The sequence below is a fragment of the Colossoma macropomum genome, unplaced genomic scaffold (assembly GCF_904425465.1).
Source record: "Colossoma macropomum unplaced genomic scaffold, Colossoma_macropomum, whole genome shotgun sequence".
Taxonomy (NCBI): Eukaryota; Metazoa; Chordata; class Actinopteri; order Characiformes; family Serrasalmidae; genus Colossoma; species Colossoma macropomum.
The window spans coordinates 6672745-6785244 of record NW_023494803.1 but is presented as its reverse complement, the minus strand read 5'-3'; the positions used below and the strand labels follow the sequence as shown (position 1 = coordinate 6785244).

Sequence of the window (112500 nt, the reverse complement as noted above, 5' to 3'; positions counted from 1 at the left end):
CTGCCTTGTCCGTCCAATATCTGTCCTGATACCGATATAGGATGAGATCAGTCCCATCTCTAGTATGAAAAGCAGGTTTTACCTAAATAATGCTTTGACAGTACTTGAAACTTGAAGGTTTGTACGCAGGGTGCCAACATCAAAACAAGTGAAGCTGTCATGATCATGAATTTTAGCTGACGATTGATTGTCATATAAGTAACTGCAATTAATGATTTGTCTTTTCTTGTTTATGGTTTGCAAGTATTAAAATACAAGTCTAAAGCAACCAAACTGGTTGATTAGCCACGTTGCTTGCTAGAGTAGTGAACACTGGTTGTACTATTAAATCTGTACTGTGCAAACTTCTGTGCACACTTACACAACTGTCCACAGCTAAAAATTTTAGAATTACCTACACAGCTGACAAATAAACAAACGTTACACAAAGCTGCAGATTAAACATGTTAGAGCACCAGGTTAGAGCTTTTGTTTTTCCATTATGTTCATGCAGTGACTGCTTTATTTTATTTACATTTACTCAATTCACATTTTGTTTGTTGAAGCATAATACGGCTGTGGAAATACGGCCTTCCAGCTTAAATAACTGTGACCATCTCAAATAATTACGATCATCTCAAATAACTGCAATTAGGTGATTATGTAATTATTGTAACAGGCCCAAAAATAAGCGGATGAAACGTGTTGGGTAACAACATACTGCTGAACTTTTTCTCCTTAATGGCAGTCAGTAGGAGAGAGGCAGGCTGGTTTCAGGCCAGCAGATTGGGCCAGCGCCTCAAACCCAGCGGCAGCATCTGCTCACTCAATAGCCTCTTACAGAAAGAGAGAGAGAGAGAGAGCCGCCACATTCACACTTTCTGGAAAAGCCTCTCTCTCTCTCTCTCTCTCACACACACACACACACACACACAGCCATCTGGAAGAGTATTCTCGGCAAACATGTGTGCGCAAACACACACATACACACACACACACACACACACACACGCTAATCACAATCAACACACTGTCCTTTTGTTCGATATTCCTGAAAAACACGTTATTCGCTCCAAAAAACGGTTCCAATTCACAGAGAGCGAGCGACACACACAGAGAAAAAGAGAGAGAGAGAGAGGGAGGGAGAGAGTTATTCTGAGAGCTGGGCACACCTTATATGGTAACAGCGAAAACTCAAGCAACAACGGAAAGTTTACTCATAGTCCAAAGAAAACAACGTCTGAAACGGGCAGAAATGGACTGAAGTGGACTGACTCCTCTGGGTTAGTGTATCTACAGGTGGAGCCTCTGCAGATTTAAAGCAACAGGTTCACAGAAAGAAATTCTAATTAAACCAAATATAGTTGATGAGCAAAGACATGTTTGGTGTCTAAGCAAGTCTATGTGAGAATGACCCATTTTGCTACTATCTACAACTTGATTGTAACAGTACGTTACAATCAAAATTATTCACACATACAAGTAGCAACTCAACAATACCTAAACAGGTTTGAGGCAAATATGTCCAGTTTTGGCCTGCAGTTTGTACAAGGCTAATTGGTATAAGCTTCCAATACTTGTTAGCAAACACCAAACGTTCTGTCTGATCGACTACATCTCAGCTGAGGAGATAACTGTGTAAATGTGATGTTTCTGACGACAAATAGGAACAGGCAGTAATTCATAAATATGTATGACTGGATGTGTGACAGTATGAGTCAGTGGAGAATCATATTCAGATGAGTCTCATACTTCATACTGCATTCTCTCTCCCATATTTGATCGCTCAATTTGGGCAATGTGTGCGCGTCTCAGTGTGAAAGACAAGACATCTCAGAAGTCTGATAAAAGTAGGGATGAAGGGCGAGACCATGATCATGTTATCTGCAGACCAATGCAAAAAATAAATATAAAAATAAATAAATCAGCATTCAGCATCAGACAAATGTTTAGACTGACTGATATTTGATGATCTGATGTATTTATTGCAGTCAGAAAGAGCAGAACATTTAGGCAACGCTGGGCTCCTGCACTCAACTGTCTGCATTTATTAATTTTTCATTTTACCTCACTTGTAAGCATGCAGAAATAAATATCACAATTTCTCCATAATAGCACTACAGGCAGATTTAGTTTCAGTTTCCACATTTTATAAAGGTTTAAGCCTCATAAAGTATGGACTTGAAAAATATCAGATACGAGCATTACCCTACAGTTCCCATATCGGTGCATCCCTATCAGAAAGTGGAAACTTCTCTAAAGAACACACACACCACACACACACACACACGCTGTAGTGTCTACAGGACCTGTCTGTCTGTCTCTCTCTCTCTCTCTCTCGCTCTCAGGCACACACACATACACATACTTTTCTCGAACACTCCTAACTTGCTTAAATGAATTCAGTAAAACTCTTTTCTCTGACCGTGTGCACAGAAATACACACATGCTTGCTCACTCAGCTATCCACTGGAGACAGTGAGTCATACTGCTCTCACAGCTGCTATAGTGTGAGTGTGTTCTCTAACGAAAGATGCGAAGACCCACAGCATGAGCTCATCCAATCCACGTCATCATGGATCTAACAAACCTGAATGGAGAGATGGTCCCATCTGTATCTGACACGCTGTAGTGTCTACAGGACCTGTCTGTCTGTGTCTCTCTCTTGCTCTCTCTCTCTCTCACACACACACACACACACACACACACACACACACACACACACACTCAATTAACCATAATCTCACTTATTGGAACTAGCAGAGTTTCCCATAAAAGGCCTTGCTCACCTACAGTAGCACTTTCCTTAATTAACACTGATGACATTTTCTTCAAAAGAAAGAATGAAAATAAATTTTAATTTTCATTATTAGTCACATTAGGGTTCTAAGTGTGAATTTGAAGCTGGCAATGCAGACGTCCTCAGAGACCAGATTGTGGAAACCTCATTATGTGTGTGTTCTTGGGTGTTTGGGGACAGTCCAGCCTTCTGTAGTGTGGAGCTAAATTTAGCACATCAACTCTTAACAGCTCTCAGTTCTAATGAGGGGGAGTTTCAGACCAAACCATTACCCAAATAAGGAGAGAGTGAGGGACAGAGGGCGAAGGGAGAGACGGGGGAGAGTGAGATTTTGCAGCATGACATTAAAGGAATGTCCTCAGAAACAGCCCAACATCTATGTGTCAGGGAGAACCAGAAGCGGCGTCAGTGTTGGTCTAAAACGTCTAAGGGTGTGGGTGTGTGGTGTGTGTGTGTGTGTGTGTGTGTGTGTGTGTGTGTGTGTGTGTGTGTGTGTGAAAGAAATAAATCATGGTCCTGTGATGTCTTTAAGTCTCTGACACACACCTCATTACCGTCTGTGTGTGAAATACGATAGGGCTGTGAATAAACAACAGAGAAGATTAAAGGAGCCAGTCCAAGCTAGCTAGAATAATTTCCTTTATTTTCCTTTATTTTATTAATCACATAATCTAACAGAGATCCTTATTATGTTAAATCAAGTGTGCTGGTAAAATACCCAAATCTGTGTGATGGTTGGGGACTTTGAAGAACAAAGTTTGGTTCTAGATTTCTCCTCAAAGTAGCTCACAAGTCAATAAATCAACTACTTTTTTTAAAAAACTTGTTACTTTTTACTGTATTTACATTTTTTTACTGTATTTATCTATTCTCTATTTTATCTATTTTTGTGCAAACTGCAAACTATTCACTGCAGATTCCTCTACAAGGTAAATTTGAATCAATGATTAAAAAACATCAATTAAATCAAACTTATATAAGAAATAATGGCAGTCCATATCAGCAGCACTGCTGCGTGAACTCTCTCTTTAAGAGAAAAGGGACTGCTACTGTAAGAGCTGTGATTTGCCCTTCACTCTACAGCTCTGGCCCTTCACATCCACGCTCTAGCTAAATTTAGGGAACTTTGGCTCAGTAGGATCCCAGGGGTTTTGCCTTAATGCCTTTGATCCTAATGTGGGCTAACACAGGCGAAGCAGACTATAACACACTGTATCAGCAAAAGCAGGAAAGGCGGAACCCGGCTCTGTTTCGAAAGCATCACTCATTTAAGTTTAACTTTTAGGCTAAACAAACCGAATATTTAGTCTATGAGAGTGCAGCGTCCGTTATACGACTGAACCGTGCCTGTCATCACTATGATGTGTAGAACACTGACAGCAGCTAAAGCACAGAGTAAAGCACAAAAATGTAATGTGTGGTCAATAAAATCTACCCATTTTAAGGTTTTATCTGTCTGAGAACCCACTTATTAAGCACCAGTGGAAATAGTGTTCTACTATTTAAACAGACAAAAAGTGAAGACTCTTGTAAATTAGAATAGACAATGTAGACCTATACTTAAAAAAGATGGTTCTTCAAAGGCTCTTTAGTAAAGAAAATGGTCCTAAATAGAACCATGAACACTCAAAGAACCCTTTGCATGATTAAGCGTTCTTTGTATCACGAAAGCGTTCTTCAGACTTTTCAGACATTTGAGAATGTGCTCTTGATGGTTCTATATAGAACCTTTTTATAGCACCAAAAAGGGTTATTCTGTTGTAACAAGCTTGATATCGTAACAATAGTAGAACTTGTTGGTGCTATATAGAATCCCTTTTCAAAAATGTTCTATATAGAACCATCTACAGCACATTCTCCATCAATCTGAAGAAACTTTTGCGATGCAAAGAATCCTTTCATCATGCAAAGGTTCTTTGAGTGTTCATGGTTCTATATAGAACCATTTTCTTTAGCAAAGAAACCTTGAAGAACCATATTTTTTTAATAGAGCTTTACATTTGCTATTGTTTCACAGTTCGACATTGTGAGAGTTTGTTTGCTTTATATCCTTTTAATGTTAAGTTCTAAAGAGAAATAATAAGCATAATTAACACTGAGTTTCTTCTGTTTGACATATTTGACCACTGAGAATGGACAATGGAGTTTAGCCAGTCAATCAGTCAGTAAAGCACTTTTGATTAAAACTATTAGTCTGTTTAATTTGCCCATATAAATTATAAAAAATTATTCTTGAAGGGTTCTTTACTAAAGATATATAGAACCAAACACTCAAAGAACCCTTTGCACGATTAAAGCGTTCTTTGCATTGCAAAAGTGTTCTTCAGATTCATGGAGAATGTGCTGTAGATGGTTCTATATTGAACATTTTTGAAAAAGATTCTACATTGCACCTAAAAGGGTTCTTCTATTGTAACAAGCTTGACATCGTAACAATAGTAGAACCCTTTTTGGTGCTCTATAGAATCCTCTTTTAAAATCTACAGCACATTCTCCATCAATCTGAGGAAACTTTTGCTATGCAAAGAATCGTTTGATAATGCAAAGGGTTCTTTGAGTGTTCATGGTTCTATATAGAACCATTTTTTTTACTAAAACTACAGTGTGCTTTACACTTGCTATTGTTTCACAGTTCAACATTGTGAGAGTTTGCTTTACACCCTTTTAATGTTAAGTTAACAAGAAATAATAAGGTTACTTTCTAGGTGGCTTGTATTATAGTCATATTTAAGACTTTGAGAGTTTTACTATATTCGACCTCTGAGAATGGACAATGGAGTTTAACCATTGTCAATCAGTCAGTAAAGCACTTTTGAATTAAAACTATTAGTCTGTTTAATTTGCCCATATCAAAATTTTACCACCTAACCACAGCATTTTCCAGAATTTTTAGCTTGTTAAAACTGGTATCTGTATTTTCATATCAGGCCCTAGAAGCAGTTTTAAAACAGACACTGACAATGCAGAGACTGAGAAGAGGTGGAGACAGTCAGCCCCTCCCAATGACTGGCGCAGGGACAGTTATAGCCGCTTCTGTATCTAAACTTGGACAAAGAGGCAACACACAAGCCCAAGTCAGTATGGACGCCTACTGTGGAAACAGCCCCATAACGTTCCTTCACATGGTCTGACACAATAGCACATCGTACACTGATGGGTCATCAGCACAATCTGCATTCCTCACTTGCGTTCAGCACACCCACATGACCTTGCCTGACCTAGAACATTTGCTGTAGCGCTGGACCAGCTGAACAAACACCAGTTTTGTTATTGCAATCAACAAAAACCAAGAAGACAGTTTGTTTAAGAAGCAAGGGAGACCAACTTGAAGGTGTCCCGCAAGGCGACTACATTCTGAGATACCGAGCGGGACATGCAGAGGCCAAATCAAACATTAACAACACAACTTCACTCGTTTACTTTAGCCAAGAGTAAAGAGCCTTTGGAAGGTGTGTTATCAGAGTTGCATCATAGCCAAAGCTCTCAGCCTCTGCACGGAACCCAGCAAGGCTGCTTATGAAGCTATTATGAAAAGCACTAAGCAAATAAAGCTAAACCTGAACTGAGTCAAACAATAACATGAGTATTTTGAGTTGAGTCTCCAAAGCAAAGATTATGACAAGGCCTTATCTTGGCATTACAGGGTCTTATAGCTCTATTTAATCACGGGTACACTCAAATGGTGTCTGAGGCCCAAAGCAGTTCACTTCAGTCTCCCATCTGATACTATAACCTCTTGAGACACCCAAAAAATAGCAGTCTTTACTTTCAGCATGGGCATGAGGATACAAACAAAACCCCAAACGTGCAGAGGACTAAAGTCTAGCCAGTCAGTGGCCCACCCACACATAACGGGCGTTAGCTGCTTTGCACGACTGCAAACTTGGCCACTCGGGGCGCTGTTTGTCAGGAAAGTCAAATAAACAAATTTAGATTGTTCTATTTTCTTCAAACTTTTGAAGTCTACACTGTATATGCATCAGTCTGAAGTGATACTGGTAGGAATTAACAAGGACAGAAAGAGAAGAGCGCTTCAAGAAGCTACAAAATATTTACACCTTTTCCAAACCTTTAACAAGCTCATATCCTCATTTTATTGGCCTAACCCAGAGGCTCAGTCCTTCCCAGTGGAAAAACAGCTGTTTGACGACTGTAGTTCTGAGAAGTTTCACTGGCCTATAAACAATCGTTATTAGAAAATGCTCCAGACAGGTGACTGTAGTATCTATGACACAATCCATGTCATGTCTACTCAAGTGGGAGCTGCATCTGATCAGGTCACCCTACACAGGCCAATGAAGAGGTAACCCAGCTCTCTAAAACATACCATGGACTCTGGTATGACAGCTATGTCTTCCAACAGCTTCTAAAGACTAAAACTAGATAACCAGACAAATCTGAAACACTCAAAATCTGTGTTCGTTTTTTTTAATTACTTATAAACAAAAACTCAGGAGTTACCCAAAGTTCACCATGGCATTTTGTGACCGATATGACTAACATGTTAGTTTCAACTAACAGGGCAAGTGATTGAATCACGCACTGAAGGGGCAACTTCTGAAAAAGACACTCACTCAGACAACTATAAGGTCAACTGAGTAGAGAAGGTCAACGACATCAATCACCAAAAACGGTGGTTGCTGAGGGTCATAAAGCCCAGCTGAGATACAGTGTGTGTACAGGTTAAACAGAGCCAGCACATAATGGCACGAATGACCATGACAAAAAGGAGACATCACAATACAGACAGTTTAATAACTTATTTATGGATACTGACGTGTCACGCAATCAATTACAAAGAAAACTAAACAGTCCTACTGTGATCTAACAACATCACCTACACTAAAAGTTTCAGAAAAATATTCAACAAAAGAGCACTGGAATAAAAGAATAAAGTGAAGCTTTGCATTTCTAAGAGGATGTTAAACAATCTGAAGGATTAGCCTCCCACAGCTCATCCTCTTTCACTTTCTCTCTCACTAAGACTTGAGGGCAACACTCTCCTGTTTTCTCTCTCTTACTCCCCAACACTCCCCTCTCCCCTCCATTCTCACCTATGGAAGCTTGAGATTTTAGCCAATATGCACCACAACACGCTTCCTTAACAGCTTTTTCTCCTGGACTCAATTAACTTATATCAGATAAAGCTAAAAGCCTACCTATTCGCCCTTACGCGCTCCTAACTTCCTATGCGCCCCTGCCCACCATTCTATACTGCATCCTTGAGGTCCTAAAAGGCATATTTAAATAAAATGTACTATACGTATTATTTTCATTCCCTCTGGCTTTCTCTCTATCTGTCCATTTCTCCCTTTCACTGCTCCGGGTTTGACTCATTCCTCTCACATTCTCTCTGGCTGCTCTTTTATTCTCTCTCCCTCATCCCATTCCATCCTCCCCCCTCATTCTCTCTGTTCTCAACTTTCTTTCTCTTCCCCTCTCAATCCTTCCCTCATTCATGTTCTAAGTTTGACTCATTTCCTGTCATTGGCTTCACAAGAAATGCCTCATTAGAGCCGAGTTTCCTCAGGAGAATGGCAAAAAAAGCACATTTACAGTGACCATGATGAAAGATGAATAAGAAGTCTTGCTTATGTTCAGCTGAGGAGCACCAAAGAGCATTTGTTCACAAGACAAGAAGAAAAGGGCACCCATTTTGTAACTCTGAGCCAGAAAAAAGATTGGATCAGTTGCCAACCGGTGGTCCGGGATGGGTGTTTTCATACTTCAAAGTCTGAACCAAGGTCAGAACCAAGGTCCAAACCAAGGTTTGTGTTTTTGATGAAAATTAATATCCCCGACCTCTCAGAAAATAAGTTATGAGTTTCAACATTATTATGCATTTTTTTTTAAGTTGACTTTTGACTTTTTCGCTGGACCAAATTACACTTAAGTATTTCGTCTTCTCTCCTCGTGTGCTACCATGGCTCGTTTTACTTCTCTCCCAGTACTTTTCCTTCTTCTGTTGTTTATTTGGCTCATGACAGTCTGCCTCAACTTCTTGTCATCGTCCCGAAAGTCCAAACCATCCAAAAAAGTGTTTTCACATTGCAAATGACTCGATTATGGTTCAGTTTGATCTGGACCAAGACCATCTCTTTTGGTAAGACCAAATGTTGTTCCATTTGTCCAGACCACGCTTCGAGGCACCTTTCATACCTGCCACTTTGGTAAAGACCAAACTGAAAAGTTTGAAGGTCCAGAACAAACGAGGTAGGTGTGAAAGCACCCTTACTCATACAAAGTCAATATTATGCACAATGACATGTGGGCAACAAATATTGTTGTTAAACAAAGGCCCAGAAGAGATTAACCAGTTTGATGAGAACAGGGACTGTAACTTGATCCAGCACAGACGACCTACCTAATTAACAGCAACAGGACAAGAGCTGAGCACAAAATTTCAAACTATCCAATATGACTGACAACGAAAATAATCCGAAACATTTAAACCTGTAAAGCTGGACAACAATATCAATGGCCAAATGGTTCTCAGGGCCATACTGTGCCGCTCCACGTTGGTGCAGACTCACGAGAGCAGTTACGGTTTCTTTTTCTAGCTGTTGGGCCGCTAAATCAGAACCAGCAAATACTGACTCACCACAAAACATGTCACTTGTGTGCTCTTAGATTCTTTATCCTCTAAACGGGTGGTATTTGAGCATCTTTTACTGAAACGGATAACTTCACTAGCATTGGCGTCACCCTGCATGATACAATTCAAAGCACCACAAAACAATTCTATTTTTCATATTTCTGTCGAATTCGCACTCACAGATGTGAGCCTTTATCCTCTAAATGAGTTTTTAAGCATCAGTTAGCTGAAACCAAGTCTGTACAGCAGTGGAAGGCACCGTACACTCATGGTAGCGTAGCAGGCTACAGCTGAACACACGACAGAGGTTTAGATTTCTGCTTTCTGTCACTACAGCACAAGTCAGTCTCTCGCTGTTGTGAGTTCTATGCTTGTGACAGCAGAGCACCAGTTGGTCAAATCAAACCTCAACTGCGGTGTTCGGATCTCCCTAGCTACTCTAAGTTAGCTTAAAAAAAAAATAAAAAAAGAGGAGCCTGCTAGCATTAGCTTAGCTAGAAAGCTAATGTTACATCTCCAAACACCACAGGTTTAATTGCAGCCACTCAACGCCGCTTCCACAGATTTACTGTCTCATCAGTAAAGCTTACGTTAGTAGAATCAAACCTGTTCTGTGGTGAGCGGAGCTGGCAGTTCACCAGCTAAGCTAATGCTAAACAGCTATCTTTCCTGGTTATCAGTACTGTTTAACCGTTAGACTGAAGGTTAGATGTTTATTGAATGTTGGATTTAAAATCATGCACTGCTTTCATTTATTTGCTGTCAGTATAAGCGAGCTGAACTTATCTGATCAGAGTTTTTGAGTTTGAAATAACGCAGCAGCGGTGGCACAATACAGACACAAACGAAGAGCCAATCAGTGACTAGAGCTACGTCGTGACGTCATCCCACGGAATGATTCCACGGCCTCGAGTACGGTTAAAAAAAGTGCTGAGCCCGGTTTTTAAGAGTTCTGTGTTGAAGCCACTGGAACCGTTACCCTTTGTGCTACGAACCATTTGGTCCTGCAGTGGAAAAGAGGCCAAGTAAAAAACACACACACAAAAAAAGGAGGAACATATGATTGTGTCATTCAATCACACTCCTGTATCACACATGAATTACTCATATCACTCTTAGAATAAGTGACTGTCTGAACACTTCTGAAAGTCTTCCACAAAGAACATTAAGGACTTGTGTGGAAGAGAAGCGATGGGAATGACAGAAGGAGCAAGTTTCTTTACCAAACTACAAAACGTACACATTTTCTGGGTTATTAAGGTTGTTCTCATACATAGATATTCTTAAAGAAACCCAACTCTTCTGAAGTGAACCTGAAAGGGAACTACTTGCAAAAGTGATTTTGTGTTCATAAGCTTACAGACAAAAATGTAAAGGACAAAATAAGCTTATGTACAAGAGGAAAAAACAAGGGAGCTCTTCAAGGTTTCCTTAGCTAAGGCAATGGTTAAGTACAGAACCATAACAACTCAAAAAGAACCATTTAAATGCCAAAATGGTTCTTTGCAAATTAAAAAAAAATGTTTTTGTGCCACTCTTATGTTCTTAGTATGCTATTAAGTTGCCTCCACAACATTTATGATGGTCAGTTAATATACTCTCTATTTTATCTATTATTATTTGTTATTGTATATTACCTTGTTTTGGCACTACATAAGGGGGTCCTTTTGCTAGGGATTCACAATTAAATCAGAATCACATCCCCATCAGAAGATATTTGCTTGAAAGCAAATATCAGCATCAAATAGATGTTGAGATTTGACTGAAATTTCAAACCAATATTTGATAATGTATTTATTATACTCCAGAAGAGTCTAATGTTTAGGTGATGCTGGGATACTATGCTAAAATGTCTGCACTTTGTTAATTTCCCTGTATTTGTAATAACATAGATTTTCCTACAGATAATTATATCTCACTGCAATGGTATTCCACGGGGAACCTAGTCCAAATTTCTACATTTCATAAATGTATCGGTTTAAGTACACATGAACAGTAAAAATATTAGATATCGGTATGAGCCTACAATTCCCATATCAGTGAGTCTCTACTTTCTGCTAAAAGATTCTCAAACATCTTATACAGAGTCAGATACAGCCTTCTGAGACACTGCATCACAGCATGCTGAAGATCCAGAACATTTCTGGACCCCCTACTGAAAAGTCACAGGGCAGAAGATAAAAAGGGAGAGGGGGAAAGAAAGAAAGGGGTGGTGAGTGCATGTCCTTCAGAAAGAAATGTAAGGACAGACACCCTGCAGTGAACACAACACAGATTGCTTCTGCAGGGTTTGAGAGGGGGAGATCACACACACACACACACACACACACACCTTTATGAAGCTGGATGCAAAGGTTAGAGCTCTTCTGACTCTCTCTACTGCGTCAGATTCTCATTCCCACACACACAGAATACCACCACTGTAAGACAATAATTAACAGAGACAGTGCCTATGTTCCCATTAAGCTGACGGCACAGCATGGAGAAAAGTTGCCTCTTCAGCTGCTGATCTGCCAATTCTTCACCACGTGGTATAAACTACATATAGACTATATATGGTCACAGAGTTTTAAAACAGGTCTGATGCAGAAACACTGATCTGGAAACAGGTAATGCCAACATCCTACTGAAGACAATTATATGGGGACCTGGCCCTACACAGCGTTACTCAGAAGTATTAGTAAAAAGGGTCCAGGTGTCTGGTCCACTGTGTGACCAGAGGAAGTGCCAGTGACTGAGAGGAAGCTGTAGTATCTGGGTTAAAAAGAGACACAGCAGCTGTGAAGCTGGAAAGGGCAAAATGAGAGCTGGGGTGGGTCATGAAACAGCAGTACAGTAGCACGTCTGGCAAGTATTAAAAGTTCTGGTGCAGTTTTACATTGACGCTGGGGGCAGACATGGAAAAGTTACAGAGGACTAATGCAGCGCCATGTTGAAATAATATAACTAATCTTTCGCATGTAGCACCGTCTCCTCACAAGAAATAGTATACTAGGATTTGAAAGCATAGATATACATACCTAGATGCCGCGTTGGGTCCAGCCAGGCACATCAACGGCGCTGCCATTTTAGGGCGGTCAGCATCGCTGCTGGACTGCATTCGGTATCGTTACAGAGCAGCAGTTTAAGATACTGTCCAAAATTATACTATTTCAAGAATATTGCTCTCAGAAAGCAGGATAGGATTACATAACGGAGCGAACGCAGTGATCCACGCTCATGTTTGTGTGATGCGTATTGTTTGTGTGATGTTTGTGTAGATATGGCCGTGTGGTTGGTGATGCACAGAGAACCTGTTGATGTGATTGTTTTTCCTCTGGTTTAATATTAAGCCTGTTTAATTTAACAGTCTATTCAGGGGATCTTAACTTTATGTAGTAGGTGGTTAGTAGATGGTTAATGCTTTGTAGTGGTAAGTTATAGCATTCCTTAATCTGTGTATTCATAATTGATTAACGTTAGCACCTTCTTACATGAACCCGAAGCTAGCTTCCTATTTGCCAGCTTCTTGTTCGAATTTTCGCATCCCACCTTAAATGGTGCATCAGCCAGCATCTTGTTCTAATTTTTCCATTTTAAGGTGGAACGGGAATACTCAAACAAGAAGCAGGCAAACAGGAAGCCAACTTTAGCTTTGACCTTCTTACTGTGTTTTGGGGAATATTTTTATTTTTATGTGTATTAAAATTAGAAGTGATTCACACATTGATGGATTTGCTGTGTTTCTACTCACGCTAAACTCACGTCAGGTTGCAGACTGAATACTTTTATGCTGGTCTGGATGGCTAATTAGCACGATCAGTTATTAAAAATATAAAAGCTACTGAGAGCAGTCAGTGCAACCTAGATTAATCTGTCTGAGGATTACAACAAAACAAAATTGGTGAAAATCGGTTGAGTAATAAGGAAACTGTGGCCGATTTAATCCTGAGAATTTATGAGTTCTCAATACAAGTGAATTTGTTCAAGTGGATCTTGACCTCTCCAACATGGCGGACGCGCAGACGTATCGCCTCAGATAGAGAACAGAAAAGGCGGCATCTAGGTATGTATATCAATGTTTGACAGTAGGTCACTGTATTCAAAATTTTGTATCCAAATTCTAAATTGCAAATGAGTGACTTCTGATTCAGAAAATGTATGAAACCAAAACAGACTAGCAACCCAAATTCAGAAAGAACAGTTGCCTGGAAAGGAATGATGGAACGAGAATGACTAAGGCTACTTTTACACAGCAGGTAAAAGTGGCCCAAATCCGATCTTCATCCTCAAATGTGACACAGATATGTGTCTGTGTGGCAGTGTGAACAGCAAAAAACGCATTGAATCTGACATTTTCAATTCCGATTTGAGACGCTTTCATATGTGGTACTGAAATCCGATACATATCATATCTGTGGCAATGCGACTCAGTATGAACAGCCAGATCGGAATTCATGCGACTTCTACGTCAGTCCAACTCGACATTCATCATAATTTCGTGCTGCTGAGACTCAAACGTTTAGGCTGATGTTTCTGTACCAAAAAATTAGAATTTTGAACGAGGAGACAGAGACTGCAGCGTCAGAGAACAGTTTAAAAAATCCGAGGACACGAACCAAAGAAGTGGCCGAATAACGTGCCCTTTTCACGGCGAACTCAAACACGTTGTGGGTGATGAGCCCAACTCAGCGCAACCATTGGAACTTCATAATCACTCCTGTGATGCTGGCGAAGACGAAACTGAAAGCTCCGGGAGCGACAGGCGTTCACTGGCCGTCATGATTATTCAGCTCTGGATGAGCCACGTGAAGCACTGTTCTTTTGCGCATGTGGGTCGGTTTAGAAGCTGATCTGTTCAGACTGATGTCGCATACAGATCACATTTAAAAGATAAAAGATAATGTGAACAGCTAAACCAAAAAAAATCAGATTTGGTGAGAAAATCAGATTTGGGCCACTTTTACCTGCTGTGTGAACATAGCCTAAAGGACAATGGGGAACTTGAGATTGTGGCGAGTTTTCCATGTAGCTTCATGTTTATTTGTTTATTCAAACTAAGTCTCCGGACACGCATCAGATGCTTCTGCAGAAAAACAGAAGTGCCTTAACAATGGTACCCAAAATCACAGCACAGTGTCAGCTGATATGGACAAAAATTTGTATTGAAAAACTACAACAAAAACACTGTTATAAATGTCCATAACTAAACTAAATAACTAAACTACATTTTAATTTACCTTATCGCTTCTTGGAAAAAAAGGCATAGCCGTTATCTTTTTACCTACAATGCAGTCTATATTTCATTAAACCAACTCAAATCACTGCATTTTATTATTTTATTTAATGCTCACAGACTGTGATAAGCTAATACAGTATAGTCTTTGCTGGTATGAATTCCCCCTAGTCATTACACTATGCACGTGGCATCACCCCTTTCACAAATACCAAACCTCTCAGCACAAGCTAGTCTGATGACTCAAACAATAATTAATCCAAAGAACCAATCAAAAGGCAGCAAGGGTTATCCCCTGCCCATCGTGGAGCAAGGGCGCACGCCTGGATCAATAAACATCCGCTGGCACCAAAACTAGACTTTAGTTGTTCGTCCTTTGCTGAAGTAAACAAGTCGGTTGGTATGGCAACTTGGCCGAAGACGAGGCAAACACTGAGATGAGGGCTGTACTGTCAGGAGTGTCCTCATGAGCGGGTGAGTCAGCAGCCATCCAAGTTGCTCTTTGCCCTCGTCTACAAACACACCAGCCTGCTGTCTCCAAAACAGCATTTGGGATGGGAGGAAAATGCTAGTTTCAGTGTAAATATAAGTTCCAAGGTAGATTCTTCTACGTCTCCCAGAGCGAAGGCATAAAGGGGACTTTCAAACTTTATAGAAAAAATAAAAAAACGATCCTGGAAAAATGCAGCCACAATATCAAAGTACTCTGCATTAGTGCATGGCAGTTTAAACCAAATGTAACATCACATTTTAGGCTATACTTTACAGACACACAGACACATCATAACTGCATTAAACGCACCATACTGCTTGAAAAGACTCCCTTAGTAAAGCTGCATTCTTTTCTCACAGAATCAGTACAAGTGATGTGAATATAGCTGCATTCAGAAACATCTTATAGCCTTGGAGTCAAGAGTCTCAGACCACAGTTTGGAGTGGGCTTGAGAAACTACAGAGTTGATTCAAAGAGATTCATCTGATTTCAAAGCGCCATATTTTTACAACCGTGAGGCGCCTAGGAACCAATCACATACCAACTGAAAGAGGGGGTCACAGAGTTTCTGACCGTCACTGGAAGACGGCTCCCTTCAGTCTGCGAGGGGATGCGACCCCTGAGCAGAAAGCGTTTTGTGTTCTCCACTTCAATAAGAGTGAATCTGTCATAACTGTGCAACGTGATTTTCGTGGGAAGTGAACCTCCAACAGCTCAGAGCGTTCGTCTTTGGTTCCACAACACTGGATGATCTCCGAAAACGCACTGAAAGAGCAGCGAGTGCAGTGACACCCGACATGCTCAATTGAGTATGGGATGAATTTGACTATGGCGTTGATGTTGTCCGTACAGCTGGGGGAGGTTCATATTGAGCACTTGTAAAATTACAAACTTTATCTTCACTTAAACCATTTACAATTTACTGCACTGTCCTGTAATGATTTACAAGTGAAATAAATAAATTTAAAATCAGATAAACCTTTTTGAATTATCCTGTATAATGGCTGAGGATGTAATGTATCAGACATGATTATAATCTTTAAAGCTTTATGCAAAGACATAAAAGAAAAAGCATGTAAAAAACACTATATGTGCATCATGGTATTTCATTTTCTCTTGTTTAACCAGTTGGAACAGACAATGCACCAGAAGGGCAACAATCAGAAAGTGCTATCAAAAACTCTGGGCTGTTTTTCTAACACAACAGTTCATGTAGCGTACAGCACTACATACAATTAAACAGGACCAAATACGCTCTTGTGAACCGCTGACATCGTCATATTGTGAAACAATGATACCCACAATCTATCGATGCTGGGCCACGCCGAGCGTCTTCTATGGAAAGTGACGACGAGGCAGTCAGGCCCTGCCTTCACACCCTGTATTATCAGCTGTTTCCAGGGGCAAGGTTTGTGTGGTATCTATGGCAACTAGGAGGCCTGCCCTGCGGTCTGGACAGCGGCGGTGTCTGAAGCTGAACTGCAGCAGGAACAAAGACGCTCGCAGGCAGTCGTTCATGATGAATAATGCACACGTGTACCAGAGGCAGGAGAAGAGCTGTGATCACAGATAGCGTCCTATTGCAGAAGTGTAAACAAAGAACCGGTATTCTCTGTACACAAGCAGCATGAAGACAAAGACACAAAAGGACAAGCGAGCTACAGTACAAACTGAGGGTGTGCTGCAGATGTTATGGAGTGCTGCAGATGTTATGGAGTATCTTCAGTGTGATGTGGGCTTCCGGTCCCAAGAACCATCTTTTTTTTTAGCCATGTATGTAATGATCAAACTGGAAGTGATTTCATCTCCTATAAATAGCTCTAAGGGCTTTTACTTCCTCCCCGAAAGCTCGCAGTCAACGATATGCAATGACCTGCAGGTTCCTATGCTACTCTTTTGCAGCCCACTGCAAACGAAGCCAGCGAGAACAGCTAGAGAACTGCATCACAGCTGAAATCCCTTCAGTGTGCTTGCAAAACTCACCACAGCCAGGAATGAATCAGCATGAAAGAAAGGAGAATGAGAAAAAGACAAGTGTTCCTCACAGTCACCCCCTTAATCTTCTCAACAATGGTTCTCAGGCTCAAACCCAGCACTGTACAGTTCAGTATTATTTCTTTTCTAACTAAACACATGATTTCAGGCCATGTCGCAGGGAACATGCTGGGGTTTAAAGAACACACGTCACTCATTTTAAAACCTTGTGACCTTTTTTCTCATTGGAAAATGCCAGCTGCCCTTTACGCTGTATAAAAATTTCTTTAAATGAAATTCATTACATTATCGTGCATTAAAGTTGAGAATGTTTACCAATTTGGAGATACAAGGAACAACAGCGTCTCCAACTTTTATGGTAATAAATTATGTACAACCGAGCTTTCCACTTAAACCAGGTTAAATAAGTTAAGTTAGCGACTAATTAAAACTCTACTATTTATAGTTACGCTATTTAGTATTTATCTTCTAATTTGATCTTTCATTTTCTTCTGATTCTAAATAAATACTAATGATTTCTTGTATAACTGTTTTATCACCTGTCTGTAAAGCACTTTGACCAGCCACCGGCATGAAAAGTGCTATATAAATAAAATTATTACTATTATTATTATTATTATTATTATTAAATGCTATCAGAGTGATTCTACACAAACTTGATATTACATCACCACGAGGCAACTTACTGTGAATTCATATTCTCCTCCACACTACCTCCCTCCCTTTCTCTTCTTCGCTCCCTCCTGTTCCTCCCTCACTCCCTCCCTCTCGGAGTGGCCCCCTGCCCTTCCCGCTCCCCCTCTTTTCTCCCAGGCATTTTCCCGCTCTTCCTAGCTTTGCACCCCTTGGAAACAACACAAAAGTGAACCTTCGGCTCTCAGCAAGAGAGGGTCGCTCTGAGCCACCAAGAGCGAGACCTCAAATTTGACGTTTTTGGCATGTTCTCATGAGGTAAACAAACTTTTCTACAAGCAAAGTTTACAACACACCCTTTTTTTTTAAGTCTCTGGTGTTGCAGACTGACTTGCTGACAGTGAAATCAATGTCATGACACAGCTGAGCTCCCAAAGGAAATTCCAGAGCAAAATCTACCACATCTTCAGCAGCTGAGGAAACATCGTTCGTGGTAATGTTGGGCTTGGCCTGGGAGGAAGGAGAGATGCACAGCTGATGAAATCCTCTCAAAGTGCCAGAGGCAGGGACAGCTGAGAGAGAGCGAGCCTGCAGATCTGATTATAGATTAAAATGCATTTACCCACAGTGAACTACCAGCGCCTGGACACACAGCCCTATGTTTAAAGGGACCATTTGAGAAAGACTACACATATCATCATCCAGTCACTGTCCCAGCAATCACGGTGACCCTCAGAAACGACCCACAACTTTGCCTCCAATGTTCCCTGACCAGGATTTCCTGTCCTGCCCATGTTATAGTATTACAGCTCCTTCTTATATATACATTTACTACTCCAGCCTGCTCGGTTTTTCTAGTCTTTTTGTCAGAATATCGTGCTGTGCATCCATTAGCGAGAAAAACAATGTTATTCGATCATAAAACTGATATCCAAAGCCTGACAATGAAGCAGCTGCTCTGTGTGCCTTCAGTGGTGAAAAACGCAGTACCCGCCCTGCTGTCCTCCCGAGCCTGGCATCTACAGACCACATGGCTCACAGAGGAGTCAATTACTTCCAATTTCATCATTCACTTCAACTCATCTGCTCCAACCCAAAAGCAGACTCGGGTTTTAGCATATTAAGCAGTTTTGACATGCTGTGGTAACGTTAACGGTCCAGCTGGCCTCTCTGTGAAGGAAGGAGAGACCGCTAATAACGTTAATGTTAACAGTAACGTTTCGGTCCAACTCAAGCTCAAAACTGCTCAATTGTGTAACTTAACGGTTTTTAATCCACAAAATGACTCAAATGTATGATTTTCCCATCCTGTGAGAATGAATACGCTGCGTAGGAGCGGATTTTGTGCCCCGAATGGAGGGTTAAGCTAGCGGGGCGTGCTAAAACCCCTCAAGTCAAGCTTCTTATTCGAATTCTCCCGTTCCACCTTAAATGGTGCAGCAGTTACACACGGACTGCGCCATTTAAGGTGGAACGGGAAAATTCGAACAAGAAGCTGGTGAATAAGAAACCAACTTTAGCCTCGTTCACCAAAAAGAAACAAACGCTTTTCACTCACCTTCACGAAAAGCTCGATAACGGGCTCGTTTTCTCCTCGTCCGTTCTGAGGTACCGACAGAGACATGGCTGAAGTTTCTTTTTCGCTGTTTTGTCCAGAAATATCAGGAGTCCTCGCCCTCGAAAAGTTTCCCCAACTGCTCCCTCCTTTTTCCACGGAGTCCTGCAACGGACGTTTTCTTTTTTTTTTTTTTCTCCAAACAAAGTGAACGTTAGCGCAGAGCAGCTGCGAACAGCACGGCGCTTTTCTCACACAAGACTGCGCTTCTTAGAGCAAGAAAGCCTTTCAATACACAACTTTAACTTCTTTTTAACACAGGTTAATACGTATACTGTTTCTCACAAGCTCAAGGTTGTTACAGAGGCATCGCTAGAGAGACACACAGGCTTCAGTCTCCTCTCAGCTATTGAGCCCGAATCGGGATGGCGAGCCGTTGGATTCGAAGCTGAAGGAAAAAAAAAGAATGAGGAATATTTAAATAAGTGACATCATCCGCAGTGGGCGGGGTTTAAGAAGCGTTCTGTTGAACGATGTTTTTTTTTTCAACCCCACCCGTATTCCAACAAGCCCCGCCTTCCTTCAATGGGATTGGATATTAATGCTGCGCTGGGGTTTCAATGCCCCGCCCTCCTTTAATAGGATTGTAGAATTCTTTTAGGTGGCTTGCCCGATTAGCCAATCCTAACGTAGGAGGGCGGGTCTAGTCCGAATAAAGGTGGGGAAAAAATCGCTGTACACAAAAAGGGGGGCGGCGTTTTGGGCGTTTATCGCTAGAAAGGATGCAGCCAATCACTACACCAGTGCTATGGACTGCAGTCTGTGGACCACAGAATAAGACTGAACAGCTTTGAGTGACTGAAAAGTACACTCTTAAAAAAAGAGGGTTCCTCAAGGGTTTATTATCAATGAAAATTGTTTTATTTAGAACAATGAACACTCAAAGAACCCTTTGCATGATTGAAGGGTTCTTTGTATCGTGAAAGGGCTTCGCAGATTGATGGAGAATGTGCTGTAGATGGTTCTGCATAGAACCTTTTTGAAAATGGTTCTATATAGCACACAAAACGGTTCATCTATTGTTACAATGTCAAGCGTGTAATAATAGAAGAAACCTTTTGGGTGCTATATTGAACCCTTTTTTAAAAAAAGGTTCCATATAGAACCGTCTGAAGAACACTCTCATGATGTAAAGAACCGTTAAATCATGCAAAGGGTTCTTTGAGTGTTCATGGGTCTATATAGAACCATATTCTTTACTAAAGAACCCTTGAAGAACATTCTTTTTAAGATTGTAGCACTAAAACACTTGTTGATGTTTCCCTCTAAGGTAATTAACAATTTTCCAAAAATTGCATAGGAAAATAATTATGGTTTATTTGTGGTTTATTTGAGTTATTGCCAAAATAATCAAATTAATTTAACTGGATTTCAACTGGCCAGTGAATGCAAACAGATTAAACTCATTTAGAGCCTGAAAAAACAGATTTTACTTCGAGAGTTCCTTTCAGATCTGGATTAGGCCATTAGAAACTGGGACATTACAACCCCAGAGCAGCTTTTTACCACTTTATCCACAATTTGGGCCTTTTATGATTCAGAACAGAAGGTCTAAATCAGATTTCATATCTCAGGTCCTCTTTCACCTTTACTGGCCTATAGGGATGGGTGGATGGAGATACTTCTGATCCTGATGTTTCTTTATGAGAATTGACCCTCTCATGAAAATACTGACACTGTTTTCTTTAAGCAGTAAAGTGGATATCTATCCTGTATGTCTTTAATGCTGAAAAAGGAAGAAATGATCGTAGAAAATAAACGTATGATAAAGGAGCTACTTTTTCTTCCTCATTCACGTAACTGTAGATCATACGGAGCTGCTCAAAAACGTCAGTATCTTGCTGTTGTCAGAAGAAAACCTTGTCTCTCCAAAATGATAACTTTGCAGGAGAAGGAAAGAACCTACTTAAGTCAATGGAACCAGATTTTTGTCCAAGTCATTTTGGGCCGTTTCTTCATCATGAAATCTACACACAATGTAACGGGCAAGGCATTTTCACATCATGTCAAAAACTGAAAATCGACAAAAATGGAGATACGAGGTTTTCTTCCAACAGCAGCGATATGTGGCTGTTTGTTTAATATAAATACAAAGGGTTTTTTTAAGTATACATTTTTGATGTCCATATTTATTGGTTTTCACTAAAGAAAAAGAAATGAAATCAAGGATCAATATTAATATCGAGATGTTAGAACTAGTTACTTGGTATCGGATCGAAAAGAGACTGTATCGCCCATCCTTACGGCCTACTCACTGCACACCAGAATACTGAGTCCATTCTGGCCTGTCCGTGTTTGTCCATACTGTATTTAATTGGATGGTAAATGCAGTTGTTGATCTGAGATGAGCATTCATACTCAGGTTTGGTGAATATGTGTCCAGGTTTTGATTGTAAACACTGCCCAACTCAGCAGAAGCTCCCACTCTGGGGTTGTGCTGAGCTGTTCATTGTGCCTGCCAAATTAACACATGCATACAGTGGGGTCCAAAAGTCTGAGACCACATTGAAAATCTAGAATGTCTAAAATGTTTTTTTATTTTAACCTGGGATTTTAAATCAAAGCAAAGTTATCATGTGTAAAATGAAGAAGACATATTCAAGATTCTGCACTGTTTCTAGGTCACTATTCAAATTTATACAAATATGTGACACTGGCTCTGTTAAGGCCTTTGTACATAAAGGTCAGCTCTTTTTTTAGTCTTATTTCTTCCACTGAGGCTCTTGTTCAGACGACTCTTGGGTGGATTCGATCTGCCCGTCAGAGGCTTTTGCACAAACTTGTGGCATTAAACCTAAAGGGCGGCATAGCTAAGAAAAATATGTACATATTTTGATGATTAAATCAGACCACAATCAAGGTCTCAGACTTTTAGACCTCACATAAATCTTCCAAAGCTGTGCCAAAGAGCAAAGCAGACACAAAAACAGCACCAGAACCAAACATACAGTTCGTTTCTGTAGACTTCCATACATTCCCTGGAGACATACTCAAAGCTCAAAAACAAAGACTAAAACTAGCCTAACCCTAACCTTATTCTAACCCTAACCTTATCATAGCTTTAAAACATGTCTTCACCATAAATTGTAATGAATTACTTTGTAGGGACCAGCTTGTGGTCCCCACAAGGAAGAAAGGTCCCCACAACATGAGTGTACAAACTGGTTTATAAATAAACCTGGCATACACACACAGACAAATATTCCATGTATTGTGCATATGTATGAATATTTGTTATTATAGTATGCACCAAATGCATTAAACACAGTATATTTAAATACTTACGTGTAACGATATTATGTGTCATTTATATCACACACAGTAATGTGCAAAAGTCTCAGCCATCTAAGCAAATTTACTGCAATCATATCTTTCAGCAGTAAATATATAATCATAATATTAGTATGATTTCAATTAAACATAAATGCAGTAAATAGTAGTGGAACTCCTTGTTTTGAAAATAATAATAATAATAATAATTGATATTTTTTGAGTAAGTTAGAAGAGGATAGTTTGGTTCCATACTTCTCCTTAATGTTCCCAGCCATTGCGATGATTTGTTAAATTCCATCACCAGGACACTTGATTTAACTTAATGAAGGATCGATTCATTGGTTGGAAGTATTGTATGGTAACTTGGGAAAAGTCTGGAGATGGTTATGCAAACACACTGACAGACATAAAACCACAACTTACTCTATTAATGTAATGTAATATTAGTGCGTTATTGGGCAAATAAACAGTCACTGCCAAAAATAGGGTTTTGAATTGTCTGAAGTTCCTAAACCTTTTGCATAGTACTGTAACAAATATATATATATATATATATATATATATATATATATATATATTGCTCTGAGCTTTACAAGGTGAAATCCGTAACATTTACTGGTCCTTACCCGGACTTTTACAACAAAGCTGGGACAGTTTTGTCCTGAAAATATATGAAAACCACCACACACATACACCGATCAGGCATAACATTATGACCACCTCCTTGTTTCTGTGCTCATTGTCCATTTTATCAGCTCCACTTACTATATTGGTGCACTTTGTAGTTCTACAATTACAGACTGTAGTCCATCTGTTTCTCTGCATACTTTGTTAGCCCCCTTTTACCCTGTTCTTCAGTGGTCAGGACCCCCATGGACCCTCACAGAGCAGGTAATATTTGGGTGGTGGATCATTCTCAGCACTGCAGTGACACTGACGTGGTGGTGGTGTGTTAGTGTGTGTTGTGCTGGTATGAGTGGATCAGACACAGCAGTGCTGCTGGAGAAGAACAGGGTAAAAGGGGGCTAACAAAGTATGCAGAGAAACAGATGGACTACAGTCTGTAATTGATCCATTAATTTCCTGGAGACTTACCCTAACCTGGCCTAACCCTAACATTAACCTTACGGTAACCTTTAAACATGTCTTTATTTCAATATATAACGATTTACGTTGTGGGGGCCAGTACTATAGTCTCCACAAGGAAGAAAGGTCCCTACAATGTGGCTTAAACGTGGTACACACATACACACACACAAATCCTTTGCAAATACGACCCCTAGGGACAATGAATTGGCGGTGTTCCGTATGTGGAGCTCTAAGCAACAGTTCAGTGCTACAATACAATGCTTGTCGTAGTGAAAGAGCAGCCTGAGTTTGATATATATATATATATATATATATATATATATATATATATATATATAAAGTTGTGTGTGTATATATAGATAGATATATATATATATATATATATATATATAGATAGATAGATAGATAGATAGATAGATAGGTAGGTAGACAGATAGATAGATAGATAGATAGATAGATAGATAGTTAGATAGATAGATAGATAGATAGATGTGGACGCATCTCTCAAATACATCACCTTTCTTTTAAAAGGCTTCTACTTTACACCCAGTATAATCGTCAGGAACTTAAACTAAACCACTTTCTCTCTCTGTTCCTTTACAGTCCTTAACATTTAGTTACTAGCTAATTTCCTTTTTTTGAGGATTTTCACGTTTTGCTTTGCTGCTGCTAACAGCTTTAACATTTCATTTTAGACCAAAAGGACCCCAAAAGAGAAACGAACTTCAGTTCAAATCCTAATAGTTTTTGTATTGTATTATATTGTATTGTATTGTACTGCACTGCGCTGTGTTCAACTCAGGACTGGCTTCTCTCTAACCTATCGGTAACTGGCAAAGATACTTTGTCTAGATAGACAAAGCACTTTTTGTAAGTCGCTCTGGATAAGAGCGTCTGCTAAGTGCTGTAAATGTAAATGTAAACGGTGTACATGCTTGCTACTGAAGTAAGTGTTACTGAGGACAGTTTTAAGCTCTACGCTTCAGGCTGACCATGTTGTTCTCCCCAGTTTGTACACTGAGGATATGCAGCGCTAACTGCTAAAGCTACTAGCAAAACAGTGGCCGGGCAACGCAGACCGTTTCCTAGGAGACGCCAAGGAGACACACAGACGCACGCGCAGTGGACTTTTTTCTCCAAGCCAGGCAGGAGAGTGATAACGATCCTAAATCACCTCTAACGACACCTTAAAGGGGAATTCCACCTATTTTTTTTTTAATATATGCATAATTCAGGGGTTGGGATGTAAACAAAGTTATTCAGAGAGATTTGATGTGAAATGGTTATTTTTTAGGAACTTGCCAACTCGGATTTTCTTTACAGTGGTGGTGATAGGAACCAGGAGTCACAATGTCTACAACACAAATATATCCATTTTATTTACTATCCAAAACAGATCTTAAGAGAGCTTAAAAAGTTTTCTTTGGATGCTATGGATGTAACAAAATCCATTTTGACCTAAAAGTTTATCACAAAACTGTCGTAGAACTACGACATTGGAGTAACTGCAATGAAGTGTCAACTGGAATGAAGTATTAATCGGAATAAAAATATCAGCCGAGGCAAATCTTGTATTCATTTCTGATAAATAATGAAACAAAAGTAGTTATTGATAGTGGAGGAGCAGGCCTTCCAAAACCAATTCAATTATACAAAGAGGCAGCAAAACATTGCTTCCAATATGTAGCCCTTTTAACCCACACTTTCAAATGCTTCACTATGGCCAGTCAGCATTGCAGTGAAGGAATGGGCAGGAAGAAGAAACCTTATCACACTTACATAGCAATAACGCACAATCAGTTTATATTTAGTAAAATGACAGTACAGTAGTGTTAAAAGCCCCTAAAAATGAAATGGCCTTTGCAACTGCAAATTAAGCCACAATGACTGAAAGAATTAAAGATGAACTTCACTAATTTTAAATAATTCATAATTAAATCTAAAATGTAGTCATTCAGAATGATTTGAGGTTAAAAGCTCCACTCTAGAGAAACATTGATGTCTGAATAGTATAATGCGACACAAAGCTGTAACACAAAATGGCCATAGCTGGTTGGCACCCAACGCATTGTTTTACGATAACTAAGATGATTTCGGCCTAAAACATGTTTTTAAATGCACTCCTGGCAGAGATACATGAAGGACAGTGTAAGGCAAACAGTCCCCAAGAAAAAGACTGTAGTCCATCTGTTTCTCTGCATACTTTGATATCCCCTTTTACCCTGTTCTTCAGTGGTGAGGACCGTCATGGACCCCCCTGGTACTATTTGGGTGGCGGATCCCTCTCAGCACTGCAAGGACACTGATGGGGTGGTGGTGTGTTAGTGTGTGTTGTGCTGGTACAGGTGGATCAGACACAGCAGTGCTGCTGGAGTTTTTAAACACTGTCCACTCTATTAGACACTCCTACCTTGTCAGTCCACCCTGTAGATGTAAGGTCAGAGACGATAGCTCATCTGCTGCTGCACAGTTTGTGTTGGTCATCGTCTAGTCCATCAGTGGTCACAGGACGCTGCCCACAGGACGCTGTTGGCTGAATACTTTTGGTTGGTGGACTATTCTCAGTCCAGCAGTGACACTGAGGTGTTTAAAAACTCCAGCAGCACTGCTGTGTCTGATCCACTCAGACCAGCACAACACACACTAACACACCACCACCACATCAGTGTTACTGCAGTGCTGGGAGTGATCCAGCACCCAAATAGTACCTGCTCTGTGAGGGTCCAGACCACTGAAGAACATACATACATACATACATGCTATACACAAAAAAATAACATGTAAGTTTGCTGGTTGCTTTGGATAGTAAATAAAATGTTGTGTTGCAGACATCACAACCCCTGGTTTCTATCACCACCACTGTTAAGAAATACGAGTTTCTATATACTGACCCATATCACAAACACTTTGAAATACAATTACTGTCTAGATCCCAATATGTAGAAATTCTGAAAACTCGAATTCCCCTTTAACTGAGGTAAGGCAAGACCGTATCCAGTTTTGTTCTTCATAATTCTTGCTAAAATCTCTCACAATGACACACACAATGAAAGCATATCCTTCCTTTTAATGTGACTTTTTCAAAGCCAGATATTTCTGCAAGGTTCAACAACTTGAAACAACTTAAAGTTACAAAAGAGTGGGGCAGAGAGAAAGAAACAAAGAAAGGATGCCAACAGAAGTTGCTCATTTGTTCTCCATTTTCCAGAGCGACACGCTGCAGAACAGCACGGCCACAGAAAGCCGCACAATGCTCTCACTGACAAAAGACGGCAGCCCCGTGGGTTTTACTGCACAGTTCATGCACACAGGAGGACAAACACATGGATGTCTGCTGCTGCTCATGCGATCTGAAATCCCAACACTCCTCGTCCAAAAGTATACATCAAATAAAACCCCACTTCTTCAATGGTGAAGTTACAAGGGAATCTATCTAAATGCCGACTGAAAACCGCCAAGCTCAGAACTGTTAACAGCTTCTCCTTAAAGCTGCATAAGGTGAAAATATTGGTTGCAAAAGAAATGTGGAAAAAAAAAGGGGGGGCGGTAGTTTTTTGGGGTTTTTTTTGTATATGCATGTAAATTTTCAGTGGGCGAAAAGGAAAACAAAAGATCATGCTGCAAGAAGGAAAATAGATAAAAACCCGTTCAACACAAATTGAAGAAAAAAACATTCATCAAAAAAAACTAAAGAAAAAAAAAAAAACAACCTCATAATTCTAGAAGAAATTTGAACAATTTGTACATTCTAAAGCAAAACCAACATCAAATGGTTTAAAACTAGGAAAGGGGGAAAGGTTCTCAGGACTGGGATGGGGACATCTGGGCTTTCCTCATGGAGCGCAGGGCTTTCTCTCTCAGGTGCTTCTCCAGGTCATCCAGACTGTCCTCTACTTCACTCTCTGATTCCTTCAAGAAAGGTAGCATTAATCAAAGTCTGCTTCATCACAGAAAGACCGTGTTAAATGTGTTACAGGGTCTCAACTGTACCAATTATTCTGAGCACTCTGGCCTAAAACTAGCATTTAAATGTCATTTGTCGTGTTATGTAATATTCTGTGGCACAGCATTATATCTCCCAGGCTCATCCATTTGACAGAACTCCCCAGCCTATTGATTTTACGATTTCGTATACTTTTTGCCCACCAACATTCTTTTACTACAACACAGCTTGCGTTACACAAATACGCATACAATCATTAGGAACTCCCCCCATGGCAATAAAAAAAAAAAATCCACTGATGTAGAGGCTAATAAATACTAGGGATGTGTATTTCAACATTTGATTGATCTTAGGAAAAAAAAAATATACTATACTAATGCAAACCCCACAGCAGTAAAGCATTAGTTTGCCTTGTAATCCAATCCTAACATTAGTTCCACTAGCAACTGTGATTACTGTAGAACAATGCATAAAGCTTGTTCTTATTGTAGCTGAGACACTACAGAACTACAGCTAATCTCAAATTCCATTAAGGCATCATATCTGTGTGTCCGTGTTATTGAATCCTCAGTAAGAAAACATTTAAGTACACCTTTAGTAAATTAAGAAATGCCTACTTCACCTTTTTCTGATCAGAATCAGGGTCTCCCTCAATACGGACGTTTTCCTGCCCTTCGCCTGCCGGTCCTGCAGCTCCCTTCTCCTTCTTATGCTTCTTGTGCTTCTTGTGTTTTTTCTCTTTCTTGTGTTTCTTCTCCTTCTTCTTCTTCTTTTTCTTTCCGCCTTCTACGTCAGAGTTCTGAAAGATTATGTGGAGATGAAATTGCTTCATGGCAAATTCACCCAAGCATTAAAGTTAACAGAATTGGGACATCAACAGAGTTACGGTTTAGTGTACCTTGTTAGGGGAGGGGCTCGGAGAGGCGCTGCTGGCCTTCTTCGCTGGAGGTGGGGGGGAGCCACTCGCTGAGCGGGTGGGAGAGGGAGAGGGGGACGCAGAGGCAGGAGCTGGGCGTTTCTGGGCTCCAGAAGCAGCTGCTGAGGCTGCTGGGAATGGAGGGGGAGAGGCGGAGCGTGAACGAGATGCAGGTCTCCTCACTGGCCGGGGGCTCGGAGAGCTTCTGCAGAAAGAGAGAAAAAAAGGAGAAAAACTTCTAGCACAGAATTTTGAAAAATTAAAACAATTAGGATAAACTTGAAAAACAAGGGAAAAAAACAAATAGGAAAATGTCAGGGATTCTCACTTTATGTATGTACTGAAAGATCAGTGTTCATCTTAATGGTTCATTTCAATTTTTTGCATTAAATTCTTTGAAATTTCTGATTTAAGTGTTCCCATTCATACTTTTGAGCAATATGTCATTAATATGAAAACATTTGTGTTCTCAAATGACCTGCATGCAGCCATTTCCTAAATCAACATTAGGTGCATGATCAATATGCATTACGAACAACTTAAAAAAAAATAAATATCAAATCAACACAAATCAACCACATATATAATTATACACAGGTATAAATACAAGCAACCCTTCTATTATCTGATTAAAACAAGTGAAACAAACTTCAGCCCATTCTCAGACATGTACCTTTGTGTTTTGCGTGGCTCTGGCGTGCGGGACACCCGGCGGATGGGTCTGTTACGAGCGGGAGACTGCTGCCGTCTCTGTGGAGAAGAGCTAGAGGGTGGATATCTGGCCTGTGGGCTGGCTGAGCCTCGGGCTGTGCGGCCCTGAGCTGGAGAAGAGCGCGAGTCCCTGCCCTGACGAGCAGCAGGGGGAAGCAGAGGGCTCCGGCGGTGGCGGGGAGGAGGGGAGGCCGAGGAGGGTGGGCTCCGCCTCTTCCCCGGGCTACCGCCACCACGACCGCGTTTGGGGGAGCGTGAGGGCCGTCGTTTGGAGGGAGGTGAGGTGGAGGGCCGTCTCTTCTGGGATGGGAGGGGAGAGGGGCTGTAACGGCGCTGTATGGGGGGTGAGTAGCGCCTCGGGGATGGGGAGCGCCGACGAGGAGGAGGGGGTGAGGGAGATCTGAAAAAGAAAGAAGAAAAAGTCTCTTTAGGTACAGATTGGAAATGAAGTCCATGAAGTGTCCTGAATCATCCAGGAGGGACTGGTTTGAAATGATTTTTGACTGCCTTTCTTTTTATTTTTCCTTTTTAAGGGTTCAAAGGAACAGCTGCTCCAAAAAATTAAATGTGCTATTATTCCTAATGTACTTTATCAACTGAGATATGATTAGTATCTAAAGTAGCCAAGAAGTAACAGAAGCTTATACTTCACCAATAAGCACTGTGCAAACTACATGTCTAAATCACACATTTGTTGCAAACCACCACAATTCACAACATACAAAATTCACAAAATATACAGACAAATTCAAACTACTACTGTAATGAGCAATATGACAGATTTGCCCAAAAAAAGTAAATTTTAAACTTAAATTTGAGGGTTGCTTGTGTAAATGTGACAGCTAGTAATAGTTCACAGCTGTCATACCAAATAGTTTACCCATACTGTTAAGTCGATTTAATTGACAAGGGAAAAAGGTACTCATAATAAGTAAGGTTTAGAGAAAGTTCCTGAACGCAAAATGAACTATACCTGCGTCTGGGAGGAGGGGATGGAGATCTGCGCCGTCTGGCTGGGGAAGGGGAGCGATGACGCCGAGGCGATGGAGATCGTCTCTTTCTGCATTAAACAGAGTGTGACGACAGAATTTAAGCCTCACTGAGCAAAACATTTTAAATCTTTTAAATCCAGGCATTTAGGGTGTACTCACACTAGGCTATCTGTACCATGCCCAAGCACGTTTGACCACCAAAGTCCAGTTCTTTTGACTAGTGTGATCGCTCCGTATAGTGCCCAGGCTCAGAACTCAAACATGACGTCAACTACGTGACTGTCCCACTTTTCAATTAATTCAAGAACATTTGGGTTAGTAACAGGTCTGGTTCTCACTATTCAAGAATGCGAATTGTAGTTGGCAAGTAAAACTGCAAATTCCCTCAATGCCAGCTGCCTCCGTAAAAATCCTCTTATACTCGTAGCACGATGAACAGAAAATCAATGCATTTCATAATCAATAAATCTATAAGGCATGTGAAGGGGTCTATGTTGGCATAACCGAAACGACTCCAAATAAGCCACAAAGCAAGTACAATCATGAACTACACCAAGCCGGGCAAGAACGCTGTTCTTCAACACGAAAAGTTGCATTGTGACGCGTGCTCTAGCCCGGAACGTTAAGCGCAATATAAGCACAGGCCAGCAGGGGAGCGGGGAGGGGAAACAACTGCTCGGGCACCGTACAAGGCAACTGAGCATAGTGCAAGTACACCGTTAGTCCACTTGCTACTAAGTGAGAACAATGTTCCTGTATCTGCCTTTAAGCACATTATCGAAGAAATTTAGAAAATAAAAGGAGCTGATCTGCAGGCTGATCCAGGCATTTGCCGTAACTTTTTATTAAACAAAATGGTTACATTCGACAGTCTACCTTGGGGATGGATCTCTGTGTCGTCTCCTAGGTGATGCTGGCGAGTGGCTCCTCCTCCTCCTGATCTCACCATTTCGGGCTGCTGGCCCTCTGCCCTGCCTCTTGGGTCCTTCATCCTCCGAAGACGATGAGGATGATCCCGTCTCTGAAAACAGAAATGACAACGAACAGAGAGAAGCCTGCATTAATATCTGCTTATACCCACTACAACGTACGCATGAGAAACGCGGGGATCAAAAAGCACCGCACTGTTCATGAGATGGGCACAGGCAGACACAGGCACACCACAGGTGAAGACAGTGTGTGTGAGAAGGTGAGGATGGAGAAGAGGGACACCAAAAGAAAAATGTAATAAACAAATAAATAAATAAAAACAAAAATAAATAAAATCAGTGACAACCTGAAGATGACTGCTGATTCTGCCTGCGATACTGCCGTCGCTGCTGGACAGAATCGGCCGCAGCCCCCTTCCCCACCTTATCCTCCTCTGAAATGCAAAGCAGTGAGGGGTCTATTCAGTGCCCAAGAAAAAGCAAGACAGTACACACTCCCCCCACCTGCACACACACACATCAAAATAAAAAAAAAAAATTCTATACCACATTATAGTCCTCTATGGACCATACAGTGTATCCCTGTGAAAGGCAGAGCTGTAAGGAACAGCATCAGTTCTATAGTCCTGTACTTGATTACCACTGTCTTGTACATTTTAGTCTTTTCCCTGCTCTAACACACCCACTTCAACTCAGGGGATGTAAATAAGCTGGTTAGTTGGATCAGGTGTGTTGCAAAGGATGCAAAGTGTCATTGATGAGAAGCATAAGCATGTAGTTCGCCAGAAGTTCTAGAAAGCACACACTTCATATGGTCACAATGCTCAATAGACCCATTAAAGCTAACAAAAGGTTTTCATTCTAGTTATTAGAGTGGAAGTAGCTCCCTCTTGTGGACAATCTCGTTAAAATGTGAGTGAGTTGAAGGTCAGGGTCTGTTTTACAGAAACTTTCATTCTTTTTGTCTTAAGTTAAGATCTGACAAGTGAAGATAAGATTTCTCACAAATTCATGTTACAAAAGCAAATCTCAATTTAGGAATCATCTTATCTTCCAGCATCTTCTGAAGTTAGGAAATCTTAACCAAAAAGCCAGGCTTTTTTCCATTTTCTGCCTGACATTACACTTTTACTCAAGCAGTACATAATCTAGAATTTCATGCTGTAATGTTACTGAAAAGCCTTCTAAATTGTAACTGACAACATTTAAAAGATATGGAAATGAATCTGTAATGATCAATATATGATCATGTGATATATATATATATATATATATATGATTTAACTTTATTAATTAATTAGTGGTAACTAAAATATAAAGAGCTGATGTCCCCCAACACTTCCTGCTTTTAACACTTGTGTCATCAGGGTTCTACTTTCACCATGCAAAATTCGGAGTTGATTCCTCCAACTGATTTGAAGCTACTCAAGCTAACTCAAACTAATGTCCTGTGCCCCTAGTGGCCTCTCCAAGCGGCCTTTTTGACTTTTCCAAGTAACCTCTTGAGGTCTCCAAATTCCCCCAGCCTCTCCTACATCTAAACAACTTATTTCCACTGGACCAAAGTATGTTTTATCTATTTTTTTTGGCAATATCTTATAACATATCATAATTTTTGCACCTTGCCTGAGGAACTGACATGCACTTCTCTGTTCGCTATACAGCGAGTGTGCCTGCTGAGGCAAGTTTCCTCTCGCGCCTCTCAAATGAGCGTCTTGATAACTTGGCGCCTGATTGGCGTATAGACTTGGGGGGGTGTGTTGTTGGAAAGCTTAGAGTCTCAGCTTTTCAGTGATGTGTTTTGAAGAGTTCGCAGCCGTTCATATTTTAATCACTTTTTGAAATTGTTGTGTTTTATTTTGACCGACTGTTTTTCCTGAGCACAAAAATGAGGACTACTAACGAATGGATTGAAGGAAAGACAAGTTTGGTCCCGTTTTGAAGAAGACAACCAAACGTAGGCGCGAGTCCTGCTGTGTTGCCACTGAGATCTCTCTTGTTTGGAAAAAAATTCTTTTGATTTTAATTACAGTTGTAGATTTTAAGAGTATAATGGCTTACATCATCATAATCCTGAGAGTCAGCCTGTTCGTTTGATGTACATTATGTCCACATTGGCCAAAAAACGGCTTTATGAAAAATATGAACATTCATATTGTACCTAATATTTTGTCCTAAAAACTTTCATGGCAAGGTATTTTGTGCTCAAAATATCTATTTTTCTAATGTAATTAAAGAACAAATGGCAGGATGGATGTAAAGCCAAGATATTTAAGCTTTAATATGGTACCTTGATTGCCTATATTGCCTGTAATGTATCAGATTGTCTAAATTGCCTGTAATGTTTCAGATATACGGTTGTATACAGGATAAGATTGATTTCTGGCCCACAGGCGGGCCATGGCTTTTTAACAGGTCTTACTAGATCCAAGTGGACAATCATCTGTCGTGTTACCTAGCAACCGACCATACGTGCACAGCTGAAACAAACACGTAATCAAAATAATAAATTCTGTAATACAGTCCCTGGTCAATGACGTGTTTTGCATCCTCACACACAATGTGCAGGACAAAGGGGTACTCTAGGACTAAGCCTAGGAATAACTACACTGAAATCACTGACCTGCACACTTTAGAGTTTCTCTTGGGTTAGTGCCAAATGAACATAACATCCAGGGTGGTGGTACTATTAAAATTATAGAACAACCAAATTCTTCAGTTATGGTCACAAAGTACCTTATGATTAATTTAGGTTTTAAGTTCTACACCCTGAGCAAGCTGGTTTTGATGCTATTCAAACTGTTGAATGACCTGCACACTTTAGAGTTTCTCTTGGGTTAGTGCCAAATGAACATAACATCCAGGGTGGTGGTACTATTAAAATTATAGAACAACCAAATTCTTCAGTTATGGTCACAAAGTACCTTATGATTAATTTAGGTTTTAAGTTCTACACCCTGAGCAAGCTGGTTTTGATGCTATTCAAACTGTTAAATGAGTGCTGCAATAAGTGAAGTGAGCTGATAAATTCAAGTTAAAGCATTCAGTTCAGCATATGAACATGCATATTGCATTCTGCACCAAACTGTATACACATCTGACCAACAAGTGCTACATGCTACACACACACACACACTCACCGGATTCAGATATGTCTGATCGTCTGGGTTTGGGAGCAGGAGATGGCGACTCATTTCGTCCACCAGCACGGCGCTTTGAACCTGAAATTGACAGGACACATAAAGCAGATTTACTCACAGGACTCCAGAATGTTCCTTCTTTAACCCTATCAAGATAAAGTAGCACACATTAAATAGTGTTGTTTTAAAAGCTCTTATTTGATTGGTTTCAGTGAACTAAACCAAAAATCTGTGAGTGCTGGACATAACTGATCCTGTTCTTTTCTCAGGGTGTTCATGCACGGCTATAGCCCTTTACCGTACAATACGCCAGTGTAAGCAAGCTAAAGTATCACTACCTAATGGATACAGGAACCTAATAGCACTCACTATCACTGTAATCATACAGTATATTTATACAACAGCAAAAACTCATCAACTGACTGGTTTTGTACATGTTACTATCTGTAAAGTGCAGGAGGGGTTCATAAAGGAAGCTGGTTGGCAATTCATGAAAACATACTAACAGGCAGACTATATTTGTACCATAAATTGATGTTACTTTTCACTTTTAGGCAACAACGTAGGGAATCAGGCACTAAAATCCCACACAAGCAAAGACGGGGTAGCTGTGTCTTTACTAGTGTATTATGAGACCCGTCTTCAACGGGTTTGTAATATAAGTGGGACGGTGATATTCACTTGATCACTTGTATGTGTTACCTGACGGACTGGTGTCAGGGCCGGCAGGGCTGCGGCGTCTTCTGGACGGGCTCGAAGATGGCTCAGGGTGGCGCGGCTGTTTTCTGGGCGGTGTGACTGATCCCCTTTTTGCTGGTCTCTTATGGGGTGAGCGTGAAGAGGAGCTGCCCGAGGATGACCGAGAACGAGAGCGCCGCCTGATGGAGAAATGAGGGACAGTGTTAAAAAAAAAATGGTCTTTGGGTTTTGGACCATAAGCACTACAAACCTGGATCCTAGCATCCCTTTTAAATAAGGACAGTGGTTCCCAACAAAATAGATCTCCTTGGTGCTAAAAACTGGGATATATCTTGATCAGTTTAGTTCCAACCCTAACCTGAGACCATTTGAGCCAGTTCATAAAGGCCTTCAGAAGAATTGAAATATTATTTTATATAATGTGCGTATAACAGATGTGTGTGAACTAAACTTTCCAGGATATTAGATTTCTAGGACCAGAGCTTACAGCCCTAGAGCACAGCAAGGCTAGCCTGAGACCTGACACATTCGAGTAATGCAAAATTTCCTGTATGCAAATACCTGTGGTCTACCCATACATACATAGAACATGTCAGGAAAATAATTCATCAATGTGCAAAAGTGTGTAAACTTAATCATATTCATGCAGTACAGAAACTATAAGACACAGCTAAAATAATTCACAAGCTTATGTCTCACCATTTCATTCCAGCACAATATATAACATGGAAGAGGAAAAAAAAACACCCAAGTTTCTCTGATTTCACTAGAAGCATGCCTGAAATGAACCAATTCAAGGACCAGTTGTGTTTTACTGGAAAATATTTTGTGTCAATCACATTTTTTTTTTTTTACAGAGAGCAGCTTATTTGTTGTCCATAGTGAGGAGTCTGATGGTGTGGACAAAGGTATGCAGATGTTGAGTAAAACAAGGTGTATGAATATATGCACAAAATCAAATTAGTCATGTTTATGCTGATCTAATATTTAAACAATTTATGCAGAGATCTCAACTCGATATACTCCGATCAGGCATAACATTATGACCACCACCTTGTTTCTACGCGCATTGTCCATTTTATCAGCTCCACTTACTATATAGGTGCACTTTGTAGTTCTACAGTTACAGACTGTAGTCCATCTGTTTCTCTGCATACTTTGTTAGTCCCCTTTTACCCTGTTCTTCAGTGGTCAGGACCCCCATGGACCCTCACAGAGCAGGTACTATTTGGGTGGTGGATCATTCTCAGCACTGCAGTAACACTGACATGGTGGAGGCGTGTTAGTGTGTGTTGCGCTGGTACGAGTGGATCAGACACAGCAGTGCTGCTGGAGTTTTTAAACACCTCAGTGTCACTGCTGGACTGAGAATAGTCCAGCAACCATATCCAGCCAACAGTGTCCTGTGACCACTGATGAAGGACTAGAGGATGACCAACACAAACTGTGCAGCAGCAGATGAGCTATCATCTCTGACTTTACATCTACAAGGTGGACTGACAAGGTAGGAGTGTCCAATAGAGTGGACAGTGAGTGGACACTCCAGCAGCACTGCTGTGTGTGATCTATGTAGCTATGTAAGCTAACTTTAACACGTACGCAAGCGCTCCACTGCATTCTAAAATTCAGTTTAACCCCGGCATATACCTGCGTGCAGGCGAGCGGCTACGTCTGTGTCTGGGGGGAGGGGGCCGCCTAGGAGGGCTCCTGCGCCTGGGGGACATGCGCCTCCGCGGGCTTGGTTTGCGTCGTGGGGAATATGACCTGGAACGAGGAGAGAAGAATCCATGCAAGGTAAGTACTACTCACAACTGCTCCCTATACTGCTGTGAAATTAACTATGTGGTGCCAAACTTAGTGACTAAAGTCTCCATGGCACTAAGATTTGTGACTCCCTTTACCTGGAGCGAGACCTGTGTCGTCGTCGGGATCGTGGTGAACGAGACCGGGAGCGGTGGCGTGGGCGATCTCGTCGTCCATCCTTCTCCCGGTCCCTGTCTCGTGCTTTCAGCTTTTCTTCTGTTTTCGCGGTTTTCTCCGGAGACGCATCCTTTGTGGTCTCGGACACTGAATCCGGCTTCACCTCACCTACAAGGTCACTGGACGAGGAGAGTGGAAATGAGCTATAAAACTTTGTCTGGCTTACTGTGAGTTTTTAATCTGAGTATTCTATTCAAGCTCCTAACACAGCTGAGCAAGAATGCTCAAAAGACACTGATTTGCTTGTTGTGCTGTCAACAATTACCTGGTAGAGGAAGCCTCCTGAATCAGAGGTTCTGCCTTAGAGCGCTCTGATTGGTCAGGCTCTGGCTGAGGTTCATCTTTGTGATTTGGCGGGCTTGGAGGGGGCGAGGCGACAGGGCTGGGTTTACGACGAGGGGAACGTGAGTGACTGCGCTTCCTCTCTCGCTTTGCTGGGGAGCGAGACTTCCTCCTGGCATCAAAAGGTCAAATATTCAAACAAGGACCAACGTTGAAAACGTAATGACTTTACAGCATGAATTATTCAAAAGGGGACAGAGAATCACCCAACATCAACATTAACTCAAACCCACCTTTTAGGGCTCTTAGACCTCTCTTTGCTCTCCTTCTCCTTTTTATCTTCGTCCATCTTCTTCAAAGAGGCCAGCTTTTCCTGTTCAATCTATCACAACAAGAACAGAAAACCCCATTAGTATGAACCACAAAGTAAAGTGTAAAGCAGAAAGCAGGATCTCACTCAGTGAGAACTTAAGTGAAGCCTATTCAGTACAACACAGGACTTTAGAATAATCTTCTCTGAACAACACACAATTCTTATTTTGGCTTAAGTTAGTTACTGAAATTACTGAGACCCCCTCCTTTGTTCTCTTTAATGTTTGATTTCTGAGAAAACTTACTTAAATCAAAGAGCCTGAGAGTTCAGGAATTTCTTTAGCCCTCGTTCTTGGCACCAGTAAAGGTAGGTCTCGACTTAAACCTGTTAGATAACCTTATCTCTCACCTGTCTCTGCTTGATCTCCTCCTTCTTCTGCTCCAGGAAGGCAGATGGGATGCCGGCAATGTTCTCTTGGGCACTAAGCAGCAGAGGCCAGAGGTCCTTCATGAACTCTCGAGCGTTCTTTCCGTTCAGAAAACCGGTCAAGTTGATCTGCATCATCTTACCATCTGGATTCTGCAACACACACCAAGGATGGAGAGAATGGAAAACAGAGAGCTTAATACAGAGATGAAATGAGAAAGAACTAAAGGATGGGCTCTGACGGCCAATCCTAACATCTATCCTCTCTAAATACAATCAGGAAACAAATACTTAAGGAAAGCACAAAATAAACACTTTGTATTAGGAAACAGGCGCTGCTGTCTTTTTCTACGCTCAGACTCGGTTGTGACTGATGGTCCGAGTGTCTTGAATTCAAGCTCATTTAGAATCAAAGAGAAAACTAAGAGGTTCCCTCAAATGCATGCATTACTTATTCTCTGGTCTTAAAAACCACCTTCCTTGTAGACAAAAAAAAAAAATAAAATAAAATAAAAGAGCAAATAAAGTAATGAGAGCAGAGCTTTCATTGCAAGACCCATCCCCACCTCTAGGCTATTTTAAAAGTTTGTCTCTCCCTCTACTTCCCCTACTGTTGTGACACAGCAACAATAAATCCACAATACAGAGTGTGTCAAAACCCCACAAAGCAAGTACAGTCCCGGTGTCTTCAGTGTGCGCATCCTGCAGGCTCTGCGGGCTCGGGGAGGGGGATTGGAGCACCCGCCACTCCTGCACAGACAGGGACGCTCCACTGGCTTGCTTCCGCCTCCCTACTGCTTGTGACTCAACCACCTTGAGTATAATGTTATATCATTTATCTAAATTGCAAGAGACGAACAAGCAATAATGAGTACACATAGCATGTAAAAATGGGTTTTTATTTTTCAATCAATCTAAGTCAAGAGCAGAAAGGAAAAGTAAGGAGGTAAACTGACCTATAAAGTCTACAGCAGGGTTCCTCGAAACTGGTTCTGGAAGGCTGGTGTCCTGCATATTTTGGTGACTTCAATGCTCAAACACACCTGATTTAACTCATCTGTTAACAGTCAATTTCAGTGGGTGTGTTTGAGAACGGAAATCACCAAACAGTGCTCGACACCGGCCCTCCATGACCAGATTTAAGGAACCCTGGTCTACAGTATAAGGTATCAATCATATAATATTGCTGGCCTTCAACATTGAGATATAGTTATAGAACAAAAGGCAATTTTCTACTGGAAGGGAGAGTACGTATACATTTCTGTTTTTTCTGTTAGACTGAAGAAGGCTGATCTGAGACGAGACGATACCTTTATGGAGGCCTCACCACAGTAACCGAAGACTCAAAACCAACTTTAGACAGTAATTTGTCAAAGAAAGGAGACTGGCTTTAAGAGGAAAACTGTCTTAACTTCTACCACACTTATTGCTACCACAAACCAACAAGGTAGGTGAAAATAAAGCATTAACAAAGGATGCACTGTGCTGTTTTCCTAAGTAACACAATGCAATGCTGTTCCTCCACTGTCTAATGAAAATGTCCAATTAATATCGTTAAAATAGTATTGTACAAAATATGGTGTTAAATATGATTACTTTAAAAGAGACAGCTGGCAAAGTTGCACTACCGTTCAAAAGTTTGAAATCACTGGGCGCGTTAATTATTTTTATGATTTTATATACAGTGAGAGGAGATGCACTGACATTTCAGCCACTGAAACTGTCTAACCAAAAATGGCCAAAAAGAGAAAGAAAAAACAAATCTTTGAATATTGAATATTTAGTGACTAAAACACTTCAGGGACATTAGACAAGCAATTTATAATAACTGTTTAAGCCGAGTATTAAGAGGCAGCACAACACCCAAGAGTTTTCCACTACAGGTTTGATACAACCCGAGACATGACCTGCTCGCTACACAGAATACAACAAAAAAAGAAAACAGAAAGGAAAGTTTGGTTTTCGGATTCAACCAAGGATTTTAATTTCAGTGCATCACTAACCGTAGTAACTCCAACATAACTAATTTAATGTACACAAACTACACTCTATATGCATTTTAAAGTGGTTTAGTCAGTATTTCAAGTGTTTTGGGAACAGCAATAACTTAATGAATGATAACATTCAAGAACTATCTATATGATGTGTTTGGTCAATGTGTCAGCCTTGTGATTTGATCACTTCAGTAATGAGGCATTTAATATATTCAAAATATATTAATGTTTTGCATTCTGTCGTTTTAGAATTATCTACAGCTCTGTTAAGCATAGACACAAATTTCTGAATTGCTAAATCAATAATTATTTGAAATCGGTGAAATTATGTTATATATGTTAATGATCCTACAGGGAAATTGGTCATTTTGCCACCTATGATATTTATCCATGCACAAGCAACAAAACTAGTTTAGTACTAGTGAAAACTTTGATTCCAAACTTTTAAAACTGTGATTCCAAACTTTTCAAAAGGTGATTCCAAACTTTTCAAAAGGTGATTCCAAACTTTGAACGTTAGTGTACAAGTTTTCTGAAGCAATTCATGGGTTTTCTGCTTCTGCGCAGTTTGTGCCAGAAAACCCATTTGGTATTTATAATTAGAAATGTTACGATAAATTTCAACTCTGGAATAAAGAGCAAACAACTGATTAAGTTGACACGATTCTAATGTCATAATCCCTGTTCACAACTCACCTCAAAACACAAAGTTCATCATCAAGGGAGAGTTGGGTTCAGTGAGACTTTGGGCTCAGGTGAGATCTAATTAGGTGTTGGTGCTATACTTCTGTTGCAAGGTATAACATCCATATTGGTTCAGGCCTTTTAAATCATAAATCACATCATCATTAGAAAAAAAGTGTTGTTTAGATAGATATTTTCACACATCACAGCATCTTCAGCAAGTCCATTTGATTCTTTACCCATTTCTACCAGACAGAAGACACAAAACTGGGCCTCTCTCTTTGTGTTGCTACAGTATTCGTTCCAAGTATGATTCTAAGCACGTCTGATGCATTTTCACTCTTTTCCAATCCCTCTGCCATCCAGAGAGAGTACAAATGTACAACTACTGCAACCCTGTCTGCATGTATCCAAAGAAAGGAGGAGGAAAATGGAATCAATGAAAGCTACCTTCTCCTCTAGCTGGTTGAAAACGAACTCGATGACGACGTCGTCCTCGAAGCCAAGGATCTCCGTCACTCGCTGGGTGATCCAAGGCTTGATGACCTCCAAGTTTACCTTGGTCATATCCACCTGAGAGACAAAATATTCAGATAAGGAAATGCGGAGCCCCTATAAAAAGACTTCTAACCACTCACTGAACTTCTAGGATTCAATTCAGTACCAACCAATAATCTACAACATGAAAACGATACAATTTCCCTTTTGGCTGCATGTGTCCTCCTTAATAAGGACAAAGTCTAAAGTCTAAGTGAGCTCAAATTTGCCCTTTTTGCTGTGACACTACAACAGAGAAATCTGAGAGGTTTACACAAAAGATTAATCAGTTCTTTCCAAATACAAAAACAGTGTTTCGCACCTTTTTCTCCAGGCATTCTGCAAACTTCAGCTGCTTCAGCAACTTCTTGTGTTTGTTGCTGAAGCGATTATCTTGCTCCGCGCTCGTTCCCTGCAAAGAAGAGCACAACTCATTAACTGGAACACAAAGGTGCAGGTGGGGTGAGAAGCACGTGCAGGTGGTGTTGGGTAGTAAATAAAATGACCATATCTGTGGTGCAGCCATCGTGACCCCTGGTTCCTATCAGCACCACTATAGCTACAGAAATCAGAGTTTGTACGTTTCTCTACAATTAACCACTTCATGTCAAACCGCCCTGAATGACTTTACATCACAACGACGGAATTGGGCAAAATTTTTGAAAACTCGGTGGAGCTCCCCTTTAACATGAGCCAGCCTGGTAAAGGTTTATTGGTAGCGTTGCTCGGCCACCAGTCAGGCGAGGCTGAAGTCGGCTTCCTACTCGCCAGCTTCTTGTTCCAAGCTTCCCGTTCCACCTTAAATGGTGCAGCTGTTACACTCTGGTGCCCCAGGCCTAATATGCTATAACGTAACTGCTGCAACATTTAAGGTGGAACGGGAAAATACGAACACGAAGCGGGCGAGAAGGAAGCTGACTTCAGGTTCGCTCCAGTCGGCCGGTTAATCGGCACCATTCCGTCATTTATACCCGTACAGTGTTAAAAGCGTTACTGTGGCATATTATTTAGCCTCGGCGCAGCTAAGTAAACCGAAAATATCGCCAATTAGACAAGTTCTCTTCTTATCCGACTCGTCCGCCATTTCACTCCTACTTAGCCCACGAGCTAACTAGCTAACGCTAACGATTAGCATCGCGTTTTTTTTCTGTCTTTACCGAAAATACGCGAGATTAATAAATAACCGAAGACAAACAGAATGTATCCAGGTTCTCCGGTCTTCTACCAGAGCGCCGTAAATCCCAGAATCTGTTAACTTACGCGGAAAAACCCCGCGTCCATTTCCACCGAGAGCTGCGACAAAAACCGTCCGTGGAAAACGCGCTACCGCTTCCCACAATCCGCCGCGCCTCGTGATGTCATTTACCAGACGGAGCCCGGCTGCGTCCCGATAGACGCTCTGGCGCCCTGTGCACTCACAATACTTAGAGCGCACTAGTGAGGACACTAGTTAGTGTAAACCTGTTTACTCTGCCAGTAAGTCAAAGTCAAAGGTACACAGACCATTATTATTACTTAGCATCTCATTATTATGACTTACTATCTCATAATAATTACTTAGCAACCATAATCATTACTTAGCAGCTCATAATAATGAGACTATCTCAAAATTATGACTTAGCATCTCAAAATCATGGCCTATTATCTCATGATTATGACTTACTTTGTCATAATTATGACTTAGCATTTCATAGTTATAACTTACTTTGTCATAATTATGACTTAGCATCCCATAGTTATATTTTCCTTTGTCATAATTATGACTTAGCATGCCATAGTTATGAAGTACTATCTCATAATTATGACTTAGCATCTCATAATGAGACTCTCAACATTATGAATTAGCATTTCATAGCTAATCTCACAATTATTACTTACTTTCACATAATTATGACCTATTATCTCATGATTATGACTTATTTTGTCATAATTATGACTTAGCATCCCATAGTTATGACTTACCTTCTCATAATTATGACTTAGCATGCCATGGTTATGAAGTACTATCTCATAATTATGACTTAGCATCTCAGAATTATGACTCAGCAGCTCATAATGAGACTCTCAACATTATGAATTAGCATTTTATAGCTAATCTCATTATTACTTTCTCATAATTATGACTTAGCATTTCATAGTTATAACTTACTTTCTCATAATTATGACTTAGCATTTCATAGTTATAACTTACTTTCTCATAATTATGACTTAGCATCTCATAATTATGACTTACTAGCTCATAATGAGACTCTCTCAAAATTATGAATTAGCATCTCAGAGTTAATCTCATAATTGTCACTTACTTGAGATTGAGAAAAGTAAGTCAGAATTAGGAGAAAAATGTCTCTTTATTATGAGAAAGTAGGGCTGAAAGATGAATTGTTTTTATATTGATATTGCAATTTTAAAGAGAGCAATTTTCAAATTCCAAGAGCTGCAGTTTTAATTATAGCCAAAATTATCAACATGTTTTAAGTGGGAAAATTTAACCTAATAACACAGAGAATTTGTGAATTGCTTTTAGATGAAGTAGATCAATCAGAATCCATGTGCTGTGACATCACAATCACAACAAGTCAGAAAAAGTTTAAGTGTTGGCCCTGTTGGTAAAAAATGAATGGACCTCAATTTATAGAAATTAACTGCAATTTAAATTGCAGTCGAAATACTGGTCAGAAAAATTACAATTATTAGTCATTTAGCCCACATCGTTCAGCCCTAGAGATAGCAAATAATTATTATGAGATACTAAGTCATAATAATGAGATGCTTTGTCATAATTAGGAGATACTAAGTCATAATTATGGAGAAATTACTCATCATTATGACTTACAAAATGGCTGTATTTTTCTCCAGTGGCTCCCATATCTTAACGTAAATTGCTTGTTTGTCACCACCAGCATCTAGCTTTAACCTAATTGGTTCCAATACACTATATAGTTGGATCGCATCAGTTCGACATATTTAGCTGTTTGGCCAAATAAAAGGGTCACATTTATAACGATTCTAGAGACCAGGCCCTGCTGCTTGTCCTGTGAGGGCCTGTGCTATTACTCTCCCTCCATTTCAGCTCAGCATTCTTTGGATTGCACGGCAGGATGTAGGAGCATAGACAATCCAAAAATGAAGAGAAACACCACTCCAAGGAAACGAAACAATTTATTTCTTTTTTTTCCTGATAAATAAACTTGCACTGCAATTTTGTCCACCAATTCGGCATGGGAATATTTAACTGATTTGCCTTCAAGATGAAACGTTAATGGAGCATCAAGGCTTATTTCAACACATGTCGGCCCCCCCAAAAATCACAACCCATTGATGAAGACAGAGAGAGTGTTTCAACGTAAAGTTGACTGTCTTGTGTTCCTCCAAGGCCGATTCAGCGCCATCTCTTTTCAGATTGTCCAGGAGAGGCTCCAGCTCGAATACTACTACTAGATTCTGAATGGCAATACTGAGCAGATTGTTTGTGAACTGCATGAATTAGGTTCATCTTCTGAACTGGCTGATCTGAAATGGGACTGAGCTCAGCCGCAGCGTTCTCTAGTTTTTTTTCCTCCTGGGCCGGGCCAGCATAAGGATTTGATGTCTGACTGTTCTTGCAGTGTTGTATTATCATGAGTTGGACTCGAAACAAATGGGTATTGACTGTCTACATCGTACCCAGCCATTGGTGAGAGCAAGATAGAGAAAAAAGTGGGATTTACTTTGAAAACTGAATAAAAAAAGAGATACTTCTATTATCCTACTCATGTTTAGAATCACCAGACAGAAGGACAGAAGGACGTAGTTTGAACTTTGGCATGAAAGGCTAACGTTTTGTGAGTGGAAGAGGAACAGTGAGATACAAGGCAGCTTTTTGGTGTTTATCCAGTATGACATGATACATTACAGATGAGGCCTCTAGTTCTGAACTAGATGGCACCTGTTTACAGTACCCTTACATTGAGCATAAAGACAGACTGACTCCTTTTTCATTTTGTCTTTGCATTTGCTGGTATGCTCTAAATGAAGTATATAGATACACAGGCAATGATATAACTTGATATAGCTAAACCACACCACCAAACTAAGCTAATAGAGGGTCTACAGCCCTTAAAATACTATAAAAAATAAATAAAGCCTCGAACCAGATAAGACCGTGAGGAGGAACAACTGGGTTTAAGAGAAGCACCCCGAGCCAAACCCTAAAAATCCCCACCGGTAACACAGCACTCTGGTCAGCACGCTTAAGACGATGTTACCATCAGCCTGACGGCCTGTGATGGCTTTCTGAGGTCACAGAGAATGGATATACTGCAGCAGCCGAATCAAACCAACTAACCAAGACAACCAGAAATTGTCAATTGTGAGCAAAAGCAGGATGGGAAAGCGTGAAAAAATGGATGTGGCCCTGAATTATGAGTTTATGAGAGAGAAAGAAATGACAAATGCATCAGGAGGTTGCGACCACTTTAGGCCGCAAAAATTAGCTTCACTCGATTCTGCTAACTGGTTGTTAGCCAGTACAGCATTTTTAGTTGTATTCCTTTAACCAGATGTTCTTTCACCAAAGGTAACTGGGAGAAAAGCCTAGCTTAGCCTGGCTGCTAATTAGCCAAATTCATTAGCAAAAACACTTTGTTTAGCCTGGCTGCTAATTAGCCAAATTCATTAGCACGAACACTGTTTAGCCTGGCTGCTATTTAGCCAAATTAATTAGCAGAAACACTGTTTAGCCTGGCTGCTATTTAGCCAAATTAATTAGCAGAAACACTGTTTAGCCTGGCTGCTAATTAGCCAAATTCATTAGCATGAACACTGTTTAGCCTGGCTGCTATTTAGCCAAATTAATTAGCAGAAACACTGTTTAGCCTGGCTGCTAATTAGCCAAATTCATTAGCATGAACACTGTTTAGCCTGGCTGCTATTTAGCCAAATTAATTAGCATGAACACTGTTTAGCCTGGCTGCTATTTAGCCAAATTCATTAGCAGAAACACTGTTTAGCCTCGCTGCTAATTAGCCAAATTCATTAGCAGAAACACTTTGTTTAGCCTGGCTGCTATTTAGCCAAATTAATTAGCATGAATGCCTAGCTTAATCTGGCTGCTAATTAGTCATTTCATTAGCTACTGCAGTGAGCTACAGTAACAGCTTTTATGAGAAAGGAAACGGTGTGGAATGACAGAGATATCAGGAGGTCATGATGACATTGTTACGCAAAAAGAAAAACTAGCACCCAAAGTTTCTGCCTATTCCCTCAGGACAGAAGGTACAGTCATTAAGGAATACATCCCTGAAAAAGACCAAGGCTGCTGAGAAGTGTATCTGTGTGTGTTTGTGAGTGTCAGGAATCCACAGGTAGCGCTAGTCTCTGATGAGAAGGTTAGCTTATGTAGAAGACTCTCAGTGGCTGGAATAATGTGAAAAGTCCAGGTTTGAAGACACAGCCCCCCTTCACCCTGAGCATGGTGGGGGATGGTGATCCATGTGGTCAGAGGCAGACAGCTGAACTGCTAGCTAACAGGCAGGCCTGCGTTGGTCCTCTTGTTCCGGACACGGTTCAGCATGTCCGTGACTAGCTCCGGGAGACCGTAGGCTGGCTTCCAGCCCCAGTCCCGCCGAGCATTGGAGTCGTCGAATCGCATCGGCCAACTGTCCGCTATAGGCCAAAAGACAAAAAACAAACAAAAAAAAACATTAACAGCTTTTCAATGAGTTTTACACTGACTGTGTAGTCTGGGTACCTTACTGTCCTTATTATAACTATACATGTAGCAATGCTTGACAATAAATGATAACAATAATTATTGAAATCAAACTTTATTTCCTTATTGACAATGTGCATTTGAGATATTTATATATTATTTTTTACTGTTTGTTGCACATAAACAGAAATGGCACTAAAATGTGCAATAAAAATGGGATATTAAGTTTATTCTCTGTATGGATGTGGTAACTTATTTTTACTTCGAAAAAGAACAAAACATGCAATTTGACATGGGGTGTTTAAACGTTTGCATACAATTGTGTTACTTTAATTAGACTAATAATATAAAAAATTATCCATACTGAATAATAAATATCCCGATACCATGTCATGCAGCCATGCTTGGCAATGCATTTGGCATACTAATGAATGAATGAATCAATCAATCAATTAATCAAACAATCATTCATTCACTCTTTTTATTAATTTTGTCATTTTTTCATACCGATGTTCTGGCGGACTGGGTCGGGTTTGTAGGTGACCGTCAGGTCTGGTACATGTTTGCGGATCTCTGCTGCTACTTCCTCAGGTGTGAAGCTTATGGCTGCGATGTTGTAGGTGCGCAGGGAGAGCTGGCACTCGTCTGCTTGCATGAACTCTATGGTGGCCCGATGGCAGTCAGAGATGTGCATCATGGGTAAACGTGTTTGCGGGCGCAAGTAGCACTCATGGTGGCCGCTGCTGAGAGCATCATGAAAGATCTGAACGGCGTAGTCTGAGGAGAGAAAGGAAGTGTAACCTATGCAAGCCATAGACCAACTAAAAAGCAACTGAATAAATTTATTAAAATGTATGTGAATAAATAATAGATTACCTTACTGTGACAATATGTAAATGTAATGAGTGCAATAAAGCTGTAAGTTATATAGCAGAGTTCATCAAACAGCACTGTGTTAGCCGCTAAAGGCTAAGGCGTTACCTCAACTCAACACAAGTTGAGCAAAATTTGTACAGTGATTTTATAGCCAGTGTGAAACAAGCACAAATAAAACATAACAATGCTTTTAACCCTATAAAATGTAATGCATGTAGCTCATAAAATGAAGGTCAGTTGTGTTTAAAACATTACAAATTCGACTCCCGACCATGCAAACTGCATGTAACAGGACACAGAAACAGTTAAGCCCTGCTAAGTCCCATCCAGGGTTTTGTACACTGTTAGCCACTTTTATAGCTGAAGCACTTATTTAACTAAATGTGACTAGCAAATTCCAACCTAGTTAATTAGCTAAAAAGTAAATTCAGTCATCAAGCTGGCTGCTGCTACTAGTGTTTACAGCTATGCAATGTACTTTTGTTCATTTTTACTGATATCAATATGTTATACAAAACCACATAAGCAAGTCCATTTGAGATTACTTAACAACTTCAGGTAAGTGTTTGGGCATGCAGTTGGAGCAATGCTAATTTTTGGGGTATAAGTTTCCAAAAAGTCCTTATAGGAAAGTCTGTTCACTCGGCGACCATCCTGGCAATGAAGTTGCAGTTATTTCCAGTCATACAGGACCAGACTCCTCTCTCTTTGAATGAAGAGAGACCAAAATAGGTCAAACTACCATTTTAAAAGCATATTTGAAAGCATGGGTAACATCTGATAAAACCTCATTAATAATTTGTAGTGTTTGCCTCAATAACGCACAAAAAAACAGGTTTTGGATGCAGATCTCTACAGTGAGGGGGGCTTTTCCTGCTAGCGGCTTAACCAGCAAACATATTGGCTCCTTTTACATTTACGGTATTTGGCAGATGCTCTTATCCAGAGCGACTTACAATTTCATCATTTTTTACACAGGTAGGCGAAGGTGGTGTTAGGAGCCTTGCCCAAGGACTCTTATTGGTATAGTGTAGGGTGCTTGCCCAGGCCAGGGATTGAACCCCAGTCTACAGCGTAGAGGTGTTACCCACTATGCTATACCAACCAATAGCTCTACACCCCAGATGGGACTCAAACCCACAATCCCTGGCTTAGGAGGTATCCAATCTTTTATTGATGGGCAGGACTTTCTCTGTAAGCTGACAACATGTTGAGCGTTACAAGCTTTTCCATTCATATTTCAATCAGTGACCGCTCTCCTCCTTTATTATATCTCTGGTATCCAGAACTTGTTAGCTATATTGGCCTTGTAGCTCCATTGCAAAACTAAAAAAGCAAACTTCCAGCACCATGTCTTGGCTGATCAACTAACCATGGGGTTAAGGAGGAAAATTGCATAAAATTGATTTTTTTTGACTATTTAAACACACTAAACTGTTGGTTCAACCCTTGTATGATGCGTTTATTTGCCTTATTTAAGCGACTGAACAGATGATGGTGAGAAATAACAGGAAGAATGTAGCAGTGAATAAGTTATTAGTGAGTGGGTGAATGTTTGCTGTTACCTGTGGTGCCTCCGCCGGGCTTCGTTGTGGCCGAGATAACTCCAGGATAACGCAGACAGCGGAAATCCAAGCCATATTTATGGTGGAGATACTGATAGCAACAGTTTAACATTTACCACATCATTGCCACATAACAAATATCATACTATATGAATCTTATGTGAAATTTGTGTGAGATGTAACTTGACTGTACAGTACCATTTAAAAGTTTGGAAGCACTTGTCATATGCATAATTTTTGCTATTTTATATACAAAAATATCAACATAATGTAGGTTTATGTATTGATGTTATATACACCAAAATGTATTTTAGCTATTTTAGTCAATATTTTAAGAAGTGTGTTAATGTAATTGTCAACTTACAGTAATCTTCTGTGAAGATACCCACTCAAGATTTGATCACCATAGTTGAAATGAGAAGTGAATTTTGTTGTAACCTCTTGATGGTGTACAATTTTCTCAGTCATGTTCTGCTCATTATCTTCAGCTATGTTCTTTTTTCTAGACATATCTACAATTTATTATCACTAATTATTTGAAACCTCTCAATCACAGAATATATTATAATAATTGTATAGATTAATTTTTAAACTTTTGAATGGTGATTCCAAACTTGCAAGTGGCAGCGTAAAAATGCTGACCTCGCCCATCAGCTCTCCGTGAACTTTGGAGACGCCGTAGATTGTCCGAGGCCTCTGGATGCAGAGATCCGGGGCGGGGTCTCTGGGCGAGGAGGGGCCAAACGCCCCGATGGTACTGGGCACAAAGAGACGCAAACAATTCTCCAGAGCCAGATCTAAAACATTATGCAAACCTGAGAGGAGAGGAGAAGAGAGGAGAGGAGAGGAGAGGAGAGAAACAGAAGAGCGAAGACAAGAGGAGTGGAGAAGGTTGAGAAAAGGAGAGGAGAAAGATGAAAACAGATAAAAGACAGTACAGGGTGCGGAGGGAGTATTAAGCAAAAGTCAGAGACCACTCTTCAGTTATTTCATTTCAAGCTGAAGTTATTCTTTCAGGAGATATTTCTAAGCAGATTAGAACTGCGGTTCAGAGAAAATGGGATCCCTAACAACTGTGCAAGACCTGGCAGACCACCAAAACTGTCCCCATTAGATGAACAGCACTTAAATCTTTCATCTTTGAGAGAGAGGAGAAAATCAAGCTGCTTCAGATCTGAAAACATCCACAGGTGTTTCTGTCCATCCTGCCACTGTGAGAACTCAGCGCTATGGGTCTGAAAGGATGTGTAGCTGCTCAAGAAGCCCTTAGTGAGGAAAATTGCAAATCAAACATTCAACAGACTGACCACTTCAGAGTCCAGACCTCAACATCTCTGAGTGTGTTTGGGATTACTTGGATTGTGAGAAGCAGAAAATGGAACCAACTTCTGAACTTTGGAGATGTGGATAAATATCCCTGCAGTTTTAGTGGACACTATTGCTGTGCAATATTCTGCTAAATATATGTGTTCTGCTCTTTTTGTTCTGATAATGCATAAAATGAAATAAATGCAGGGTCCTCTCTGACTTGCACAGGACTGTTCATATTTTATAGCATCAACTGTTTTATCGTTTAAGAAAGACACAGGGACAATTTCCACGGACCTTCAAGGTAAGTGCCTTAAAGAAATAGTTCTGCAATAAATAGATTTCCCCCTTAACCCAAGTGTAGCTTGCCAGTATGTGAAGACATCTACAAAGCAAAAGGAGTAGTTCTTGGTGGGGTATAGGCTTCTACAAAGTCATTATAGGAAAGTCTGTCCACACAGCGGCCGTCTTGGCAATGCCGCCAGACAGTTATTTCCACTCAAATAGGACCAGCCTCCCATCTCTTTGAATGGGTAAAGCTACAAAACCAAAACCAGAAGCCATATTAATGTTTCAAATACATATTTAAAATCACTGATGAAATCTGAAAAAGCAGAGCAAATAGTTTGTAGCATTTGGCTCAAATAAGTGATTTTTCAGCTTCTTCTGGCCTCTGCGACTGCTCAAATCCCCACAACAAGGAGGCCTTTTCCCACTTGCGGCTTAAACAGCAAGCTGATGCAAGGGAGAGCAAGGGCGGTGCTTCCCCCCATAAACAGGTGCCATGTTGAGCTTTTCCATTCATATTTTAACCAGTGACCTCTTCTCCTTTATGATGTCTCTGGCTTCTATTATTTGTTAGCTATATTAGCCTCATAACTCCAATGCAAAACTAAATAAGCAAACTTGTCTTGGCTGATTGACTACATTTGGGGCAAAGAGGGAAAACTGTATACATTTTTTTCCCCCAAACTCCTCTATTAATGCTGTCAGGGCTTAAATAAAGCATAAAGTAGCTGTGGTTTTCTTAAATCAACTCACCTGTGATGTTGATGGTCCTGGCTAGTGTGACATTGGCCTCTCCCACAGCACTCAGCAGGGCACTGTAATGCACCAACCACGTGATCCGGTTATTCACCACCAGCTCCCGCAGGTTTTTATAGTCCAGCACATCGGCATACACGAAGGGACCTGTTCAGCTCATTGATACATCCATATGATTTCCACATACCAATGTACTGATTCCATGTCGAAATTCATTGACAAACAGTGTTAAATCAGCACAGAACAATGACTACAAAAGAAGCAAGAACTACACTACATGTCCAAAAGTATCCACACTCCTTATAATGAGTGAATTCAGCTACTTTAAGGTGCACCCATGGCTGACACAGGTGCACAAACAGCTTCTCTAATCTCCATAGAACAGCACTGACCAATAGAATGGGATGATCTGGAGCAGCTGCACATGAGCTTAACGTCACCTGGCCCAATTTGTCAGCTGGAGAGGTATAAAACTACCCAGCACTGGGCTGTAGAGCAGTGGAACTGCATTCTCTGGTGAGTTGAAGTGATCCAGAGCTAATCATTTGATATCAGTACATGACCTCACTAATGCTCTTGTGGCTGAGTGAAATCAAATCCTCACATCAATGTTCCAACATCTTGTGTAAAGCCTTAGCAGAAGGGTAGAGGCTGTTACTGCAATAAAGTGGGGACCAATTCCCTCTTAAAGGGGACCTTTTTTTGTTTTTTCCCTTTCTTTTATGGTGTTATGCTGAAATGTTGGAATTCCAGGCTCTTTCTCTGTTACATGGTGACATCATCTCATACACAGTCCTTACTGCCCGCCTACTGGCAAGCTTGGCACACCCTCAAACAATGCCCAGCAACTACTGAAGGCTGGGAAGAGTTTGTTCAGTTTTGGGATCTGACTCTGTCTCACACTGATATGGTACAACTGACAGCATTAGAAAAACAGCCACACCAATGTTTACAGCTGCTCCAGAGAGAAGAGCCTGTCTGATAGTGATGTTACATTCGCAATCCGGTTCCTTTCAACAGCTATTTGGAAAGAACAAAGGGAGCCAAGTCACACTTGAGAGCTGTTCTTTTACCATTGTGCCCAAATTTCACTGTCAACCCTAAATCCACTCCACTCCCCACTGAACATTGAGAACCAGCTTATCACAAAAGATTGATGGTGTTATGTTACACTCCTTATAAAGGCAGAATGAGCAGGATTTGTCAGTTGCTGTTTAAACACACCATTCAAAGTTGGCGGAGAGAGAGACAGCAGCGGTGGATGAGCAAGCTAGAGAATGAATGAAGAGAGAGCGTGGCTTTATTTTCTGATTGTTTCATGGTGGTCATGTTCTAACGCCTCTGCACAACCCTGCGGGAAGGATTTTGTAGAAATGCAGCCGAAGGGCTCACTTCATCCTGTCTGCTGCTGTGGCCTCACTCTGCACTGTATGTCCTTGTCTGCAGGCTGCAAGACAGGGGTGGAACATGTAGGGGCGGAACAGCTCTGGTGGTTGACTAGTCAGAACAGAGTGGGAGTTGCTGACCAATAAGAGAACACTGGGCTCATCAGGAGGTGGGATTAAAGACGTATGAGCTATAACAGAATGTTTCAGGGCTGGCAGTATGAGACAGATGATGTGTTTTGGGGGATATTGAAGCATTTAAATCTATTTTAGCAGACCCCAAAAGTAAAATGCTGACAATTATGAAAATGAGCATAATAGGTCCCCTTTAATACCTTTGATTTCAGAAGAAACGTTGAGCAGGTGCCTATAAAGTTTGGACATATAGTGTACACTTCTACGCAAATTTTATTGGAACATAGTTTCCAGTAAAATTAATAGCAATTTCCCAATATCTGCCCCAGGACTAACATACCCATGTTGAAAACGTCGGCTGGAGGTCTCTTGATGTCAGACAGGATCACGTTTTCTTTCCCATACTGCTCTCTGAGGTCACCAAGATTCAGGAACAGAAAAATGTCAGTCACTCCTTGAGATATAGAAGATTTCTACACCTGTACAGTCTTAGCTCTGTGGTCTAAACAATGAATTTTGTTCACTACCTTATGAATTCAACTAACTTTGTAACTTAGATAATACTGTAAAGATCATTTCTATTAGATATTGTTATCGTCTAATAAAAAGCTTTGTTGATGATGGTGACTATTTTACTGGGTAGCATTTGGGTCACTGACGACATGAACAATGCAACAATCATTAGTGGTTGTACCTGTCAACATTTTAGACACATTTGAATATTTGGCAACATTTTGATGTTACAGGCTTACATGCTTTACATTTTTCTTAATATAATTACAAACAGTGGCTACCTAATTATGAATTCATTTTCAAAACAAAAAAAAAAGGATTTTTGATTTACGGCCATGCCCCCAAGCAGTTTTCATTTACAATTTCAGCAAACTTTAGAGTTTAAAATATTGACCTTTAGTCTTTTATCATGCTAATTACTATGTGAGCATTGTTAAAGAAGAATTCCACCGATTTTTCAAAATGTGCGCATAATTCAACCATTGAGATGTGAACCAAGTCATTCACAGTGGCTTGATGTAAAATGGTTAATTGCAGATTATAATTGCAGCAAACGTTTCAGCTTGGATTTCTTTACAATAGTAGTGAGGAACCAGCAGTCACAATGTCAACAACACAAAATAGCCATTTTATTTCCTTTACAAAACCACCTGTAAACCTACACGTCTTCTGAGTTGATAATGGTAAAATAGTGGTAAATCTGAAAGAGTATGTTTTCTTTAGGGACTATTTTGCCTCACAACACCCTGCATGTATCTCTCCGCTGTGAATTAATTTCAAAACACATGATTCAAGCCTAAGCCTTATCTCCAAACTAGCATAAAGCGATGTCTCAAATATCACGTAGTGTATTCATAACCATTTAATGTAATAACTTTCTGTGGGGGAGCTTTTAGAGGCATTAAATTCTGGTTCTGGACATCTGGTTCCTATCACCACCACTGTGAACAATTCTGACATGGTAAGCTTCTCTAGAACAGAGCATTTCACATCAAACCACTCTGAATGACTATGTTTACATCATAACCATTTAAATATGCAGAAAAGTTAGAAAATCTCCCAGTGTGATCTTTTTGAGGCAAATAATCCAGATTCTTGTACATGGAGTACTAATGAATAAAATGGTGAAACTACACAATTCTAACTGTGATTCACTGAGGTCTTACTGCTGTTCCCTCTTTCTCTCTGTATGAAGTTGAGCTCATCACACACCTCAGCATTTGCGCCAGTCCAACACCAAGCTGCCCCAGGCCACCTTCAAATAGAGAGAGAATGTAATAAACAAAGATAAAAGATAAAAATGCACCCCAATGAGTGAGTTCAAGCACACATCAGCACAATATGCCCTTATGTGGTTTTAGCCAACTAGGCCCAACAAGGCCTAATGCAGTTTGAGCCTTATTTACAGAGAGAGGATAAAAAAATCAAAGAAGGCCGGAGGTTATTAAAACGACTTCATCTGCCATAATTGTTCAGCAGTGGTTTTAAAACATGACATGTGTTTCATTTTATATGTAATGAGCTATTGAGCCGAGTTGAACATGTAAAAGATTGTCACAATTGACATAAATGTCAAAAATACATGACTACGGGTAAAATTCTGTCTTTTGGCATGAGCTGAGTGAAAATGGGACAGAACTGGTCAAAAGGTATCCATATGTCATGAGTATTAATCAGGCACCTTCAAAAAAGATGGCCACCAAGTTTTGTTCCGATTGACCTTTTGACCTTTGTATAATGAGCCATAGTCTTTGAATGAATAAGTGAAAATACCAGACAAGGAATCCAATTTATGACAAAACATGTAATTATAAAGTTATTCAGGCCAGTGACCTGAAACACATGGCGGCAATTGTTTAGCTGTAGAATTTGTAATAACATTGTAATAGCGTTTTTAAAGTGTTTTTGAGTGCTAAGGTGTCCCTAAAGGCTAATCAAGCACTGCATGCTTGAACCCTAAAAATATTTTCCCAGACATCTTATACTGGAATTTCATGATGTGTCATGTTAATGGAAATTCACTTAAAAGGACTTTTTACACACTTCTAAAAGAACTGCTCAACCAGTTTGCATTGAAGTCCCTGTTGTTACCGAATAATATGCCTTAGTACATAATAAGCCTGGGATTTATGTGGTCAAATAGAAGATTTGCTGTCTTACAGTCCAAGCCATACTTAAGTGGCTATTTACCAACATTTATATCATACTACATTGCTAGTTGTGTGCCCATATTCCAGTTCCTCACTCTCATAACCACATAACCTACAGATTAGCTTCACTGTAGTTACCAAATAACTAAGTTATAACAGTTACTAATAATAAGACTTAAGATTAATAACTGAATAATATCAATAGTTTAATGGGACAATAAAGTCTAGGCTGAACCTTTAATGAATGGCTTATTTACACCAGTTGTACTGTTATGTTAGGACAGGTGAATATACTGGGTGTACTGCATGCAGTGGCAACAACTGTAGCCTACACAACACTCAACACTTCACATCCTACATATAAATAACTAAAATAATAATAAACAGCTATTATCAGTACAAGTGGACACACTGGGCCTATTAATTACCAGCACATGCAAGTCAATCTGTAAACCAAATAACATAACCAACATAATATTCTCTTAACAAGTACTGATTTACAATCCAGTGCATGCACTGAAATCAGTAAGAAGGTGTTATGATGGAAACGTGTCTGCTCATTTTTGGCCCGTCCTGCCCCACTGCCACCGGACAGTATTGTGTAACCACAATGCGGCCTGGCACAGCATTATGCAGCTCAACGCTTTTGTCCATGGCCCATTGTCACTGAGGTAAATAGGACTGTCTCTTACGAGGCAGTGGAAAAAACAAAGAGGGGGAAAAGTGTACAGTGTATGTGTGCTGGGGGTGTGGGGGCGATGAAACAGGTGGACTGGTGTAAATGTAAAGTTTGTTGACACACGTAACAGTTGTACCTGTGATAAGGACTCGAGGACTGTCCGAGGACCCGTGGCTGCTGGTGTTCCTGCGGCTGACCTGGCATGGGGTCCAGCCGGCCAGTCTGGAGCAGGTGGGGGAGCAGAGAGATTTCAGAAGAGCCCAGGCACCACCACAGACCTTCATGTCCTCCACCTGTCAGCACAGAAAAGCAGCCAGAATCGCACTACAGCAACATTTTCCTGATCATCGATCATTTAAAACAATCATGTCGTAGGACGGAGTCACTAAATGTAGACTACAACTGAGAACAGCATTAAAGGGGAATTCCACCAATTTTTCAAAATTTCAGAATGATTCAGTCCTTGAGATGTGAAGAGTCATTCAGAGTGGTTTGTTATGAAATGGTTCATTGTAGAGAAATGTATCGACTCTTAACAGTGGTGGTGATAGGAGCCAGAGGTCATGATGTCTACAACACAAATGTAGCTATTTTATTTACAATCCAAAACCACCAGTGAACCTACACATGCCTCTTGAGTTTTTATGTGTAACACAGATTATGGAAAAATAGCCATAAATCTGGAAAAAATACGTTTTCTTTGGGGACTATTTTTCCTCACGATGCCCCACATATAGCCCTCCACCATGAATGGATTAAATTGCTTTTTAAGCCAAAGCTCTATCACAAAACTATCATAAAACAAGGTCTCAGACACTAGGCTGGGTTTGTATAACCATTTCATGTCATAACTTTCTGTGAGGCAACATTCAGAGGGATTAAACTCTTCAGACGTCTGGTTCCCATCACCACCACTGTGAACAAATCTGATTCGGCAAGTTTCTCACGATCAGGGCATTTCACACCAAAACACTCTGAATGGCTTTGTTTACATCGTAACCATTTAATCATGTGCAGAACTTTTGAAAATTCGGTGGAGTTTCCCTTTAAAACAGTCACATCACAGGACCGAGTGGCGCTGAACTTCGATTAAAACTGCGAACAGCGTTACAGGACGGTGTCTTTCACTCCGAGGACGGACGTAACTGTGAAGGAGGCTGAAAAGAAAATCTCACCTGTGGGCTTTTGAAAAACTTCCAAAAAAAAATTCCTCCAAATCCAGCTGGCGAACCACGTGTCCCGGTAATCAAAACATCGCAGATGAACGCGTCTTCCGCCGTCTGAAAAAAACACTATAAAAGTGAATAGTGCTGATAAAGGGGGATTTTCGTGGTATTTAACCCTTAGAATTAAGAGATTACCCCCCGATTGGTCAGTGGACAGGCGCACCGAGCAACCATTGGGTAAACAAGTGGATGGCGAGGGTGCTGCTGGGAAGTGTAGTGTTTTCTGAAGGAGTGGCTGGGCTTGAACTCGCACTCCGGACTACATTGACCGGCGTCCAACGCGCCGCGGCAGCGCAAACTTGCTGACAAGCTGCTCGCTCCGGGTTTATTGTGTGGGGCTAGTTTAGCTGAGGTGGGCTTTTTTCGCGGTTTCGATGGTTTCTCACGCAAGCAGACAAAATTAAAAGTTCTTAAATTACAGATAAGTACTTTTATAACCTAATACCGCTGAAAACAGTCAGAACTGGTATGCTCGACACCCACTGTGGGCAGGGGTGGATTTAGAGATTGAGGGGCTGGGCAGATAACAGGAATGGGACCCCCTGGCCTGACATTTTTAAATTAGTTGAGGCTCTGGGCTCCCGGCTACACTGAGATGATATCTTGGCAAGTCCTCATTTTATAATTGTCGTAAGAATATTATAAGATTACTTAACTTATTTCTAGACATTTTTTGTTTTAAGTACTTTTATTAAGTGAACTTTTCTCTCTTATTGGCAGATAATTTCGCTCATTTTCACTCTCAATGTAAACTGGGCGGTCCTAATCCTGGGTAAAGCTCTGGCCCCGCCCACACAAAGCAGTTTCAGAGTCAGAGAAACTAAGGCTCAGTCCCATTGCTTCTTTTTACCCCTACCCCTTGGTTTCGAATGTCACCCTAACTCACTTCCAAAGGGGGAAGAAAAAAAGCATTACTTCATTAACAGCTACTAGTGCTGCTCTGTAGGCGACCCTGCCAGTCTGCAGTGACAGCAGAGGAGGGTAAAGTTCAGCTCCTCACTGCTGGGCTTTAGTTACTTTTAGGGAATCCTATGCCTTCAAAGGTGGGGCAATTATTTATTATCGCCCACCCCTAATTCTTCAGTGGTACGAAGCTGAAGTCAGATATTCACCAGCTTCTTGTTTGAATTTTCCCGTTCCACCTTTAATGGTGCAGCAGTTACATTCTGGCACTTCAGGCATCAGAACTGCTGGACTATTTAAGGTGGAACAGAAAGTTAGCCAACTAGCTACCGAGACATTAGCATGCTATTCGCGATTTTTTATGCTTGTTATGAAGAAAAGGACCATAATGCATTGAAACGACATTAAACTAAGATAATACAGTGGTTATCGTAATTTTTAACTGAGAAAATTCTCACATTTGTGGGTTTCTTTGGTCTCTTGTTCAGCCATCTCATCACTTTTTCTTATTTTCTCATAACTCTCCGTTTGGAGCCTCTGAAAAACCTCCGTTTGGAGGGCCATGTAGCCCTAACACTTTGCCCTACCCCTCTATCTCAACAAAAATTGGGACACCCTACCCCTAGACGTGAACAGAGGGCTAAGGGCTCAGTGGTAGGGGCGAAGGGTGAAATGGGATTGGGCCTTGGTGAGCGAAAGCTAACCCTGTATAAGCAAAACCTAGTGAGCTACACCACCTCTATGTAGCTGCCTGTCACCCGTTCATTCATTTATCCATACGCAAACATTGTCTGCTCATCCGTTCCTTCGCTCACGTCCGTCCATCCATCTGCATATCTATTTGCGAATATTTTTGGCCAGTTACCCTCAGATAAAAGCTATATGACAGAGTGCTGTCAATCAAGCTGCTCATTAGCCACGGCCACACAGTTCACAGATAGGTCTGATCAGCAGTTTTTATGTCGTGTTTCATCATATTCATATCTAATATTGGTGGTCTGCATTGACATTCCAATTGCAGCTGTTTTTGAAATGTAGATATATTTTGGTTTAGGTTATTTAACATCAACACGTGCAGTAAGTGTGATTTGTGCTGTGATGGGGTCCTCGGCGTAGTGCGAAAACTTTACTGATTTATTGTGGTGAATCTCACTGAATGTGTGAGACTTGAGTTGTGGTGTTTACAACATGACAAGCGGATTATTATTTAAATAAGACTACTAATACTGAAGAAACATAGATGTTCTTGGCTTTGTGGACCTCTTATAATGCATCACAGTTTGCGCAACTTACTTCGTAGAATGAATCGGAGATGTCATGGAAGGTTTATTTTTATTTTGACTTGTGATGTACTTTCCATTTAGTGTCCATTTAGTGTCCATTTTTCTTCTCTCAACATGCTGTTTCTGGGATCACAGCAGAGCACATCATTGTAAATAAAGGTGTTATTATATAAATTGTGTTATTATTTATATGTGTATTCATGGTGTTATCCTGGTAGTTCACTGCTGCTCTTCCCCATCAGGTTTCATTTAATTTTTTCGAAGAATTTATCTGAGAGTCACTATTTAAACAATAGAACCTGAGAGGGAGTGTGTCATCGCGAAATAACATCGCGGCTGTGATTTGGTTTTCTGTTTTGTATTGCGGCAGTTTTATGGCTCAGTCTGATTTGGTCAGACTCTGAAGACCAGACTACACGTTTGGCGAATGGTACTGGGTTCATTTCTGGCTGATTCCAGGTTGTTTAAGTTCTTCTGTCACAGCTGCCGACTGAAAAGCTGCTCAGTGGTGATGACAGTTTGGGAATTTAGTGTCGTCTCATCTTCAGAGTCTGACCAAATCGGCTGTCGGTCAAATGTGATCTTAAAAGTGTCCATTTTCTGTTTGTGGCAAAGTAAGAAGTAAAAACGTTCAAATGGCTTGAACGTCTCCTACAGAGGTCAAAGTTGTTGCTTAGCAACATCGTCTCAGCGGAGTGATACAGTGTTCGTGATAAACCTGTGATGTTATGGTGAAATGGCAGCGCGGTTAGAACGCTTCTCAACCAATCAGCTTGCGTGGCCGGAACTAACTGTTGTATAAAACACTGTAAAAGACCACGGAAAAGGAGCCTGAGAAATACTGCCATCTGGTGGTGAACACTAGAAATAACACCCCAATGGCAAAATTCGCCTGCTAGCTTGTAGATACAATTTGTATCTGTAACACTGAAGTTATAGAGCAAGTTGAACGATAAATGAAAATAATTAACATATGAAATAATCTACGTACCTCCAATGAGTATGGAAACCACAAAATGCAGCTTCATTCTTAATTTGCTCAGCTTAGCAGTCTACATAGCGAAAATGCTAACGTTAGCGCAGCCTCTTGTAGCTCCAATAGCGAAATGACTGAAAAAGTTCATTCTGAAAGCCTCCAACTTCGTCATGTTGTTCTCTGAAGTGTTATTATAGAAGTGAAAATGGAACAATAGTGCACTTAACAGCGTCACTGCAATTTTCCTGATGAGCAGAACTGCCACTCAGTGTCGTTGGGGTGTTCAGTCGCTAGAGGGCGCTCCGAGACAGCACAGAATAAATGGGGCTCTATGGACCGTTTGTGGAAAGTGTAAGTTGTAAATGGTAAATTCTTTTTATACAGACAAACGTACTTTATTTTCACAACAAACAGCAGTATAAAATATTTCAACACTCGTCATATTTTTGAGCAATTCAAACTCCAGTTATACAACGTTCTACCACTTCACCGGAGAAGTTATAAAGAGGAGAATTACCACTCTGTCATGTCTTCCGGAATTCTCAAACGCTAGAGGGCGCCATCGAGCGAGTCCAAAATGGATGGGTTAAGATGGAGCATTTGAGCAAAATCATAGTTTATACATGCTTAAACATTTTGAACGGAAAAGAATACAATCATTACAATACAATCACTCAATTAACATTGAGTGCATTTACATGGGCTTCATAATCCGATCATTATTGGATTTCTGCAGTTATCTGATTATCCAAATGGCACGTAAACAGCATACTCCAATTTCTTAGATTGAAGTATAGTCTAGAAATCCAACTGAGAAATCCAATAAAGAGAGCTGGATTTTAGCTCAGTAATCATTTCTCAGTGTATGTAAACTCTTACTCTGATTTCTTTCGGATTTCTCAATTTGTGCATGTGCGAAAACAGACCGCAGTACCGGAACAAAGCAAGCAGTGTTGCTGAAATCAACTACATGCTTTATGAACGAAGGATTTAAATATTCTTCATCCTATAGATGATGTATGTTCATGTTTTCAGGTAAAGTGGCGCAACATGAAGTTCAAGTTTTATGTTACGTTTACGTCACGTCTTCTTCTGTGTGTTTATTGGCTGGTTGCAAAGCAGAAATCTGATTACTGTCTGACTCATGTAAACCCGGAGTTTCACATTATCTGATTACTCAATGCATATAAACGCATTGATGAGATTACTGACAAAATCTGATTTTTTGCAGTTATCTGATTATTAAGTGCATGTAAACGCACTCATTTATCTACCTCTATATATTTAAATGGATGAAGACCTGTTTGTCAAAATGCTGTAAATTATTCATTAATACTAATAAGCACGGTAAATCGTATTTGGCAAATGTATGAAATGTTCTCATCATACATATAATCAACTGTATCTCTCTGATGTCAAGTCAATTAAAATGTATTTATATAGCGCCTTTTACAACAGATGTTGTCACAAAGCAGCTTTACAGAGAATCCGGGTCCATGTCCCCAGTGAGCAAGCCTTGGCAACAGTGGCAAGGAAAAACTCCCTCAACAGGAGGAAGAAACCTCGAGAGGAACCAGACTCAAAAGGGGAACCCATCCTCCTCTGGTTGACACCGGATAACAGCACAGACACAAAACAGTATAAGTGGATACAGTTTTACAGTTCTGTACAGTGTTGGGTATGGAGTTATGAATGAATGAATGAATGAACCTTTTTAGCCAACTGTGTCTGAACACATCGGAATTAGACCTCTGCATTTAACCCATCCGTGCAGTGAAACACCACATACACACTAGTGAACACACACTCTAGGGGGCAGTGAGCACACATGCCCAGAGCGGTGGGCAGCCCTATCCACGGTGCCCGGGGAGCAGTTGGGGGTTAGGTGCCTTGCTCAAGGGCACTTCAGTCATGTACTGTCAGCTGAGGGGACCGGCGACCTTCCAGTCACAAGGCTGGTTCCCTAACCTCCAGCCCACGACTGCCCCCAGCAAGAGGCCTTTGTACAGTGAAAACCACACAAGGATCCACATAGCACAAGGCTCTACGATGCGCGCAAGCGGCCCATCCATCATGGTAGACGAAGCAACAACACCACACAGGACGGAGCACCGTTCACATCAGACCCCCCTGGGACGGGATTAAGTGGTGTTCACATCAGACCCTCTTGGGACGGGCAGCTGCTCAGCTCAGGGAAAGAGAGGGGGAGGGGGGGATAAGGGGGACAGATTAGTTAGTTCAGTTATGGTGAGTTCTGTTAGTTCTGTTATGGGTGACCGAACCGAACAGAGAGGAAGATGCCATGATCTCTCAAGCCGTCTACGGTGAAGTCCAGCATGACCAGCTTCTAACGGAGTGTCAACTTAAGCCCAAAATGCACTCAAAGAGGAGGATGAACTGCTGAAGGAGGCACTTTGCAGCAGCAGGTTTTCTTTCAGCTCAATCAGGAAAAGCTCAACGGTTCCTTTCCTTTACTGGTCTGACCACTATTACTTTTGAGTTGCGTTCATGAACCTGTGCTTGGATCTAAGCAATAAGCACATTGCCTTTAGGTTTAATGCAACGGATACGGTCAGCTCCAATATTTAAGGAACTGGGTCCCTATAGTGGCACAGATACCGAAACCGATTATCAAATGGCCAAACAAGGAAGGCTATTCGCAGGAACATGCCAAAATGTTTTAAAAGGAAATATAGACAATGTTAGTGTATAATTGATTGCACTGAGATGGGTCCTTTCTGTGTGAAGTTTGTATGTTCTCCCTGTGTTTGCATGGGTTTCCTCTGGGTGCTCCGGTTTCCTCCCACAGTCCAAAGACATGCAGTCAGGCTGATCGGACATATATATGTCTGTCTTCCCTGCGATGGATTGGCGACCAGGGTGTATCCTGCCTACTGCCCAATGACAGCTGGGATAGGTTCCAGCACCTCCCCCTACCCCCCGCCCCCCCCGGATCAGAAGAAAATGTGCGTATGTGTTCCTTACTGAACTGAAACTGGGACACATCAATACAATTCAACAATACATGGTGAATTTAACTGAAACATATTGGATCAGACCTGATCAGACCTGAATCGAATCGTATTGACCCTGGACTGAATCGTATTGGCTCAGAAATGAATCAAAGTGTATCAAATCGCTAGGGATCTCTCTAGGGAGTGATTCACTCCCCTAGAGACACTGCAGGCAGCAAGGCATCGAGACAGCCACCTTCAGTTCTGGACAACACAAAGGTGGCTCCGATCTGACTGAACATTCCGGCCTGCTGAAAAAACCCATTTCTGTTGGTTGCTAATAGGTTTGTAATGCGTTTTGGATTTTTTAATGGGTTAATATCACAGCGTAACAATGGTTTAACATGGGTTCTGAAGGTGTTTGATGAGGGATCTAAAGGTTTTCTTTCAGGAGACTAGTGAGACAGGAGACTAGCCAATTCCTATTAGAAGCACATGTGGTTTTGGTGACCAGAGCTTCACCTTTGGGAGTTTTTAAGTGGAGTTCATTATAGCTGGTCACTCTACTTATATGGCCGTGATTGATGTATGATTTTAGAAGGTATATAATTACTTCCTTAATGGTGTTCTTTGCTTTAGAAGGCGGATATGTTTAAATTTAGGGTGGACTCTCACTGTTCTTTGAGTGCAAAGAGGAGATAAATGGTCAACTCGTTGCATTTGCCCAGGCCTTATCTCATGTTTTCTCTGCTAAGGCCTAGCTAGCTGACAGGGGCTACTGTGAACCACTCTTTAGTGGCCTTGGGGGTGTAGACAAGACTTTTTTGAGAAGAGACCAGGTGCGCGAGGACTTCCTGACCATCTAAGAGCTTCCTTCCTTCTCATTAATTATGCTCATATGTTAACACTGTCATGTTTATTCATATCACAATTCTTATTTTCTATGTTCTCTGTTAACCAATGACAAGTAACAACACCCTACTTGTGGGATTTATAACCTTTGTAACTTTAGTCTGTCTTCTGAGATCTCTGGGCACTTTCCAGGAGTTTCTCCCTGGTGAGAGTTTTTAAACAAACACATTACTTTGGAGCATTAATTGTGAAAAGTGAGACTTTACTGTTTACTGGTTTATTTAGTTATTTTTCCATGACACAAAACAATTAGGTTTTAATCCTAATTGTTTTTAATGGTCCTTTTCAGCCGGGTGGAGCTGGAACAGTGTTGATATCTGGAATACTTCTAGGTGGATGTTTCACCTTCTGCTGGACAAGCTTGTTTTCTCTTCCGGCTTCTCCTTTTTCTACATGTGCTTCTGTTCGTTCCTTCCTCTCCTGCTCTCCGGCTCCTGCACCACTCAGTGTTTCAGCGCTGCCATCACAGACACGGCTGACAGGAGCAGATCTTCTCGCTCTTTCCTCTCCTTCTCCATCAGCCTGGCCATCAGCTCTCTCTCTCTCTTTCTCCAGCTGTCTGATGAGGGTCTAGTAGCTGGAGCTCCTTGGATCTCTCCATCTGGTTCCACACAGCGCTCTTTTCTGCACCTTTTCTCTTCCTCTGCATGTCAATCACTCTCATCTTCTCCATCAGCCAGCCTTGGAGCTGCTGGTTGGCGTAATCCAGTTTGTGGACCCTCTTCGTCTCTTTTGTCCTCCTTCTTGCTGACATTCTCCACCTCAGCGCTCTTCTTTCTCAGCTCTGCGATCTGTTCTAGCAGGCGTTTCTCCTCATTCGACCATTCTTCCTGCTCCGCCCTTCTAATCTTCTCCACCTGTTCTTCTTCTCACTCTCTGTCCGCAGACTCGCTCTTTAGCAGATGCTTCAGTTCACAGCTGCCCAGTCTCTCCTGAGCCTTTTCCATGCTGTCAGCAGTTTCTTCTCACCATCTGGGAGAGCTCTTCTCCTTTAGCGGATGTAGTGCTGCTCGCAGATCTGCTGTGTGTAACAACGCTGTCTCACTAAAACAACAATCAGTTTAAGCGTCTGCAGCCCTATTTATACCAGTTTTTGCTTAAAAAGAGAAATAAACAAAAACAAATAATTTTTATTATTTACAAATAAAACCGTTATTATAAATGTGTTTTCAAAATTGGCAAATTTCTACACAAAAAGGCCTAAAAATATTTATTTTATTGTGAAAAACAAATCAGAGCTGCAGTATAAAGAATATTGTTCTACAGAAAATGTTACTCAACAGACAAATGCAAAGTGCTAATTGCTGTCCAGTTATAACCTACCTGCAATGTGAGAAATAAAGGGGGTCTGGGACCCCCTAATTAACCACTTGGACCCCCTGAATGTTTCAAAATCAAAATTCTGGGGGGTCTCTGAAAATCAGCTTATAATCGATGTTATCCTGTCCAATTATTTCTAAAAGAACAATTGCTAAACCAGACATTTTGCTGCCATTGAAGCTGGCATCAGCGCCGCTATGGCGATTGAGTCAGCAGCCAGTCAACATGGGACCCCTGAACAGCAGAGGGTATTTCGCATACTGCCTATCAGTCGTGAATCATTCGTAAATCCACACAAAAGAGTTAGGTTACAGAATAAACTGAACATTCCTTCTGTTTAGGTCCACTTGCTTTATTACATACCAGTTATTAATACCAATAATAAAACAACTATTGATGCATCAATCTGAATGTTTTGATACAATGGCTCTCTTACTACCCCTCTTACGTCATTCATACTTGCCCATTTATTCTATGCAAGTACATGAAGCAAGTGCTTTAGCATGTTACCTAATACACAGGCAAAGACAGGTGTAGAGCTATTTTATGAAAAATTTCACTGTATTGCTGTGACTGAAGTTGCACTGATATTCATGTATGTTGAATATTACCTGAATAAACTGAAGAACTGAGCATGTTCTTGGTTTATGTGGACACCACAATAAAAGGCACTTCACTGAACGCACAGCAGAATGCATTAAATAATATAGGTTTTATTTTAAATAATTAGAAGACATTTCTGTTAACAGTAGTTATGTATCTCATCCACAAGGTGGTATCTTGAGGCACAATGTGACCACAGTGTGAAGAGGGTCAGACTGTCACAAGCCAAATGGTCACAGTGAAATTGCTTGACATCCTCTGTGGCTGGGAAGAATAAATACTGAGTCCAGTGGTTAAAAGCAAGATCAAGTATTCTGTCAATGTTCATGTAACATCTATTAATGCAGACTGCCAAAGCAAACTTAGCTCAAACTCATTTAGGCTTCTGTTTTCTTCTTGCGGCCACAGCGAACTGAACAGAAACGGCGGAATTATATTGTTTGCCTTGATTTGAATAGGAATGAACGTCCTTTTGAGGTCAGAGTATAGTCAACTCATCCATGAGATTCTCCACGGCAGTGAAGGTGTCGCGATGGGTAAGAGGTGTGCGTGTGGTCTGCTCAGCTCCGGTTCTCTCTCTGTGTTCTTTAACGATAGTCCAGATTTCCTCTCGAGCCTCGGCCATGGTTTCAGCATGCTCGGTCCACCTGAGGAACAGACCTATACACAAAAGTAGAAGTAGAAGTTCCTCCCTTTAGACCTCCACTTGAGTAAAAGTAAAAAAGTATTTCCCTTTAAATGTACTTTAGTATTGAAAGTAAAAGTACTAAAAGATTAATTATGACTCTAATATCCTATTACCATTTTTGTAACAAGACTCTTGCTTTATTAACTCAATTTAGGTGAAAATACTGCAGTGTCACTCTTGGTAAACCAATCTTTTAATAGAATGTCATTAATTAGTCTCTGTGGATCGATCATTTTGATTTTATCCTACAAATATTACGATTTTTTTCTCTAAATATTATGACTTTATTCTCGAAATAGTGTGACTTTTTTGTCAAAATATTACGAGTTTATTCTTGAAGTTTACTATTTTTATTTTTATGAACAGTGGCCATAAAAATACAGTTGTAGAACCGTATGCTTGCACTGGGTCGGTATGTCCAAAAGGTCAAACAAGCTCAAAACAAAGTGCGCGCTGTGCCCTGATTGGTGTTCTTACTTTGCGCTTCTTTCGTTTTGACATGTTACATTTTTTATGCACACATAAGAGAAAAGGAACGACAGATTTCACAAAATGTAGTGGAGTAAAAAGTCAGATATTTGACTTTGAAATGTAGTGGAGTGAAAGTAAAAAGTTGTCCAAAATGAAAATACAGTAAAGTACAGATACACGAAAAACTACCTAAGTACAGTAACGAATTACATTTACTTAGTTACTATAATATATATAATACAATCTGCCTGTGTGCAATAGGAGGCTGTAATGTAATTACAGCGCTGCTAATGTCATGCAATGATACTGACCACATTTTTAAGGCAAAATTTGCATAATATGAAAAAGTGAGTGGGTGTGAATAAGGGGCGGCGTTCTCACTTGTTCAAAAGGACTGCACTAACAGAGCAATTGCAACAGGGTTATTTTTAAACCTGCCAAGTGTGAACACACCCCCGTATTGTGAGTTTTCTCATTTCAAGTCCATTAAGGCCTCTTAAATGCAGTGAATGCATGACTGGAGGAAAATGCAAACGGATAATATAGTTTTATAGTTTTGTTCACTGCAGATGTATCGTTTCAATTAGGGACAATGGTACTATCCAAACATCTGAGGCAAACTTACAACAACATAAAATACAAGATACAATTTAAAAACACAACATAAATAGCCCAAATACAGTACATATGCATTCAAATGAATCTGCTACCACAGCTGTAATAAATTTAGTTGTCAGAGTCTACAGATATGATAACAACTCTAACAATAAAAATGGACTCACCAGTCCATAACTGGAGCGACTGTGGCTGCACTGAAGGCCAGATAGCCAGCTCTGTGGGTTCATACAGTGGGTTAATGTACTTCTCTCTCTCTCTACACCGCAAGAGGAACTGGAACAAGCAGTGAGTGTTTTCCCTCACCCCTAAAGTACATCTGAAATGAGAGGGACAGAAAAAGAAACGTCAGAGATGACAAAAGTCATTCTTCTTATGACACGTTAACACCTGGTAGCTTATCAGTAATGGCTGACCTAAAATCAATAATGATGAAGATACAAAGCTAAGATACACAAAATAATTTAAAGGAGTTAAATATTTTTCACATAAAATGTGATTCCCGTATATTCTGGAGTTGAACTATGCATGTTTTGGTGGAAATGTCTATGATTTACAAAACCTGAAGCAAATAGGATTTTTGTCGTTGTAGGCAACTTTTACTGTGCTTAAATGCTATTTTTTATTAGTTATTAGTTTAATTGTGCAGGATTGTTTGATATGAAGAAAGCTGCAGTTTTACTGTCTGTTTTATCATGGCATGGCCATCAAAGTGGAGAGGTGTGAACTGACTTACTTAGTAGCAAAACCACCCCCAGAAAATCCAGGGCCAAAGGTTAAGTACTCCAGTACTGAATATACACAACAAAATAATACAAATCTAAGTTACATGTAATATATTGATGATTTAAATTAATAATTGCCAAGACAGACAGCAAAGTATGTGCTATCAACGTAAGACTACACCATAAGATAAGGCTGCAGCTTACATATAAGGTTACCATTCTGCTAGAGGATGGTAACATTTAACATCACATACTACTGTGAATTAATGTTTTTTTTTTTTAAATAAAAATTATTACAGAACCTCATGATAATATTTTCCATGACTTTCAAGTACATTTTTTGATTTTATTATTTTTCAAGGAGATTTTCCTCCTTTATTTTCTATGACTTTCCTGATTTTCCAGGACCTGTACAAAACCTGCACACACAGAGCCAACAGTTTTCCAGTTAATCTGATAACAGAGTTATGAGGAAACTATTTTCCTCTAATCCTACTAATTTTATTTTTATTTTTGTTTTCCCCCTTGCCTCAAATGCAATCAATCAGCCATGACATACTTGACGTTTTATTGCATGTTTTTGCATTATATAATACACTGTCTTCTATAAAAAATGATTCTTTATTTGTTTTTATATATAATAGTATATCATATAGTGTCAAAACACACCAACACACCATATAAGCAAGTCTATTTGAGATTATTTAACAACTAAGCAGTCTGAGGCAAAGGTGGGAAGTTTGCAGTTTTAACTGGTGTACATAAGCTTCCAGTGTAAAACTAAGAAGTAAACTTCATACTAGGGATGCATGGATACCATTTTTTTCAGACTGAGTATAAGTACATGCTTTTAAGTACTTACCAAAACCATAATGAGTAACACACTTAAAATGAACTAGTTGTTAGTGTAAATGAATGCAATGTACCTTAATCTAGCTGATTTTAAATGAAGTGTGTTAGCTAGCTATGCTACATTAGTTACTTTGGACTGAGAAGAGCTGGAGTGGAGAAGAGTGGATTTAGTTCAACATCAAAAAGGAGCTTCTGTACAGCTGTAAGTAAAGTAGCTTTTATAATTTTGGTCCTTTTCTCTCTGTTTTAACAACAGCCTCTGTAGCACAGTCACAGCAGGAATTACGTTTGAGGCTACATTTGCTAGCTGTGCCACACTGTGCACTGAAACTGAAAGCAGTTGGTGATGTACATGGTAGGACAATACAGTCGCTCTACAGCCTTTTTTTACAAAGATAGTTTTAAAAAAATCACCGTATTACTGTTTACCTTTATTCTGTCAAACAGAATAAAGTCAGCATATACAGAATTTGATATCAAATGTCAAGATTTTTTCTCTCGTTTTGCTGGCCTACGTGTCTACACCTGTGTTGGGGAAGTGGAACTGCCTAAAATCACACAGCGTTTTCCAGGTGGAAATATGCCGACACTGTAAAAAATAAGAAAGCTGCTCAACGTAAAATGATACAGTAACTGATTACTTTTTTGCTTTTCTTGAGTTGACTTAACTTGAGGACACCAGAGTTCACACAACTCAAACTTCTTAGTTGAGTCAAAAATTCCCCCAGCTACTGTTTCTAGGTCTGCATCTCAGTTAGGTAAACAAAACTGAATTTGCATTTTTTAACTCAGTTTCTCCACTAGCTGGCACTCCTTCTATCACACAGTCATATTTTCCTCCTGGGCTTCTGGATTTGGACAGCTATGGGATTCAAACTCACAATCTCCTGATGTTGGGATGAGTTATTAGACAGTTGCACCACATGAGACTACACCATGCTTTAAAGTCAAAACAACAAATGTTTTCTCCAGTGTATCAAAAATTTATAGACATGAACTCTGAGCTGCTTCATGTGCTCCTGAGTGGTTCAGTGCACTAAGCTGTCACCTTAAGAAGAGGTTGTGAGTTTGAGCCCCAGCGATGCCATAGCCATCCGTAAGTGTGTACCCAAGTCTATCAGGATCGTGTGATGGAAAGAGTCCTTGCTAGTGGGAAAGTTGATCATAAAAAGTCCTGTTATTTACCTAACTGAGATGCAGAACTAAAAAATTAAGAGAACTTTTGACTCACCTAAGAAGTTTGAGTTGTGTGAACTCTTGTGTCCTCAAGTTGAATCAACTCAAGAAAAGCCATGTAATCAGTTACTATATCATTTTGAGTTGAGCTGACCTCTGAGCACGGTATGGGGCTCGTATTGGTATCGATGCATCCTACTTCAGACACCAAACATGTCTTGACTGAGTGACTATATCTGGCATAAGGGGGGAGTTGTGTGATCTTTTTGGGCAAACTTTTGCTGTAAAGGAGATAAATAAACCCCAAAAGTTTAAATCTTGTGTTTGCGATCCCTCACCGCTCCTGTTCATTGTTGCAGAGAAAGGTGCCGTAGTCTGAGGCGTATGCTTCCTGCGCTAGCCTCAGCAGCAGAGCCTCACTGAACTCCAGCGCCAGTGGGAACTGCCTCCATATCTGCCACACGCAGTCCAGCAGCAGCACAAAGGACGGGCACTCCTGCCTCAGGCGGGCATGAGAGTGGGCTGAACGGGCGCAGCGCTGCTGAAATGGGTGGCCTGCCTGACACACGGGGGAATAAGCATTGGGTTACAACACTCATCATGGAATGGAGGGTAAACAAATTCTCTTCATTTCTGAGAAGACACACAAGTACATATAAAATTAGTAAATATAAAATGATTTAACCCTAAGTAATTTTGGACCATTTCTAAAGGTCAATTCATGATGAAATGCTCACCCAATGTAAAAGTTATTGGTGTTTTCAAATTATGTTAAAAAAATGAAAAACTCAGCACTGCAGTGACACTGACTTAGAGGTGGCACGTTAATGTGTGTTGTGCTGGTACAAGTGGTTCAGACACAGCAGAGCAGCTGGAGTGTTTAACACCTCAGTGTCATTGCTGGACTGAGAATAGTCCACCAACCAAAAATATCCAGCTAACAGCATCCTGTGACCACCAATAAAAGACTAGAGGATGACCAACACAAACTGTGCAGCAACAGACAAGCTACTGTCTCTGACTTTATATCTACAAGGTGCTGGTGTCATAGCTGTGCTGAGATCTACCATCTAAATGACACCTGCTCTGTGATGGTCCTGTGGGGGTCCTGACCATTGAAGAACAAGGAAAAACAAGTATCTCCAAAATGGCAACTTTACAGCAGAACGCAAAAAAAGTTCCTTTACTTTTTTTTACCAGTAAAATCAGCCTTACCTCTATCCATAGCCTGCAGTATTTTTGCGCCTGTGATGAGATTCAGCATGAAGACTTACAGATTTTTCAGTTTTTACTGCTCCTAACTACTAAAGCACAACTGGAGTTGAACTGTCACTGTACAGATTAGTTAACGTTAATGACTTTCCTCATCAAATCACCCACACTACAGGTTGGACCAGCTGCCTCAGGGGGACTATACGACACTAGGTGGAACAAACTGTAACTTGCCTTCTAACTTCTTTGTATTGTTACACCCCAAATATATATATACACACATATATATATGTATAAAATCTCCAAAATGGTCACTTTAACAGAGGTGAAATTATATCACATACACTCCCTTACCTGAACCCACTCTCTCTCCACTAGTTGAAGGAAGCCTCTGAATGTTCTGGAGGCAGGATCTAGGATGACCTGAGCCAGTGAGGTCACCAATAGCGTGGTGTCTGTCCCCTCAGAGCCATGCACCAGCACTGAGTGACCGTCCCTGTAAAAATAACAATGAAGGTGAGAACAGTATCTCACTCACCCGCCAGATGACAGAAAGATTTGAGCAGGCCCAGAGTAGAGGACTGACTATAGGCAGAAGTTGTCTATAGCTGATCATCAAAGAGATCAAATGTAAGTAACAGGTTACAGACAAGAAAAGCATCATCAAGATTATAATATGTGTATAAAAAACAAATGACACTGAACACACTTGGTGTTTGCTGCTTATTTATAGTGCTGTTATTACTGTGAAGTGTCAGAACTCACCTCTCCACACACTCTGCCACCAGGCCTGCTGTGGACAGAGCACTGTGAACGTGAGACAGCCATTTGGAGTTCTCCAGCTTGCTCAGCCAGCGGTCCATATGGTGAGATGGGTCGCCACATGCTTCTACCAGCTTGATCAAACTCTCCTGCAACACCTTTCCTCTGAAAATACACATGTATTCACATGTATACACAGATTATGAGGTGACAGATGTACGGTAAAACAAAACTTCCTGTGACACTAATATAAAAGGACAGGTCTCCATTAATGTAACCATATTTTTCCAGTTCCATTTAATATAATTCCATTTCCAGGCATATAGGTGGGATCCCATGGTGGTCGGGGCCCTGGCTGCAGTCCCTACAGCTCATTGAGTTGCATATAAACAAAGAGACGTACTTCTCTAACTAACAAACACACCTGTATAAGTAATGAGTACCTCTCCATGTGTCTATGGATCCTCCTCCAGGGTCGGTAGAAGGATTTGGACTCAAACCCTCCTCCTGTCATCCTGGCCTGCTGAGATTGCTGGGCGGAGCGTGTGTCTATGACGTAACCCAACTCTGATTCGTCAATCACTGCCTGGAGGAGGAGCTCGTCCTCCCTGCATCGCTTCCTATTGGCTCCCGTCATGGGCTGGCTGCTACGCAGGATCACCTTGGCAACAATTAAAAATATTTTTTATAAAGTATTATACAACCAAAAGTACTGCTTCATCTCTTTAACTAAACACATGCAAATCTTCTATTTTTCACGCTTGTTTCTTTTACAGTTTACATTGTCTTACGTTTACATTTTTCCTCAAATTACTAGTTTTGAAAATTTGCTGGCCTTATTGAACTCTAATGAACCAAGCATCTCACTGACGATTCATTCTGAGAATTTGGCTATGGCCCTAAAACTAGTTTAAATCTGCTGTCCAATTGGTTATGGTGCATACTCGTCTTCACTGACCACACAGTAATGAATCAGTGTATAGCACTAGAATTTTCTGTGTGCTACCATGTATTTTAAAGGAGCTTTCCTGTTTACCAAACAAGCTCATTCAGAGCACAATTTGGATTGCTAAGAACTTATTACTGATTTGTTTAATACGTGACTTTTATTCTTATTTATGCGATTTTGTGTTCAGAAATGTAGTTTGTGAGACGGCCCAAAAGAAAATTTTACTGCTCTGACCACAAACTGCACAGCTCTGTGTTTGCCCTGTTCTAACACACCTGATTTATCTTATCAAGTGCTTGATATTTAGCTGGTGAGCTACAATAGGTATAACAGAGCAGTGTATGGGCCAAAATGAATGAAGCCACTTATTGTGATGAGCTGTCCATGAGCGTGTCCCTCTCTCACCATGCTGTTTCTGTGATGACAGTAGCAGAGCACGGGGAACCTTCCACCCTGTCGGAAACGCGCTGCCTTCACGAGTGTGTCATCGTCTACAGTTCGGGGTACAATCACGGCACCAGGGTATGACGGACACGCTGAGAAATCTGAGTTGACTTTGCTCAGCCTCCACCTGTCCCACTGACCACAAAACATGAGATAAGAGGAGATAAGAGAGAAATAGTGACTTACATGCATTTGTTCAAAACAATGGAGACGACAGTCATCATGAAGAGCAAAAATACAGACCAATCACACTTCCATTTCTCACTCTTATAAACAGTAATAATAATTATAATAAAAGTAATTATAAATCAATATGGTTACTTTCTATATGGTGAATAATAAGCCTAATGTGGACGCATAGGTGTCAACCAATACAATTCTCCATAAACTCTGTCCTGCAGTTTCGTCGCAATATAGATGTTTATAGACTCACTAGCCTAAAATGTCATCTGATCAGACTGCGAGTGGTAGAATAGGAGGATAGACATATTTATTTATGTGAAATTCTTTTACTGTCACGCTCAAGCCGTATGCTGTACATGGTGATGATTGTTTATTTAGATTGTTGAACTAAACATTAAGTCTGGGTCCGTGATGTAACTTACAAATGTATTAGTAAAGACGTATCTTCTTCTTGATCTCGTCTTTTGGACGATGCTTCACAATTATCAGCTCATCAGAAACCACAACCTGACTGTGTTCTATCTTTCTGACTGCCTTTGACTGTGTTTATATGCATATTTCACTGTGTGAGAGAGACTGTTTAGGTGTTTATCTGTTAAATAAAGCAATAATAAATTTCTGATTGTATCCAGTCTGCCCTGTGATGGACTGGTGACCTGTCCAGGGTGTATCCTGGATGACTGCTGGGATAGGATCCAGCTCCCGCCGCGACCCAGAAGGATAAGTGGCTTAGAAGATGTGTGTGTGTGTGTGTGATTGTATCCAGTTTGGAGGATGTTATAAGGCCTACTGTCTCTAATAACAATAATAATAATATAATTTAAAATAAATAATAATAATATAATATAAAAAAAAAGAAAAATAAATATTGAGGGCGGCACGGTGGTGCAGTGGGTAGCACTGTCGCCTCACAGCAAGAATGGCCTGGGTTTGATTCCCGGCCGGGCGACCGGGGTCCTTTCTGTGTGGAGTTTGCATGTTCTCCCCGTGTCTGCGTGGATTTCCTCCGGGTACTCCGGTTTCCTCCCACGGTCCAAAGACATGCAGTCAGGCTGATTGGACATGTTGAATTACCCCTAGGTGTGAATGTGTGTGTGTGATTGTACATGTATGTCTGTCTGTCTGTCTGCCCTGCGATGGACTGGCGACCTGTCCAGGGTGTATCCTGCCTTCTGCCCAATGACAGCTGGGATAGGCTCCAGCACCCCACCGCGACCCAGAAGGATAAGCGGTTTAGATGATGGATGGATGGATGGATATTATTATAACATTTTCATTACTTCACATAGTTTGGAGGTTTACTGTCATAATTATTATTATTATTATTACTTTTATATACGTATAATACCATTTTATACAGTATGGAGAATAAGGTTTACTGTCTCTAACATCTATGTGGACATGTGGAGAAAAGAGCTTAAGAAGTTCTGGTGTTTTGGCCTCACATGGCCTTCAGTGTGTTAGCAGTTGCTTAAAACTGTTTCTTTTTTGGCTGCACTTCATGTCAATGACTTTTTAACCTCCACATGAACGCATGAATTAAATATCTAAAATATTATATCTCTGCATTCATGAATACATTTTCATGCAATAAAATACTGGTCATCCCAAATTAAGCATAAAGCAAAAGTTAAAGTTGAAAAAGCAAAAGTAGATAACGGTGTAGTCTTGAAGATAAATGAGCAATAAAGGAGAAAAGAGGAATAAATGAAACAGAGAGGCTGAGAAAACTACGAAGAAAGAAAGCAGGCACAGAAAAAACATTGGGGGAGGATGAGAAGATGAGTGAAAAAAAGGGGAATGAGAGAGAGGGAAACAGAAGGATGAGACGAGGGTGAGAGGAAAGACTGTGAGGGAGCAGAGGAAAAGAGGTCGTAGGGTCAGACACACACAGACACAGATAAGCAGACAGATAATCATTCTTAAGTCCTTAAACAACATAATATATTATTCAGTTTCAGACTTATTATTTATCAACTGCTATAAATGACTCAATAACTACTGTGAAACTAATACGTGATGCAGTTATGAGGAGTGAGGAGCTGAAGTGTGGGCCACATGCAGGCCTATACAGCCTAAAGGGTTAAAGGACTAACAGAGGAAATTCCCTAAAGATTTGCTCCTCACCACTAAACAGCCCGAATCACAAAAGCATGAGTTGTCACCCATACAGCACTTCTTTTCCTGTGAGAGCAGAGTCTTGCACCAGCACTCATTCACTTCCTGTGCCAAGCCAACTGCTTCCTGTTTGTCTTCCTTTAGGGTTATGAAACCATGTCTTAGAATGGCTGACACCTGCATGTGTTGGTATACTGTCACATCCAAAAGTCTGAACGCCCCAGGCCAAATTATGTGGGCTGCTGATCTTCTAAGTGAAGGTTAACACATCCTTTACAGAGAACAACCTTAAATACGACACTTTTCTGCGAAGTGTAGTCCACATGACTTGACATATTTTACGTTTTTTTTACCAGTATATTAAATTCAGCAAATAAACAATGATTATGGAATAAAGTGTGTCGTTTTAAAACTATGTTCTCTCTAAAGGATGTGTTAACGTACTTTCACATAGAAAATCAACAAAACATGTTACTTGACACAATATTTTGCATACAACTGTACACACTGACTGGCCACTTCATTAATTACACTTCCTTGTTTCTATATTCGTTGTCTGATTTATCACTTCTACATACCAGATAGGTGCACAGAGCAGGTGCAGTTTATACACACCTCAGTGTCACTGATGGACTGAGAATAGTCCACCAAACAAAAAATATCCAGACAACAGCGTCCTGTGACCACCGATGAAGGACTAGAGGCTGACCAACACAAACTGTGCAGCAGCAGATGAGCTATCGTCTATGACTTTACATCTACAAGGTGGACCAACGAGGTAGGAGTGTCTAATAGAGTGGACACAGTGTTTAAAAAGTCCAGCAGCACTGCTCTGTCTGATCCACTCGTACCAGCACAACACACACTAACACACAACCACCACGTCAGTGTCACTGCAGTGCTGAGAATGATCCACCACCCATATAATACCTGCTCTGTGAGGGTCCATGGGGGTCCTGAGCACTGAAGAACAGGGTAAAAGGGGGCTAACAAAGTATGCAGAGAAACAGATGGACTACAGTCTGTAACTGTAAAACTACAAAGTGCACCTATATGGTAAGTGGAGCTGAGTGTAGAAACAAGGTAGGTGTATTCAGTAAAAGTGGCTGGTCAGCGTATATATTAAGGGTTTCATTCCGGAATGCACTGAACGCCACTTACGTGAATTTTCTTTGTTTTTTATAAAAAAATATGTGATATAAAATGCTGTGCAAAAGTCCTGAGTACTTGAACAAATTATTTAAAACCATTTATCTGGACAATGACCACGTTTAGCTTGTAAAAACCCTGTTTACAGACATTAATGTAGTAAAGGGTAGTTTTTTTGTGAGACAAACAAATTTTGGTTTTGGATTTCTTCTCAATATTTCCGGTCATGTATTAATATTACTTGTATTTATTTAAGTGTTTTATAATACCACCTGAATTAGAGAAAAAATGTGACAAAAAGAATTATACGTGAGCTGTTATTCCTTTCAAATCACTCTGGGTTGGAAATGAATGTACAGCATTTTGGAATGAAACCCTTCTTATAATGTACAAAAGTCTTAGGCAGCAACGAACACTGTTTAAAACCATATGTCTTGGCAGTAAGTGTGTCTTCGCCAGTAAAAAAGTATATAACATTGAAATAAATACAACTAAACATAAATACAGTAAACATAACAAGTATTACTTCTTATTTTGTTTAAACTTGTTACTATTTTTGTTAAGAGGAAGCAGGTCTGGTTCCCCGCTCCTCTGTGCACTCCAACCACTTCATGGATTTGTTAAATTCCATCAGCAGCCCACCTGATTTAATTTCATGAAGGATTTATTACATAAACTATGTACTGGATGGTGACTGTAAATACTGGACTTCCTCAAGAAGAGTTTTCGAAAATGGTTAAGATAACAAAGTCACATACATAAAATAACAATGTATTATTTATTTGTTTGTTTGCATTTATTCTAATGCTTTTTTCAAATAAATAAATAACTTTATTTTAATTTTTCTCACATGCCAAAGACTTATACAGAGTACTGTTTACATGTACTGTTTATGTGTGCACAGGGTATTTGCTTACCAGCCTCTCTGTTTGTGCGTAGTCCTGCTCTGGAGAGGAGAGACCCCAGGGATCATTCAGACTGAGCTCACGTGGCCGGTGGAAGAATGGATACATTTCTGCCACACTCTCCAGGGAGGAGAGAGCCTGAAGAAACACACACACACACACACACACACACACACACACATACACACACACACAAACACACAACAATTAACCTGCAGACCTTTCTCCGGCACTGGAGAAAACAAAAACATGGTGTTAACCCATTGAACCCTAGGACTATTATACAGGCAGATTCTAAAGAAAAGACCAGTGAACTTACACTTGTCTTCTGAGTTTTATATGTAATATATATTTATATGCTGATGATAGCAAAATAGCGATACATCTGAAAATAAAAAAGAAATTCTCTGAGGTACCTGTAATGAATGCACTAAAAACATGTATTAGCTTTCTGTGATGTAGAGAGCTTAAACACTTCAGACATCTGGCTCCCATCACCACTGCTGTAAACTAATCTGCCTCGGTTAGTTTCTCTAAGACAGCACATTGAATCCACTCTGCTTACATCTTAATAACTTATTTGTACAGGAATGTTTATAAATCCCAAAAACATGGGAATATGTGGAAAAATGCATGAAGTCTAGTGTTTTGGCTCCACACGACCTTCATTGAGGACAGCTGCTTGGACTTGATTTTGATTTTGACTGCACTTAATTTTAGTAAAAATTTTAATTTGATGGAAATTTATTGTTGTGTGAACAGTCTTGTTTTGTAAAAGCATTATTTTTTTTTTATATTTTGTCATTTCTTTAAATCAAAACACTAAAAAAAGATGCAGATCTGTCAACATTGAATGTACATCAAATGTAAATGTAATTATTTACATAATAAAATATGTAATTATGTAATTACACATAATTAATATAGCAAAACAACAGTAATAATCCTAGGCTTTTAAATGTCATTCCTGCTTTCAACCAAACTTGGATTAAACAGTATCTATTTTCCTGATAACAGTGACTCTACTGTCACATTAATGAATCAAACCACAAAGTCTGTTTTAGTACACTGTGATAACTGTAAGTGATTAGAATACTTGAATAGGATTGAATATGTTTAAACTGAAAGAGAGCTGAAATAAGAATAATATTGGGGCAAATGCCAGTTCAAAAGCATGAATTACATTACAGTTGGTCATATAGGGCAACCTTCAAAAGTCATTGTGAGCTGAATTCGATATGTACCTCTATAGAACTGGCAATGTTAAGGCACTCTTCCATTCCAGGAATATCAAGCTGGAGAATGCGGAGGTCCTTACACTTGATAATGATGGTACCTGATGAGCCAGTTGTTCTGCATATTGAACACATGCATACAAACACACACAATAAGTTCATGCCTTAGAAGATTTCACAGCTTGTAACAAATGTTTATTTGCTCCCTCATAAGCAAGTCGTCTCAAACAACACAGAGAACGATGCAGAAAAGCTCACACTAGCACGGCTGCTGTTGCAGCACCCGGAGACGTGACAGAGAAAAGTAGCTTATCTGCACCATCAGGGTCCCGTTTCCTTGACATACAGAACAAGTTTAGACCAGCTTAGCGCAGCTGGCTTTCTCCTCACACAGAAAAGCAGGAAGAGTGACACAAAGGCATTATTTAGCCTTTATTCTTACAAGGTAAAAAAAATGCTCGGTACGAGATGCAGGCCTCCATGAGGACATTTCAAAGGGAAGAAGTCAAGCGCACTTGAAAGGACGGCAGTGGCAGAGATATGATCACAAGGAAATATTCACTGCAAAATAAGTCAGTCGTGCTTGGCTTAGAAAAAGCAACATAATGTGCCGAAGAAAAAGCTGAATAAAGCAATTGAGTCCACTGGAAGTTCTCCTAGTGTTGCAAGATGTAAACAAGGATAGAAACGCTGCTCAGACCAGAAGTTGCCCTTTTTGGCCACGAACCTATTTTACACAATTCTTTCCTCTTACACCAAATGTAGTCGATCAGCCGAGACATGTTTGGTGTCTGACGTTTACCTCAGTTTTGCACTGGAGCTACAAAGTTAGTTAATGTAGCTAACAAGTATTGGAAGCTTGTGTACACCAATTAGCACCGTACAAACAATGCCTAAATCATCACACACTTGCCTCAAACTATGTCAAGTTGTTAAGTAAACTCCTCTACACTTGAGCCCAATCCCATTTCACCCCTTGACCCTACCACTTAGCCTTTAGCCCTCTGTTTTGCGTGTTCACGTCTAGGGGTAGGGTGTCCCAATTTTTGTTGAGATAGAGGGGTAGGGCGAAGTGTTAGGGCTACATGGCCCTCCAAACAGAGGTTTTATAGAGGCACAATCCAAACAGAGTGTTATGAGAAAAAAAAGAAAAACCAGCAAGATGGGTGAACAAGAGACCAAGAGACTTGTTTTCTTCGTAACAAGCATAAAAATCGCTAATAGCATGCTAATGTCTCAGTAGCTAGTTGGCTAACTTTTCCGTTCCACCTTAAATAGTCCAGCAGTTCTGACGCCTGCAGTCCCAGAATGTAACTGCTGCACCATTTAAGGTGGAACGGGAAAATTCGAACAAGAAGCTGGCGAATATCTGACTTCAGCTTCACATCACTGAAGAATTAGGGGTGGGCGATAATAAATAATTGTCCCCCCCTCTTTGAAAGCATACGATGCCCTAACTGTTACTAAAGCCAAGCAGTGAGGAGCTGAACTTTATCCCCCTCTGCTGTCACTGAAGACAGACCGGGTCGCCTACAGAGCACTGCTAGCAGCCTGTTAACGAAGCAATGTTTTTTTCGTAGGGCAAGATTTCAACCACTACTCCTTGTAACTCAGTTCCAAGGGGTTAGGGTGACACTCGAAAACAAGGGGTAGGGGTAAACAGAAGAAATGGGATTGGGCCTTGCTTATGTGGTTTCTGACACTGCATGAACACACTGTTATTAGTAAAAAGAAAAATTCAGGATTCATGATGCCGCTATTGTTTTGGTTATGTGTATCCTTCTGCCTATTTTTAGATAAAAAACCATACATTCATATAGTGTTAGAAAACACAAAAACAAGTCTATTTCAGGTTACTTAGTAAGTGTGTGATGATATGGCTATACACTTCCATTACTTGTAGACATGTAAAGCTGGAATACATGTAGTTAGAATATGTTACCTGATTGCCTGTTAAAAGCTCCAAATGTCCATGTGTAGGATGAAGCTGTGTAGTACTAAACCATTAGGTTAACACGGGTAAAGCTCATGAATGGTGAAGCCGTTCTGGTGCTAACAGAAATTAGAAGATCAGTAGTGGTGAATAAACAAACTAGGAATCTGCATTCCATGTAACTTTGATATTCGAGTATCTGCAAGAGTTCATAAACGGCTATCTTAACCACTGAGAAAGAAAACAACGTTAAGAAAGAAATACACCTATCTTTACTGAAACAAATGTAAGAATGCAGAGCTGTCGTTCACTTTTTTAGGTAATAATATAAATAATAATATAATTTTAATTATAATTTAAAAACGTTTAATTGTTCAAAAACAGCAGAATGAAGATGGAGACTCATCGTCTTCTACAGGTTTTCTCCTCTTCACTAGACAATGTGTCAACATGTTAGTTTGTCAGAAAAATAAATTTACATTTAGAAATATAACTGTTTTGGATCTACCTTCAGCCTGATCCACTCTATTTACCAATAAAAGCTGTCCTATCTCTGCCTTCTCAGTCCTTAACAACACAAAGAGTTAACAGGCCTATATGATAATTAGACACACAGTAGGCCTGGGCGATATCTAAAAATCAGCACAATATTTTCTAGAAAAATTGCGATTATCGATTATAATGTTCCACCTCCTCATAAATACCGGTGCACATGGTCTGCTGCAGCTAAGACTAACTTTCTTTCTATTTTTAGTTTATATGGTCTCACATTAACACAACATCTTTTTAAAACTACTTCAACTGTCGGTTTAATAGAAGTTACTGCAAACATGTGCATTCATGAGCTCCTTCTGGTGTAGATTCCTGGTGACTTATGTGCTAATAGCGCCACACTCTGGGAAAACCACAGAATGGCTTTTTAAAGCCCCATTATTATCCAGTGTTTTAACAGTAAAAGCAACAAAACATTAATTGTACATAGTATTCAATATGCAGTTGAACAGTAAGTTAGTCCTTCCTGGTTCTCTGTCAGTAGTTTTTCCCCAACACAGTGATTACTGCCTTTTTAACATCGTCATGGGGGAATTTGCCATTCATCGATGATATCCGATTACATCTCCCTATTGCTCAGGCCTAACACACAGAAAATAAATATGTGGACAGTTTTCATTTGATTTTACTTTTATTTTTAATTATTTTTCAGTTGTCATATTGTACACGAATAACCACATTTCAAATTTTACCTAGAGCACATAGTATTTTAGCTTTAAACATGTAGCAAATCTTTAATACAATTCTGTGATAATATTGTAATACTGTTTTGTAATAATATGATAAAAGTTTAGGTAATTATTGTGATATAAAACATTTTTGGTTAGGTATGTTAGCCCCGTAGCTCCAGTGCAAAGACTAAAGGTGCAAACTTGAGACAGCAAACATGTCTTGACTGATCGACTACATTTGCAGTAAGAAAAAAATTGTGCAAATTTAAAACTTGGCTGAACTTTTGCTTCAATACTGACTCAGGCCCAGCCCCCAATCACAGCCCCCAGTCACAATAAACTACGAGATCAGTAAGAAAAGGGCAACTTCTCTCTGCACTCACAATGCTTTGCTCTCCAGAGACGGTAACATGAGCGCTTTCAGACACAGATGTGATTTAGTGCTGGATCAAACCTTTGGCTCTGGCCAGCTTTGGCATGCTGGGGGTATCCTAGTAGATTCTCAACACTAATACAGAGAGAGCGATGGATAAAAACAGCATTAGTGCACAGGGTTAAAGACAAGGACTGGATTGTTGTACTGCCATTAGTACACAGCACCTTAAAGAGTTCAATTAAGTGTTTAAGTTGGAAATTAATTCATCATTTAACACTGTGGACTGAATATTTACTCCCTGGTCACTTTATTAGGAACCCATCCCTCGTAGCTCCACCCTACTGGTGCACATTTAGAGACTGTATTTCATCTATTGATGCATGATTCTAACACAGAGCCGCTCTTGTCTGGATATTTTTGGATGGTGGACCACTCTCAATCTAGCAGAAACACCAATGTATGTAAAAGAGATGATCAATGATGAATGAGAAAGAGGGTGGTAAGCACAATGGTGGATCATTCTCAGCACTGCAGTAACACTCACGTGGTGGTGGTGTGTTAGTGTGTGTTGCGCTGGTGCGAGTGGATCAGACACAGCAGTGCTGCTGGAGTTTATAAACACCTCAGTGTCACTGCTGGGCTGAGAATAGTCCACCAAACAAAAATATCCAGCCAGCAGCGTCCTGTGACCACTGACGAAGGACTAGAGGATGACCAACACAAACTGTGCAGCAGCAGATGAGCTATTGTCTATGACTTTACATCTACAAGGTGGACTGACAAGGTGGGAGTGTCTAATAGAGTGGACACAGTGTTTAAAAAGTCCAGCAGCACTGCTGTGTCTGATCAACTCGCACCAGCACAACACACACGAACACACCACCACCACGTCAGTGTTACTGCAGTGCTGAGAATGATCCACCACTCAAATAGTACCTGCTCTGTGAGGGTCCATGGGGGTCCTGACCACTGAAGAACAGGGTAAAAGGGGGCTAACAAAGTATGCAGAGAAACGGATGGACTACAGTCTGTAACTGTAGAACTACAAAGTGCACCTATATAGTAAGTGGAGCTGATAAAATGGACAATGAGCGTAGAAACAAGGAGGTGGTCATAATGTTACGCCTGATCGGTGTATATAATGGAGCTATAAAGTAGGTGGAGTTCCAAAGTGGCCAGTGAGTGAAGATCACGTAGGTAAGAACAGTTAAAAGCTCCCAGACAGCATGTGCTCCCTGTTTGTAGTTAATGATTCTTTGAAAAGCAAGCCAAGACAAACACCAGCAACACTCCCAGCTTATTCATATTTACATTTCTAGTGCAGTACAGTGTAGAAATGTGTGAACATTGATTATCAGTGCATACAAAACAGTCTCAGCAAATAAATGTGACTGCAGACACATGCCCTGAGCAAACACTGGTGAGCTTTGACTTAAAGGAGAATTTCATCAATTTTTCAACATTTTCTGCATAAATAATTCACTAAGGTCTACACAAGGTCATTCAGAGTGGTGGAATACTTATCAATTAAGAGTTGTTCAAAGTGGTGGTTATAGGAACCAGACGTCTGAAGCATTCAATGCCACTAAAACCTCCCTCACAAACAATTATGACACTAACTGATTATAAATAAATGTTCTGATGTCTGAAACATTGTTTCACTGGGTAATGAAACGTTGGGTGCTGTAAGGCAAAAAAACCTTTTTTCAGACTTTAGACTATTTTACCATCATCAACACTACATGTAGAAACTCAGAAGGCACCCGTAGGTTCACTTGTGGTTTTGAACAGTAAATGGCTATATTTGTGTTGTAAGCGTTGCGACCCCTGGTTCCTATCACCACCCCTGTAGAGAAATCTAAGTCTGTTAGTTTCCCTACAATAAACCATTTCCCATCAAAAAAACCCTAAATGGCTTTGTTTAGATCTCAGTGACTGAATTCCTAAGAAATTTTGAAAAAAATGGTGGAATTTCACTGTTGCAAAATTGTTTCAAACCTATGTCTGAACTATTTATGCCTATGTCGGACCTGATGTCACTAAAACTACATCTCCCAGCAGTCCACACTCTACATCATAGCATCACTTGTAGTGAAAAAATAAGATATATCTGAAATTAACAGTATGCCAAAGTCAATATGGGGCACATTTATCAATCTTCCAAGTAAATAATTGAGCTGTGATACTTTTTTCCTGCATTCCTCTCTTCCTGCATACATGTTTAGTGATAAAAAAATACAAAAAAAAAGCAAATAAAAAACACAAAATGCAACAATGGGCCTCCATTTTTCACCTCTTTGTAGCACTCTTTACACAACAGCCACTTTTTCTTGAGTACAAACTGTGGGCCCAACTCCAATCTTGCGGACCCCCTGCCACACACTTTCCCAACTGTTAGTCAGAACACCTGATTCAGCTTATCATACAATTATCAAACCTCTGAGGAACTGGATCAGGTATTCTGTGGCAATGTGCAATATTTATAGCAAATAAATTCATACTAGAGTTTAAAATATCAAATTCATTTACTGTTTAGATGCAGAATAACACACATACACATTCTTGAGTGTTACAGGCTTATTAATTTTACATAAAATTAGACCTAAAATGAAGATTTTGTCATCTTTAAAACCTGTGGGTGCAATTTTTCGACATTTACACCAAAACATTATGGTTTTTTATGACCAGACGCTTCCTAAAAAATGTTTAAAAGGGAAAAAAAACAACAAAATCAAAAAAAGTATTAATGAATGTAGTCCTGTGAGGGGCGGACTGACACCACGGTTAATACAGTCGATTAAAAGTGAAATGAAAACACTGAAAAGATACTGAATAGTACGACAATGCTAAATACTACTTTAGTTTTATAGACCTAATGCTTGTTAACTTCTGCTGCACTACTGGTATTTTCTGGTTGTAGACAAACAGATGATAGGAAGGATAGGACTGAAATATATACACACAAAAAAAACAGAAATACGTTCTCAAATTTAAAAAACACTTCTCTGAAAACTGACTAAAATTAAAGTGAAATTCTCACAGGAAAACAGAAAACAAGCTAGCTAATCTAACAGTTAACTTCAGCCGGGTCCAACACAACCCACACTACACCTAACACGGAATTAGTGTGACTTTTCTAAAGTAGTAACTCAAAACCACAAAACTAGACTTTTATGACCTTGTTAGACCCAAAACCACAAAACTAAACTTCTATGACCTTGTTAGACCCAGTTTTTTGAAAGGAGGTGCCGTTATTGTCTCACCTCTTCTCGACGGCATCTATGTTCCTGAGGAGCAGCAGTAGCTGCCATTCTCTCTCCTCTGCTCTGTCCGAGAACAGGAGGTGGTGGCCGGTAACGCACAGCGTTCCCCTCAGGGGCGGCTGGAAAGGCAGTTTGAGCACCACATCTTCCACATTGGCCGTTTTAATGTGCTCGGAAAACTCCATCCTTCTTGAGAAGGGACGGCGACCTCATGCTCAGGAGAAGTTCACTTTGCGAAAAAGCACGTCTCGAAACAGCCACCGCTAACGCCTTCCTCTCGCGCACTACCTTAGCAACGAGCGCACCGCCCCCGTCATTGTTTTTTCCCGCCTGTTTTCCGACAAGTCCCGCCTCCTGTGCTCTGATTGGTTAATAATTCGTGCTGAGATGCAGTCTGCCAATCAGGTAAAAGAATGAGGATCTAGAAAGAAAAACTGACTTCGACACTAAAACTAAACCTAAAACTATAAAATATAAATACTTATATAGTTAAGTATATAGTTAATAATAATAATAATAATATTTTAATTGTATTTCTATTTAATATTTATTGATTTTTCTCTTTTAAATCTATAGTTTATAATCATGTTTTAATCAAAATTTTTATTCCTACATCTTTTTAATTTTAATTGTTTTGAATTCTCTTGAAGGTGCTACATAAATAAACTAGGCTTGCCTATATAAACACACACATATATATATATATATATATATATATGTATATATATATATATATATATATATATATGTGTGTGTGTGTGTGTGTGTGTGTGCATGTGTGTGTGTGTGTGTGTGTGTGTGTGTGTGTGTGTGTAGCTAAACCAGTACTAGCCAATCCGAGCGCGGGGGGGAGGCGGGGCTTCCTGAATACAGGTGGAAAACAAAATAAGCCATAAAAGCTTCATCAGCTCGACTCAAAGTCTTTTAGGTGCGGCGTCGATCACTATAAGTGGGACCAAAGCTGGTTGTACATTTACTGCCCACAGTCAGCGCAGAAATAGGGTGTGGTTATTGCAGTCAGTCCACTGATAAGGGACATATTATTAGTCACTTTCGTTTTCTTGCTCAGGCTGGTTAGTGGGCTGATCTTTGTAGAGCTGTACGAAAGAAGGAAATAACGGAGTTTCGCAAGGTCTGCAAAACACAAAGTGGTTCTCATGGGTTGAGCTGTTTGGTTGGTTGGTCGTTATTTATCGTGTTTTTTTATGTTTAATCTGTATTGAATTTCCAGCATTGCAATTGTAAATTCAGAGAGAAAATAGATTAAGATCGTATTATATATTATCCTAATCTCCTCTTTTTTCTTTTAACTATAGTTCTCCTGTTTTTAAATCTATTTATTTATTTTTTAATTCCATTTTGTGTTTAGCCCTGTCAACATGTGAATATCATAATCAATTTCTATTTTGAATTCCTAAACATTTAATCTTTAGCCATTCATACATTTATGAATGTAAAAATCCACAGATATTAAACAGGTTTTAAACAAAAGTCCGTCATAATATTAATGCTACATATGCTTTTGAGATGAGGAGGGTCTCTGGTGGAAACGCGCGCTCGGAGACCTTCTTCTCCACCGCGAGGCGACGACTGCCCGTAAAAACACAGATGGGGCTAAAGTGACCAGAGCAGCGCTGAGTTCACTGAGAAACAATTCGGCCTGTAATTTTCTCAGAAGATCAGGGAGAAAAACAGAGACAGGGCCGATTCGGACTAAAATCATCCGGGACCCCGTGGAAATTTGATCCCGTCCTAATGGGCTCCCGTTGTGAACGGAACTCCGTGGAGTTTTGCTAAGTTGCCAAAAGGTAGTTTTAACACCATCTGACAACCTTACTGAATAATGAGGTTGTGACAACGTTGTTCAGACAACGTAAACGGCACCGCCTTTTGGCGACGTTGTAACAACGTTGTAAGAAAGTAGAAAGTAGGTTTTCTGTAGCATTGGCAACATCAATCATCAATCATTGGCAAGTTATACGTTTAAACATGAGCGTTTGTTTGTGCCAGGTATCTCTGTATCCGCCAGAACGGTTGTCATTGCGTGTAGACTGTCCATTAAACTCCGAGCATGAAGCTAAACACCCACAGCTCCAGCTCAGCCCGGCCCAGCCCGGCTCAGCAGCTGACCAAACGGCTAAACCGAGGCTGCTGTTGTGTCGGTCAGCCAGAAACCGGCGTTTAAAAAGCTGCATATCTGGTTTTCTCGAGGAAACATTAAAGAATAAACACACAGTGGGTTTAGATGATTAGTTTTATTCAGTGTAGCCTGTACATACAGTTCATCACCCGTAGACCATCACAGCCGAGATGTTATACCGATAACACACTCCCTCTTGTATTCTGTTGCTTTTATACAACAGTTAAATAAATAAAGTAATAAATTAATAAACTGGGCCGTGAACGCGGCGTTTCATATGTTTTAATGTTCGCAGTTCCTTCCGCCAAATTATAGTTCCTTAACAAGCAGCTCGTTGATAGGTCACAGTAACGAGCTCCGCTCACTCGCTGCACAGCCGGCAGTTCGCTCTCCAGCTCCACACAGACCAACTGACAGTTTGGGAATTTAGTGTAGTCTCATCTTCAGAGTCTGACCAAATCGGCTGTCTGTCAAATATAATCTGCAAAGTACCCATTTTCTGTTTGTGGCAAAGTAAGAAGTTCAAATCGCTTGAGCGTCTCCTGTCAAAGTCGTTGCTTAGCAACGGCGTCTCAGCGGAGTGATACAAACACTGTAATAACAGCAGAGCCGGTTTATGAGCAGGAGGCGGGCTTTACTGCTAGAGCGTGATGATTGATTGCCGAGCGGAGCAGCTCATTGGCTGTTTGCGCTCACTCGAGTTTAAAAGCTATTAAAAATATAACAGCGGTGTTAAAATGTTTTATGCTGTTCTGTTGGTTGCATTCTTTTCCATTAAAACATGTTTAAGCATTTATAAACTATGATTTTGCTCAAATGCTCCTTATCAACCCATTCATTTTGGACTCGATCGGGAGCGCCCTCTAGCTCCAGAAAAACCCAGAAGACATTGCAGAGTGGGAATTCTCCTCTCTACAAGCTCTCTGATTGTTACTAATTATACAACAGTTAGTTCCGGCCACGCAAGCTGATTGGTTGAGAAGGTTCTAACCGCGCTGTTATTTCGCCATAACGTCACGGGTTTTTCCACAAACACTGTATCACTCCGCTGAGACGCCGTTGCTAAGCAACGACTCTGACAGCTGTAGGAGACGCTCAAGCCATTTGAACGATTTTTACTTCTTACTTTGCCACAAACAGAAAATGGACACTTTTAAGATCACATTTGACCGACAGCCGATTTGGTCAGACTCTGAAGATGAGACGACACTAAATTCCCAAACTGTCATCACCACTGAGCAGCTTTTCAGTCAGCAGCTGTGACAGAAGAACAGCTGAACAACCTGGAATCAGCCAGAAATGAACCCAACACCATTCGCCAAACGTGTAGTCTGATCTTTAGAGTCAGACCAAATCAGACTGAGACATAAAACTGACACAATAAAACAGAAAAGCTGCTCAGTGGTGACGGTTTGGGAGTTTAGTGTGAGGAGCTGGAGAGCGAACTGCCGGCTGTGCAGCGAGTGGGCGGAGCTCCTTACTCTGACGCAGCAACGAGCTGCTTGTTAAGGAACTATAATTTGGCGAAAGGAACTGCGAACATTAAAACATATTAAACGCCGCGTTCACGGCCCAGTTTATTAATTTATTACTTTATTTATTTAACTGTTGTTGATATTTTCTCGTCTCTGTGTGAATAACCACACAAAGTGAAGTCGTGTATGAGCATCAATCGGACAAGAGCTCCATTCATGGAATTCAGGTGCAACAGTGTGTTAATTATTCTGGTATAGATGTTTGTGAATCGAGCAGTGAGAGTACACTTAAAGATCTTCAGCCTAGACTGAGCCAGAAAAGGCGGCCTTTGGTGTAAAACTGTAGGAAATCTCACAGAACGGTGAGCGGGGTCAGATCCTCCGTGTGAAGCTGTAATACCTCTGCGGTCCAGCAGGGGGCAGCAGCGCACTTTAAGAAACACCAGTGTAGATCATTTTAGACCTACAGCTTTAAAAGGGCGTTAACACCAACGATTCTTCAGACACTCAGGAACTCCTGGCCTTTTTTCATGCGTTGCTTGTTTCTTGTATGTTCGTGGACTGATCTTCTGTTATTTGTTATCTCTTACCTCTGGTTCTGTTTCTCCTTTTCTTGTTTCTGACGTGTTGTTTATTTATTTTCTTTTACAAACCAAATTGTTTTAATAGAGAGCTCTACATCTAAGAAGGGTATGTGGCAAATGCAGCCAGTTTTAAAAGTATTAATCTCTGTTATAATATGTAACCAACACCAAATGAACAAAACTACATATACAAAGCACCAGAAAAAACAAGACGAACAGCAAAAGAATTAAGGGGGGGAGTCGAATTTTATTAAGAATTTGATTGAATAGGGGAAATTTAGTATGTCCAATTGGCCTGACTGCATGTGTTTGGACTGTGGGAGGAAACCGGGGAACCCGGGAAACCCACGCAGACACGGGGAGAACAGGCAAACTCCACACAGAGAGGACTCTGGTCGCCCAGGCCCTTCTTGCTGTGAGGCGACAGCGCTACCCACTGCGCCACCGTGCTGCCCGAAGAACATACAAGAAAATGAAAATAAACAACTACTATAACTAACTAATAAACCTAATGTCTGGTGGTCAAGAGTAATGGTTAATAATCTATTATTCTATTACTAATAATCTATTACTATTAGTTCATCTTCTAATAGTAAAATGTAAATAATCTAGATTAAATTTAAATAATCAAAAGTAAAATTTTAATTGTCAAAAGTCAAATTTTTATGGTCAAAGTCAAATGACATGAACTACTAAATATCAATCAGTGAAAGAACCCTAAATGCCTTAAAAGTTCTAGAAAGCACTTGGCAACGTTGAGTATGTCTTTAATTTTAGATATGATGTTCTTGAAGTTTAGACTTTTCCCTTCCTTCCAAATCAGCAGCACAGCAAACACCACAAGCACAGCTGCACCTAACAATTTGAAAACATAGCTTTAGTTCAGGGTTCTAAAAAGTTTAAGTGATTTCATATGCAAACAAACACAATGCAAAGACAGTGTTGCATACCAGCCAACAATAGAAAGAGAAGAGAAGGTAAAGGTTCTAAAAGTGTTAGAAGGCAAAGGGCAACATTGCATATGTTGTTTAGCTGAGATGTTAAGTTCTTGAGATTTAGGCTTTCCTCTTCCTTCCAAATCAGCAGCACAGCAAACACCACAACCACAGCTGCACCTAACAATTTGAAAACAGCTTTAGTTCAGGGTTCTAACAAGTTTAAGTGATTTCATATGCAAACATAAACACAATGCAAAGACCGTGTTGCATACCAGCCAACAATAGAAAAGGATGAGAAGGTAAAAGTGTTAGAGGGTAAAGGGCAACATTGTATATGTTGTTTAGCTGAGATGTTAAGTTCTTGAGATTTAGGCTTTCCTTTTCCTTTCAAATCAGCAGCACAGCAAACACCACAAACACAGCTGCCCCTAACAATTTGAAAACAGCTTTAGTTCAGGGTTCTAACAAGTTTAAGTGATTTCATATGCAAACATAAACACAATGCAAAGACGGTGTTGCATACCAGCCAACAATAGAAAGGCACGAGAAAGCCATCCTTTAAAGCCATGAGAAAGCCATCCTTTAGAGCCCTCAAGGGTGGCTGCTTTTGGAGGATCAGCGATCACCACTCTGATTTCTTCTTGATCAAGTGTCTTCATGTTTTCATGTTGAAAGAGAATTCAAAGAAAACTCAGTCAAAACCTAGTAGCCATTAATATTATTAAAACATTTCTAATAATAGAATTCTTTTCACATAAAAAGCTTGTTCTAAAGTCTGAATTCTAAATTTCTGAATGTACTGTAATGTCTAAGAAAGCTGTTCTTACCTTTAAAGATTCTTTTTTTGACATTTTATATATTAATGTATAATAATAAGTTGGTTGGATAAATAATAATAATCTCTAGGTTTGGTTAAATCATAAAATTCCTGTATCAGCGAGCTTTTATACTTTACTGAAAGCTGCCCTTTCAAGTTTGATGGGTTGTGCAACCAATCAAATAATAATGCATGAAGAGGCGGGCTTGTAGGCTGGTGAACAAAATGGACAACAGCAAAAGCCTTAAATCCTGACAAGTCATAGCAATAAAATAAATTTGAATGTACTTGTTTTTTCAAATCACCAGCATAGCAACCACCACAACCACAGCTGCACCTAACAATTTGAAAAAAAAAAAATCCTGTCATAAACTCAGTTTTATGCTGCTGTTTTGTGAAACATGAAAAAACTGAACATTTTTGCATTTTGCTAAAACAAACATTGAGATGGTTCCAGATTCCAGCCTGAACTGGGTGAGAGTGTGTTTAACAGAACAGACTGGCTAGTCAGGTACCACCATCATCAAATATCAGGACCTCCGCGTTCCCCAGATTAACATTAGCAGAGTGGAGCTGTATAGAGATGCTTAGAATGAATCTCAGTTCAGTTTATTTATTTCTCTCTAAATTTACTGTCACTGAATATTCTAACTATCATGTAACTCTGCCACTGGTCTGTGCAGCCAACTCTGGTGTCCTTCATGCTCTGTACTGTCACACGACTTTAATATTATTCTCAGTACAGCTCTCTGTCAAAGTAAAGCAATTCAGCTAAATGAGACTCAAATCTCATCCACGGCTAAAAAGCAATGAATGTGAACATGGACTGTTCTAAGAACTACTAAAACAATGAAGTATTCAGACCTGGGATATTTACAAGGATTATGTTATGATTTATTTAATCCCAATTAATGAATTAATTAGAGTAATAATCGAAACATATACAAAATCATCATTTACTGAATATTTTCTATTGGGAGCTGTCTGTCCCAAACCCTAATGCCTAAATTTACATTTGTGAAAATAATCAGTTTTTCTTAAAGATCTTTTTTGAGTGAGTTGAAAGATTTAGATTTATCACAAATTAAACTTTTAAATGAAAAAACTTTATTCAAAAATGCTATCTTACGTTTTCATGTCACTACCGAAACACAGAATTTCGTTCCAGCCATCCCTGTCCCTCATGATCAGCAGTTAGATCCCATTGTTTTAATGTAAATGTGTCCCAAAGTCTGAAAATCTGTGTGTAACATTAAGAATCATCACTACTGAAACACAAACAGTCCCCTCCACAAATACAGGCACCCCTATAAATGATGAGCAAAAAGGGTCAAAGAAAGAAATTCTGTTTTGTTGAATTAGCAACAGAAGTAATTTTATTCTAAATTTAAAAAAATCAAGAAATATTTTGAATCATTTTTACCAAAACCAAATGTTACACAAATATTGGCACCCCTAGAAATTGTTAGAAACACAATGTAACTGAAGCATTTTTTTCCATTTATATTTTCGTTTTTTAAGTTGATCAGAGAGTCTGGGAAATTTCAAACAGTTAACAGCGACTTCCTGTTTCACTGCAGTATATATGTGAGGTAACATAGAGGTCAAATTCCCTTGTGTTCAAAATGTCATACTCTACTATATACTGAATGTTGCATAAGTACTGAATACTGCATGCTACTCTTCATTAGTAGTATACAGTACAATAACCAGTATACGTCACATGCCATGCGCAAATAGCCTTCCAACATCCGGCACTGAGCCAATCAGAACCATTTCAAGACCTGCTCCACTTTCCTCAGCCCTCCAATCACTGCTTAGAAACCCCTGCTAGATGCTTTTAGTCAAGAAATGTGTGACTTATAAAAGACACCCCAAACCATACAGAGGGCAGGACGTTGTTTCTACCGATCTCCAAAACCACAAATAAACTTTTAAAAATGTCACATTTGCATTCATCTGTGTGGTTTCTAAACACACCTGTTTTCCTGCAATCTGAGCTGACTGAATAATAAACAGTGTGACACGCGAGCCTGGAAATCTAATGCTGAGTGTATTGATTGGCAGAGTTACTGTTTGGCCCACATTAGGCAGAATGCAGGGCTGGATCATTGGTGAAGGTATGGGGATGGGGAGATGGGGCTGGTTCATTGATAGGAGTATGGGGATGGAGAGACAGAGTTGGTTCATTGGTAGGGGTATGTGGATGGAGAGACAGAGTTGGTTCATTGGTAGAGGTATGAGGATGGAGAGACAGTTGGTTCATTGATAGGAGTATGGGGATGGAGAGACAGAGTTGGTTGATTGGTAGAGGTATGGGAATGGAGAGATAGGGCTGGTTCATTGGTAGGGGTATGGGGATGAGGAGATTGGGCTGGTTCATTGGTAGGGCTATGGGGATGAGGAGATTGGGCTGGTTCATTGGTAGGGCTATGGGGATGAGGAGACAGGACCGGTTCATTGGTACAGGTATGGGGATGAGGAGACATGGCTGTTTCGTTGGTACAGGTATGGGGATGTGGAGACAGGGTTGGTTCATTGGTAGGGGTATTGATTGGGGTGTTCAAACTATTGCATATAACTGTATTCTATTAAAGTGAACAATATGCAACTTTTCATCTGCAGCTGCTGATGTTACAGGCAAAAGAAGGAATTTTGTATCACTCCTCTCTCCACACACTGGATTGTTTAGTGGATCATCTCTGTTTGGCCTCTATATTTCTGCACTCAAAGTCTTCTTTGAACAGTGGACTGTGACTTTTGGTGGCTGATCCCCTAATTTTAAGGTGAGCAGGAGTAAAGGAACAGATAGTATTAAAGTCAATACCTCTTAACAGTTGGCTGCATATCTCTTGCTTGCAATAATTGTGTCAAGCCTGCAACCCACTGACATCACCAAACTTTTGCATTATTCTTTTGTGATCCTTTCCACCCTTTTAATGCAGCTTCTTTCAGTTGTTTGTTTTTAGGGCGTTTCTCACTTCATTCTTTAGGTGGTAAATTGCTGCTCAGCTGCTCAACAAGTGGCAAACTTTCCACGTCTTTCCACTGATGAAGTCGTTTGCTGTGTTGGCAGTGTGTTTTGCCTTATTGTCTTGCTGCATGATGAAGTTCTTCTTGATTAGAGGAACACTGTGGAGGTTGTTGGTGACATCAATGACTGTGACAAATACTGTTTTCCTTGGCTGTCCTGTTTGATGTCTGGTTGTCGGTACACCAGTGGATTCTTTCTTTTGTCAGGACATTCCAAACTGTTGTTTGTGCTATGCTCAGTGCTTGAGCAGTGACTCTGACTGATTGGCTTCTCATAAATGGCTTGCTTCTTTCCTAACAAGAAAAACCTGTCAAATAATTGGCCTTGAGAATTTATGTACACACCCAGCTTCATCCAGCACACTTTTGGTTTCAGTGTACTTTGTGTAAATTGTTGGATTCACAGAAATTAGACTCCACCTGTACACGTGCCATATTTATTTGGGTAGAAAGTTTTTTACTGGCCAAATATGACAATTTTCCTCTGCTATATTCTGATAACATTTGGGTTTGAGACCAACAGATGAAAATTAGATGATCGATCAGAATTTCATCTCTAATTTCTTGATATTTAAGTCTATATACATTAAACAACATATGGCACCTTTGGTGACAAAGCACTCAATGTTCAGTGATAAAAAACAGGACCAGATAGTTTTATATTAAGTTAAAGTAAATAACACTCAATATTTGGCTGCATATCCTTTGCTTTCAATAATTTCATCAAGCCTGTGAACCAATGTCATCGCCAAACTGTTGCATTATTCTGATCTGTCATCCCATATTCATCTTTTCATCTCAAATCCAAATGCCTTAGGTGTACAGCAAAGACAAAAGAATTGGCCTTGACATGCAATACATACTATTTTATGTAGACACCCAGTTTCGCCCAATGCACTTTCGTTTCAGTGTATTTGAAAACTGTTGGATTCCGAGAAGTAAGACTTCACCTTTACATGTGGTGTATTTAATTTGCTAGAAAGTTATTACAGCCTAACTGGCCAAATATGAACTTTTTTTGTTATATACTATAACACCAAATTTTTAGGGGAGCAGAAAAACAGGACCAGATAGAATTAAAGTAAATAACCCTTGATAGTTGGCTGCATATTGCTTGCAGAAACTGCATCAAGCCTGCAACCCACTGACATCACCAAACTGTTGCATTGTTCTTTTGTGATCCTTTCCAGATTTTTAACGCAGCTTCTTTCAGTTGTTTGTTTTTAGGGGGTTCTCACTTCAGTCTCCTCTTTAGGTGGTAAATTGCTGCTCTACTAGATTTAGGTCTGGTAACTTGGCAAGTCTAAAACCTTCCTCGTTTTTCCATAGATGAAGTCCTTTGCTGTGTTGGCAGTGTGTTTTGCCTTATTGTCTTGCTGCATGATCATGTTCATGTTGATTAGAGGAACACTGTGGAGGTTGTTGGCGACATCGACTGTTCTTTTTTGGGTTTTTCTTCACAGCTCTCACAAAGTTTGTCATTAACTGCTGTTGTTTTCCTTGGTCATCCTGTTTGATGTCTGGTTGTCGGCACACCAGTGGATTCTTTCTTTTGTCAGGACATTCCGAATTGTTGTGTTTGCTATGCCCAGTGCTTGAGCAATGGCTCTGACTGATTAGCTTCTGATCAATAGCTTGCTTCTCTACTATAGACAGCTCTCTGGTCTTCATTACAGTTTAGCCTTTTTAACATCTAATGCAGTCTTCACAGGCAAAACCCAGGCCTCAAACCAAGAGTAGACATTCAGAGCTATTAATTGTTTAAGCCATCAATCTAACAGGGCTCACCTGGGCAACTAGAAAAAACAGTTAAAGATCTGGCCTTGTCATGCAATACTTTTGGACTACATGTCTACACCCAGTTTCTTCCAGCACACTTTCAGTTTCAGTGTACTTGAAAACTGTTGGATTCACAGAAGTAAGACTTCACCTGTACACGTGGCATATATAATTTGCTGGAAAGTTTTTACAGCCTAACTGGCCAAATCTGATAATTTTTGCTATACACTGAAGACATTTGGGTTTGAGATCAATAGATGAATATGAAATGAGAGATCAGAATTTCAGCTTTTATTACCTGATATTTAATTGCAGATGTTAAAAAACTTAGAATATGGCTCTTTTGGTGACAGACACCCACATTTTTAGGTGAGCAGAAGTAGAGGAACAGATATTATTAAAGTATGTAACATGTAAATAAGACTTGACAGTTGGTTGCATATTCATTGCTTGCAATAACTGCATCAAGCCTGCAACCCACTGACATCACCAAACTGTTGCATTATTCTTTCGTCTTCACAGGCCACACCCAGGGCTTATACCAAGAGTAGATATTCAGATCTATTAATTGTTTTATCAATCAATATAACAGGGCACACCAGGGCAACAAGAAACACCTGCCAGTCACATGCTCCACGATTTCGGCTCACTTGCTCAAAATGGGTGGTGTCAAACAAAAGGTGCTGTGAGTTGTTTAACACATCTAGATGTAAATATCAGGAAATTAAAGCTGCAAAATATATTCTGCAATATTATCCCATATTTGTCTTTTAATGCCAAATCCAAATGTCTCCTCTGTGTATAAAAAACAAAAGAATTTGTCTTGCTGCGCAAGGAGCAAGGAGACTGTATGTTTAAACCCAGACTGTATGTTTCATCCAGCACACTTTCAGTTTCAGTTACTTAAAAAACTGTTGGATTCAAAGAATTAAGACTCCACCTTAATGGAGCACATGTTGTGTATTTAATTGACTACAAATTTTTTCTGCATAAGTGGCCAAATATGTTTATTATATCAAGTGAGAAAGGCTCACATGGTGACAGATGCTTTTTCTTTTGTGTATTTTCTTTATGCACAGCCAGAAGCAAGCATTACTGTTAAAGGGTACTAATGGTTGTAGCTTGGCTGCCGTGTGTGTGTTTAATATGCAGAACAATGGACTTATCAGGTACAATCTTTATCAAGTCTTAAGAACGCTGTGATGATTGTGTACTTTTGCCGCTGATCTGCGCGACCAACATGACATTTCTACTTTTGCATATCCACAAGACTGTAACATTATCCTCATTGTACTGTATTATATACATTGTATTTATCATTTGAGAGAACAATATGGAACTGATCAACAAACAGCCAAAAAGAGTCACACTCATCACCCCTAATATAGCTTATTACTGCTGTATTTAGAACCATAAAAAAGACAAAATAAATTAAATCATCATATTTATGGTCTTTGTCATGTGTCAGCACTTCACTTGGTTCAGAAATGTAACTGTTTACTACGTGATTGTTTGTGTCATTCTCTCGCATATGTAATAGTGCTGTTTCCAAAATGCATTGTCAATATTTATGCTTCCACATTGTTTCATCCAGCATACTTTCATTTTTAGTTTACTTGAAAGTCAATACAGCTATGGCATGCGCCCGTCCCCCGGGGCCCGATGACGGCTGTGAGAGCCGGCAGGAAGGCAAGGCACGATCTCCGAGCGAGGACACCGGGGAGTTCTTTTGTCTGGTGAGTGAAAATAAAGAAAATAGCTTCTGCGACACTAACCCCTGCCTCCAGCATCCTTCCTGAGCCCAGGGCGATGCATGACGTGCTACAACAGCTAAACGTGACAGACCTAAAATTAAGCCTAGATTACATTATTGAGAAAGTGTAGACTGCTACTAAACCTATGGACTGTTTTAACAAGAGTTGATCTTCCACACACTTAAAAAAATAATTCTTTACTAGAACATGTTTCTATATAGAACAATGGACACTCAAAGAACAATTTGAATTATTAAAGAGTTCTTTGCATCATGAAAAGACTCTTCAGACTGAAGATTGGACAATGTGCAGATGGTTCTATGTAGGACCTTTTTGAAAAGGGTTCTATATAGCACCAAAAATGGCTCTTCATTTGTTACAAGCTTGACATCATAACCATAGCAGAACCCCTTTTCAATCTGAGGAATCCTTTCATGATGCAAAGAATCATGCAAAGGGTTCTTTGAGTGTTTATGGTTCTATATAGAACCATTTTCTTTTCTAAGGAACCTTTGAGGTTTCTTTAAGAGTGCAGTTTTAATTTGAACAATTTTGTGACCTAATGCTAACCACACAAGTGTGTCTGTTTGGTGACCAGAACTGAGCAGTTCTTGCTCTCCTTAATGTACACTAAACTGTACTGTAACATAATTGTGTGCTATACTGGTCTGGCTTTGTGCTTTATTACTTAATTGAGGATCAATGCTACTGCATGTCATTTCATATGATCTTGCTTTTAAAAACAGGACACTGATATCAAACATGGTTAATGTCATAAATGCAGCCAGCTTTGATGGCAGCAGCCTTCATTGGTGTTGGAATGCTCCTTCCTGGATCTCCCTGAATAGTGTCAGGTACACTTAGTGCATGACTGGGTATATATGTGTTTGCATTTGAAATCATTTCAAATCATAAATATCTTGAAATTGTCAGGTGGCACTGCTGAAACCAAGCCCGGATCATCATATTTTGGGCCCCTGGGCACAAATGTTTGGTGGGTCCCTACCTGGCTAGCTTTTTTAGGTGATTTTCTTTTCAGCTAAAGTATACTGCCATGGTGGGCGTGTTTGTTATTTTTTCCCCATTTATCTCTTACCCCTGATGATGCAGCTCACTGCCGCCAAGGACGTATCAACTGGTTGATATTTGGGAAGTCTCGGTTATGCTAACTGCTACTTAGTTAGCTAACCTAACTAGCTAACAAACAATTTTCACCTCTAACTTCCAGCACTCTGGCTGTTTCTCTCCAAAATGTTTCCTGGAAGGGTCGTAAAGATCCCTCTCTTCTCCACTTCATGGAAGACTTTCTTTTCATCCACTTTAGAAGGAATTGCAGAGCGACTTGATGCATGTCTGTCATGTATCGACTTGATGCCTGTCTGTTCTGTTTCACAGACCCAACAGGTCAGTTTTGTTTGGCCCCTGTTTGCTGATGTTTGTGAGAGCTTATCACAACTGCTGCTGCATTTAAGGTGGAACAGGAAAACTCAAACAAAAGCTAGTGAAAAAGAAGCTAAATTCAGCCTTATAGTTTTAATTCTGGTGGTAATTTTTTAATGAGTATCAAAATACCCTACCTAGAGCTTTTATTTACGGGTATACCTGTAAATATGCATCATGGTAGAACATTTTGCAGTACCACAACTCATCAGAGCACCACCACAGCCTGCCTTAGTCCCCTGTAGTCCCCTTAGTGACATCAAATTGATGAGCAGTAGCATTAATTTGAATATAGCAACATTAGTATTAAGGCTCTTTAACAAACTTCTGTTTCAGAGGATCCAGTCATATGCGGTAGAAATATGGGCTGGTTCATTGGTAGGGGTATGGGGAGGAGTAGATTGGGCTGGTTCATTGGTAGAGGTATGGGGATGAGGAGACACGGGTGGTTCGTTGGTAGGGTATGGGGATGTGGAGACAGGGTTGGTTCATTGGTAGGGTTATGGGGATGTAGAGACAGAGCTGGATCATTGGTAGGGGTATGGGGATGTGGAGCTTAGGCTGGTTCATTGGTAGGGGTATGGGGATGAGGAGATACGGCTGGTTCATTGGTAGGGGTATGGGGATGAGTAGATTGGTCTGGTTCATTGGTAGGGTATGGGGATGTGGAGACAGGGTTGGTTCATTCGTAGGGTTATGGGGATGTGGAGACAGGGTTGGATCATTGGTAGGGGTATGGGGATGTGGAGACAGGTTTGGTTCATTGGTAGGGTATGGGGATGAGTAGTCAGGGCTTGTTCATTGGTGGGGTATGGGGATGAGGAGATAAGGCTGGTTCATTGGTAGGGGATATTGATTTGGGGTGTTCAATCTATTGCATATGACTCTATTTTATCAAAGAATATACAATGTTTCATCTGCAGCTGTTGATGTTACAGGCAAAAGAAAGAATTTTGTATCACCCCTCTCTCCACAAACTGGATCGTTTAGTGGATCATCTCTGTTTGGCCTCTACCTTTCTGCACTCAAAGTCTTCTTTGAACAGTGGACTGTGACTTTTGGTGGCTGATCCCCTAATTTTAACGTGAGCAGGAGGGAAGGAACAGATAGTATTAAAGTCAATACCATTTAACAGCTGGCTGCATATCTCTTGCTTGCAATAATTGCGTCAAGCCTGCAACCCACTGACATCACCAAACTTTTGCATGATTCTTTTGTGATCCTTTCCACCCTTTTAATGCAGCTTCTTTCAGTTGTTTGTTTTTAGGGGGTTTCTCACTTCAGTCTTTAGGTGGTAAATTGCTTGATTGTTAGGGGTATGGGGATGAAGAGACAGGGCTGGTTCATTGGTGGGGGTATGGGGATGTGGAGCTTAGGCTGGTTCATTGGTAGGGGTATGGGGATGAGTAGATTGGTCTGGTTCATTGGTAGGGTATGGGGATGTGGAGACAGGGTTGGTTCATTGGTAGGGTATGGGGATGCGGAGAGGGTTGGTTCATTGGTAGGGGTATGGGGATGAGGAGATTGGGCTGGTTCATTGGTAGGGTATGGGGATGAGGAAACAGGGCTGGTTTATTGGTAGGGGTATGGGGATGAAGAGACAGGGCTGGTTCGTTGGTAGGGGTATGGGGATGAGGAGATTAGGCTGGTTCATTGGTAGTGGTATGGGGATGTGGAGACAGGGCTGGTTCATTCGTAGGGTATGGGGATGTGGAGACAGGTTTGGTTCATTGGTAGGGCTATGGGGATGAGAAGCCAGGGCTGGTTCATTGGTGGGGGTATGGGGATAAGGACATCAGCAGCTGTAACATCAGCAGTGCAGATGAAAAGCTGGATCATTGGTAGGGGTATCATTGGTAGGGCTATGAGGATGAGAAGTCAGGGCTGGTTCATTGGTAGGGGTATGGGGATGAGGAGATACGGCTGGTTCATTGGTAGGGGTATGGGGATGAGTAGATTGGGCTGGTTCATTGGTAGGGTATGGGGATGTGGAGACACGGTTGGTTCATTCGTAGGGTTATGGGGATGTGGAGACAGGGTTGGATCATTGGTAGGGGTATGGGGATGTGGAGACAGGGTTGGTTCATTGGTAGGGGTATCATTGGTAGGGCTATGAGGATGAGACGTCAGGGCTGGTTCATTGGTAGGGGTATGGGGATGAGGTGATACGGCTGGTTCATTGGTAGGGGTATGGGGATGAGTAGATTGGGCTGGGTCATTGGTAGGGTATGGGGATGTGGAGACAGGGTTGGATCATTCGCAGGGTTATGGGGATGTGGAGACAGGGTTGGTTCATTCGTAGGGTTATGGGGATGTGGAGACAGGGTTGGATCATTGGTAGGGGTATGGGGATGTGGAGACAGGGTTGGTTCATTGGTAGGGTATGGGGATGTGGAGACGGTTGGTTCATTCGTAGGGTTATGGGGATGTAGAGACAGGGTTGGATCATTGGTAGGGGTATGCGCATGAGGAGACAGGGCTGGTTCATTGGTAGGGTATGGGGATGTGGAGACAGGGTTGGTTCATTGGTAGGGTATGGGGATGCGGAGAGGGTTGGTTCATTGGTAGGGGTATGGGGATGAGGAGATTGGGCTGGTTCATTGGTAGGGTATGGGGATGAGGAAACAGGGCTGGTTTATTGGTAGGGGTATGGGGATGAAGAGACAGGGCTGGTTCGTTGGTAGGGGTATGGGGATGAGGAGATTAGGCTGGTTCATTGGTAGTGGTATGGGGATGTGGAGACAGGGCTGGTTCATTCGTAGGGTATGGGGATGTGGAGACAGGTTTGGTTCATTGGTAGGGCTATGGGGATGAGAAGCCAGGGCTGGTTCATTGGTGGGGGTATGGGGATAAGGACATCAGCAGCTGTAACATCAGCAGTGCAGATGAAAAGCTGGATCATTGGTAGGGGTATCATTGGTAGGGCTATGAGGATGAGAAGTCAGGGCTGGTTCATTGGTAGGGGTATGGGGATGAGGAGATACGGCTGGTTCATTGGTAGGGGTATGGGGATGAGTAGATTGGGCTGGTTCATTGGTAGGGTATGGGGATGTGGAGACACGGTTGGTTCATTCGTAGGGTTATGGGGATGTGGAGACAGGGTTGGATCATTGGTAGGGGTATGGGGATGTGGAGACAGGGTTGGTTCATTGGTAGGGGTATCATTGGTAGGGCTATGAGGATGAGACGTCAGGGCTGGTTCATTGGTAGGGGTATGGGGATGAGGTGATACGGCTGGTTCATTGGTAGGGGTATGGGGATGAGTAGATTGGGCTGGGTCATTGGTAGGGTATGGGGATGTGGAGACAGGGTTGGATCATTCGCAGGGTTATGGGGATGTGGAGACAGGGTTGGTTCATTCGTAGGGTTATGGGGATGTGGAGACAGGGTTGGATCATTGGTAGGGGTATGGGTATGTGGAGACAGGGTTGGTTCATTGGTAGGGTATGGGGATGTGGAGACGGTTGGTTCATTCGTAGGGTTATGGGGATGTAGAGACAGGGTTGGATCATTGGTAGGGGTATGCGCATGAGGAGACAGGGCTGGTTCATTGGTAGGGGTATGGGGATGGAGTGACAGGGCTGGTTCATTGGTAGGGGTATGGGGATGAGGAGACAGGGCTGGTTCATTGGTAGGGGTATGGGGATGAGGAGAAAGGGCTGGTTCATTGGTACAGGTATGGGGATGAGGAGACAGGGCTTGTTCATTGGTAGGGGTATGGGGATGAGGAGAAAGGGCTGGTTCATTGGTACAGGTATGGGGATGAGGAGACAGGGCTGGTTCATTGGTATGGGATATTGATTTGGGGTGTTCAATCTATTGCATATGACTCTATTTTATCAAAGAATATACAATGTTTCATCTGCAGCTGTTGATGTTACAGGCAAAAGAAAGAATTTTGTATCACCCCTCTCTCCACAAACTGGATCGTTTAGTGGATCATCTCTGTTTGGCCTCTACCTTTCTGCACTCAAAGTCTTCTTTGAACAGTGGACTGCGACTTTTGGTGGCTGATCCCCTAATTTTAACGTGAGCAGGAGGGAAGGAACAGATAGTATTAAAGTCAATACCTCTTAACAGTTGGCTGCATATCTCTTGCTTGCAATAATTGTGTCAAGCCTGCAACCCACTGACATCACCAAACTTTTGCATTATTCTTTTGTGATCCTTTCCACCCTTTTAATGCAGCTTCTTTCAGTTGTTTGTTTTTAGGGCGTTTCTCACTTCAGTCTTTAGGTGGTAAATTGCTGCTCAGCTGCTCAACAAGTGGCAAACTTTCCACGTCTTTCCACTGATGAAGTCGTTTGCTGTGTTGGCAGTGTGTTTTGCCTCATTGTCTTGCTGAATGATGAAGTTCTTCTTTATTAGAGGAACGCTGTGGAGGTTGTTGGTGACATCAATGACTGTCTTTTTCTTGAATTTTTCTTCACAGCTCTTACAATGTTTCTATCATCAACTGCCGTTGTTTTCCTTGGCTGTCCTGTATGATGTCTGGTTGTTGGTGCACCAGTGGATTCTTTCTTTTGTCAGGACATTCCAAACTGTTGTTTGTGCTATGCTCAGTGCTTGAGCAATGACTCTGACTGATTGGCTTCTCATAAATGGCTTGCTTCTTTCCTAAGAAGAAAAACCTGTCAAATAATTGGCCTTGCCATGCAAAACTTTCAGAAGAGACTTTATGTACACACCCAGCTTCATCCAGCACACTTTTGGTTTCAGTGTACGTTGTGTAAATTGTTGGATTCACAGAAGTTAGACTCCACCTGTACACGTGCCATATTTAATTGGCTACAATGTTTTCACTGGCCAAATATGATTTTTTTTCTCTGCTGTAGTCTGATAACATTTGGGTTTGAGACCAACAGATGAATATAAGATGATCTATCAGAATTTCAGCTCTCATTTCTTGATATTTAGGTCTAGATATGTTAAACAACATATGGCACTTTTGGTGACAAAGCACTCAATGTTATAAATAATTTAATAAAAAAAACAGGTACAAATAGTTTTAAATGAAGGTAAAGTAAAATAACACTCAAAATTTGCCTGCATAATAAGGTTCCAATAATTTCATCAAGCCTGTGACCCACTGTAATCGCTAGACTGTTGCATTATTCTTTTGTGAAGCTTTTCCAGGCTTTTACCATGACTTCTTTCTGTTGTTATTTGGGGGGGGGAGGGTTCTTCCTCTACAGGAGTTGAATTGCTGCTCAACTGGGTTTAGGTCCAGCGATTAACTTGGCAGTCTAAAACCTTCCACGTATTTCCACTGATGTCCTTTGTTGTGTTGGCAGTGTGTTTTGAATCATTGTTTGGCAGCATGATGAAGTTCCTCCTGATTAGATTAGATTCATTTCTCTGTAAATCGGCAGACAGAATATTTCTGTATTCTGCTTTCATTCTGCTGCTACCATCATGGGTTACATCATTAATAAAGGTTAGTGAGCCCCTTCCCGAAGCAGCTACGCAAGGCAAAGCCATAGTGCTACCTGCATGACAGATTATCATGTAGGTTTTGAATTCCTTTTATTCTCCACACTTTGGCCTCCACTTTGGTTTAATCTTTGTATCATCAGTACATAAAACTGCATTCCAGAACTGCCTTAGGTGTACAGCAAAGACAAAAGAATTGGCCTTGACATGCAATACATACTATTTTATGTAGATACCCAGTTTCGCCCAATGCACTTTCGTTTCAGTGTACTTGAAAACTGTTGGATTCCGAGAAGTAAGACTTCACCTTTACATGTGGTGTATTTAATTTGCTAGAAAGTTATTACAACCTAACTGGCCAAATATGAACTTTTTTTTGCTATATACTATAGACCACCAATTTTTTTAGGTGAGCAGGAGTACAGGACCAGATAGAATTAAAGTAAATAGCACTTGGTAGTTGGCTGCATATTGCTTGCAGGAACTGCATCAAGCCTGCAACCCACTGACATCACCAAACTGTTGCACTGTTCTTTTGTGATCCTTTCCAGGCTTTTAATGCAGCTTCTTTCAGTTTGTTTTTAGGGGGTTTCTCACTTCAGTCTCCTCTTTAGGTGGTAAATTGCTGCTCAGGCTTAGGTCTGGTAACTTGGCAAGTCTAAAACCTTCCTTGTTTTTCCACTGATGCAGTCCTTTGCTGTGTTGGCAGAGTGTTTTGCCTTATTGTCTTGCTGCGTGATGATGTTCCTCTTGATTAGAGGAACACTGTGGAGGTTGTTGGCAATATCGACTGTTCTTTTTTGGGTTTTTCTTCACAGCTCTCACAAAGTTTGTCATTAACTGCTTTTGTTTTCCTTGGTCATCCTGTTTGATGTCTGGTTGTCGGTACACCAGTGGATTCTTTCTTTTGTCAAGACATTCCAAATTGTTGTGTTAGCTTTGCCCAGTGCTTGAGCAATGGCTCTGACTGATTGGCTTCTGATCAATAGCTTGCTACTATAGACAGCTCTATAGACAGCTATACAGCTCTGGTCTTCATTACAGTTTAGCCTTTTTAACATCTAATGCAGTCTCCACAGGCAAAACCCAGGCCTCAAACCAAGAGTAGATTTTCAGAGTTATTAATTGCTTAGGCCATCAATCTAACAGGGCTCACCTGGGCAACTAGAAAAAACAGTTAAAGATCTGGCCTTGTCATGCAATACTTTTGGAAGAGTCTGTATGTCTACACCCAGTTACATCCAGCACACTTTCGGTTTGAGTGTTCTTGAAAACTGGATTTACAGAAGCAAGACTTCACCTGTACACGTGGCATATATAATTTGCTAGAACTCCAGCAGCACTGCTGTGCCTGATCCACTCGTACCAACACACACTAACACACCACCACCACATCAGTGTTACTGCAGTGCTAAGAATGATCCACCGCCCACATAGTACCTGCTCTGTGAGCGTCCATTGTGGTCCTGACCACTGAAGAACAGGGTAAAAGGGGGCAGACAAAGTATGCCGAGAAACAGATGGACTACAGTCTGTAATTGTAAAACTACAAAGTGCACCTATATAGTAAGCGGAGCTGATTAAATGAACTATGAGCGTAGAAACAAGGTCATAATGTTATGCCTGATTGGTGTATATGTTGATGTTAAACAACTTAGAATATGGCTCTTTTGGTGGCAGATCACCAAATTCTTAAGTGAGCAGAAGTACAGGACCAGATAGAATTAAAGTAAATAACACTTGACGGTTGCATATTCATTGCTTGCAATGACTGCATCGAGCCTGCAACCCACTGACATCACCAAACTGTTGCATTATTCTTTTGTCTTCACAGGCCAGACCCAGGGCTTATACCAAGAGTAGATATTCAGATCTATTAATTGTTTAATCAATCAATATAACAGGGCACACCAGGGCAACAAGAAACACCTGCCAGTCACATGCTCCAAGATTTCGGCTCACTTCCTCGAAATGGGTGGTGTCAAACAAGAGGTGTTGTAAGTTGTTTAACACATCTAGATGTAAATATCAGGAAATAAAAGCTGAATATGTTCTGATAAATCATCCTATATTCATCTTTTAATGCTAAATCCAAATGTCTCCTCTGTGTAGAAAAAAACGAAAGAATTTGTCGGATTATTATTATTATTATGGAGCTGCATTGTAAATGTAGCTAATGACACACTGTATTCACTTAAAAAAACCTAACCACATGTTAATGTGGTTCTAATGTTCTAATGGTGGTGTACTATTTTTTTACACACTACTTAGTGTCACAGTATGCAGTTTGGGACAAGGCCAAAGACTAACGTTTCCCGATATTTCAGAGTATTTTTTGACAACTTGAGCAAAGTTAATGGTACCGTTGGCTAACCCCAACCCTCCTAGTACGTTACCGTAACAAAAAGTTATACACAAGCCGTTTTCATAGCTATAATTATTCCTCAGTTTGCCAAAGATGGCGTACATACAGATGACGTAATGCTCCAGCAAAATAGTCCAGTAGGCAGCCGCCATGATATTACTGCAACCCACAATGCAACGTGAGATGGCATTTTTTTAATAAAGGTTTTTTTTTTATTTCGAAACTAAATTCATGATGAATGTAAATCTTACTTCAAAAAGTTTTTTAAGAAAAACTGATTATTTTCACAAGTGTAAATTTAGGTGTTAGGGTTTGGGACAGACCCCTCCCATTAGAAAGTTCTCTGTCAATGATTTTGTATATATTTCGATTGTTACTATCTCAATTAATTAATTAATTGGGATTAAATAGATCATAACATGATCCTTGTAAATATCCCAGGTCTGAATACTTCATTGTTTTAGTAGTTCTTAGAACAGTCCATGTTCACATTCATTGCTTTTTAGCCATGGATGAGATTTGAGTCTCATTTAGCTGAATTGCTTTACTTTGACAGAGAGCTGTACTGAGAATAATATTAAAGTCGTGTGACAGTACAGAGCATGAAGGACACCAGAGTTGGCTGCACAGACCAGTGGCAGAGTTACATGATGGTTAGAATATTCAGTGACAGCAAATTTAGAGAGAAATAAATAAACTGAACTGAGATTCATTCTAAGTGTCTCTATACAGCTCCACTCTGCTGTGCCTGGAAGGTTAAGCTGGAGAACGCGGAGGTCCTGTCACTTGATGATGGTGGTACCTGATGAGCCAGTCTGTTCTGTTAAACACACTCTCACCCAGTTCAGGCTGGAATCTGGAACCTTTCGACAGTCATATCATGTTTATCTTAGCAAAATGCAACAATGCCAGTTTATGACAGGAAAGGCCCAACCTGCTGAATAAAACAAGTACTATGACATGTCAGGATTTAAGCTGATTTTCTTGATTTTTATTTAATATTTAATATTATTTGACTAGTTGTACAACCCATCTAACTTGAAAGGGCAGCTTCCAGTAAAGGATAAAAGCTCTCTGATACAGGAAACTTGTTAAAAAAAAAAAAAAAAACTAAACAAGTAAGAACAACCTTGTTAGACATTACAGGACATTCAGAACTTTGGAATTCAGGATTTAGAACAAGCTTTTTATGTTAAAAGAATTCTATTACTTCATTATTAATTAATTATTAATTGTGTTCCAGGCAAACACAGTTACACTGTGGCAACGTTGTGACAACCTATTGTTTTGCTGCTCACGTCGTCGTCACAATGTTGAAATGTAATTCCTCAGAAAGTTGTGAGAACATTATCAGCAGGATGTCACAACCTCCTAGAATCCTCATAATAAAGCAATAATTGAGGGGAGGCCGTGGGTTACTGCGATTTTATCCCGGAGAAGGGTGGCCCAAAAATATATAGATAAAATATATTAAAATATAAAACGCTTTAGACATTTAAGTTATTATTAATAATAATCGACATAAACGAGTATTCCGCCTGGAAATGTAGTTCCTTTAGAGTGCGGTATCGTTGCTAAGCAACCATTGACCACTGAATGAGGAGAAGTACGTTCAGTTGCCAATCACTGTAAACTGCAGACATTTCATAATTTTTTAAAAGCTTTTGTCGTATAACAGTGAACGTATGATAACATAGCACTGTTTAATGCAAAAGCTTTCAGTTTATGAGTACTTTTTGGTCACCAAATCACCACCGTGAGTCTTCCGCCAGTCTGACGACGCCACTTTTCTCACGCTGGGGCTGAATCTCAAACGGCTCCCTGCTCCCTATGTAGGTTAGTGCACTAGTTACATAGAAATTTAAATACTGACTCCTGCAGCCCAACAATACAAAATATCGCTAAAAATGGTCATTTAGGATTCATCTACATTCATACTCGTAGGCAGTGCACTATTTGACAGCTAAAGCTAGAATTTCTAAACTTAATGTTACACAGCACACTGTTTAGCTAGGGAGTACGGAGCCGTTTGGGATTTAGCCTGGGTTGGATGCTACTTCTGACTCAAACACGGAAATTTGAAGCGTGTAAGACATTCAGGTGACATTCTTTATACTTTTATATCGTCGTTTTTCAGTGAATCATATCGTGAGTACTTTAATTCAAACCTGTGATATTAACGAGGCATGTTTGCTATCTTTTGGCCTGTTGGCTAGCTGACCAGCCTTGTTCTAGATAAGAAAATAAGTTTTCAGCCTCTCAGTTTAAACAAAAACGGGTTCTTACTTCATTAGTACACTCGGTGCTCCGTGCGAGCAGCGTTAGAGTCAAAGATTCACTCATTAACAGCAAAAGGGTTTTTCGTGCTGTGGCGCAGTGATACAGAGTTCAGTTGTTGTGAGGCGGTCACAGCCGCGGTATTTCGTGGATTTTACAACGGCTTCGAGCGCAGCTCAGCCAATCAGAGTTTAGGACCGGAACTATCCGTTTTGGGTCTGACTGCAGAGCCGCAGAGCCGCAGAGCCGCAGATTTACACCCGCAGCTTCAGGCCAGTGGAACGCATGCGCAGTAGGGCAGCGCGATTTTGCCATGTAATCAAAATCCTTATAGGAAAGTTGAGGGTTACAAGCATAGACATCCATACGCAGATGACACCTTCCTTGTCTGTTGTTCTCTATGTGAGACGATACGTCTGCGCATCCGCCATGTTGGTGCGGTCAAGATCCGTTGGTGAACAAATACACTTGTATTGAGAGACGATGAGTCTCAGGGTTAAATCAGCCACAGCTTCCTTATTACTCAACCGATTTTCACCAAATTTGTTCTGTTATAATCCTCAGGCATAGATTAATCTAGACTGCAAGGACTGCTCTCTGTGGTTTTTATTTCTTTAATAACAGATCGTGCTAATTAGCCGTCTGGACCAGCAGGAAAGTATTCAGTCTGCACCTGATGTGAAAAATCGAGATTAGCGCGAGCTCCGGTAGAAACATAGCAAATCCATCAATGTATGAATCACGTCTAATCTTAATACACATAAAAATAAAATAAACTCCCCAAAACACAGTAAGAAGGATTTCCTGTTCACCAGCTTCTTCGAGTTTTAACGTTTCACCTTAACTTTCTGGTGCCTGAAGTTGCACCATTTAAGGTAGAACGGGAAAATTCGAACAAGAAGCTGGCTGATGCACCATTTAAGGTGGAACGGGAAAATTTGAACAAGAAGCTGGCTGATGCACCATTTAAGGTGAAATGGGAAAATTCGAACAAGAAGCTGGCAAATATGAAGCTGACTTAAGGTTTGTGTCAGAAGGTGCTAACATTAATCTATTATGGTTATCTACAAGGATTAAGGAATGCTATAATATACCTACAAAGCAATAACCATGACTGTAAATAAATAACTAATACATAAAGTTAAGATCCCCTGAATGGACTATTCAGTGAAATAAGCTTAATATAAAACCAGAGGAAAAACAAATCACATCAACAGGTTCTCTGTGCCTCACCAACCGCACAGCCATATCTACACATAAACAATACACAAACACGAGAGTGGATCGCTGCGTTCCCTCCGTTATATAATCCTATTCCACTTTCTGAGAACAATATTCTTGAAATAGTATAACTTTGGACAGTATATTACCTAAACTGTCGCTCTGTAACGATACTGAACGCAGCCCAGCAGTGATATTGACCGCCCTAAAA

The 112500-nt window shown here is 40.5% G+C and overlaps 4 protein-coding genes and 1 long non-coding RNA gene across 10 annotated transcripts in view; all 5 read right to left on the bottom strand.

Moving 5' to 3' along the window:
* clic4 (chloride intracellular channel 4) overlaps positions 1 to 19720 on the bottom strand; it is a 43654-nt gene extending 23934 nt beyond the window's left edge. The window contains exon 1 of the mRNA XM_036592874.1: positions 19269 to 19720. Within this exon, the coding sequence (XP_036448767.1) occupies positions 19269 to 19334 (66 nt within the window). The 5' untranslated portion in view covers positions 19335 to 19720. The remainder of the gene's footprint in view (positions 1 to 19268) is intronic.
* Positions 19721 to 27346: 7626 nt separating this feature from the next.
* Positions 27347 to 42579, bottom strand: srrm1 (serine/arginine repetitive matrix 1). Of its 4 annotated transcripts, XM_036592865.1 has the most exons (18): positions 42494 to 42579; positions 41556 to 41645; positions 41147 to 41269; positions 38001 to 38171; positions 37573 to 37661; positions 37263 to 37451; positions 36919 to 37116; positions 36665 to 36781; positions 35021 to 35196; positions 34319 to 34399; positions 31526 to 31612; positions 31126 to 31270; positions 30231 to 30317; positions 29431 to 29657; positions 29220 to 29385; positions 28529 to 28751; positions 28253 to 28429; positions 27350 to 27596 (listed from the first exon to the last, which is right to left on the bottom strand). In XM_036592865.1, the coding sequence occupies exons 1-18, from the start codon at positions 42512 to 42514 to the stop codon at positions 27489 to 27491; spliced, it is 2475 nt and encodes an 824-aa protein (XP_036448758.1). In that variant the 5' UTR covers positions 42515 to 42579; the 3' UTR covers positions 27350 to 27488. The 4 variants fall into 4 exon arrangements, with proteins under 4 accessions (XP_036448761.1, XP_036448757.1, XP_036448758.1 ...); XM_036592864.1 differs by having other exon boundaries at positions 27349 to 27596; positions 29220 to 29657; XM_036592866.1 differs by having other exon boundaries at positions 27350 to 27589; positions 29220 to 29657.
* Positions 42580 to 46730: 4151 nt separating this feature from the next.
* Positions 46731 to 56861, bottom strand: tdh2 (L-threonine dehydrogenase 2). Its single transcript, XM_036593822.1, has 8 exons — positions 56714 to 56861; positions 54961 to 55003; positions 53576 to 53646; positions 51713 to 51862; positions 50006 to 50178; positions 49364 to 49454; positions 47430 to 47699; positions 46731 to 46876 (listed from the first exon to the last, which is right to left on the bottom strand). The coding sequence occupies exons 1-8, from the start codon at positions 56859 to 56861 to the stop codon at positions 46731 to 46733; spliced, it is 1092 nt and encodes a 363-aa protein (XP_036449715.1).
* Positions 56862 to 66482: 9621 nt separating this feature from the next.
* On the bottom strand, positions 66483 to 87316 carry zgc:154055 (uncharacterized protein LOC556036 homolog). 3 transcript variants are annotated; one of them, XM_036593377.1, is made up of 11 exons: positions 87034 to 87316; positions 83849 to 83902; positions 80248 to 80356; positions 79016 to 79141; positions 74610 to 74783; positions 73699 to 73916; positions 73259 to 73420; positions 72848 to 72989; positions 71620 to 71840; positions 68696 to 68847; positions 66483 to 67414 (listed from the first exon to the last, which is right to left on the bottom strand). In XM_036593377.1, the coding sequence occupies exons 1-11, from the start codon at positions 87216 to 87218 to the stop codon at positions 67233 to 67235; spliced, it is 1725 nt and encodes a 574-aa protein (XP_036449270.1). In that variant the 5' UTR covers positions 87219 to 87316; the 3' UTR covers positions 66483 to 67232. The 3 variants fall into 3 exon arrangements, with proteins under 3 accessions (XP_036449270.1, XP_036449271.1, XP_036449272.1); XM_036593378.1 differs by lacking the exon at positions 83849 to 83902; XM_036593379.1 differs by lacking the exons at positions 80248 to 80356; positions 83849 to 83902 and having other exon boundaries at positions 87034 to 87220.
* Positions 87317 to 92025: 4709 nt separating this feature from the next.
* LOC118823744 lies at positions 92026 to 93106 on the bottom strand. Its single transcript, XR_005008553.1, has 4 exons — positions 92998 to 93106; positions 92694 to 92823; positions 92183 to 92347; positions 92026 to 92087 (listed from the first exon to the last, which is right to left on the bottom strand). It is a non-coding gene; the product is annotated as an uncharacterized LOC118823744 (long non-coding RNA).
* Positions 93107 to 112500: the final 19394 nt, after the last annotated feature.

Excerpts from the sequence above, each read along its gene's own strand:
- tdh2 (XM_036593822.1), bottom strand. The coding sequence starts at position 56,861 with ATGAAGGTCTGTGGTGGTGCCTGGGCTCTTCTGAAATCTCTCTGCTCC. Across the intron at positions 49,455-50,005 it reads ACGGAGAGCTGATGGGCGAG|TATCTCCACCATAAATATGG; the intron begins GTCAGCATTTTT and ends TGTTGCTATCAG. Across the intron at positions 47,700-49,363 it reads GCCCGGCGGAGGCACCACAG|ACTACGCCGTTCAGATCTTT; the intron begins GTAACAGCAAAC and ends TTCTCTCCTCAG.
- srrm1 (XM_036592864.1), bottom strand. The coding sequence starts at position 42,514 with ATGGACGCGGGGTTTTTCCGC. Across the intron at positions 28,752-29,219 it reads GAGCCACGCAAAACACAAAG|AAGCTCTCCGAGCCCCCGGC; the intron begins GTACATGTCTGA and ends CTCTTTCTGCAG. Across the intron at positions 28,430-28,528 it reads CGAGCCCCTCCCCTAACAAG|AACTCTGACGTAGAAGGCGG; the intron begins GTACACTAAACC and ends ATAATCTTTCAG.
- zgc:154055 (XM_036593377.1), bottom strand. The coding sequence starts at position 87,218 with ATGGAGTTTTCCGAGCACATTAAAACGGCCAATGTGGAAGATGTGGTG. Across the intron at positions 71,841-72,847 it reads TGGAGAGAGAGTGGGTTCAG|GCAGGCCACCCATTTCAGCA; the intron begins GTAAGGGAGTGT and ends CCCGTGTGTCAG. Across the intron at positions 67,415-68,695 it reads GTCGCTCCAGTTATGGACTG|GTCTGTTCCTCAGGTGGACC; the intron begins GTGAGTCCATTT and ends TTTTGTGTATAG.